Source organism: Calliphora vicina, chromosome 5 (genome assembly GCF_958450345.1).
Source record: "Calliphora vicina chromosome 5, idCalVici1.1, whole genome shotgun sequence".
In the NCBI taxonomy this organism is placed as follows: domain Eukaryota; kingdom Metazoa; phylum Arthropoda; class Insecta; order Diptera; family Calliphoridae; genus Calliphora; species Calliphora vicina.
The window spans coordinates 66,775,727-66,919,905 of record NC_088784.1 but is presented as its reverse complement, the minus strand read 5'-3'; the positions used below and the strand labels follow the sequence as shown (position 1 = coordinate 66,919,905).

Genomic DNA, 144,179 nt, shown 5'->3' with positions numbered 1-144,179 from the left:
ACAGACTTCCCTTTCCAACAAACTCTCCTGCATTTACACAAAAAAACAACTAACTTACATTTCCACTCACATAAATATTCATGTGTGTATGTTTGGGTATTTTTTTTTACTTAGTTATTCCATTATTGTCACCTTCCTCCCCATTATAATTGCTATTGCACTTGTAGTTGTTGTTGTTGCAATAGCAGTCAGTGGTAGTTGTGATCTGTCAATGACATTTTACATGAGAAAGTTAAAGACAAAGAGAACGAGAAAAACTTAATAAAGTGTAGTTTAATTCTTCTCTATTTCTGGGAATTTTCTAATATCAACCATCGAAGTTGTGGTAGGATTACTGAATTAGTTATTCCCTTTGTAACCTCGCATAAAAAATGGTTTTTCTATAAGATTTAATATCCGAGGACATGCTGAAATCATAAAAACGAGTCTCGAACTTGTACAATATATAAAGAAAACAGAAAATTAACTTTTATTTCTTTCTGTGTACAATCACTAAAATAATTCTTCAAAAATTGCCTATTAGTCTATCCTCCTTCCTCTTGAAGACCTAACCTCAGCATGCCTACAATATGCCTACTCTATGTATATTTTCTCTACACCATAGAGAAAATATACATAGAGCGGAAACTCTCCTGTCAAAGACCTAACTCAGTTGTCAAAAACCTAAGTGCTGAGAATGTATTAGTAGGTGAAAACATAAACAAGATTCGTATGTGTAACTTATTTGAGTAATTTTTTTCTTTGAGGTTTTTTTCGAGTTTCCGCTCTATGTATATTTTCTCTATGCTCTACACTCTGTCGGAAAATCACTCTATCAGAAAGAATATGCATTGGTGGCCTTCCTGGATATTGAAGAGGCCTTTAAAAATGTGACGCCATAGACGATAGGCAGACTTCTGACAAATAGCGTCATTATTTCTTCTATGGGGACTGCTACTATGTTTAGATTAGCGAACCGAGGCACTCCACATTAAGGGATTCTTTCGACACTCTTGTGGAATGAATTGCAAAACTGTCGCATATGCTGATGATGCTGCTGCAGCCTTTTCTGGGAAACATTTCGACACATTATCACAATGCCTACAAACTTCACTTAGTTCACTTAGCCAGTGGAGCACTGCTAGTAGACTTGGTGTGAATCCTGGGAAAACAGAGCTTGTGCTCTTTTCAAGAACCTATAAAATTCCTTCGTTCCCATTACCGCGCCTTAACGCAGTTGAACTCGTATAGTGCGAAGTATCTAGGAATCATTCTAGACTCTAAGCTATCCTGGAGCCCGAATATCTAAGCGAGAGCATCTAAGTCGGCTATCGCTATTTATGCCTGTAACAGGACCATTGGAAAGACCTGGGGAATTAGCCCTAGGACTGCGGAAAGGTTTTTTACATGGTGGTAAAGCCCATACTAATGTATGTAGTACTAGTATGGTGGAAGGCTCTTAGTAAATCTGACTACTGCGGGATGATTGAGAAAATCCTGCGAATTTCTGCACTAATGATTACGGGTGCTACACTAGCTACCGGCTGATCTCATATGAGTATGGAGGTCCGACTATATCGGCCATGCGTCTATTTTGGGATGTATATTTTATCTTCCTGTGAACATTGACTACTGAAGCTGAGATTTCATCCATAAAAGGGCGCTACACTGGGTGAAGTACTATAAGTTACTTGGTTTGAATATCCGAATCTGTACTGACATTAAGTCTGCTATCAAATCCCTCTCTGGTGTCTACTCAACACCCACATTGGTACATGAATGCCGGGTATATCTTTACGAGATGGCGAGACATTCTAACTTGGAGTTATTCTGGGTGCCAAGTCACTCCGGAGTACTTGGAAATACTATTTCACATGAACTGGTATCCTGCTGTAAATAACTCATACAGCGTCAATTGTTTGAGACTGTTCAGCTCCGATGGTATAGTCTGAAAAATTACTCGATATCGAGGTTCAGATAGCCCGCTTTTGACCATCATAGGTCATTGTCACTCACGAGGCTATCACGGGCTAGGCTGCGATTTTTGATATCCGTACTTACTGCTTGATTGGTACGCATGCTAGGAGACTTCACACTCCATACAACGACTTTTGTAGATGAAGACGAGTAGGAAACGGTTGAACATATCCTCTGTCTTTGCCCTGATCTATCGGTGGCTCGGACTTCCATAATAGGTGGTCCTTTTTTGCACAGCTTAGTGGATCTATCTACTGTGGATTCGTTCATTCGTGCGTCAAGTTGGTTCTGCACTGAACCCATTTCCGACATGTGAAGGACCTCTTGAGGAACTGGGCATGATCCTTAGGGATTTGCTTATATCTTACCTTTTACCTCGATGCGATTCCCGAAATCATTGTCCGATTTGGCTCTAATTGTCACCACTTAACTTTGAGACATAGTGTCACAATATTCCGGCACCCTTTAAAATTCCTACAAATATACATGCAGTTTATTCATATTCCGCATATTTAATTTAAAGATTGCAATCCTTATTAATAATACTTTTGATATCAAGGTTTGAGAACAATTTGAGAATAAACGGATTTCGCAAATTAAAAATGAACTCCCCTGGTTTAAAGTCATTATCCATTTGATAGCAAAACAGAATGTTTACTGAGTTTAAGTTCTCTTGTATATATATTTATGAGTATGAGATTAAGTACAGTTCATAAAATGTTTAATTAAAAACTGCTTGCCCAAAATGGTTATAAAAACAAAAGAAAATTATTATTATTATTATTATTAATAATAATTTCGTAAAGAAAAGTATTAAGAGATTAAAAACATTATACGTATTTTATGTACTTATGTATTTAAAATACTCATATACGCACTTACGCAGAAGCCATTTTAAGATTATAATTATTATTGATGAATATGTGAATATACTTTGAGAGGAATTTAATATGTTGATATATTTCATTGTATACATATAATTTACCTTGACAGCTATATAGTGATATACATACTTTAATTTAAATTGATTGATGCAAATAATAAGCTTGAAGGACAATGAATCAATTGAAACTTTGGTGAATTAACTACTGAAAAAGAAATATGAATGAATGTTATATTCGGCAGTGTCGAATTTTATACACCAACAACTAATACAATAAGGGATCCAATTGTTGTGGGTTTTGTATAAAAACAATTTTCTGGTACACCCGATTTGAATAGTTTTATATTTTCAGATTCATGCATTTAACTGTTATCGCGATAAAAATTTGTATGTTGGTAAGTTCAAACAAAGTTTTCATGTAATTTGAACCAATACGTTTTACCAATTCAACATAGTTTTGGATAAATAAGTTAGCTATCAGCAACAATTACACAGGGCAACAAAATCGAACAAATTTTACAAACTTTTTAAACAACTACACAATTTTGATGTATTGTCGTTCCATTAGTACAGATATGGTCCAAATTTGAAATTATATGGAGAGGTTTTTTTTTAAAAAATGTTTAAGAAAAATAAAAAATTAAAAATATAAAATTATAAATAATTAATAATAACTCAAAAAGAGTCAATCCGATGTTATGAAAATAAACTTAGAAATGTTGAGATTTAGACTTTAATCCGTTTATATATTGCGTTTCAATCGGCCCAGTAGTTTCGGAGTTAATATAACAAATTGAAGCAAAAGCAAGTAAGAGAACTACACCAAATTATAATTAAAAATAAAATTTTTTAATATTTTTAGGTAAACAATTTTTTTTTCATTTTTTGGAAAAAAAAATTTCAAATTGTTTTTTAAAATTTTTTTTTTAATTTTTTTTTTTTTTGTTTTGTAATTTCTTTTTTAATATTTAGCGAAAACAAAACTTTTGGTGAAAAAAAAATTCGGGTTAAAAAATATTTTTTCGATCAAACTTATATATGTCGTTGCAAAGGTCGTTGAAATATCTATCATTAGATGTCCATATTGTCTATAATAATGACTTAGTAATCCAGATATAGGCAAAAAAATAGGTCAAAAATCGATGTTGTCTTGTTTTTCTTTTCTTATATCTTAGTCATTTGTGGACCGATTTTCTTGATTTTAAACAGCAAACGAGTCGGAAGAATTTCGGAGATATTGATGTATGAATCGTGTATGTAAGTTATTTAGGGGCTTCGGAAATTTGATTTCAACAGACAGTCGGACATGGTTTAATCGACTCCGCTATCTATAAGGATCAAGAATACATATACTTTATAGGGTGGGAAAATTATATTGTGGAAATTACAAACGGAATGATAAACCTATATATACTAGGGTATTCAATCGATTAACCGTAAATCGGTTAACCGAATAATTGCGATCTGTTAATGTTCGAATAATTCAAAATTGACAATTTTCAAATAACAAATAAACCGATTAATTTGTGTCGATTAACCGATTAACCGAAATTTGTTTTTTTTGAACTTTATATAGAAATATAAATATATATATATTTATTTTTCAACTCGAAAACATTCCCTTCTAGCAATAGAGAGAGTTTTTTCAATTCAAGTTTTATTAAAACTAAAAAAAAACGTTTAAAAGAAATCATTTAAATTATATTCTTTTTTTAAAAAAGATTATTTCAGAAGATATCAATAAAATCCTAAAAAAAACTCACATGTTTATTTATTGTTTTGTTGAAATGTTGTGTTTTGTTTGTTTTTTGTGTTTTTATTCTTTTTATTAACAAAATGCTTATATAAGTAAACAAAATTCTTGTTTTTCTTTTCAATTTTAAATCTAAACCTCGATTAATTATTTGCTCGATTAACCGATTAAATCAGAAACCCGATTAATTGAGTACCCTAATATATACCCTTCTCACGAAGGTGAAGGGTATAAATATATAGCAAATTTTTTGGTTTTAAAAAACTCATGAAAAATCGTTTACGGCAGAATAATTTCAGGCTGATTGCTTTATTCAAAGCCACATATAATAGCAACAAAATGAGATATCGATCATAAAAATCGATTATTTCTTTTCGAATTAATTCACAATTAAGTGTATTCGCACATTTTCAACAAATATTTATCAACGCTGTTACTATAAGTAATTCTCTTAAACGTGAATTTTAACAATTAAATTCAAAATATCTTGTCTCGACATCGCGATATATACGAAATTTAGAAGAGATTCTTTTTTTGGATATCTTAAAAAAAAATTATATTTAAATAATATTTTTTAATCATTTGAAATTAATCTTATTGAGTTAAAAAAAAACTTAGTTAGTAACATGTTTCATCGTCATATATTCAATAAAAAGGGCATATTGTGTATTATTTACACAATGTTTTGCATGCAAAAGTAATGTAAACAACTATATTCTGGACAGTAAAATATGAGTAAACTAGTACTTTTTGCTCAAAATATGGTCAGAGAAAACTCGAATAACTTTGTTATTTTTTTTAAGATATCCAAAAAGTACCATTATTTACCCAACTTTCAATCGATTTTCGGCACAGGTTATATTTATCCATTTGCACTTACATTTTGCAGTCTATTTTTTAAGGGCATATCTAATGTACATACAAGTTTTACCTTAAGCCCTAAATACTCATATGTAACTATAAGTATCACATGTACTTTATACACGTACATTGTACAACAATTGGGTGTAAGCCTCAAGTACCAATTTACTTTACATATTTCCTTTTTGTTTTTTTGGCTTAAACTTTAATACATCAAAATGTCATTGCCATTTTATGTACTCTAATAAATATTGGCTATGGATATATATTCGTCCATACCACATGATAAAATTAAGAAAATATAAATTAACAAATTTTGTATAAATTTTTGTAGAGTATTTTATATAAACACCAGATTTCGTATCGCTTTACTATCTCATAGTTTCATCAACAATTTTCATTTATTTAAAATGCTTAAACTAAAATGTTTGGCATAATAAATGTTTGATTACTAAATAGTGTACACTGATAAGCTACGAATAAATATTGTACGATGTTAGATGATTATATTTTGAACCCTATAATGTACTGGAGGTAAAAAAAGTTTGATTGTACCACTATATGTTTCAATTATTGAAAGTTAATGGAAAATTTACATTTTCATGCACTTAGGATCAAGTTTGCCAAGATTACTTTTTGGGACATTTAATCACTTAGCTTGTCTAAACCCATACATAGCACCCCAATGTCGATAAAACTCTAACCGAACACAGAATCCGGATACTATTGAAGAATCACGGTCCCACAGAAGTTCCTCGAATCCTCCGTTTGTACAAACAATCGGTTGTACCCATCTAGTTCAGTAAAAGTATTACTGTCCATTACAACTCCCGACCTTGTCTCATATGATGAGGAGATGATCAAAACCTGGATATTTGTCATTACAAGAATACTTGTACCACTAAACTCTCTCCTCAATTAATATCTATCGAAACTGAAAATCACATAAATATCCGCCTGAAATATTGAAAAATTTTTCCAATGGGAGTGGCCACTTGAAAATTTAGTGCACAAATTAGTCTTCATTCCCATTATATACATGTTTTTATTCGTCTGTGAATCATACTGGCTAAGTCCAATTTGTCTTCAAAGATTATCTGTAATAATAAAACAGAGTCTTTTAATAACCCATGTATTAGTGCATGATTCCAGGATAAGACATACAACCAAAGGGCCAGTGGTGAGCTGAAAGCAAGTAATTAAGTTTACATGGAAGCACCTCCTGTGCCAATAAGTAATGTAAAGGAACTCAACTCCTTTCTTATTCCTTAAGTTGGATCCATCCTATTTTCCTCTACTATAGGTAGGCTTTTTCGTCAAAGAAGTAATCTTCTACAGGTTAAAATGTTACGTAGTGCCTGAATGTGGTATTTCCTTCCAAGTCGCATCGAGCTTGATAATCGCCTTAGACATTAAATGTTTATCATCAAGCATTGTTGGAAGTTTGATTTCCCTCTTGTCGTATGTTGTCTACCTTTGACGTACATATACGTTCGACTTTTTCTATGTGTCGTTAGTTGTCTTATATCCATAGCCTTTGTTACGACCTTTCTCTTTAAGCTTGGAGGTTGTAACGACGTGTTTTACCACTTTATGCTGGGTTAGAGCTCGCGGCTCCCAGGGTTCGTTAAAAATATTTAATTTTTAAGCCAAAGGATTAAAAGATAGTTTATTTTTCATACAACTTTATAAATCGTACTTTATTTTCATTAAGCACTAACACAACACTTTAGCACGACTGACGTAAAAAGTACCATTCGATTAAAGAAAAAGTACCAAATAGTCTACCCCTAAAAATTTCATGTTTCTAAGTCCATTGTCGTATAAAATTCAAAAAGTACCATTAGATGAATAAAAAAGTACCTATAGTTCAGTTCTCACATTTTGGTACCTAAATATTGTACCCTATGCCTAACACAAACTTCATTCAGATACAAATTGGCTAACTTTAATGTCGATAAGTGAAATAATTTAAAATATTAAAAAAGTACCATTAGGAGAATAGTACTAATTTCCCTCTTCTTCCTCGAACACCCCTCAAGTTCGAATTTTAAAAATAATCCATTTTGCCAAAATTGTTTATGCTACGGACATGTCTCAAAATATTAAAATAAAAAGACATGCTTTAAAAAAAGTACCAAACTGTTTACCCGGATTTGGCCCAATATACACTTTGGTACTCGAGTTCCAAATAACACCCTGTTAGTTAATTTTTGTATGAATCCAGGAACCAATGTTAAAAAAATTATCAAAATTGGCTTAATAATTTCAAATAAAATGTATTTTCCCGATTTTATCCCCTTTTTGGTACCTTTTTTATCCCCATTGCTTTGGTAAAACTTTATTCAAATAAATTTCTGTATCGTGGTGGGAGATCATTATAAAATATTCGTATGTCTATGTCAGATTATAAAAAAAAAACATATTTTATGAAAAAGTACCAAAAATAAACACAATTTTTATCCCTTAAGGGTTCGAATTTCCAAAAAGTACCAAACTTATAGTTTTTATTTTTTGATAATTAAAGAATACGATTTAAAATTTGTTTCTATGTTTATTGGTTTAAAAGATACATAGGGTGCAAAAAAAGTACCAAAAGTTTTTACCCGTTTTCTCCCCTAAATGTTTCGAATTTCGTACGAAACACCTGTCAGCTTATTTTTTAAATGGAGTAACATGCAATTTTAAGTTTTTTTGTATCTTTATTAGTTTTGAAGATGTAAGGTTACCGAATTTACTCGTTTTTACCCTTTTTACCCCCTAAACGTTCGAATTTCCAAAAATCCCTTCTTATCGGATCGTTTTGGGGAGGGAGGAACCCACAGTTAAAATTTCGTGATTCTAGCTTGAGCCGTTTGGGCTGTGCGATGATGAATAAGTCAGTCAGTAACGTTACTCTTTTATATATATATAGATAACAAATAAAAACTAATGTGAGGTAAAAACAACGTACCAGTTTCAGTGAGAGGTCCTGAATCTGATCCATTATCCGATTTATTGGCTTTGTAATTGACTTTATAATAGCAATTTGCAAATCTTGTCTAGAACTACTGTTTGAATGAGTGAATTTTTCTGTTTCGTTCGGGATATATAAGAAAAGCAAAGTCATTCTAACTGATAGAGAGTGATATGAGAGCTTTTCAGAAATCGAAATAAATTTTAATTGTGTGCGTATTCGTCTGGGTTTTATATTGTCAAAACTTCATATAAAAACAACTGTTTTCTTTCGTTTAAATAAATATTATTCTAATCACTATCCGATTTTGCTTAAATTTTCAGTATTTGGTTTTTAGATGACGAAGAACAATTATGAAATTTGGGATCATCGAAAATCGACAAAGTCCAAAATAAGGACCACCTTTATGTACAAATTGAAAAGGCTACAACGAAAAGGATAATTTAGATTGTGAATCACGAAGTACACTAACTTACATATACATTCTCTATATTTACCTATTAGGGCAGAACTATTGTATAGAATATTTAAAAATATTCCAATAAAAACAGAGTAAATAATTCTATTATTTCCGACCCCTAATTCTAGGAATATATTTGTTGTTATATGTTTGTTTGTATCACTATTTGTTAACATGCATTTGTATATGTTAGTATTTATCGATATTGAGTATTTTATTTTGTAATCCGATAATATTGTAGCTTATAGACTTTGTTTATTTCAATTTTAGAAAAAAACTTTTTTACACCAACTTTTCAATCGACTTATGAGAACTGCAAAATAAAAAAAAGCAATAATTGAAAAAAAAACAAACAAATTTCAACAACACATTGTTCGTTTATTTAACATAAAAATCCATCATTATAGGACAACATATTGAAAGTTTACAAAAACTTTTTTAAAAAAAAGAAAAAAAAAACAGCTACAAAAATTTTCACTTGTGGCACAATCACAAATAGATAGAAAATCCACTTAATCCCAATGAAAATAATATACTGCCACACTATAGTATATGGCATTCAATGATTTTTATCGTAAGTAGGAAAAGTTTGATTCTTTTATTTTCCATTCACTTGTTTATTTGTTATTTCAGTCAGTTCGACAAAAAAGTTAACAACAAATTAAATAAAACAGATTGAATAAACAATCCAATAAAGTTGTAGAAGCAAAACAAAAAATAACCGACAAATAAAACATTTATCTACGCCGTGGATGCTTTTACATAAAAAATCAATTATAAATTTCTATGGGTGTTTATCGATAAATTCGCTTGATTTGAGTTTGAAATTATTGGAAATGAAAATTATTAAATTCTTATGTTGGAATGTTTTAGGTTAATGTTGATGCAATAACAAATTTTTAGTCATATTTTCAATATTGATAGGTATTCTTAGAATTAATTACTGTGATTATTAAGATTTGTTTTAAATGCCAATTGTTGTTATTTTGTTAATGCTAATACTCTTTAATTAAAATATTACTATACTTTAGTTGAACTTTCAATACGCATATATGTTGCAACATATATCTTCTAATAGCTACTTAAGTGGCTAGTTCCTATATTGTAGGTAGCAGTTCTAGTTAAATTAACTGGCATCTGTCACTTTAACAGGGTTTTATCATTGATAGGAGTAAATTAAAACCATTCAAATATGAGGGCAGGTCAATAAGTCCGTGACTTTTTGAGTGAAAAACAAGTTTTTGAATAAAAAACATTTTATTTTTCAACATTGTCTCATTTGAGCTTAATACACTTCGTCCAACGTTTCTCAACGTTTGTGTATCCCTTCTAAAAAACAAGATTTGTCGAGGTCATCAAAATATGTTTTTGTTTGTACGATAATTTCATCGTTGAAGACATTTTTTTAGGTTTGTAAACAAGACATAGTCACTCGGGGATAAATAAGGAGACTTTGGCAGATGAGGGAATAATTCGTAGCGTAAGTTATTGTGCACATATGTGCACTAGAGTGACAATCAGTTGTATGGAGAAAAATTTGTGTTAAAATTTTGAAGAGTGCCGGGTGGAATATTTTGACACTAGTTCAGATATATGCACAATTTTACTATTTATATGATATAAATCGGAGAAACTCGTTAACTTTCTGCATTGTTTTCTAGAAATATGTAGATTTATTTATATTAATGAATATTACATTAAAATTTTTTTTTGGAAATTAACCCTGTATCTCCTTTGGGCCAAAATGACCCAAAAACTGTATTATCACCAAAATTCGGAAAAAACAATTAACATATTTCGAGATAAATTAAAATAAAAGCTAATTTTTATTTAAAATATATCCGTATTTACTTGTATATAAATGTTTGTCTTCGTAGGATACCGTTAACCTATTCGCGGTATAGCCAAAAAAAATATTTTTTTTAACGGCTGTTTCGAATCTCCATTTTTAAAAATTTTGTTAAACTAATTTCAGAATTTTTTGATCATCACATTGGGATTTATTGAGATCATAATAGGGAATAAAAATATGAAAACATTATATCAATACCTCTTACAGATTTCCGTATCTGCGATTTAAATTTTGCGATTTTCAAGAAAAACTAATTTTTTGTCCATATTTTGGCGAATGAGTCCAATTTACTTACTATTATTAATTTTAAGTAAAAACTGTTCAGAATATTATAGTCTGGGTAATTCTAAATAAAGTCTGAAAATTGAAGTAATATTCATTAATATAAATAAATCTACATATTTCTAGAAAACAATGCAGAAAGCTAACGAGTTTCTCCGATTTATATCATATAAATAGTAAAATTGTGCATATATCTGAACTTTTACCTCGATGCGCGTCCATAAATCGTTGTCCGATTTGGCTCAAATTTTCAGCACTTAACTTTTAGGCCTAGTGTCACAATATTCCACCCGGCACTCTTTGAAAACGGCTGTCACTCTAGTGTGCACCTTGGCATTGTCCTGGTGAAAGATAAATTTTTTCTTGGTCAAATGCGATAGTTTTTATACCCTACATCACACAGTGGGGGATCTGGAAAAAAAAGTGGAAATAAATCTGTAACTTCTAAACGAATAGCCCGATTTTAATAAAGTTTCCCATGGCTATAGAGGAAACTTTATTAAAGTTTAAGTTTTGAATTTGTTTAAGTTTTGAATTTGGGCTTAAACGATAAGTTTAAGTTTTGAATTTGGGCTTAAACAACCAAGGGGGGGCCGAGCGACAATGCCCCAAAGTGGGGCACCTCGGGTATATCAAAAATTAAAAATGATGCCAAATTTTTGTTTGCGATCCGATTTGAAAGATTTTTATATATATGGAATGTACTAGACGAGATCTACAAAAAACATTGCATATATTATCTCTTATAGTTTACGAGTTATTGGCATTTGAAAAGTAAAATTTTATTTTGTTTGCCTACCTTGGTCTGCCATTTTGCTAATAACGGATCCAATTCTTTCCCGATTTTCTTGAAGAATATTTTTTTGAATTAACAACAAATTTGTTAATAATCTTAAGAAAGAATTGTTAAAAAATATCTACTGAGTCAAAAGTTATGTGCATTCAAACTTAAAAAAAATAAAAAAGTCGTTTTTTCGCCATTTTTTTCGAAAAAAGTACCTACATTTATTTTAAATTATACAGAAAATGAGAAAAAAATAAATAATGTGTTTATATTTTTCTGAAAGATAGATTGCGTGGTCCAGAGCCTTCCGAAGTAGACCTATTTTTTATGTAAATTTCAACTTTAGACAACATATTCTAAAATCGCATAGCTGCTTTCAAAAAATTAAGACCAGTTTTGTATGTCCCAATCTGTTCTTCAATATCATGCAAAGGGATTTCATAGCCCCGAGCTTGGTACCTTCAATAGGTCCAAAAATCAAAAAAATCCCAATTTTGGGATTTTTGGAAAGTTTTTTGGGAATTGTGGGATTGTCATTAACAATTCGCAAATATCTTTTTCACTTTTGGATTTGCATCGAACGTTTCTATATAAGTGTAAAATTTCATTAAAAACGATTCATAAACAAAACTTTTATTGCATTTTAAAATTTAAAATTTTCCAAAAAAATCAGCTATAATTTTTTATTCGCATATTTTTGAAAAAAGTCTTCAATAACACAGTGCAACAGTGAAAAAAACACACGATCATGACTATATAGGTTCGACTCTACTACCAAAGGGTAGTAGAACCCTATATTCAGTTTGTCCAGTTTGGTGACCGATTTTTTTTTATGGGCCCCCAAAGTTTCTGAAAATCAGTTGGGCCTCTAAAAAAGGTGTCATTAGTTTTTGGTTAACAGCTAATTCAGACTTTGTGATACGGCTTAACTTTATATGGCAATAATATAGCTAAAATTCTGCCAAATAAATTTTGTTACAATTTTTGTTCCAAAAAATAGCTTTTTCGTGCACTTTTGTTGAAAAAATATATGAAGAAAAATTTTTTTTTTTACTTTTTTTAGAATAACTTCCAGGGTCTCCTAATTTTTCACTAACAATATTTAGCAAAGTTGTAGCTACGGTAAAGTTGAACAACAATTGAGAACATATCAATTCAATCTGAACGTATCTAGTCACTCTAAATAGCACATAAAGATCACTTTGTACCTTAACAATTTTCGTTTTTACTATTTTTTTACGCTAAAAAAAAGATTTTTTGTTAAAATAGTATGATCAAGTCCACACTTCTATGTTGTGCTGTATTATTTACTTGGCTGAGGTGTTCGGAATGGGGATCAGTGAGTGGACCCTCAATGTCACACATTTAAAAAAAAATGTTCCATTTATGATGCAAATGAGCTGAAATTTAAAATGTAGATAGTCCTTGAGAAGGTCTACAAAAATATGATTTTATATGTAGGTATCTCTTTTAGTTCAAGAGATATTTAAGTTTAATTTTTTTTTTTTAATTTTGCTCGATCTTTTTTTTGTATTTTATATATGATGGGCCTACGAAAGGTCGAAATTTGTTTTTTTATATACGACGTATATTTGCGATAAAATTCTAAAGAAAATAAAACAAACCTGATAACAATTATTTCGTCCCTATAAAAAGTTACACGCATCCAAAGTTGAAGCATCTTTTTATATATTTCAACTTTGTATGCGTGTGTTTTTTAAGTTTTTCCCAAAAAAGTCCCCATATTTTTTCTTTTATAAAAAACTAATTTTCTTCGTGGCTATATACATTTTTTTATGATCTGGAAAGAGAACTTAATGCAAAAACGTATAAAGTAAAATTTGATTAACTTAAGCGAACAGTGTACCCCCGAGCCCTATCCAAACTTGGCCAATTTTGAAACAAAATTTTAGGTTTGAGTAAAAAATTCTAAAAACGCAAAGCACCGATCCTCAAAAGCTCGTCATACTTGTATGGCCCTATATATTGTTTATATACATACAAAACTTTTTTACTATCATACTGTAAATAATGTCAAACTGGCCTATTTTCTAAAAAAAACTCAGTTTTTGGAACACATTTTCCCCGTTTTAGGAATTTCGATGTTTGAAAACAAAGAATGGCAACATTAGTGATTGCCTTAAGAACATATAGATCTATACTACTTCCAAAATTTACATTAATTCAAAGTTTTTATTTTTCTTGATGGAAAATCACCATTTTATAATATAGTTAGTTTTTAAGGTAAAATACGTCCGAAAAAACACAAAATTTATTCAGTTCACTAAAATGTCAATCTCCAAATCATAAGGTTTCCACCGATATTAAAAACTTATATAAAAAGCCTATATTTACTCTTCAGAAGCTCCACAAACCTTTCCCACTTTCAAAAATGTTGATGTTTTTTCATATCTTGCATCAAGCCGGTCTTGCGTGATCAATATTGGATAAAAAGATGCGCCCGGATCATACCATTGCCCATTCTTCGTTATTCCAGCACAATAGAGAAGTATACACGCATACATTTTTAACAAAAATGTTTGTTTTAGAGTCAAAAAATAGTAAAAAACTAAAATTTTTAAGCTACAAAGTGATTTTTGACAGCTATTTAGAATGCGTAGATATGTTCGGATTGCATTGATATGTTCACAAGAGTTATTCATATTGACCGTAGCTACAACTTTGCAAAATATTGTTATTGAAAAATTAGGAGTCCCTGGAAGTTATTCTAAAAAAAGTAAAAAAAAATTTTTTCTTCCTATATTTTTTCAACAAAAGTGCACGAAAAAGCTATTTTTTGGAAACAGATTTTAACAAAATTTATTTGGCGGACTCTTAGCTATATTATTGCCATATAAAGTTAAGCCGTATCACAAAGTCTGAATTAGCTGTTAACCAAAAACTGATGACACCTTTTTTAGAGGTCTCACTGATTTTCAGAAACTTTGGGGGCCCATAAAAAAAAATCGGTCACCAAAATGGACAAACTGAGTATAGGGTTTTACTACCCTTTGGTAGTAGAGTCGAACCTATACTGTCATGATCTTGTGTTTTTCCAAAAGTCTTCATTTGTTGCATAGTGTAATTTTTTTAATTCTTAAAAATTTTGTACATTTTTGAAAAGAGGACATACATTCTTACTTGTTGTTTTTCAAATCCTTGTTAAATCGATCCATTAAGTTGGCATAATATTCGAATCCATTGATTACACAGAGGAACAAAATTTACATTATGGTTTGGTGCTGCGAAAATTGTAATTGATAACACATATGAGGAGCCGCAGAAAAATGGTACTTTTTAGCATCTTATCAAAAACTGGTTTTTTGGTATTTTTATAATATTTGGGTTGAAATCTTCTAGAAACAGTCAGCAAAATTTTTTTTTGTGCTTAACAAAACGTAAAACACTAATATAAAACGGGGAAAAAATTACACTATAAAAGAAAATCAAATTTTTTCCAAAATTACAAGGTCAGACCATAAATTTTGATAGAGAAGACAAAAAAAAAGACACGTGTATGGCGTTTTGAAAGTTTACATCTGAATTTCATTTGAGGGGTGGGGGGGTGTTAAAATTTCCCAACTCTGGCACATTCTTATTGTTAATCAGCATGTGATCCTTACATTATAGGTATAAAATGTGTTCAGCAAATTTATGTAAAATGTTACGGAGAACATTTTTGTAGAATATGTTAACCCTCTAAATCCTTAAGAAATGGGTATTTTTTGTCCTTCTTTTAAAAAAGAGCAAAGAACACCATTAAAACAAGGATTTGGGTTCCGCAAAAATAGGGTGAATTCCAAAATGTATGTATACAATGCAGTCATAACTTTACAAAGCATGCAAGCGCGTAGTTAAAATTTAAAAAAAACTTATCATACTGCCGTTTTTACTTTTTCATTCATTTTGCGATATGAAACATTATCAATGTTTACACGGTTGCGTTAAGAATCGCTCGACTTTTTAAGGTTGCATTGCATACATACATTTTGGAATTCACCCATATTGTCCTTGAAATTTTACTATAAGTCCCTGAATATACCAAAACGGAAAATTCAACCAGAAAGTCAAAAATAAGACTTAACAAAATTCTCAAAATTTTCCCCAAAAATTTAGCATGAACAAAAAATTGTTCAAATTTAAAAAAAAAAATATCTCTTTATTTTACCTTCGATAGCAAATTTGGATAAGAAGTATCCATTAATTACATTTTTTTAGCTCTAGGCAATTCCACTTCATTATCATACAATGTCCAGCATATTTCAGCTATTAGCGTTCTTCAATGGGTGCGCAGGTCTGATGAAATTGTTCACCATGCTCATCAGATTCTGTTGACAACTGGTTCTCAAACTAATCCATATCGGAATTTAAAAAATAATTTTTTGTTGAATTTTGGTCAAAAATTTCATGAGACATGCGACCCATTGAAGAACACTTATAAATTCAATAGCATTGAAAAATTAATTGAGAATCATTAATTTCTCAAAATATTACTATTCTTCACCGCTACGTCAATAAATCGAATCTGCCAGTTATAAATGTCAGATTTATTTCCTAAATATTTTAATTCTGCTCCACCGAGCTCTGGTGGGTTGCTAGTAGGGTTTTTAATTTCCCGACCTTTTTTGATTCCCGGGAATCGGTAAAATTTTTCTCTACATTCCCGGGTACCCGGCTATTCCCGTAATATATAATACTATAAACTATGGATATTATAGCAAAATTTCATATACAAACTTAGTGTTATAATCATTACACAGTGTAACAGTGAAAAAAACACAAGATCATGACAGTATAGGTTCGACTCTACTACCAAAGGGTAGTAAAACCCTATACTCAGTTTGTCCATTTTGGTGACCGATTTTTTTTTCTGGGTCCCCAAAGTTTCTGATAATCAGTGGGGCCTCTAAAAAAGGTGTCATCAGTTTTTGGCTAACAGGTAATTCAAACTTTGTGATACGGCTTAACTTTATATGCCAATAATATAGCTAAGAGTCCGCCAAATAAATTTTGTTAAATTTTTTTTTCCAAAAAATAGCTTTTTCGTGCACTTTTGTTGAAAAAATATAGGAAGAAAAAATTTTTTTTTTTACTTTTTTTAGAATAACTTACAGGGTCTCCTAATTTTTCACTAACAATATTTAGCAAAGTTGTAGCTACGGTAAAGTTGAACAACTCTTGAGAACACATCGATGCATTCTGAACGTGTCTAGGTACTCTAAATAGCACATAAAGATCACTTTGTACCTTCACAATTTTCGTTTTTACTATTTTTTTACGCTAAAACAAAGATTTTTTGTTAAAATAGTATGACAAAGTCCACACTTCTATGTTGTGGAGTATTATTTACTCGGCTGAGGTGATCGGAATAGGGATCAGTGAGTGGACCCTCAATGTCACACATTTAAAAAAAAATCGCCAAAAAGCCATTTATTATCCGAATGAGCTGAAATTTAAAATGTAGATAGTCCTTGAGAAAGTCTACAAAAATATGCTTTTATCTGTAGGTATCTCTTTTAGTTCAAGAGATATTTAAGTTTAATTTTTTTTTAAATTTTGCTCGATTTTTTTTTTTGTATTTTATATATGATGGGCCTACGAAAGGTCGAAATTTGTTTTTTATATACGATGTATATTTGCGATAAAATTCTAAAGAAAATAAAACAAACCAGATAACAATTATTTCGTCCCTATAAAAAGTTACACGCATCCAAAGTTGAAGCATCTTTTTATATATTTCAACTTTGTATGCGTGTGTTTTTTAAGTTTTTTCCCAAAAAAGTCCCCATATTTTTTCTTTTATAAAAAACTAATTTTCTTCGTGGCTATATATTTTTCTATGATCTGGAAAGAGAACTTAATGCAAAAAGCCCTATCCAAACTTCGCCAATTTTGAAACAAAATTTTAGGTTTGAGTAAAAAATTCTAAAAACGCAAAGCACCGATCCTCAAAAGCTGATCATATTTGTATAGCCCTATATATTGTTTATATACGTATAAAACGTTTTTACTATCACACAGTAAATAACGTCAAAGTGGGCTATTTTCCAAATAAAACCCAGTTTTCGCCGTTTTAGGAATTTCGATGTTTAAAAACAAAGAATGGCAACATTGGTGATGCCATTCACTTAAGAACATTTAGATCTATATTACTTCCAAATTTTATTGTGATGTCTGTAACTGTTCAAATTTTACATTAATTCAAAGTTTTTCTTGATGGAAAATCACCATTTTATAATATAGTTAGTTTTTAAGGTAAAATACGTCCAAAAAAACACAAAATTTATTCAGTTCACTAAAATGTCAATCTCCAAGTCATAAGGTTTCCACCGATATCAAAAACTTATATAAACAGCTTATATTTACTCTTCAGAAGCTCCACAAACCTTGCCCACTTTCAAAAATTTTAATGTTTTTTCATATCTTACATCAAGCCGGTCTTGCGTGATCAAGATTTCATAAAGTGATGCACCCGGATCATACCGATAATGATTTGCCCATTCATCGCTATTCCAGCACAATAGAGAAGTATACCCTCGAACACACATTTTTAATAAACAAATTTTGTTTTACAGTCAAAAAATAGTAAAAAAACTAAAATTTTTAAGCTACAAAGTGATATTTAAAAGCTATTTAGAATGCCTAGATATGTTCGGATTGCATTAATATGTTCACAAGAGTTATTCAGATTTACCGTAGCTATAACTTTGCAAAATATTGTTATTGAAAAATTAGGAGTCCATGGAAGTTATTCTAAAAAAAGTAAAAAAAACAAATTTTCTTCCTATATTTTTTCAACAAAAGTGCATGAAAAAGCAATTTTTTGGGAAAAAATTTTAACAAGATTTATTTGGCGGACTCTTAGCTATATTATTGCCATATAAAGTTAAGCCGTATCACAAATTCTGAATTAGCTGTTAACCAAAAACTGATGACACCTTTTTTAGAGGCCCCATTGATTTTCAGAAACTTTGGGGGCCCATAAAAAAAAATCGGTCACCAAAATGGACAAACTGAGTATAGGGTTTTACTACCCTTTGGTAGTAGAGTCGAACCTATACTGTCAAGATCTTGTGTTTTTCCAAAAGTCTTCATTTGTTGCATAGTGTTATATATAGAAATTTGTAGTAATTAATTCAATTTGAGCTTAATTCACTAAAATCTTAATCCGTAATTAAAAAATGTCAGCCTTTCATTTCATAAATCCATTCCCAATATCTAATTCTTTAGCTTCCTTCAAAGGCTTTATTTAAATTGAATTAATTAAGTTAATTAATAACAGAATTTATTCAAACTTTGAATGATTAAATTTTTGTTGATTCAAATCTACTACAAATTTAGTTAAAATGTTTTTTCTTCATTCAGTTTTATTTAACTTTTAATCATTTTCAAAATGAATTAAAAAAAATTTAATCCTTTTACCCCCAGTAACACGAAGTCTGGTTATGTTTTAACTAATAGTTATACTAACAGTTTTCATACAAAAATAATTTTAACCTACAGTATAACTATTAGTTAAGGCATAACCAGACTTCGTGTTAATGGGGGTTAGTAAAAGGAATGAATTCAATACATTTAACTGAATAGTTAAGAGACAAAATTTATGTTGATATCGAAAATTTCCAAATTATTGGATTCAAAGGTGAATTTTTATAATACAACATCTGCAAAACACACTCATTATAAAGCTGACATTGTTACCAAGGACTATTGCTGTGTTTCTTTTCAAGGCCAAAATCAATTCTAATTACCAAATGGTGTGCCGCCATCAAAAGTAGGGGACTTTGTTCTACTAGAGGTTTGTGGTATAATTCACCCTCGTCCATCTTGACATTGAAGATTATTCACCTTTATTTCTAGATCGTGCAGCTTTCCATATGCTTTTTTAAATGTTCATTCGAAAAACCCCAAATAAATAATAATAATAATAATAAGTGGTCTATTGTTGCCGAGATATATACGAAAAATTGTAAAAAATAAACTTTTCACTTTTTTAAAAAACAAAAAAATAGAGTTCTAACATGTTTTCTTTCTAGTTTCGTCAGTTTTTAATACCCAGGAATCCCGACTAAAAATCCAGGGAATCGGGTAGTGAAAAATTGGCAAAATTCCCGGGAAATTTGTCCCGGGAATTCCCGAGATAAAAACCCTAGTTGCTACTCACTATTGGTTTCAAACAAAACAATGCAAACTTATTTAATAACACATATGTATTTATTTTTCCAATTAATTTTCTCTCAATTTGATTTACAAAACTTATGTTCCTACAACTAAAAAAAAAGAAACATTTCATATCAACATTTTTTCAATAATAACTTTTGCAACACTTTCAATTTAGACCATATTCCTCCCATTATTCCGATTACAAATTATGTAGAAGAAAAACAATGATTGTTTTATTTTCATTATTACAAATGTAACAAATGTATAGTAAAAGGATGCAACAAATCCGAATATATTGTAAATATGGAGTTTTTTTTTATAATTACACACAAATTCATTGTTCAATGCTCGTACAAAATTAAACAACTGATGTACAAAATTATTATGTTCCTTTTTTAGGGGAAAAAACAGGAAAATTTAAAAAAACAAACTTACAGAAACAGTGTTTTAAACATTTTTAAAAACAAAAAAATGAGCAAAAGCTACAGAAAGAGTAAAAATAAAAAAAATTTTAATTAAAACTTTAGAAATGTTTCGTGCACTAAAAGTGTTGTTGGAAAATCGCACCGATTTTCACATGAATTCATTCATGTTTCTCTGTATTTTTGTAATGTTAAAAAAAAAACTCAAACAAAACATTGGAAAACAAGTAAAAAATATTATAAAACATTGAAAACGAAGTAAATATAATATTAAAGATAGGTTGCAATCGAATATTTTATACACTATATAGATATTGTTAGGTTTCTTTAATTGGATTTTAAAATTAATCAAAAAAATCGATTGAACGAATATAATGAGCCTGTAAGCTTTAGATTGCAACTAGTTTTGTTCTATGAAAAGAAGAAAAAGGTTAAAAATTTCAGGAATAAAAATAATCTCACTCATTTACAGAACATGATACCATGGCTACTAAATTGGAATTTAAATTGATATAAAGAAATACTTTCAAACCCGAAAAGAAGTAAAAGTTTCATTAATTTCACCATATGACGGCGCACTCTTGATATAAATTTGCTAATTTCAAATATCTTAGTTTTTACGCTCCTCACCATTCGCTCAAATAATCTTGTAATGTAGGGTACTGGTTAAATATTTAAAACACAACATGTATTTTATTGGCATCAGAAAAACTTTTACGTAGATTAAAATAGAAATGAAGATTAAAAATAACAAAATTGTTACAATTTAGAAATGAAAACAAGCGGAAATGACAGAAAAGCAATACATACTAGAATAATAGTTACTATACTAAAATATAGTTACAGTAAATAAGCACTATTTTATACTCATATATGCAAAAATGTACTTGTACTTTACATTTAACAGTACCTGATAATGTATCATGATTTTTGTATGGGAAAATTGGGATGTCCCAAAAAAAAATTAATTTCTATATAAAATATTACAAAATGGCAACTAATATATTGATTAAATTTAAATACAATGTACTAAATAAAACTAAATAAAAATGTATCAATTGTGTCAACAAATTTACGATTTATCAATCAATCATCAATGATCCAATAAATCCAAATATAAACAATCTGGTTAATTTTCGTTATTATAATACTGATCACTAAATAGTATTACAATAGCAATCTGTGTCAGAAAAATGTCAATTTAGGACTGGAATTGGTCTCTACTATCCACGAACCAATAATGTCAATAGTATGATTCCTACTTTACGCTGTCCCTTATTTTAGACTTTTTCGATTTTCGATGCTACAGATGATCATAACTGTGTCTTAGATTATAGTGAGCACCTGCATCGAGGGCCTTATCTCACTTGTGGTCCAAACTCCGTATAGAGACAATGCGTCTATCACCGCCATTAAGTGACTTGCAAGGAACACTTAATTGGCAAATTCTTGTATTTTGACTGCACAGATCAATGTACAAACTCCTTTATCGAGAGCTCGGGCTATCTAACCCCTATCACCATAGCTTGCTAGCAATTTAACAAGCCCAGGACAATTACTCAAGCAACAACCGGACTGGTAATCCAGTCCGATGTATGGTTTCAGACCTGGGACACAAGTCCCAACGTCGTAACGTGTATGTTACGACTCACACATAATCGACCTCGACAGAGAACCAAACCCAATATCTAGTACATCACAGATACCACTACAATAATAAATTTCCCGAGCACACCGTCAAATTACTATCTCCTACTTCAGTGGCTTTGTTGTTTCGTCTACCACAGACATCAGTACTTTAACCAAAGATCTTCCCGCTTTGGGTTTCAAACCACAGCCACCATGTGCTCACCGGAGTGACCTCACCAATGATCCTACAGGACCGAAGTCCTGGAGCCAAAGGATCCTCATAAGACTCTAGTCGGCTGCGAATTTTAAAATATTAAATTCTTTCCAGCAATGAAGTTCGTGCACCTGGGAGCCCCGGTTTCGCCCCTTGAAGCCTTGTCAGTTAGCCACTCCAGTTGTAGTGGGGCAGAATCAAAATTTTTTGGAAATAAATCTGGCATTTCTAAACTGCTAGTCTGATCGGTATAAAATTTAACGCGTGCGTAGCAGAGCCCCCATAGCACCTACCCTGGAGCATTTGTAGGGCCCATTTTAATAACTTAAACTCAAATAAAGTTATTAAAACGAAGGTACTCAACATCTAAAATTTTGAAACAATTCGATTTTTTTTTTTGTTTCCCGTCCGATTTCAAATATTTTTATATTTTCCGAGTTAAAGGCATTTCAAAATTGAAATTTAAAAATTTTGCATTACCTCACACATTAGGTCAAATGACACCTTTTTCTGTGCGAAAATCATAAAATCAAAGTGCCTTTTTATATTTGTTTTTGTTGTTTTTTAATTGGAAACACTTCAAATAAGAGACGCCTGTTTTTTGTTTGAGTTAAATGTCAAGCACCGTTACACAGCTATGCGTTAAAGTCAATAGATGTAATTTCTTCTATAAATTTGCTTTCAATTTCAGTATTGCTTGCTCAAATTTAAGTGCGTGTTTCTCGAATTGTGTTCGTAATAATTCATTGGTATAAAATGGAAAATAAAGATACAAGTATAAATGCGTTTCATTAAAGCTGCTTTATATATATGTCGCTATACCTCTAAATAACTCATTTTCCTACATAACCTCAAAGCGGTAAAATTTATCCAAAACTTTGACTTTTCGTAAGCCATAAAAAATGTTGACCCCATTTGACCTCTTTCAAATTTTAATAATAGATTAAATAATAATTAATGAGTTATTAGCAATTTATCTCAAACTGCGATTTTTTGCGTTTTAGGAGTAATGCCTCTTTATTTCAGGTAACCTCTGTATAAAAAAACTATGTATTTGAAATATGACGAAAAGAATGCACAAAAAAAGAAAAAAATTATGCCATTTTTAATTGATGTTAACATATTTTCAGATGAAGTGGAGAAGCATATAATGCAAACAACACATTTTTTATGCCCTACACCACCATAGTGGGTAGGGTACAATGCGTTTGTGCAGATGTTTTTAACGTCCACAAATATTAGTCTAACACCTACCATAATTTGGTATATATAATTTTTTCGGTCCTAGGACGAAGCCTATTGAAACTGGATGACACCGGTCCATTATTCCACCTATCTCCCGTACAAATGTCCTCCCGAAATTGGACTTTATCTGTCATAAATGTTTAATTTATATAGGTACCAACAAAAATTTCGCTCCAAATAAGCTTTATATATACGGAATTCATGTCATCTAATTTTGTAATGATCGGTTCATAATTAATCATAGCTCCCATATAAGACCAGCTTCCGAAAATCACTTTAACGTTCATAAATCTGTTAAAAATATTGGTATACATATAGAATAGAAATTATAGAAATTAATCACTCGATTTAATTTCATGGTGATCGGTCCATAATTGGTCATAGCTCTCATATAAGGCCCACTTCCGAAAATCACTCAAGAATATAAATTATTCAAATTTTAAAAGAAAAATGATAAAGGCAAATGAGACCCTTGCCAAAGTTTCGTTGCAATCTATTGTACTGCATATTGCTGAAAGAATTGTTGAGATGCATTGGAAGCGGAGAAGACGAATTTTCCGACTTAATATAAAGCTGTTGATACTTCAGATCCATTAATTTCCATATCATTTTTAAATTTGCGCTTACAAAAGCGGAAACGTTCCACACTTCCACCTGAAGTAATTGAATTATTATGTTACAGCGAACCAATGGAAGCATTTCACCTTAGCCACCAAGACGATGAAATTAATGAAAGTGAAGAGGACCTCTTTGATTTAAATTTACAAAATGAATTAGATTAAAGCAATTACTAAATGTTTTGGTATAATTAAAATAAATGATTGAATACAATGTATTGAGTTTGCATTAATGGTTGCAAAAGGGTTAATTTTTGGTCGTTAGTGGGTTAAATTCCATTTTTTTTAATAGAATTATTCTTACTTATGAAATTCTTACAGGTTTTGGTTTGAATAACATGATTTTGTAGTCGTTATTAATTTAGCACAGAAAAAGTGGTCATTTGACCTATAGTGCATTGGTCCGCTTTTATAAAAATATAGGGCGTACTTTTGGACCGAATGGACTCAAATTTTTTTGTTAGTTAGACAACTAAATTACCTATAATATGCAACAGATTTCAGAGCAATATCCATTATGGATCAAAAACTAAAAGATTTTTAATTTAAACATTTTTTTTTGGGCGAAAAGGTGACCTAAATCTTAATAGAGGACATCCAAGGCTACTAGACATAAGGAGGGCATTGTGGACTTCCACTCTCCCCGTTTTCTAGAGCCATTTATTTCTGTATTATTATAAAGATGTGGGGCACCTCTATATATAACATCAACCAAATGAAATTTTTTGTGTATATTTAGGGGTTAAAAAAACAACTTTTAACAGGTATTCCAAAGCGATGACAAAAACAAATAAAAATCGCTCCATTAGGATAATGACAGATATTTCAAAGTCCATTGCAATGATGTATATAAGGCTATAATAGTAAGTTGGATCTACAATGGGTCAAAATCGGGAAAAATATTTTTAACCCGAATTTTTTTTTTCAAAAAATTTTTTTTATAAATTTTATATCCCAAAAAATTATTTTTAAAAATTAAAAAAAAAATTTATAAAAATTAAAAAAAAAAATTGGAAAAAACTTTTTTTAAAACAATTTGGAAATTTTTTTTTTTTAAATTTTAATTTTGTATAATTAAGTATAATTTGGTGTAGGGTATATAAGATTCGTCACAGCCGAATATATCTCTCTTACTTGTTTTGTTTAGATAAGTTAATTTTTGGACTTAAAAAAATTTCTCAATTAGATTCAAAGATATGCCACTTTAAAACTCCGTCCTTTAAAAATATTCCACTTTTTCATATTTTAGTATAAAATGTCAGAACCATTGACTTGTTGTTAAATATACAATATTAAATTTATCATTCTAAATAACAAATTGTAAAAACAAACTTGTGAAAAGGTCAAAGTGAATCCCGCAACAACCCAAAATACGCCATAAAGGCATTTTTTGCTCATTTATCACTTATTAGAACTAAACACTGTGGTTCCAAATCAAAATCTAGGTGGACAAAATTATTTGCTGCTCTTTTTATATGGAATTGGAAAAAAAAATGTTTAAAAGATCAATATAAACTCTTTTTCAAGTTACAGTAGGGTCTAGATATATAAAAATCAATAATAAATAAAGAAATATTTCTAAAAATTCAATTCCGTAAAAATTAAAAAAAAAAGTATTTCGGCGGGTTGGCTGCTACAATTTTTTTACAAAGACATTTCCCAGACGTTTCTTTAAATGATGTATATAGTCATTGGACGGGCTTCGACGGTCTTTTTTTTGGCAAGCTATAAATATTCTTAGAAAAAAAAAATATCAGTATATTTAGGACCCAAGTTTAAAGGACTATAACAGGAAAATGGAGAAGCCCATAAATAAAAGATATACACTTAATAAAAGCCTATATCAATGTTTATCTATGTTTTGAAATATGAATTTCTATATGGTAAAACAATTGAGATATGTGTAATTTAGTAAAGCAGTAAAATTTAAAAACAAAATCAACGAAAATATGATTCAAAATTTTTTGAACTTCTGGCTCTTCTGTCGAGAAAACAAAATGTCCAACTGAAAATCCCATTTGCATTGGAGGAGAGCAGATAGTCAGCTTCCGAAAAAACTTCGTTTTTCCAAATTCTGAAGATACCGATTTTTATAATTTTGTCCACCTAGATTTTGATTTGGAACCACAGTGCTAAGAAAGTATTTTATTTTTTAAATTTCATTTAGAAAAAATGTTTTATATGAGTTCTATATGAAATATTATGATGTCAGACATCTATGGGTAAATGAAAATCAAATTGGTTTAATTGAATTTTTTCGAAACTTTAAATCAAATTTTTAGAATTTAGTTTTTTAAAGACAAATGAAAATTTCGGGAGCATCATAAATCGAAAAATTCCTTTATAAGAGCCACCCTAGTGTTTATATTACCAGCACGAATCCAAAGGAGGAAGGAAGTTAACAAACAAACAAAAAATTCACTCCTTAATCGAAAAACAATATAGTTTCTTTCATAAATATGTGCGCATAGTTAGGTTTGGAGGAGAAAATTCAGTAATTTTAAGTTATACAAATTTAGGGGAGAACCCTTTTCAAGCATAGATATGTATGTTTATGAACAAGTACGAGTACACATACAATGTGAATTTTGTTGTTTGTTTTGTAGTTGCATGTTAAAGTTCAACAAGCCTTTCAACACGAAATCCATGTAACAATGAAGAATGTCTGCTCAAATGTACATGTTCTCGAGTACTCGTACATAAATAGTATAAATTGTATGTACTTTCAATGCATGCACGTATAAATCAAACATATATTCCCAGCAAACACAATGTCAAATTATTGAAAAATAATGGATTTACTATATGAAGAACAATTATAGTTTATTTTTTAATATGTTTACAATATACATTTATTCAAAGTATTGGCCATTGTCAGCTATGAGATTTTCCCATCTTTCTGGCAACATATGGATTCCGAGCCAAAAGAACTGCTCATCTTTTGAGGCCAAGATCGAATCAAGCCAATATCGGCTTGATTCGATCAAAGTGAAGCGTACCCCAGAGAGAGCGTTCTGTATCGATCGAAACAAATAGTAGTCGGACGGGACACGGTCTGAACTATAAAGCGGGTGAAGCAAAACATCCCAACCACTTCATTTTAAATACCTTTTAACTGCTATAATATGACAACTCTCGGCGGACATGATGAAATATTACAGTTTAATATTTGGGCGCATATTATGGAAGATATTCGGCCAATGATTGCTTTAGATGGGTTCCCTATGAAGGACTGATTGATTTCAGCAGCTCATATTAGATAGCATCCTTTTGCTTCTAAGCTTCAATTCGTATGGTACATACAGTGGTGGCCAGGAATTTAAGACAAAAATTGTTTGCTAAATTCCACGTGATTGTCAATTATTTTTTCAAATATTTCCACAAATATGTATGCACGAGGACTGTTTTAACACACAAGTGTGTTTTATTCGATTGTGTCAATTCATACATATTCACCACGAACACATAAACTTTTTCTACAACTTGACCAAAAAAAATTTTTTTAAATAAACATATTTTCTCACACTTATATCATTATATTTTTATTATTATAAAATATTCGAACCAAATTTCGTATTTTTAGTTCCATTAGTTTCGGTCATATCATGTTATTAACAGCGGATGTTCGCTGAGGTGGGTCAACGTATTTCCACATATCTTTGTCCATATATATGTTTTACCGATTTTTCCAAACATTTTTCAGAAACTAGAAACATTAATAATAAATTTCATATCCTTAGAGGTCCTTTTATTTTGGCTCTATCGCACTTAAAATTCAGTTGATTAAAAAAAATTCAAGTATTTGTCTTAAATTGGTGGCCACCACTGTAATTTCCCAGCTTTTGGATGCATCCTACTGTTCGAAAACGTTTTAAAATTGCTGATTGAGTAGCCCCCAATGATTGTGCAATCTCTTGTTGATTTTGACAACAATCGTCAATTCTTGGTCTTCAAATTTTTTTGGTGGGACTGGGCGATTTTTGTCTTCCGTGTCAAAATTACACAAAATCAAATCGTTGAAACCGATGAAACGTATTCGCCATAACCTTTGGTGAAAACAATCGGTGTGCCACACTTTTTTCAAATTATAGATGTAAAGCAAAACTTCCCGCATGACTCTTTATTGGAACACAATTCGACATATTTGAAGCGAAAAAAAACTGTGTTTGTAATGTTCAATAACTAACTTGCATATCTGTGTAAAATTTGGTTTGATATAGATTTTATTTAGATATTTGTGTAGGTTAGTGTGTTTTTCTTAAGTGGTCCTTATGTCTAAGAGAATTCTTATTGTCAGAGTTATATTGTGAAATCTTATGGGGATAATTTTTGTGGAATATCTTAACCCTCTGTCTTCTCTGTTTAGGTGTCAATTTGACCCTTTTTTCGAGAAAATCAAAAAAGTCCTCCATAGGCCGTCTATATAAAGAAAAAACAAAACAAGATCGAGCAGAATTAAAAAAAAATAAACCTAAATAAGGACTATTTATAATTTAAATATCAGCTCAGTCGGATCATAATTAGATTTTTTGCGATTTTTTTCAAGAAATGTGAGACCGAGTGGAGTGTAATTTTGCTATTTGAAATTTTCCGGCAAAAATTTTCGTAGAATATTTTAATCCTTTATTGTCCTTTTTGAAAGGACTTTTTTGGATTTTCTTGAAAAAAAGGGTCAAATTGACCCCTAAAGAGAGGACTAGATGGTTGAGATCTTCCACAAAAATGATCCCCATAAAATTCCACAATATAACTCTGACAATAAGACTTCTCCCAGACATTAACTTACAACCCAGACACTTTGACCCACTGTAAAAAAAATTCAGACCACCTGTACTATAAGATTATTCTACAAAAATTATCTACTCACCATGGCCTTTCAGAATTATAAGGTCGCTATTCTATTCCAAAAATGCTGTTGGACAGTGTTATTGGCAGATTTCGTAAAATTATTTACATTGATTTTTGTATTTAAAGGGATTATTTTTGTAGAATTTCATTTTGATAATGATCTTTAAGCATATTTAAGTGATTTTCGCAAGTAAACTTTATATGGGGGCTATGATCAAATATTAGTCGATCTACAAAATTTTTTTGTCTGATTTCTTTTCGGACAAAACTCATTTTTGCTGAATTTTGTATGAATACTGCTAATCTATAAGCATGGACCGATGCTTACGATTTTCAACAGAGTAGATTATTACAAGAATAACGAGCGTAAATTCTTTTTGAAATCCTGAAAAGTTCGTTTATTTGTTTTGTGGCAGAGACGGACAGACAGACGGAAATATCTCAATCGACTTAGAATACTTTGTTGGGTCTAGATACTTTATTCCGTCATAGATGGATATTTCTCTATGCTAAACACGGAACGACAAACTTATACAAATATACCCTCTTTAATTTTTTTTGGTGATGAATGGTATAAAAACACCCCTAATTATTCGGGAAGCCACTATTTTCAAATACTATCAAAATATTCTTAAATGTTAACATTTCAGAAAGCCTTCAAATATATCTTAATAAAGGATCAAACCTATATGTTTGCTGGGTTTATACATAAACATGGATGTGTTTCATAAGTGTATATTCAATTGTGCATCCATGAACATATACATGTCTATAGTTGTGTTTCCTTTTAAACAAATGATAATGATGATGTTGATGTTGATGGATTTAAATCCATTTATTGATGCAATACTTGTGAATACACATAAAAAAGTGGTTATGTATGATAAATGATCATTTGGCTTGTTGCATTTTCATGCTGTCTTTCGTTGGAAATAATGCAACCAAATAATATGCATACAAAAGTAATCGTTTTCCACAAAATTTCGTATTTCCATTGCAGATTTATAAAAATTAATAAATATTGGATGAAAATATGCAATGCAATGCAAAAACAAAATAATATTGTTTTTATTTTTCTTTTTATTATTACATTTCATATGTATATCATGACATCAAAAAAGAGCACAGAAAAATCACAAGTTTTTACGTTGGGTCTTCCGATTATCGCCATATTCGGTAAACACATACCCTTTGTACTTTTTCAAATTTAAAAAATTCGCGAATTTTTTCATGATTTAAATTTTTGTAAAAATCACGAAAAATTTACATGTGCTGTAACTTTATGTATGTGATTAAACTTTAATTAAATTTAAACTTAAATATATTTTAATAATAAACCAAAATTTTCATGCCTTCCCACTTTATTTATTACAAAGTTTTATTCATTGAAATCTCTTCATATTTGTACAAGTTACTAGCTGTACAATATTTCCCTAATCAAAGGTGGTCGACTTTGACACCCTGTATCTCACCTTGTACATGTTGGCCACAAATTTCAGTTTCTAAAAACACAACCTAATTCAACATAGATAGAGCTGATATGAAGGCATGTGTACCATAAGAAGTACACTTCACCTCGGAGACCCATAGAAGCCATTGTGATATCCTTTAGATGTGAAGAAAAGAAATGGAATTGGAACGAAAAGAAATAAGTCAGATGATATAAAGAGAAATAAAATGAAAAACAAGTAAGAGTACCATATTCTGCCGTTATATGGGGCTACGGTCAAATATGGACCGATAAGCAAAAAATTTCGTATTGTAATTTTTTTAAGAACAAAACTTATTTTTACTGAATTTTGTGTGGATACTGCAATTTTGTAGGCATTTACAGACCATAGAACCATATTTCGGGAAGAAATTTGTATGGGGGCTAGGAGAAATCATGCACCGATTCTAATAATTTTTGCCAGAGTTAGTCCTTTTAATATAAAAATAACGTCTGTAAAATTTTATGGTATTATCTGCAATGTATTTGCACAAATAACAAAAACTATGTTAAAATTATCAAGGTTTTTTTAGGTTGTCTGACATTTTGGTTTATAACTCCGGTTCCACTGAACCAATTTTGCTGATTTTCAATACCAAACTGCTTAGGAGAACAGTAAACATTTTTTTTGTAAGTCTACCAATTTTGTTTGCCTATTTTGGACGTGAGCGTGTTTTACAGAGACAGGCAGACAGACCCCTCTGTGACAAACCCCTCTGTGATGTAAGCTTTTATTAAATCCATGGCTTTCTATATCGCTAGGATCTCTGCTTGGAAGACGCAGTGCTTCAAACAGCTGTCCAGATCCAACCCGCTCGTCCCTAGTTGGAAATACAATTGCGAGTGAAATACCGAAAGCTAAAGTCGGTACACTAAGTTGCAAAATTCCAGTGGAGATATTGGACTGACCAATGAGACCTAACTCGTACAAAATTTTAGTGTGACCAACCAGCTTTGGTCTTACCAGAGAAGACTCAAAGTGTCTAAGCAAGTTGCTAGCCTCCACATTTGCCACATATTTCTGAATTGGTAGTAAGTCAAGTCCATAATTAGTCAAAATGACTAACGAAACAAAATTATTAAAATTTTAAAAGAAAAATATTTTTGCTCATATACAAAAACATGGTTGTTTTTGTTGTTCTTATAGAAAATGTTTACTGGGTAAACTTTGCTGCACTAATTAATTCTAATGAAATCTTAGACTGCGTATAAATAACCTAAATAGTCTTCATCAATTTCAATAATTTAATACTTTGCTCCAATAGTTTATCATCAATAATATTTTACATTTGTAAAATGAGAAATCTTTTCTATTCATTTAAGTAATTAATGTCGAACATTTCAAAATGTCTTCTCCAGAAAAAATATTTGTAGTCGAAGAAAGGAAACTAAATAAAAAATGTCTAACATCCTTCAGATGTCACTCAGAGTTTTAGGTTTGTTGTTCTATATTTTGAATGAAAATAAAAACAGATATGAGTAAAGTACAACAACTGAGGAAAAACTTTGCTAAATATGTAGAAAAATGCCAGTCGAAATAAGTTTCATATGAAATAATGTGAAGGGAGTTTAAAAATAAAAACTTTTAGATTTTTCTTTTTTTTAGTTTAAGAATGCGTTCAAATGAAGGAAAATATAAATCATATGAATAGATGCAATGTATATTTACTAGGGTTGCCAGTTTTTTTTTTACATAAAGCGTGAAAATTTTCGAATTTATTTATAATGAATTGAAACTACTGAAACTACAGTTCATTCCATTTATGTACAAAATTATGACTGTGATTTGATATATGTTCATATTCAAACATATTTAAATATGAAAATGTTTATATCTCAATTTTCGACCGATTTCCGAAACTAGATATCGTTGTCCGATTGGCTTCGAATTTGATACCTGTTACTTTTAGCAACTGAAAAACAAAGTTAAATATACAAAGCAGCTCAAATGTATGTCCAACGGGCAAATTTACTAGGTCTTCAATTTGTAGGCCTTCTAGCAGATGATGTTCAGAAGGGCCTTTGCTTTTCCCTGTAAAAAATTTCATACACATTCAAAATTACAAAATAAAGATCAACAAACATTTACTTCAAACATGGTTGCTTTTGCATTTATTCCTACAATCGTCCCTTTATAATAAAATGTATTTTGCTCTTTTTATTATAAACGGTTACATGAAACCAGATAAAGGTACAAAATCATCTAAAACATTTTGTCTTTTATAACATTTGATGTTGTGAAGTATTTTTTGTGGGATCTCATGTCAAGTGAACCAACTTTTGAAATCAATCTTTCGAAAAAACAAAAACTAAAAAATAAAAATATTTTAAATTTTTTTCCGAAATCATAAACTTTTTTGACCTTTTTTCAAAATGGGCCCTTTTTTTCTCAAAACAAAGCTTAGATATTTATCTTGGAAACCTATTTGGTCGCTTAGTGGGATGCGATTTGGATATCTATCAAAATAAATGTTTTGTAACTTAAAACATACAATTTTTGACTTTTTTTTTGGAAAATCAAAATTTTTTTTACATTTTTTTCAAACTGGACCCTTTTTTAACTTGTTTTGTTTGCTCAAAATAAAGCTTAGATATTTTCCTTGAAGAAATTTATGGTCGCTTAGTGGGATGCTAGTGAGATATCTATCAAAATAAACATTTTGTAACTCAAGACATACAATTTTTGACTTTTTTTTTGCAAAATCTAATTTTTTTTTCAAAATCTATTTTTTTTGCTCAAAAGAAAGGTTATTCGTTTGTTTGGGCAAAATGTCAAATTTTGTGTCTGAATTACTATCCAATAGGACTTGATGCAAATTTCATCCCAATCGGAAGACATCGATTTCAAAAGATTGACATGAAATCCCCCATATATAAAACGACACATGTAATACTTTAAAGTCCATCCTGAATTCGTTAAGAATACAACCCTCTCTAAAGGCTGTTCAGCATATCTACAATTATACTTAAATTTTCCGGCCTTCTAATTGATGTTCTCATGACCCCAACCGATTTACCTAAAATTTTTTCATTGGACATTCAGCCCAATTTCCCCGGGATTTTTTTTCCTTTTCTCATTTTTCCTATTTAAATTCTATGTTAAAAAAAAGAAAAGGGAAAAAACTCCCGGAGAATTTTTTTTTCATAATTGGGCTGATTTTGAGAGTCATTATAAGTCAGGTCTCCTTATAGGCCTTCAATTGAAGACCTTATAATATGCCTTCTTAGCGAGTATCCAAGGCCTTAGCCGCCAATGACTATAAAACAAGGCCTTTATGATGGCCTCTTTACTGCATATTTCCCCCCAGGATATGTAAGTATGAATGTGTAGGTAAAGGATGATGATGTTAGTGACATGTATCGAAGTTGCGAAAAAGCTATGTATGTAGAGGAAAGCAGTGAATTAAAATGTAATAGTTGTGGTAAAAACTTTTTCAAAAAACCATTGATAAATAGTGTATGTGTTTAAAACTTTAACAACATTTTAGCGCGGTTTCTGTAACTCGATGCACTTGTATGCATGGCAACAAAACAAATTCAAGCCAAAATGAGGTTTTACAAAGTATAGTGGTTATTTTAGGGGTTCACACTTGTATTTACAAACTACATCACATAATTTTAAAGCATATTGTTAGGAGTCAAACAAAATATTCTTATATGTATTCAAAGTATTTTGTTTACTGTGAGAAATGTTCCAGCAGTTCTAGGAGACATTCCCGAACTAGTGATTTAAATTAGGGAGACAACTAGTTACACAACTCCAAATTTGTTAGAATTGAAAAAAAAAAATTTAATTTCATTCAATCTAAACTTTGAAAAGGTAAAATTTTAGGATTTGAGTGATGCATGAAATTTTGTTTTATTTATAGATTTTTGGTAATTATTCGAACTTTTTTTTTTTTTTTTATATATATAATTTTTAATTAGGCTTAAGTTCATTTTTATTATAATTTATTTGTAATAATTCAAACAATATCACTGAATACTAAAATTTTAGACAATTGGCAAATTGGAATGCATTTTCTACCCTGCCAAGGTCGTCATCAACAATCTTCATTGTCAAGGTCTATTTGTAAATATCATCTATTTAACTTACTATTATTAGGAATTAGAATATGGGAAGCCTAAGTCATATTTATATTATTTGTAAATTAGACGAAATTTCAAATATTTTTATACCCTACACCACCATAGTGGGGAGGGTATTATGCGTTTGTTCAGATGTTTGTAACGCCCAAAAATATTAGTCTAACACCCACCTTAAAGTATACCGATCGACTTAGAATCACTTTCTGAGTCGATTAAACGATGTCCGTCCGTCCGTCCGTCCGTCTGGTTGGCTGGCTGGCTGGCTGGCTGGCTGTCCATGTAAACCTTGTGCGCAGAGTACAGGTCGGAATTTTGAAGATATTTCGATATAATTTGGTACATATTACTTTCTCTTTTTCGGCCCAAGGACCAAGCCTATTGAAACTGGCTGAAATCGGTCCATTATTTCACCTAGCCCCCATACAAATGTCCCCACGAAATTGGACTTTATCGGTCATAAATGTTTAATTTATATATGTATCTACACAAATTTCGCTCAAAATAAGTTTTATATATACAAAATTCATGTCACCAAATTTTGTTACGATCGGTCCATAATTAGTCATAGCTCCCATATAGACCCGCTTCCGAAAATCACTTTAACGTGCATAAATCGCTTAAAAATGTTGGTATACACACAAAATTCAACATAGTTAACTTTAATATAGACATAAATCACACGACCTAATTTTATGGTGATCGGTCCATAATTGGTCATAGCTCCCATATAAGGCCCACTTCCGAAAATCACTCAAAAATATAAATTATTGATATTTTAAAAGAAAAATATTTTTACTCATTTACTTGGTGTAGGGTATTATATGGTCGGGCTTGACCGACCATACTTTCTTACTTGTTATTATATATGTGTATTCTTATTATTACAAATTTATCATTTTTATTAGTGTTGCTGTAGTCAACCTTTGGTTAACAATTCAGCTATGTATGTTTTTGTGTTTTTCTTTCTTTCTCCTGGTGTTGATTCGTTGAATCAAACTGGAGATTGAAAACTGATTTTCGTCTTTTACAGTGCCATGTGTATATTTTATTTATAGATTTTTGGTAATTATTCGAACTTTTTTTTTTTTTGGTATCAAAAATGTCAGAAAATATTTATATTTTTTATTTTTAAAGATATATGGGCGAAGGAAATAAAATTCTTAAATTTTTTGGATAATGGGCAATTACCCGATTTTGCTCAAATTATCAGTATTTTATTTTTTAATGATTGAGCACAATTTTCGACCTTTTGAGTTGATTGGTATACTTCAAGATGATAGACTAATCAGACGAATATTGTGGTTGGTACTAGGGTGATCGATTCTTCGAAATTTTTTTAATAATAACCGGTTAACCGGTTTTTTGGCAAAATATTAAAACGCCTAAAAATAAGCAGAATAAAAGTTTTATTCATTAAAACAAAAACAGTTCATGAAAAAACATAACAGAACAAAAAAGAGATCATATAATAATGAATTTTGTTCGCTAAAGAGCTCTTGAATAAACCACGGGGTAGGTAATAAGCAGTTTATTGAATCCACAATGGATAAGAGAGCATACCTAGATATTTTAAAAGCAAAGCGCAGCGAAACTTGAACTTGGAAACAGTTATTTATTCGATTTGGGATTTGTTGGAACGAAAAATTCGCCAGCACTTTATTACTTCAAAAACTAAAATATCACGTGAAGAAACCATGAATCTCATTTGAATTCATTCCATGCAAAAGAGATTGGCTAAAGTCCTCAAACGAAAAGGCTATCCAATTAGCTATTAATTTAGTAAGAATATTGCTAATTATGTATATCTAAAAATAGTGGTGGATACACTTTTGTACTTACTTATTCTCAGCGAGTAAATTCTCAGCGAGTTGATAAGTTTTACCTAATTTATTTGACACGTAAAAAACATAAGGTAGACATGTTGTATATCAATGGATAGAGGATTTTGTCTAGTTTTCAAAAATGTATATAGCTTTTGACAATTAAAAAATTCATGGAATACTTTTTTGAAAAATATGACAAAAAATGCTTTTTATTGAATTTTGCATAGATAAAAATTTTTCAAATTGAAATAAAATTTTTATTTATGAATATTTTTTAATGAAATTTCACAGTTATGTAGATTTAAAATGGAAAAATAAAAACAAATTTTGAAATTTGTAATCAAATTTCCCGCAATTCCCAAAAAAATCTTGAAAAATTCCAAAAATGGTATTTTTTCGTTTTTTGGCTATAATATCACAATAGGGGCGGGGTTATCGGAACCCTTTACAAAATAATTAAAAACTTATTGGGCCATCTAAAATAGGTTACTATATTTTGATATCGAGTATGCGATTTGAGAATTTTTGCCCTAAAGTTGAATTTTACATAAAAAATAGTGATTTTTTGAATGGATCAAAAATTAAAAATGTTTTTCATTCATTCATTATACATCCTCTTAGAAAATTTTTAGATAACCTTAAAAGAATAAAAGTACTTTTTTCCCAAAAAAATTGCGAAAAATCACCTTTTTTAATTTTTTTATATTGAAATGCATGTAACTTTGGACTCAGTCATGATTTTTAAACACTTCTTTCTCTATTTGATATATAGATCTATTGTTAATCCTATAATTGGAACCGCGGTCACCAAAAAACTGGTGCAGGGTGGGTAAAAATGTTGAAAATTAAATTTTCAAATGCGAATATCTCCTAAGCTATAATATATAATTGATAGCTACGACGAGGTTTTATGTAGTGCTCGAGGAGATTCTGTATGTGTAATAGTTTTTAAATCAGAACACAAACGAAGAAATAGGATCATTTTAAAAATTGAACATACCCGATGTGTCCTACTTTGGGAACCCCTGGTCACGCTCCTGATGGGGCCATGAGGTCGAAATTCAAAACATAAACTCGACTACACTTCCTCTTTGCGTATGTGAAATTTCATTCAAATCGGCGTAAGAGTTTAGAAGTTACAGATTTATTTGCCTCTTTTTTTATTATCATACCACTGTGCGTTGTTTTTATACATTATCTTAGCTAGATTTTTTTGTACGCAGACTTTTTCTAAAACGCTTAAATATTTTTTTTAGTTCCAGTTTTGATTACTTCTTTTAACATTCACAAGTTCTTCGAGTCAAATTTGACCCATTTTGAAGTTAAAATAGAATTTTTTCTAAAAGTGAGTGGTTGATATTTTCAATATTTTATGAATTTTATTTAATTTCAAATGTCAACTACGTTAGGTTTTTTTTTTAAAAAAAATTGGCAAAAAAAAAATATTTTCTATTTGAGTTAAATTTTACCCGAAGCGTTAACATTATGAAGGTTAAAATAATCTCTTAGGAATAAAACACAGTTTAAATGCTTTGGAGTATATGGATTTTTTTCTTTTGGTTTTATAAAGCTAAGCATTGCAAATGATCTTTCACTCAGTCTACTTGCAGGACATATAGCTTGTGACATTTGTCTAAATATAAAAAGGCTTCTAAAATGAATTTTGAATATTTTTTAAAGTTTTAAATACACTAAAACTCATGAAAACATACCTTTAGAAAAACCGGCTATTCGAGGAGAAAAACCCGGTTTCTTGGATATTCGAAATGAGAGCTTTTCAAAAAAACCGAAACCGACTTAACCGGTTATTAAAAACCAGGCCGATCACCAAAGTTGGTACAAACATTAACACAAACGAATAATACCCTCGCCATTATGGTGTGCAGTATAGTTTAATAATATTTTGTTATTAAACTATACCCATATTAATTATGGGTAAAATATTTGTGTAATTAAATAGTTTTTAACATGTTTAATAAATTCCTATTTTTAACAATATACGAAAATATTTGAACAACTTTTAAAGTTCATAGAAAAAATTTAAATTTAAATTTGTTATAACAAATTGTAATCATATTAAATTTAGATTAAAATTAATGCCTGAAATATAAAATTTCAAAAACATGCATTTAATTCATTAACATTAAAGTTGTTTAATTATATGTGAATATTTGTTAAAGTGTTAAATGTTGGTGTATTACATTACACAAAAACCTATTTGAAAAAAATACTTTAATTAAGTCAAGTGCTGGTACTAACATAAAATTTAATGTTTAAATGAGTTCAGAGAACATGTCAGTTACAGGTGAATTGATTTTAAATTTATGATTAATAAATTTAAACAATATTTTTTTCTTGTTTAAAAAAGTTAAATGAATTTAATTGCTAATGCATGCTGGGGAGTTTCACATAAGAGTATTTTCACCCTGTTTTCGAGTTTCAATTTAAAAATATCAAATGAAAAACTTTAAATGACAGGGTAGGAGTTTTGCATGTAAAGCTTAATATTTAGTGTAATAGTTTTATGAACATATATGTATAAATAAATGTGTACAGAATATTATTTTGTTATAAGCATTCGGGAATAAATATTTCAATTAAACATATTGAAAATTATTCTAAAGAATATTTTATACAAACACATTTAACAATTGTATATGCTATGCAGTGTCCCATTTGCATAATAGATGACATTTAATAAATTATATGAAATATAAAGGTTTAAAAACAAATTAGAGTGTTATAATGAGCTCTACCGAATACCCTCCTCCTAAATATGATGACAATTATAGAAATTACATTACATATCGAGGACGTATATACAAAACCCTTTATCTTAAAAAACACAACTTTTACGCGTATTACTTGAGTTATTAAAATTCGGTATTCTACAACATTGTTGGAAGCAACTACTGAATCTCATATATAATTGGTTTTTAAAATTTTGCATTATTGGGGACTTTATGATATGATACACCAAGTAAATGAGCAAAAACATTTTTCTTTTAAAATATCAATAATTTATATTGGTGAGTGATTTTCAGAAGTGGGCTTTATATGGGAGCTATGACCAATTATGGACGATTCATCTTGAAATTAGATCGTGTGATTTATGTCTTAATGAAAGTTATTTATGTTGAATTTTGTGTATATACCAACATTTTTAAGCGATTTATGCACGTTAAAGTGATTTTCGGAAGCGGGTCTATATGGGAGCTATGACTAATTATGGACCGATCGTAACAAAATTTGGTGACATGAATTTTGTATATATAAAACTTATTTGAAGCGCAATTTGTGGAGATGCATTAATAAATTAAACATTTATGACCGATAAAGTCCAAGTTCGGAAGGACATTTGTATGGGGGCTAGGTGAAATAATGGACCGATTTCAGCCAGTTTCAACAGGTCAAAACTGCGACCTGTACTCTGTGCACAAGGTTTACATGGACAGCCAGCCAGCCAGACGGACGGACATTGTTTAATCGACTCAGAAAGTGATTCTAAGTCGGTATACTTTAAGGTTAGACTAATATTTTTGGGCGTTACAAACATCTGCACAAACGCATAATACCCTCTCCACTATGGTGGTGTAGGGTATAATAAAGAATTAATAAAGGAGCATGTTTTTTTACAGAGGCACAAAAAATGTACCAAAACGGGTAAATTACGCACAGTGCGGCACTTTTGGAAACGTAAAATTTTCCTTGCTAATTCGAAAATTGATAATAAGTTTAGTTTTCGGTTTGAACTCTGACAAGTATATTTCTCCTTTAGTGAAAACTGAGAGGGGTTAATAATGAAAATACGACGAAAGTGTTAAATATTTTTTTTTTATTAATAAATCATTATCAATATGCGATTTGACATGTGGGAAGGTTTTTTCTGAAGAAAACAAAATTTTCAAATTGCATGGGCATAACCATCAGTGCTTGCTGATTGGTAAAAAGCAGCTGAAGTTAAATTGTCCCAAAAAAATTCAAAAGTGATTTGCATGGAAGACGTTTTAATTTAAATTAAATTTCCTTTTTCCAAAATGTGTTTATTTATTATCATTTGAATTTAACGGTTTGAATTGGCTGTTTGCAACATTCATCAGGTTTAGCAACATTTCCATCATTGGAAGCTTCTACTTATAAACACGCTGTTATTTTTAAGAATTACAACATTGACTTTGAAGTTCTAGGTGATCATTGTGGAAATATAATATTCGAGTGTTTCTGGAAGTCACGAGAATATGGCGGTCAGTGTATTTTTATAGTGTATAAAATAAGAGTGTGTATTAAAAGAGAATGACTATTTAAATTACATAAATTTTAATAAATAGAGATATTACGACTACTTCGCGCTTTTATTTGCAATTTAAAAGAGTCCGGTTTACTTAAAGGAAATAAACCACCATTTTTTAAAGGTAAAAACGTAACCATATCTCCGTAATATTGCAATGGTTCATATTTAAGTAAAATATTAAGGAAAATGAAAGATATCCTTAGACTAAGAACGATTTTCTATACGATATGGGCATTTCCTCCGATTACTCAACCAGTATCGAAAAATAAAATGTTTATAATCATCGTGTTTTATTGAAGATATTTCGATAAAATTTGGTACATAGTATATATATATTTTTTTCCACAAGGACGAAGCCTATTGAAACTCGCTGAAATCGGACCATTATTTCACCTAGCCCCCATACAAATGTTCTCCCGAAATTGGACTGTATCATGTCACCAAATTTTATTATGATCGGTCCATAATTCGTACTAGCTCCCATAAATTTCATAAATCTCATAAATATATTGGTATACCCATAAAATTCAACATAAATAACCTAATTGCATGGTGATCGGTCAATAATTGGTCATAGCTCCCATATAAGGCCCACTTCCGAAAATCACTCACGAATATAAATTATTGAAATTTTAAAAGAAAAATGTTTTTGCTCATTTTGCACCTTACTTTTTTACTTATTTGTTTGAAGATGTTTATGGGAAAATGCATGGTAATAATAATAAAAAAACACATGGAAAAATTTACGTTCGTGACCGGTACTTAAGACAATTAAACAAAAGTCAATAGAGATATTTTATTGTGTAACTATCGGATAGACCCTACTTTAATACACTTTTAAAATAAATTAATCGCTTTTAAATATTCCGTTCCATTTCGCAGATTTTTACATTTCACTACACTAAGGGAAAAAACGTGCTAAAATCAAGATTTTAAGTCCAAAATCAAAGCATTTCAATCTTAATAGTCTGTTAAATGTGAAAATTCTTAATTCAAGAATAAAATCTTATTTTTTTACGATTGCTTATTTTAAGATCGTATTTAAGATTGTGTTCTTATTTACAATCTTAAATTAAGAATACATTTGTAAAATTTAAGAATGTAATCTTAACGAAGTTCTTGATTTGAGATGGGTTTTAAGAACATAGTCTTGTTAAAAATCTTAATTTAAGATTGTATTCTTAAATTGTTAAGAATGTAATCTTAATAATTAATATTAAACAAATTGAATTAGAATGTCGAAATAAATGTATTATATTTGTATTTATATTTAATGTATTATATTTACATATTTATGTATTTAAAAAAAAGCAATTATATTATAATACATACTTAAAATTATATCAACTTTGGTCTTACATATGTTCTTCCATTATTGATTGGATATAAATGAAAAGGAAGGCTAACAAAATCAGAAATTTTAATAATATAAATTTTACTAAGTAGAGAATCAACTTCATAGGATTGGGAGTGTTTATCGAACTCTTTTAAGGATTGCGTTGCAAATAACATAAACTTCTTCGTTTTGAATTAACAAAATTGATCTTTTCCTGGGTACATAATTTGAAAGTCAATTTGAATCTGAAATTTGTAAGGGAAAATAACTTAATCTGAAATTAGCAATCGAAAACAACTTTCTCACCAATTCCGGCACTCTTGAATGACTAATTTTTGGCCACCTTCGTAGTAACTTAAGACTTCCTATTTTTGCCAAATCTTTCTGGAGCACACTGTATGTGAGTTTCCATTTATGACAAACTTCCTCCCAATCAGCGTTATCTCTGCTCAAACATAGTTTATAAGCAGCTGCAACTGATTCATCAATTTCAGAACTTTGCATTTGATTTGTTGATCCCTTTTCAGCAATTTCTTCTTCATCCAAACGAGATGAGCTTGTATCTAGGCTATTGTTGTTGAATGATGCAGCTTTAATAATAATTTTGTAATAAAATCTATAACGAAATTACCTTAAGTTCATTCTCAATGGGAAAAACTTCGCAAATATCGGCCAAGTATGAAAGTGTATCCTTTCTTTCGGCGTTCTGCTCAGATGATATTGTCCATCAGCCAGCGTCAAGAAATCTTCACTCACAGATATACTTATAAGAACTAGTTCGTCTGAGTTCTGATTTTCTATTATTAATTAAATATTTTGTTCACTTTTTTTAAACACGTCTACTTCGATCAGCGTTTTGCAATTTATAATACAACAAGCTTTCATTATTGTCAAATTTCTAAAAAATCAAGAATTCAATCTAAACTTTGAGAATATGTTCTTAAATTCAAAAATACAATCTTAAAATCTTAAAAAAGATTATGTTCTTGATTTTTAGAATGCGTTCTGGAAATCAAGAAATTATTTTAAAATTTGAGAACGAAAATCTTACTGACCATAATTTAAGATTAAAACTTGAAAAAGTTTGCAATCTCCATTCAAGAATTTGTTTCTTAAATTTAGATCGTCATATTTCTCTTAGTGTACTGTCAGCCAAAGTTGACTTCTATTTTGCGTACGTTCGATTCGCAAAAAAATGCTTGGAAAAATTTTGTTTTTTATATTCCTTAGACATCAAAGGTATACGAACGAACGTTCGTGACCCCAGGAAATGGCCAAATGCTGTTTGGATGAGAAACAGATTTAAAAAAAAACAAGTAAGAAAGTATGGTCGGTCAAGCCCGACCATATAATACCCTACACCAAGTAAATGAGTAAAAATATTTTTCTTTTAAAATATCAATAATTTATATTTTCGAGTGATTTTCGGAAGTGGGCCTTATATGGGAGCTATGATCAATTATGGACATATCACCATAAAATTAGGTCGTGAGATTTATGTCTATATTAAAGTTAACAATATTGAATTTTGTGTGTATACCAACATTTTTAAGCGATTTATGCACGTTAAAGTGATTTTCGGAAGCGGGTCTATATGGGAGCTATGACTAATTATGGACCGATCGTAACAAAATTTGGTGACTTGAATTTTGTATATATGAGACTTATTTGGAGCAAAATTTGTGCAGATACATATATAAATTAAACATTTATGACCTATAAAGTCCAATTTCGAGAGGACATTTGTATGGGGGCTAGGTGAAATAATGTACCGATTTCATCCAGTTTCAATAGGCTACGTCCTTGAAAAAATTATATGTACCAAATTTGATCAAAATATCTTCAAAATTGCAACCTGTACTCTGCGCACAAGATTTACATGGACAGCCAGCCAGCCATCCAACCAGCCAGCCAGACGGACATCTTTTAATCGACTCAGAAAGTGATTCTAAGTCGATCGGTATACTTTAAGGTGGGTGTTAGACCAATATTTTTGGGCGTTACAAACATCTGTACAAACGCATTATACCCTCCCCACTATGGTGGTGTAGGGTATAAATAGGTTTGTTATGAACTACACACCATAGATGGGGTCCGTTTTACTGAACATTTTACCATCATAAAGTCATTTTCGTGAAAATCAATGATAGAGGGTTTTGAAAATATAGGGCAACTTAATCTGAATTTATGGAATAAATAAGAGGACAGTTGTGTGGTAGGTACTTTGTGATGGTTGTACTTTCAAGGGGATAAAACGGGTTTTGCTACTTTTTTGTATTCAATATCTCAGAAATTAAATTTAAGTGAAATTGTGGTTCTTCTAGCAAAAATGTCAAATGGATTATGACACTTTTTTGAAATTTGATTTATAAGGGGTCCAATTGATCCCTTATAAATCATCCAATTGATTGATCCAATTGATTTTTGGTACTTTTTTTTACAAGATTATTTTTTTTAAAAAAAAAGTTTATTATAAAAACAAGTAAGAAAGTATGGTCGGTCCAGGCCGACCATATAATACCCTACACTAAGTAAAAGAGAAAAAACATTTTTCAGTTAAAATTTCAATAATTTATATTTTTGACTGATTTTCGGAAGTGGGCCTTATATGACCAATTATGGACCGATCAGCATGAAATTAGGTCGTGTGATTTGTGTCTATATGAGAGTTTACTATGTTGAATTGTGTGAGAATACCAACATTTTTAAGCGATTTATGCACGTTAAAGTGATTTTCGGAAGCGGGTCTATATGGGAGCTATGACTAATTATGGACCGATCGTAACAAAATTTGGTGACATGAATTTTGTATATATAAAACTTATTTGGAGCGCAATTTGTGGAGATATATTTATAAATTAAACATTTATGACCGATAAAGTCCAATTTCGAGAGGTCATTTGTATGGGGGCTAGGTGAAATAATGGACCGATTTCAGCCAGTTTCAACAGGTCAAAACTGCGACCTGTACTCTGTGTACAAGGTTTACATGGACAGCCAGCCAGCCAGACGGACGGACATTGTTTAATCGACTCAGAAAGTGATTCTAAGTCGGTATACTTTAAGGTTAGACTAATATTTTTGGGCGTGACAAACATCTGCACAAACGCATAATACCCTCTCCACTATGGTGGTGTAGGGTATAATAAAGAATTAATAAAGGATTATGTTTTTTTACAGAGGCACAAAAAATGTACCAAAACGGGTAAATTACGCACAGTGCGGCACTTTTGGAAACGTAATGGTTCCTGGACAAATTTTCCTTGCTAATTCGAAAATTGATAATAACTTTAGTTTTCGGTTTGAACTCTGACAAGTATATTTCTTCTTTAATGAAAACTGAGAGGGGTTAATAATGAAAATACGACGAAAGTGTTAAATATTTTTTTTTTATTAAAAAATCATTATCAATATGCGATTTGACATGTGGGAAGGTATTTTCTGAAGAAAACAAAATTTTCAAATTGCATGGGCATAGCCACCAGTAATTTGCATGGAAGACGTTTTAATTAAAATTAAATTTCCTATTTCCAAAATGTGTTTATTTATTATCATTTGAATTTAACGGTTTGAATTGGCTGCTTGCAACATTCATCAGGTTTAGCAATTTCCATCATTAGAAGTTTCTACTTATAAACACGCTGTTATTTTTAAGAATTACAACATTGACTGTGAAGTTCTAGGTGATCATTGTGGAAATATAATATTCTAGTGTTTCTGGAAGTCACGAGAATATGGCGGTCAGTGTATTTTTATAGTGTATAAAATAAGAGTGTGTATTAAAAGAGAATGACTATTTAAATTTCATAAATTTTAATAAATGGATTTATTACGACTACTTGGCGCTTTTATTTGCAATTTACTTAGAGAAAATAAACCATCCTTTTTTAAAGGTAAAAACGTAACCATATCTCCGTAATGTTGCAATGACTCATATTTAAGTAAAATATTAAGGAAAATGAAAGATATCCTTTGACTAAGAACGATTTTCTATACGATATGGGCATTTCCTCCGATTACTCAACCAGTATCGAAAAAAAAAATCTTGATAATCATCGTGTTTTATTGAAGATATTTCGATAAAATTTGGTACATATAATTTTTTCGGTTCAAGGACGAAGCCTATTGAAACTCGCTGAAATCGGTCAATTATTTCAGCTAGCCCTCATACAAATGTCCTCCCGAAATTGGACTTTATAGGTCATAAATTTTTAATTTATATAGGTATCTACCCAAATTTAGCTTCAAATAAGTTTTATATATACAGAATTTATGTCACCAAATTTTATTATGATCGGTCCATAATTAGTCATAGCTCCCATATAAGACCCGCTTCCGAAAATCACTTTAACTTGCATTAATCTCCTAATAATGTCGGTATACACATAAAATTCAACATAAATAACTTTCATATAGACATAAATCACACGACCTAATTTCATGGTGAGCGGTCCATAATTGGTCATAGCACCCATATAAGGTCGACCATAGTCTCTTACTTGTTTTTAGATGAAAACGACTTTTAAATTTTGATCTGACAGAGTGATAGTAAATGAAACTCAATTTCTATTTTTGGTGTTTTCTCAAAAAGTGTATTTAACTAGTTTTCCCATACAATACGACCACAGATTTGTACTATTTTTAATTTACAAGGTAAATTTTTTCGAAAAAGTTTACTAACTTTTTCAAATATAAAAATATTTTAACAAACAATGTCTCATTTTTGTCTATATAAAATTTTCTTTAAAACATTGGTCAAAAAAGTATAGGTTTTCATAGAAAAAACTTAAAACACGAAAATTTTTTTTTGAAATTTGAATTGAATAATGATTTGCTCATACTTAGTTTAGTGTGTTATATGGTCGGGCTTGACCGGCTGGCTACACTTTCTTACTTGTTTTAAATTAATAGTAAAACTTCTTCATAAATTGCAAATTATATATTAAAACTCCTTAATTATAATGAAATTTGTATTTAATTAAAATTCTTAAAAATCAAAAACTTTATAAATTTTTTCTTATTTCCCAGAATTTAAAACAGCATTAGCAATAATACTTTTAGCTAAAAGCTAAAAATAAAATCATATCATTTTATAAAAAAAAGAATAAACATATACTACAAACAAAAAAACATAAAAGTTTTCAAAAACAGAAACAAATATCTAAAATACATCCAGACTAAAAAACAAACACAACTCTTAACTCAACAAATAAAATGTGGAATTTTCAAAGAATAATTTGTATATGGATTTGCTGTGTGTCCTGCATGTTCGGAACAACACAATTGTCATCACTGGTACAAGCAGGTGAGTGAGTAATTCACATAAAATGGAAATGTTAAACAAAAAACAGACAAAATAAAAATAATAGAAATAACCTCGAACTGGGAAAAATACTAATTTAAATTTAATGTCATTTTAAAAATATGTATAACCAACAATGTTTTGAATTTATATTTTGTATTTTCCATTCTACTCCTTCTCCAGTGCCGTATGAGTATTTTGATGATCATGAACAAAGTTTCTATGATTTGGATACAGAACAAATCCAAGCCAAATACGATACACGTTTGTTATCGCAACAGATGTTGCAAACGGAGCAGCAGCAGCAACAACATTTAGAAAATCTAAAGGGTTTTCTCAACACAGCAGAGGGTTTAAATATTGGTGGAGGTGGGAGTGGCAGTGGCACTGGTAATACAAATAAGTTAGAAACTGGAAAACAAACTGATGCTGGTCTGTCGTACCTTGCGACAACAACAACGAAATTGAAAAGTAATGATGGCCATACGTTGGTGGATGGTGACGATAATGATGATGAGGATGAACGCAATGATTGGCTAGAGGAAACGGCAACAAAAGCTGCTGCTGCATCAACATCAGCAATTACTGAAACATTAGATGAATTACATTTGCCACGTGCTGCATCATGTTTTACAAATGGCCAAAAGTATACACACGGTCAAAAGGTATATTTTATATGTATAACTTTGCAAACTACATATATATAAATTTAATTTATTTTTGTAACATTTACACATTCGCATGTACATACATTTATTAAGTAAATACAGGTTTATTTGTTTGGTTTTATCCTTTTTTATGCCATAAAACTGTTTTATTTGTGTTGAAATACAATTCTAACGCAGACATATTTTCATTTAATTATAGTGAGTGCGCAAAATATAAACTCTGCATAAAATATATACCAACCACCAAAAATATGGGAGTTATATTCATTTTTTTCACTCCGTTAGTAACATATTAGTTGGGGTCCTTATAAAATTCTAAGATGATCTAGCTATGACTGTTCAGCTATATGTCTGTAAATGGTTGTACCAAATCTTATGAAGCTCGGTCCATAATTGGTTATAGCAGTCATAGAAGAACCACTATCAAAAAACACATTAATCTTAACATAAATGAATGTTAATAAAAAAGAAACCACTTGAAATTATTATAGCTACTTACAAAAAAATATTATTTTTATAGTTCCAATCAATAGTGATGAATTTATGAACCATTTCCGGAAACCCTTCCATTAAGGTTTTTATAGTGTTTTCTGTCAATTTGTTCAAATAAAAATATAAGTTTCCTTATCCATTGACTGCAATTTCCGTGCTTTGTCTTTGGTCTCTCAATTTTTAGCAGAGTTCCTGTCATTAACTTTTTGAGCCTTGTATGTTTTCAAGCCTAAATTGGCTTTAACTTTTCGTACCAAATAGTCCGAGTACTGAGCCAACCGGACTGTTTTCCTACAGAATGTGTTGGCAGCATCTTTTGAAAAAGGACCATTCCTTCTACCTGAACCAGGCTTTATATCAACGGACAAGTTCTCCCGCTACTGTTTAATAACATTGTAATCAGTTTGGCGGCAGACCTTTGATTGTTTGGCCAACTTTTTGTTCGATCTCACTACTTAATCTTATAAATACCGATTTCGAACCAAAATTTTACACAAATATATAATATCTATGTACAGATGTGAATCTTGTAACATCTTTTATCATAGCTCCCATATTAGGTGCCCTTCTGAAAATCACTTAAATAAATCTCTTATAATTATCGTAATCAGTTTAAAATTCGATATCAATAATACATATTTATACTGAGATCATCGCACCTCATTTTATGAAGATCGGCCCATAGTTGGTCATGGCGCCCACATATGGATCACTTCCGAAAAATACATTAACGGAAGTAAATTTGCTATAAATATCGATATCGAAGCAAGGCTTTACACATATTAGTTATACCTATGCAAAAATTATAATACTGGATTTTGTGACGATCAGTCCATAATTGGTCATAGCTAGGTAGTAGAAGAAATGCTTGGTGTTGAAAATGTGTAAAGTGGGTCCAACAAAAAATGTTCAGAACAAAAAAACCTAGAAAACCAATATTTGCCACAAATAGTTATTACCAGGGCAAGGATTTCTATGCAAATGCATGTTTGTAGTCAGTAACTCAAAATAAGTTCTTACAATTTATCTTTCCGAATCGAAGAATTTGCAACAAAATGGCATATTTTTGCATATTTTGTTATAAATGCATATTTTGCATATTTTTCTTTAAAATTCATATATTTAGCATATTTTTCCATTTTATTGTATATTTAATTTTCTTTTGGATATATTTTTATATTAGTGTACACTATATATTAGACCGTACCTCAAAAAAAATTCCCCGTACACCCCCTAATATATTGTATTTCTGCAAGACAGTTACGAATAATTTATTTTTCGCCTTTTTACATTTTTCGTTATATCTTTGCCATTTGCAGTCGGATCTTAAAGTATGATCTATCAATATTTTTGTCTTGGGCCATAGACCTAAAGTATTCCGTTCTAGTATTTATCCACCAGATCTATGTTCCTACAACTCTAATGCCAGAAAAGTAATGCCTGCAAGAAATCATTAAACTTTTGCTAACGAAGTAATTCAATAATACCTGCAGAACAGTCTGCATATACCGTCGGATGTATACATATTATATAACGAAATCGTATCTTTTTGTCAAAGATAATTCGACAAAATGTGGTATAATCTTTTCTATTACTCCAAGGACGAAATCTATTGAATTTGGTTAGAATAGGTCCATTATTTCTCCTAGCCCCCATGTAATTGCCTTATCTGAAAATAGTGAAATTTATATTTTTCTTTTATTAATAAATATATTTCAAATGAATTTGTTTTTATTGCATATTTTTGTAATTTTTTAGTGCATATTTTCTCACTTTATAATGCATATTATAAGCGCATATTTTTAAATTTTTAGTGCATGAAAATCCTTGTTTTGGTTATTACTAATAGCTAAATTATGTAGTCTAAAAAAGGTTAGATCGCTAAATAGTTTTACCTGTTTTCTTCAAATTTATTAAAGGAATATTATTTCCTTAAAGAACAAAAATTCTATTTTCAAGGAATTTCTTTTAATGTTGATTGGATATCTATGAAAATATTTATTTGGATAGATATCCCACTCGCATCCCAATAAGCGACCAAAAAGCTCCTAAAGGAATAGATCTAAGCTTTCGTTTGACCAAAAATTAAAAAAGTTAGATTGTGCAAAAAAATCAAAAATTGTATGTATTGAGTTACAAAATATTTATTTTGATAGATATCCCACTAAGCCACCAAAAAGATCTTCAAGAAAAGACCTAAGCTTTCTTTTGAGCAAAAAAATAATTCAAACAAGAGGAGAGCTATATTCGGCTGTGCCGAATCTTATATACCCTTCACCAAATTATACTTTAAAATAAAGATTTTAAATATTTTTAGGTAAACAAAATTTAAATTTTTTCTTCCAGTTGTTTTTTTGAAATTTTTTATTAAAAAAAAAATTTGTTTTTAGTTTTTAAATTTTTTTTTTTAATATTTAGTGAAAAATTTTTTTTTGGTTAACTATGGTCTTACTATGGTCTTATATACGTCGATGCACAGGTGATTAGATATCCATATTGATATCCATATAGCAACAGAGCCGGAAGAATTTCGGAGATATTGATGTATGAATCGTGTATGTAAGTTATTTGGGGGCTTCGGAAAGTTTATTTCAACACACACAGACGGACATAGCTATATCGACTCCGCTATCTATAACGATCCAGAATATATATACTTTGTGGGGTCGCAAATGAAAAATGTAGAAATTACAAACGGAATGACAAACTTGCCACTCATGGGTATAAAAAGTGTACATTTCTTAACTTTTTTTTCAAAATGCACACTTCTTTTAATTTTTTTATTTTTTTTGCTCAAAAGAAAGTTTAGAACTTTTCCTTGAATAGCTTTTTGGTCTTTTTGATTTTGCAATAAAAAGACAAAAATTTTATGTTTTGAGTTACAAAACATTAATTTTGATGGATATCCAACTTGCATCCCACTAAGCGGCCAAATAGGTCTTCAAGGAATATATCTAAGCTTTCTTTTGGGAAAAAAAGTCAGAAAGGTTTTTGACATAGAGAATTATACACAGAGAAAACAGATTCGTTATCGCAACCAAATTTGTCGCCAATCGAATTTTGTCGGTTGCAGGTACTATCATACAATTCGATTGCGATTACTGAATATATTGGTACTCACAACTGTTCATAAAAAAATATTTCGGTTGGAATAGTCATTAAGTATACATGTGCTTAGGCTTTAGGCTTTCCCAATTAAAAAACATATATTATTTATATTTTTAAAATACATATTTCTTTATTATTCCTAGATTTTACCTAAAATAACTCCAAAAGAAAATACATGGAAAATAATGTACATATCGAAGGCTTAATATAAAATAGAGTTGTGTAGCTCATGAATGACCAAGTTCAATTGAGCTATTCACTCAACTGAGCGAAGTGAATCATTCATCATACTGAGCGTTTTCAGCTCAGCACTGAGCGTTTTCAACTGTGCGCTGAGCGGTTTCAGTTCAGTGCTCATGAAAGAGCTGCACAAGCACATTCATTTGTCGTCTTCAATGTTTCAGATGTTTCACATGTTTCACTTTACTCGTCAATGCTCTTACATTCTTTCGCTCACTGACATTGAAAAGTGAGTGAGTATTGTGTCCTACAAAAATAAAACGATCATTCGAATGTAGGTTTGTTATGTATGTATATGATCGAATGCTGCCGCGTATATATTTTTGTTTCAAGAATTATTAGAGTTATTCAAATTGTTTTTGTTTTCATGAAGAAATTTTTATATGTGTGCTATTAAATGAATGTGAATTTATTTATGGTATGGTGATGTAGAATGAAATAAAGAAAGAGTATTGCTACAGTTTGTAAGTAAATTTCATAAATTAATAATAATGAAAAAGGGAAATACATAATTGTTATTGTTAAAATAATAATTGTAATTGAAAATATGTAATTAGTAAAAAAATACTATTTCAAAAATACATTAGTGGGATTATATCTAACAAAACACATAATTAAAAAAATACAATGTACTGATATTCTTAATTAAATTAGCAATATTATTTCAATCACTTTTTTAGAAAACATATATCTTATGCACTTTTTTACAATACTGCTACATCAACAGAACATTTGTCAGCTGCCATGAGCACCTATCGTGGGTTTTTCGCTGTTTTTTGGAATGACAGTTTAGAATTTCTGAATTTAAGGAATAAGATTTATAAAATCTTATTCCTTAAATTCAGAAATTCTATTTATATATTGTTATATCATAAAATAATTAAGTTAATGTTGAAAATATACAAATTGTATCACAAAACTATTTTTCTTTCGTATTTTTAGTAGAAATTTTGTTGATCATATATATAAAGTTGTAAAAGTCAGGTAAAAAATATATATTTTGCCAATTGATAACTAACATTATGTAAATGGAAAAATACCCAAAAATTGCAACAATATTCATTTTGGTTTAGTTATTGTCACATTTTTATTTTGGATCACAATTATCAGATCATCAAAATATTTTTCCTTTTTCAAATTCCAGTTAATATCTTGAGTTTTTTGGTAATTTTATTATTTTGTAGTAAAAGAATACCTTATAGTTAGTGAATGTTCTGCTAAACATTTGGTTAGCATCGGAAATTAGAAATAATAAAAAATGAACTCTTTTTTCCGCAAAAATATTAGTTTAATAAAATACAATTTTATTTTTTAAAATTTTAATCAATTATTTCACGCATAAATCTCTAATTGTCAAAAGACTGTGTGTTTTTACAACTAACAACAGAAATAATTGATTTAATTCACTACAAGCAATTCTCAAAATGAAATTGTCATTATACAACATACTGAGATAATGAGCTAAAATAGCGACCTAGTTCATTTCAGTGAGCTGAGCTGAAAAGAGCGGTCACTTCACTGAGCTAATAAACCCAACTCTAATATAAAAATGCCCTAACTCGTGTTTTTTATGACTTGATTTTTTTGGCTAATTATGATATATGATCGGACCATTTATCGAATTAACTTACAAAAAAACACGAGTTAGGGCCTTTTTATATTAAGCCATCGATATGTATAATGGACTCGAAAATTCAATTCTCTTGATGGCATGAGTTGGAAAACATGATATCCTTGATAGCAAAGTTGAAAAATTATTCAGTAACTAAAAGTATTTGGTGTTCTTGAACAGTTTTGATATATGGGCAAGTACCAGAAACTGTCTACCAACAAAAAAATTTTAAATGAATCAAACTTGGAATTCTTAATTGTAATATTAGACTAGATATGTTTATTATATTTTATATATATACAAAATGTATTTCGATGGTCATTCATACAAAAATGATTACCAATTCCAACACTAGCTCAGATATCTTAATATTACACAAAATTTTTAATTTTTTAATGTGTTTTTATCATTACTTAAATGTTAACAAGATGGTTCGATTGACAGCTATATGTTTGACCATTCAATTTAAGTACAAATTAATTTTGAGTAATTTCACTTTGAATGGAATTTTTTGCAACTTCTCACGGAAAAGGAGATAATTTTCTAGCATCTGCATAATTTGTAACGAGCGTCACGTAACGTGCGTCACAAAATGTTCTCGGCTTTTTATGAAAACGGCAAATGTTTTTTCATGCAAATAAGTTATATTAGAATTCTCTTTCATTGCTCTTTCTTTTAGGAATAAGATTTTGTGTGCTCTAATTCGCTAAAAGTACGAATAAAAACATCAACTTTTAATGTTACTTCCACTTTTTGTAACGAGCGTCACAAAATTTTGCGATCAATTATTTCGCAAGAAATGGCAACTAAAAGGAAATGTCTTATGCCATTTGGAATTGCACTTAAATCTCACTATAGCGTATAGTATACGTTGGAAGTATCTTATTTGAAAAACCAAAAAATTTTCATATTTAAATCACGCAAATCCTGCGTGACGAGGATTTGCCCATATACATAAAATTTTTTTCTATTTATGTTAATGAAAATTACATAAAAATCATTTGGAGATTATGACCCAATGAGGGTGGGTAAAATTATAGGGGGTCTAGAAAATGTAAAAAGGCGCATCACGATTCTTGTTCTATGCGTCATTCCAAGAAACTATGCTGGATTTGCCGGATTTTATTTTGAAAAAGTCAAATATTCTTAAATTTTCACAATAATTTTTCTCAATAAAATACGATGAAATCCAAAAAAAGTACGACAGCGCCGTCTAGCGACTTTCAAAAATTAAACCCCCACATACACATTTAACTAGAGGAAATAACATTTTATTTTGACTCGATTCTTGAATATTTATTTTTTTTTTGCTTGGACCAGCACTTAGGGGATGACCCCTACTCATGCAATGCATTGTGTTGGAACTAGGAAAATAGGTTATCGGAAGGAGAATAGAGGGAGTAGTGTTTGTGGACATTTGATTTGAATTTTCCTACATTGAAAGGGACAGGTGCGGCTAAAAAACGACTTTTTTCTGTAGTGTGTTGTGCGATCCACTAACCAATCGACCACGAATGGATGAGCCCCCGCTGATGAACGCGTATTTCGCAAGAAACGGGTATCGGGAACAAGTTCCCTAATTTCATCAGAATACATTTCATTGTAGTATCGATAGAACAGTGAAACACAACCCACATTGCGACGATGCTCCAGAGAATCAATAGAGCTGGATACCCTACTGTCGCCGATAAGTTGAATGAATATGAATGGCAAATGTTGCTGTCATCTGCAAAAGAATAGATAGGGTTGGAAGTTTGACTTAGAAGGTCATTTAGACAAATAAGGAATAGAGTAGGAGAAAGAACGGAGCCTTGCGATACCCCTGAATTAATCTTGAACTCATTTGATGAGATCCCATCTACAACAACTCGTATAGTGCGATCTCTGAGAATGTGATTTTATTGAGGAAAATTTTCGTTGAATTTCATCTCAATAACGTTACTTACCAGAATGATTATCGGAAGTGCACATCCGATATAAGGTCCAATGTGACCAATTATGGATCGCTATTCACAAAATTCAGTAGTATGATTTTTGTATACAAATTAATCAAATAAATCAATATAGATTTGTTTATAGTTTAATGTGTTTTTCGGTGGTCCTTATAAATGGGCCGGTCTTCGTAAAATTCATTGCAGCGATTTCCTTATATATGGGGTTTATTTATGCCAAATTTTAATCTGAGAGATGAGTATTAATTAATTGTTTGTGAATAAATGCTACCGATCTTTTTAAAAAAAAATAATGTGTTTTTTGGAAGTGGTCCTTATATGGGAGCAATAAACAATTATGCCACAGCGATTTGTATGTATATGGGGATTACGCTTGTCGAATTTTAACCTGATAGCGATATTTAAAAAATACTTATTTGTATTCAAGTGATTTTCGGAAGTGAGCTTTATATGGAGGCTTTGGTCAAATAGTAAAGCATAATTTATTTAAAAATCACAATGACATTAGAACGTATTTCTAAAATATAATAACCCATTAACTTCATCTGCACCTGTAGAATAATTATCTTCATTCGATAGGATTGTGAATCATTCCAGAAGGCAAAAACTCTGCGATGTAAATTTTGAAATACTTGTATTAAGAAAATCAAATTTTATTACCAGTACATTTTTTTACTGACTGGAAAAAATTTTACCAAACCTGAAAATTCATGAGTTTGTTTCAAATATACATTTCACACCCAGTAGTGTAAAAACAGATGAATACGTGAAGATGAAATTCGAACCAGATGCTATTTCGTAATCGAAAATATAATTAACGAATACATAGTCGGTTTCACAAAAACAAAGTTGGGAAAAAACATGCATGAATATTTCTAACCTTTGCTGTTTGATGGTGGGATTGCACTTGTTCATTATATGGTTTGTGTATGAAATGGTTTTTCAGGTGAAAAAAGTAATTGAAATTCAAATAGAAAAAATCATATACACATAACATACCGTATATCCTGTGGTTTTTGGTGGAACATGTAAGCATTTTTTTTTACTTACTATGTTTCGTAGAAAATACATCAAATTACACTTTTAAATAAAAAAAAAAAATTTATTTTTTGTTCTGTTATAAATTTTCTCTATTAACCTGAGCAATGACCTTAAACAATTGCTGCATTAAATAAATTAATAAATGTTATTTTAGTAAAATTTCATTTCGATTGAAAGTGGAATTATTTATGTTGTTTATTTGGAAAAAAGTAAAACACTATTATTGTTTTTTCAAAAATTTAAATTAAATATCTTTAACAAGTATTTGATTTTATTTTTAATATACAAAACGTGTTGACAAAGCAGTGAATCGTAGGAAAAAAATAACAGTTTTTATTGTGCAATCTAGAGTTTTTTTATTCTTAAACCAAATTCTATGTTCGTATAAAAAAAGTATGAGAGCTTAAAAAGGCTTACAGTTTAGGACCTTGTTGATTTGATATGACATGATTGCACCATTATATTTATGTTTGTTTTTGGAGGCTTGAAATCATTTATTTAAAAATGTGTAAATATTTTTTTATAAATTTTTACATTTTTTAACTTTTTTTAATTATTGATTTCAGGAACTAATATTACTGTCCAACAGAATTCTTGGAACAGAATAGCGACCATATAATTCTGAAAACGCATGTTGAGTAGATAATTTTTGTAGAATAAACTTATAAACCAGCTGGTCTGAATTTTTATACCCTACAGCACCATATTGGGGAGGGTATATTGGGTTAGTGTTGATGTTTGTAACGTGCAGAAATATTGCCCCAACACCCACCTTAAAGTATACCAATCCGCTCAGGATCACTCTGAGTCAGGATTCTGAGTCGATTACCTACTGGTCGAAATTTCAAAGATAATTCGACAAAATTTGGTCTAAGCACGTCAATTGCCCCAATGAATTTGGTTAGAATCAGTCCATTATTTCTTCTAGCCCCCATACGATTGCCATATCTGAAAATAGTTAGGCTCTCATAAATATCTTGGTTATATAGATATCCAAACCAAATTCAGCAAGAATAAGTTTCATATAATCCGAACTTACCTCACCATCGGTGATCGGTCCACAATTAGTCATATCTGCCATATAGACCCACTTCCGAAAATCACTTAAACTAGCATTAATCTCTTAAAAATGTTGGTATTCCAATAAAATCAGTACAAATAATTTATATATATATAAAAGTCATGCCACCAAATTTTATAACGATCGGTCCATAATTAGTCATAGCTGCCATATAGACCCACTTCCGAAAATCACTTAAACTAGCATTTTATGGCGATTGGTCCATAATTAGATTGGTGTAGGGTATCATATGGGCTTGACCGACTATACTTTCTTACGTGTTATACCCATCACCTTCGTGAGAAGGGTATATATAAGTTTGTCATTCCGTTTGTAATTTCTACATTTTTCATTTCCGACCCTATAAAGTATATATATTGTGTATCCTTATAGATAGCGGAGTCGATTAAGCCATGTCCGTAAGTCTGTTGAAATCAATTTTCTGAAGACCCCAGATATCTTTGGGATCCAAATCTTCAATAATTCTGTCAGACATGCTTTCGAGAAGTTTGCTTTTTTAAAATCAGCAAAATCGGTCCATAAATAACGGAGATATGAGCAAAAAACCGGGACAACCTCGATTTTTGACCTATTTTTGATCTATATCTGGATTATTAAGTCATTAATATAGACAATATGGATATCTAATGATAGATATTTCAAAGTCCATTGCAACGATGTAGATAAGGCTATAGTAAGTTGGACCTACAATGGGTCAAAATCGGGAAAATATTTTTTAACTCGAATTTTTTTTCATCAAAAAATTTTTTTTGTCGTAAATTTTTTTTCCAAAAAATTAAAAACTAAAAAAATAAATTTAAAAGAATTGTTTTAAAAAATTTGGAAAAAAATTAAAAAACTATTTTTAAAAAAAATTAAATTTTGTTTACCTAAAAATATTTAAAAAAAAAATATTTTAAAGTATAATTTGGTGAAGGGTATACAAGATTCGGCACAGCCGAATATAGATTTCTTACTTGTTTTTTTTTACAGTGGGTCAAAGTTTTAATTTTTTGATCAAAGGGAGCATTATACTAAAAAGGGAGCATATTAAAAAAAGTTGTATGTTAATGTCTGGAGAATACTTATTGTCAAAGTTATATTGTGGAATTCTATTTGAATCATTTTTTGGAAGATCTTAAACCTCTATCTCCTCTCTATAGGGGTCAATTTGACCCTTTTTCGGAAAAATCTAAAAAAGTCTTTTCAAAAAGGACATTTAAGGATTTAAATATTCTACGAAAATTTTTGCCGAAAAATTTAAGATATTCCACAAAAATTATCCCAGGAAATTCAAAAATATAAATCCGACAATTAGAATTCTCTCAGACATTAACTTACATAATATTTTTCATAATACTCCCTTCGATCAAAAAATTAAAACTTTGACCCACTGTAAAAAAAACAAGTAAGAGAGCTATATTCGGCTGTGCCGAATCTTGTATACCCTTCACCAAATTATACTTTAAAATAATTTTTTTTAAATATTTTTAGGTAAACAAAATTTAATTTTTTTTAAAAATTGTTTTTTAATTTTCAGATTCGAATATGCTGAATTAAATTAATTTGTTAATGCAAAGTCGCTCGCACATTTTAATTTAGTACCAAATTTTTTAATTGAACTATGTTAATGATTGTGTAAAACATAATTTCATTAATAGTGTATTTTAATGGTTATAACTATAAAAAATCCGCTGCATTTATATATTTTCAATAATTGCAATAAACTATTAGTCAATTTTATTAAAATGTTATTATTGCAACCTTTTTCCAAACAATATTTCGTGTGTGTGTGTTGTTTTAACTATTCTATATTTTTATACCCACCATCAAAATATTTATCGCAGACCCACATATTAATATATATTCTGGGTCCTCATAAGATTTTAAGACGACCTAGCTATGTCCGTACGTTTGTCTGTTTAATACACGGTAGGACCCAAATGAAAGGAGCAACTATCTTATCACAACTACTCTCTGTTGATAAGGTTTGTTTGGTATTGAAAATGGGCAATATTGGCACATGATTTTTCCTAGCTCCCATACAAATGTTCCCCCCGGAATAATGCTTGAACTGTCATATTGTTTATGATGCAATCCTGATAAAAATTTGCAAAGTATGGCGAAAATCGAGCAAAATTTGTCCCTAGTCCCCATACAATTAATATCGGGATGAAATTGGACATAAATAAGTTTTATATGAACCTAAATCTTTCCACCAACTTTTGTGAGGATCGATCTATAATTGACCCTATAACCCCTATATTAGAAAAATATTTTATTTTCTCAAATAGATGGTTAGTATACAAGATTCAGCTCAGCCGAATGTAATACTCTTTCTTGTTATTATTATTTGATCTTTAAACTTTCTTAATAAAAAATCAGTTTCCTCTAATTATTTACTTAAATTCCCAGCCATAGTAAAATTAACATAATAATTGGATACCAAAAGCAACAAATATATAAAAGAAAACTGTTAAACAACACTTCACAATGGGGCAGAATCAAAATATGTTGTAACTAAATCCCATATTTCTAAATCTCTAAAATGATACCGTGCATATATAAACGCGAACATAACTATGATACCGTACACCTGCTCTAATAAATTAATAATTTTCTCTATACGATACTTACTAACTTCAAATCTATATATCTCGATTCCTAGACCTGACCCAGCGAAACACAGGGACTATATAACTTTTTTTCTCCTATATAACTATTCCCTGTGGGCAGAACCCCCGCTACATATAAATTTGTCATTTGATTTGAAATTTCTTTAACATTAATTTGCAAACCTAAACAGAACCAATATATAATATACTCATATGTAATGAAAATGATCTAAAGCTGTCCGTATGTTCAACTAAATATTCCGAAGGTACTTTTGAATTTACAAACATCAATATATTGACTATGGTCCTGATAATTTTCCTACGTTTTAGTATTTCTCTATCTAATTCTAGAGATAGAGACATACTCTCTAGAATGTCAAATAAATTAGTGAAATTGGTTCACATGACCGAATACATATACTATTTTCCGTACTTGTGTACTTGTGTACTCGCCCTGTCTATTAAAAAACAAATTTATCATGAATTGATCCGGTTTTGTTTGTTAGTTGAAATCATGTGTTGGTAGAGACCGACATTCCTGGCAGTGCTACTCTATCAGATTTTTATACTACGAGAATCGCCGATGATTGAAGTATAATGAGTTTTGACCCATATAAATCACCGCGTGATGATGTCATCTTTTCTAATCTAATCTTCTATGGAATCCGGATTTGTTAAGTGGGTAGATGCTTTTACATTTTCCGATTTCTATAGGTGTCTGCCGCAGGCTGCATGATTGATGCAGTGTTATGCAGGCTGAAATATCGACCATCAAGAGAGTGGTACACTGGTTGAGGTACTACAGAATATTCTGTGATCATATATGAATTTGTACCGACTGTATACCTGCTATCAAATCTCTCTTTAGTTTCTACACTCTAATAAATTTTCATGTAAATTTCCTACATTAATAGTAGGAAACTTTTCTCCTTCTATAATTAGGGTAAAAATACATGTTGTGTGTAAATTCAAATATTTTTTTTTATAATAAATGATTTTTGTTTTTTTTAGAAATAAAATTTTGACAATTTGTATATTAAACGTTCGAATTACTTTACACACTTTATGTGTAAAACTTCAATTTATGCACAATATATGTAATTTTAAATATAAAATGCTTATTATATTATAAAAATTTAAAATAAAACATTTTGTTTGTATTTTTGCTGAAAAAAGTATGTAATTGATTTTGATAAACATATTGTGCTTAAATTTACGCATATTGTGTAAGTTTACATGAAAACTTACTTACTTTATAGTAGTAGATTTACATGCATTTTTTAGAGTGTACATGACATCCAGATTGGTATATGATTTAATGAGATGTCAAGATATTATAACATGAAGCTAGGTGTCGAGTCATATTGATGTATCTGGCAACAACTTTATGTTTATGTTTTACTTTTATGTTTACTTTGACTACATCGAAGCTTACATGACCCCTGTACGAATACCAAAATCGAATTCTCAAAGGATGGGCTACGGTTTCTGATAGTCATGTTGACAGGCACATGCTTAGTAGTTGGACATGTTAGAAAATTGAATGTTGATTCCAATGACTTCTGAGTAAGTTGTCATTTCTGTATTCACCATCCTCTGATACTGCGAAAATTATTAATCCTTTTCTTCACGAGCTTACGGATCTATCGAAGATATATTAGGTGGATGGATTCGTTCATTCGTACATCAGATAAGTTCAGCACTGAATCAGACACGAATATGCAAAGACCTCATTCATCTATGGGACATGAACATGATCATCTAAGATATCACAAATAGACCAATCCATGAACCCAACTGAGCTGCTGTAACTGGATGTCTTTATAACCTATTGAAGATAAGCGATACCGGAAATCATTTGAAATGATTACATTAACAAAATACTCGAAAAATGTCCACTCAAAGTACACGCTTGCAAGCACATACAATTTTGTGAAAATGAGCGAATTTACTTAATTGTGAATAAATTCGAAAAGAATCAATCGATTTTTATCCTCGATATCTGATTTTGTTACTATTATATGCTGCTTTGCGACAAAGTAATAAAGCTGAACACGTTCTGCCGTTTTCGATATTTCATGAGTTTTTTAAAACATAAAAATTAGCTATTTCCACATAAAAAATATATTTTTTTCTTCAATTTGTTATTACAACTACGAAACTACTAAGCCGAATAAAACGCAATATATAAACGAATTAAAGGTTATGCAAATCATAATTTTTCTTAGTTTATTTTAATGAAATCGGACTAATCCTTTTTGAGTTATCATAAATTATGTATACACAGAGAAAACGGATTCGTGATAGCAACTGAATTTGTTGCCAATCGAATGATTCTATCTTTGTGACCGAATTTTACAGTTGTGACTACAATATTTTGTAAGGGGAAACTAAAGTTTGGTTGCCTCAACTGAAATTCTTCTTTATCAACTGACTTTCTGTTGTTAGAACTGAAAAATTCTATATATGCAACCGAATCATTCGATTGGCAACAAATTCGGTTGCTATCACGAATCTGTTTTCTCTATGTAGAAACATCTAAAAAATTCACAATTTTAGAAAAAAAAAATTTTTTAAAAATCTATCCATAGAATTCCAAAAATTTACCATTTTTGTAACGATGATGCATCAAATCTATATGGTGGTTACTGAAGCCGTTTTTGCTGTTGGCCTGTGTATTTGGCTTTGGTGTCGATTCATTTTTTTTTTATAGCGTTCAAACAGTGTCCAAAAAACCGGCAAATTTAAAAAAACCGGTTCAACCGAAAAAGAGTGTTTTTGAAAAAACCGATTTTGATTATTGTCTTTTAAGAAAACCAGTTTTTGTCTTCAAAAAAAACTGGATAACCGGTTAAATTTTTGAAAAAGGTATCCTTAAATTAATTTTTATTTCTGGACGCTAATAGGAAATGTGTTATGAATTGTCTACTAAATCTTATCATTTTTGAATTCTTAAGGCTCTATCTATCTGTGTGATTATTTCAAATATTTTAAGAAATATTGTAAAATGCTATAGTATTCTATATCGCACTCGTTCAACAATACTGTATTAACTCAAAATTTATAAAATTTCACATTTTGCACGAAATCAACTAACAACATCAATATCTATCTACTGTACAAATTTCAACGTATTCCGATTACTCTTTCATCTCGAAAACCACATTTGAGACCATTTTCGAGATAATTAGTGACTACCTTTGTATCAACAAAAAGGTATTATTTTGAGTTAATACAAAAAATTAAATAGAAATACATTGTAAATTTTCATAAAAAAAAATATTATTTTGATTAAGCCTTTATTCAAGTCAAAAATTGTTTAATTTAAATTTGGTTGTATTTAGAGTTAATAGTGTTTTGTTGATAAAATAATCCAAACAAAATTTCGAGAAGTATCAGAAAAATGATATTAACTCAAAAAATTTATTTATTTTGCAATAATTGCAAAAATTTTAAAGAAAAACAATGTAAATATATTTTAAAATGTAACTTGTTTACTATGATATATTCGAATTTTCAAATTCTCTCAAAATGTAACTACAAACAGTTTTGAATACTCTTCAATTCAAATACGGCTTCAATTCGTATGGTACCTAATTTCCTTGCTTTTGGGTGAATCCTGCTGAATTTGCAAGCATTGTTGAGTTTGAGAAAAATTTTCATGGAGTAATGCTTCCAATGCTTGGTCTACTTTTTTGCTTGTCCTGGCCTGGGCGTTCTTGGTCTCCGTGTCAAAATCTCGACTTCTGAACCGGATAAACCCTCTCTTGCACATTGAGACCGATGGAACACATTCACCATAAGCTTCGGTGAGCAATCGGTGTGCTTCAGCGGCGTTTTTTTTGCAAATTAAAGATCTTAGAATTGTGTCTGGTCACACTAGCTTAAATAATTCCTCAATTACGTAGTTAATTTCAGAGAGTTAAGGACGAAGGCCTCAGTAGCCAGTTCCTAATTTCTAATATTAATTTGTAAATTTAATTTGCTATTAATAAATAAAAAGTTACCCACAGTGCGTTGTAGTTTTTGTTTGTAGTAAACTTGAGTAAATAAAACTAAATGTTTTTCCACAAAAAGTAAAAAGCACCTGTGTTTATGTTCGGCTCAAATATTTGCTGAGCTTTATTACGAATATTTGTTAAGATTTTATTTCCTGCTGGATAAAAAGCAAGAGAAAACGTAAGAACAACAGAAATAAAATGAAAGTTAATAAATCTTTTTATCACAGCAGAAACACATGTCCAGCTGTGTCTGAAAAGTACATAAAAATACGCTTACAGGAAAATTAACTTTAAATAAATTTCGTCATCGTTAGAAGAGTGGTTGGGGTTATTTTGTTTGTTTGTTTTATCCGATTAGCAAATTCTAATTTATCATAATTTTTCATGAATTTTCTTATTATGAATTTGAATATAATAATGAGTGGTGGCTGGTTTTGGTGTGGGGTTTTATTTAAAGCCAAACATAAATTTGTAATTAGTTGTAGGGCTCTACATTATGTGTTCGTAGAAAAGTTAATAAAAATCTAAAGAGTGGTTAAACACAGTAGGAGATCGTCTTCTGACATTAATAAATATTTAAATCTGAATGTTGCTTAAGTTTTAAATCTGCAAAAGCATATTGGTAGTCCCTGTGTGCTTGAGCTTCAGTTTAAATTTTTTCCTGAATTTTCTGGTATATTGCAATATTATGTCAATGTAAATTCCACAAAAATTTGTCTACAACAATTATAAATTTTTTGTTTATATTGCATTCCATTTCAACTTTGATTATATTTTTTAAACACATATTTTTATTTTATTAGCAAATACATATAAAAAATTTGTTCTTTTGTTGTTATGTCTGTTGGTTTTTTTATTGTTTAAAATTTATTCTTGTAAAGAATTCATTTTATTTAGATTTCATTTAATGGCTTTTTTCTTTCTGTCTCCACAGGTACCACGTCTGGATAGCTGTGAGGTTTGTTTGTGCATGGATGGTGAAATATTTTGCTGGTGGGAAAAATGTGGTAAGTAGTCATCTTCTTGTAGATTTTATTTTATTTATTTATTTTATTTCTCCCCTTTTTGTTCATTCAATTCATTCCGTGTTTCTGGGCTTCACTCATTAAAGGCACGTTTTTCAAGGTTTTGATTTTGGTTTATGATAAAATGTTTGAAACAAAAAAACCGAATGAAAAATAATTTTCCAAATACTACAGATTTTTTTGGCACAGGTTCAGTTTTCCAGTGAAAAAAAATAAGAAATTCTAAATGGAAATAATTTTAAAAGGGTTAATTTTGTGAAAAGATAGACTGGCAAATAGTCGTACATACAAGCACATTTACAAGGTAGTTTGTTTTGGGCAATAATCATTAAAACACAAGTTCATGATGTGTTTATTAAATAGCTTACATCAAATTAAATTATATTTTCTTAATTGAATTTTTGGTGGGGGAAGCTTGTTCCTTGGTTGGATCATTAGGTTAGTTTATAAAAATTACTTAGATTCTGAATAGGACACTTATCTGTCATTTATTCTCAATTAGTTATTAAACATTATAGTATAAATAACAAAGCTTTTGTTTTTTGCTTCGAAAATTTCGAATTTTGTACCAACGAAGAAGTTTTGCTTTACTTTTTATTTGCTTAAATTTATTTGTAATTTAGTTGTCTAACTAACAAAAAAAAAATCAACTCCATTCGGTTAAAGAAGCGGACCAAGGTATGGACAAATTTTAAAATTTAAATTTTGAAATGCCTATAACTCGGAAATTATAAGAGATAAATAGCACACGCAAGCATCTTTGAAATCGGAAGGGAAACAAACAAATGGCACGTATTTAAAAATTTTACATGTCGAAGGTACCGTACTTTGAGCACCCATAGCGCCGCGCCTGGAGCATTCGTAGGATCCATTTTAATAACTTAAATTCATATTCTCCTTGTCTATGTCCAACTCAAATTTTATCCCGATAGGACCAGCCGCTTAGAAATGTTAGAGTTATTTCCAAAAAATTTTCATTCTGCCCCACTGTGCAATGGCCAATACTTTGAATAAATTTATATTGCACAAATGTTTCAAACTAAAAGCTAAAATTAAAAAAAAATCCCTAATTTTTAAGTCAAATACCCAATATAAGACAATTATGAAAGTTAAAGTTATTTTCTGAGGGGGCCCTTGTAAGTTACCAAGGCCAAATGTTGCCCGATTTTTGCTATAATTTACAGTAATTACTTAGGACAAAGTTATGCAAAATTTTATGACGATTGCTGCATAATCAACATATTTATGGCTGCTCAAACAGTATTTTTCGGGGGACACTTGTATGGGGGCTAGGTGAAATCATGAACGCTATTACCTATTTTTAATACCGAAAATTCCCTATCAAAAGCGGATATTTGTGGAAATTTTGTGCCAGCTAGCTCCTATCGTGTTTTCAACAGACACACAAACGGGCAGATGGACGGACATAGCTAGATCGTCTTAGAATTTCATAAGGACCCAGAATATATATACGTTTGTTGGTTTGTGAAGAATATTTCGATGTGTTGCAAACGGAATGACAAAATCAATATATTTTTTCGACGATGGATATAAAAATTGGAGTAGTAAGGTACGATATCTTGTAGAAAAATTTTGATTGCTCCAATATACAAATTGGCTTCGTTTAGTACGAACAAAATTCCCCTAAATTAATATTGTAAGGTAGTGCTAACATACATTTAGTTTGATTTGAGGCGATTTCAAGATCAATAATTGTTCTCTGTCAACTACTTATAAACATATGCCGAATATTTAAACAAAATTTGATAACGGTTAAAGGTCGCTCATTTAATTTTGTTATATTTTTGTCATTTTTGTGCTTTTATCCAGATTTTTGTATTTTTTTGTCTTTTCTGCTTACAATATATTATTGTTTTCCAGTTCAAGAATAATTGTTGTTCCGGTTTAGAGGCATGATAAATCGAGGTTTCTCTAATTATTAAGTTTTGGCTGGCTGGCTGTCCATGTAAACCTTGTGCGCAGAGTACAGGTCGCAATTTTGAAGATATTTCGATAAAAGTTGGTAAATATAATCTTTTCGGCCCAAGGACGAAGCCTATTGAAACTGGCTGAAATCGGTCCATTATTTCACCTAGCCCCCATACAAATGACCTCTCGAAATTGGACTTTATCGGGCATAAATGTTTAATTTATATATGTATCTATACAAATTTCCCTCCAAATAAGTTTTATATATACAAAATTCATGTCACCAAATATTGTTACGATCGGTCCATAATTAGTCATAGCTCCCATATAGACCCGCTTCCGAAAATCACTTTAACGTGCTTAAATCAAGCAGTGGCAGCTAATGAATACTTTTAAAGATGACAGCTTCAAAGTAAACAACTGATTTATAATTCAGTGGTGTCAATTTAATTTTTTACTTTAATAAAAAATAACCGTACAAAATTCCAAAGTAATTAAGATTTAAACAATTATTTTGAGTAAAAATATATATGTGCTAATAATTTATGTAACTGTTATTAATTTATTTCAATATGGTTATCAGAAACTTCTCTTAATTAAGTAAAAAAAATATAGGCCCTAATTTTGTAAACCACGTCACAAAGTGATATTTATATGGAAAGCAAAAACAAAATTTAAAAAATTTTAAAAATTTGTTTTTGTTTTATATACAAATTCTTAACAGAACAAACGCACCAAAATTCAAACGTTGATTTGCCTTTCATAATTTGAAAATTTTGTATATAAAACAAAAAAAAATTTTTATATTTTGTTTTTTCTTTCCATATAAATATCACTTTGGTGACGTGATTTACAAAATTAGGGCCATATATTTTTTAAGCACTAATTTGATTTACATTTTTTATTATATTAGCAACATTATTTCTGTTTTGTAGTTGACAAAAATATAAATTATCCTAATTGGGCAGCATTAATTTTATTTTTGACAGACTGAAGTCGGAAGCCTGCTGTCTTCAATGTGTTCAATGCATAATATACATGCTAATACTTATTAGATCATATTACTAAAATCACACAATTTTACAATATTGTGAATACGAATATATGACTACGAAATTTCTTTCGACAGTATTTGTGACTTCGGGTTAATATGGGTTAAAGATGTCCAAGTAAAAAAGTATATTAGTTTTGAAATAGACTCAGCTCAATGGAGTAGAAATATTTTTGTTAATAAATGAATTTCATTTATTTTACTTGATGAGGTTTAACATTGCTGGCACAATTTTTGACCCCATATATGTATAATAGGGATAAAGAAAGAAACAATCTTAAATGAAATATTAGAAAATAGTCCACGAAATGTTTCTTAAGGAAATAGCTAAAAATAATTGTGACTAAAAAAATGTCTTGAAATCCCACAATTTCAAATTGGTCTCCACGACAAGGGTACAACCATTAATGTGCTGTTTTTCTACAGCGAATGAGCATTTTGAGTGGACATTTTACATGTATTTTGTTTTTGTTACAATAACAAAACACATGTTAAATTTCCACTCAAAGTACTCGTTTGCTATAGAAAAACAGCACATACAATTTTAATTTTTAATCCTCTTTTATTATAATTCAAATCAATTCAATCAAAATTATTCAAACATTTTATTTTATTATTTTGCAAATAAGCAATATACAATTATTTGCACTTTCAATCGAAATGCAATTCTACGAAGTTAATATTTGTTGGTTTACTTAATGGATCAATTGTTTAAAGTATTGTATTATTATGTTTTTTCATTATCTTTAGAATTGTTATTTGAAGTATTTTCTGCGAAAGACAGTATGAAAGATAAAACTTGCATGTTTTACCAAAAACCACAGGGCGTGTGGTATGTATGTGTTTTCTATTTGAATTTCTATTACATTTTTCATCTGAAAACACATTTTCATATATGGGGCATTTCACGTCAAGTGAACCAACTTTTGAAATCGATGTCTTCCGATCGCGATGAAATTTGCACCAATGTTAGTTCTATTGGATAGTAATTCGGACACCATTTTTCAACAAGATCGGTCAAGAACTCTCTGAGTTATAGGAGGTCAAAATTTGACATTTTGGCCAAACAGGTGTTTTTTATTATCCATATAACTTATTACCTATTGTTCTTAGCAAAATGTGTCCCAAATAGTTTAGATAGATTTATGCAATCTTTCGAAAAAAAAATTAAAAAAATTTAATAAAATATTTTTGACTTTTTTTTTCAAAATGGGCCCTTTTTATTTTTTTTAAGAAAGCTTAGGTCTTTTCCTAAGCGACCTATATGGTCGCTTAGTGGGATGCGAGTGGGATATCTATCAAAAAAAATATTTTGTAACTCAAGATTTAAATTTTTTTAATTTTTTTGCAAAATCAAAAACTTTGTTGACTTTTTTTAAAAAAATGGACCCATTTTTTATTTTTTTTTTTTTGCTCAGAAGAAAGCTTATGTGTTTTCCTTTAACACCCTTTTTGTCACTTAGTGGGATGCGAGTGGGATATCTATAAAAAAAATGTTTTGTAACTCAAGACATACAATTTTTTACTTTTTTTTGAAAAATCAAAAACCTTTTTGACTTTTTTTTCCAAAATGGACTCTTTTTTATTAATTTTTTTTTCTCAAAAAAAAGCTTAGGTCTTTTCCTTTAAAACCTTTTTGGTCGCTTAGTGGGATGCGAGTGGGATATCTATCAAAATAAATGTTTTGTAACTCAAGACAAAGGTTTTTAAATTTGCGCTATTTTAATTTTTTTCATATTTGTGTGTAAACCTTAAAAATTAAACTTACTCAGAGAAACTAGACACATTAGCCTTTCCGATGGTATGTAACATACCCAACTAAAATTTCATAGCCTCGATACTGTAATACCCATAATATGTTAACCTCAGGAATAAAAATCACTTTTTTTCTATGGAAATGTTGAATAATTTAATTTTGTTATTTATTTGTAATAATAATTAATTTAATATATAAAAATAATAATAATAAAAAGATGAATAATTTAGTAAAATTTAATCTTAATCACAATAGATCAATTTATATAATAACTATTTTTACACTTAATTTATGAAGTTTTTAAATTTTCAAATATCCATACTTTTATCCTCCTTATTTGTCACCTTTATTAGCTGCTTTTTTTTTGTCAATCCTTTCTTGGCGTTATTAGATTCAGCTACTGATTTCGCTGCTGGCTTCTTTTGTGGCTTTGGAAAGAAATCGCATTGAGTAGATGCAGAAAACTTTTTTAATTTGAGTCTTCCATCGACAAGCGGTATGAAAGCATGGTATTGAGCAGTGCCATCGATTGTTACCGCAGCATCGAATCTGCTCTTTAGTGTTTTCAATGTTTCCTCATGATCCTCTTTGCTACTAAAAACTATTTTAGTTTCTTTACAATAATTCTTTGCCCAATGGAATAAAGCAGTCGCATCTAAGATGCGATCTTGATGAGAGCACTGGAGGCTGTACTTCGCTGCATTTCTTTTGAGGTTTGCTCCAATACCATCACATGCTCCTTTACCATGAGCAGTAGGATGAAAATGCCACTCAGCTGGCATTCCAAAATCTTTTTCATGAGCTGTAAGATTTGCGAAGCTACTTTTGTTTTTAAAATGTTGACGAGCTCCGTCCGAAACGTAGTATACCTTTTCTGCTGTAAATTTTGATTTTAGATAATTTAGTATTATCTTCTGGTACTCATAAACTGCAACGGTGTCATGTTTTAAATCGTCGGATATGATTGCCATACTTTTGTGTTCCAGGTTTTCTTCTTTCATGTAGTAAATAACTACTGTGAATATAGTTGCTTGGTCGTTATTGAAGTGGAATGCTTGTATGGAATCCTGAAGAACATATTTATAGTTCTCTGCGAAATCAAATGAAATAATGAATTCACCAGACTTCAAATGTGTTTTCAAGTCCTTGAAGAATGACCACTGCTCTTTTACTAAAAAGTCATGGGTTCTCAAATTTAGCAATCCTCTACACAGTTCTTCCACAAAATCATCCACATTTAAAATTATGGTTTTCAGTGTGCATCTTTCAGTCTGAAGCCAAGATTCAAATTTTAACTCCTCAATACATTCTCGATCAAAAGAGTTGATTAAATTTTCTTTGATGGATGTGGTTTCCGGGCAATTCGAACATTCACCTAAGTGGCAAGAAGTTGTAGCATTAGGGCACATAGTCAATTTAAGGCAATCGCGGTAATGGTGTAAATCTTCTGATGAATTATCTTTTAAGTAATTTAAGTTGATTTCCTTCAACATCAATTTAACATTTTCATGGTAAATACAAACACATACTGTGTGAGTTCCGCTGCTTCCTGCCAAAACGCAATGTTTTGGCCTCAGTTGTGTAAATTTTGTGAATCCAATTTTGAAATCCTCGTATTCAGATTGAAATGTTGCGAATAATTCATTCAGGTTACAGAGAACCATTCTCTTCGGCATTTGAACTTTCGTGCCATCGATTCGTACAGACATCCAGTCTTTCATCCCTGGCATCAGGCGACTCATATCATCTCGCTGATAAAACTGAGTTATTAGAGATTTAGTATCGCACTCCAAAGTTTTTCCCTTCTTTTTGTTTGGGAGTGTGAGAATCCCATGCTCAGCAACCAATTGTTTAGCAATTCTTGCTTTTCGTTGAGACGTTCCAAACTCAGTCATTGTTTTTGCAGAACTCCATGTTCTTGGAGCAAGCGTGAGAAGTTGAATTCTTTCAGCTTCACTCTGTGACGTTTTGTATTTCTCTTTTATTTGTTCAAGTTTTTTAAGATCATATAGGTAGTACGTTTTAATGAATGAATCTAAAATCTTTTATTAGGGTCAAGAAGGGCTTACATACTAAAGTACCTAGTTTAACCAAATGTTACAAATAATAATAAAAATAAACCACCATATAAATAACCTACCTGTCAACTTCTACCTCTCCCACTTCTTAAAGTCAAATGTCATAAAATAATAAATAAACTGGTACTTCGGAGAAGGGCCATAAAATATTTCCACTTGATTCCAAAAATGTGTTTCTGGGGCACCTGATATTTTAACAATGAAAATCACGTGCGCTGAAAACTACCTCTAGGATTGACTAAAAAAGCCGCAAGATACAAAACTCAGACAAATTTTTGGGGGTGGAAAATTAATAGCGGTCGGCCTCATATTGCACCCCTCCAGTGGCTATTATCGGTCAGTTGTTGTGGTTTTTATTTTTAAGGTTTTAGAAACACTTACACGCAAATATGAAAAAAATCAATTTAAAAACATTTGTCTTGAGTTACAAAACATTTATTTTGATAGATATCCCACTCGCATCCCACTAAGCGACCAAAAAGGTTTTAAAGGAAAAGACCTAAGCTTTCTTTTGAGAAAAAAAAATTAATAAAAAAAGAGTCCATTTTGGAAAAAAAAAAGTCAAAAAGGTTTTTGATTTTTCAAAAAAAAGTAAAAAAGTGTATGTCTTGAGTTACAAAACATTTTTTTTATAAAAAAAGAGTCCACTCGCATCCCACTAAGCGACAAAAAGGGTGTTAAAGGAAAACACATAAGCTTTCTTCTGAGCAAAAAAAAAAATTAAAAAATGGGTCAATTTTTTTAAAAAAAGTCAACAAAGTTTTTGATTTTGCAAAAAAATTCAAAAATTTTAAATCTTGAGTTACAAAATATTTTTTTTGATAGATATCCCACTCGCATCCCACTAAGCGACCATATAGGTCGCTTAGGAAAAGACCTAAGCTTTCTTAAAAAAAAATAAAAAAAAAAAATAAAAAGGGCCCATTTTGAAAAAAAAAGTCAAAAATATTTTTGATTTAAAAAAAAAAAATCAAAAATATTTTATTAAATTTTTTTAATTTTTTTTTTCGAAAGATTGCATAAATAGCTATCTAAACTATTTGGGACACATTTTGCTAAGAACAATAGGTAATAAGTTATATGGATAAAAAAAAACACCTGTTTGGCCAAAATGTCAAATTTTGACCTCCTATAACTCAGAGAGTTCTTGACCGATCTTGTTGAAAAATGGTGTCCGAATTACTATCCAATAGAACTAACATTGGTGCAAATTTCATCGCGATCGGAAGACATCGATTTCAAAAGTTTGTTCACTTGACGTGAAATGCCCCATATGTACATATCGTCACATGAAATGTAAAGGGGGTAACAATCAAAAAATTAAAAATTGAGTTTTTAATGGACATTGGTACAGCGCACACGTCTTAACCTTCTATTTTTAAAAATTACGACTTTAGTCGTGGCTGTCCATGAAACCTTGTGCGCAAAGTACAGATCACAATTTTGAAGATATTTCGATAAAATTTGGCACATATAATTTTTTCGGCCCAAGGGGTAAATTTAATCCCAAGGGGTAAAAAAACATTGTGTGGCTATTTAATTCTGTGGTCGTTGTACGTTTTGAATAAATAAAGAGTTGTTACAATTTTTAAACTACTAAACGGCTTTTATTTGCAATCAAAAGTATCCGGTTTATTTAAAGGAAATAAACAAACGTTTTGAAAAGGTTAAAACGTAACAATATATAAATTAAACATTTATGACCGATAAAGTCCAATATCGAGAGGACATTTGTATGGGGGATAGGTGAAATAATGGACCGATTTCAGCCAGTTTCAATAGGCTTTGTCCTTGGGCCGAAAAAGTAAAAAAGTACCAAATTTTATCAAAATATCTTCAAAATTGCGACCTGTACTCTGCGCACAAGGTTTACATGGACAGCCAGCCAACCAGCCAGACGGACGGACATCGGTTAATCGACTCAGAAAGTTCTAAGTCGATTGGTATACTTTAAGGTGGGTGTTAGACCAATATTTTTGGGCGTTACAAACATCTGCACAAACGCTATACCCTCCCCACTTGACATGCCCTTAAAAAATAGATTTGCTTTGGATGGGTCTTATTTTGTTCATTAGCAGCTAAAACTAACTACTGCAAAATTTAAGTGAAATCGGATAACTAGAACATTTGCCGGAAATCGATTGAATGTTGTAAAATTGGGTAAATAATGGTACTTTTTCCGATATCTTAAAGATACTAAAGATTTCCGAGCAATATAAATTATGGATCCAAAAATAAACGATTTTTTTTCAGAAAATAGTTGATTTTTGCTGTTTTTTGGGCGAAAAGGTGACTTAACTCTTTTTTATTTAAAAAAAACTTTCTATTTTTTTCTGAAAGATATATTTACGGAGAACATTTTGATATACATAAATAATATGTCGCCCCTACGCCCTTCGGAATTTGACCTATTTCTTATCAAAAGTTCAAATTTGAGCCACATGTTCTAAAATCTCAAAGCTGGGATCAGAAAACAAAAAACAGCTTTGGAAACCTTGATGTATTCCCTATTTATCGCCAAAGTATTTTCCCAGCCACGAGGGAAATGTGGACCCTATAGGCAAAATTGTAAAAAATACCATTTTTTCGCTCCAATTTTTAGGAATTGCGGGATTGCCTTTGATCTTTTGTCATGTTTTTTACACCTTGTTATTTAGAATAAAAAACATAAAAAACGTTAAAAATTTCATTGAGTTTCGTTAATAAATAAAGATTTTATTACATATTCATTGAAATTAAACTAAAATTTATATCAAAATTTTAACAGGAACAATTTGATTCACATTTATTCCGGGATATATTGTTTTGTTTAGATAAGTTAATTTTTGGTCTTACAAAAAAAATTTCAAGTCAATATCTCAATTAGATTATAAAATAAGCACACACAAGCATGATCTAGCCTAGAGCTTTTCAAAAATATTAAAATCTTTGCAATCGGATGGGAAACAAATTTTACATGTCGAAGGTACCCTATTTTGAGCCCCCATATCGACGACCCTGGAGCATTTGTATGGCCGATTTTGATAACTTGAACTCGAATTCTCCTTGGCTACGCCCACGTAGAATTTTATACCGATCGGACCTGCCGTTTAGAAATGCCAGATTTATTTCCAAAAAATTTCGATTCTGTGTCCGTAGCGCCCAAATAACTTAAATACATGATTCATACATCAATATATCCCCTATAGACCCAGTTCTGTTGATATTTAAAATCAATTTTTGGGCAACAAATTAGGAAAAAAAAGAGGACAACCTCGATTTTTGACCTATTTTTGATCTATATCTAGATTAGATCCATATTGTCATTAATATAGACAATATGAATATCTAATGATATATATTTCAAAGTCCTTGGCAACGACGTATATAACGTCATAATAAGTCGGACCTACAATGGGTGAAAATCAGAAAAAATATTTTTTTAACCCGATTTTTTTCCCCCCAAAAAAATTTTTTATCATGAAATCATAACTTTTTCACAAAAAATAAAAATTTAATTAAAAAAAAAAAAATTTTGCATAAAATTTTTTCACTAAAAAATTAAAAAAAAAATATTTTACGTTAAAATATTTAAAATTTTTTTTAAAATATAACTTGGGGAAGGATATAAAATATTCGGCACAGCCGAATATTGCTCTCTTCCTTGTTTTTAAATAATAAAGTTAATTTAGATATAACCAACAAAACAAATTCTTAAGAGAACAATATTTAAACAACTTAATTTAATTAACTTTTATAAATTCATATCATTTGTTTGATTTATTTTTCACTATTTCGGTAACGGCATTTTTGATGTACAACATTTGCAGTTAAATTGTTTCATTCGTTCTCTACATCCTCTCCAAATAAATACCAATTTTTGAATGTTTTTGTTTTCCTGTTTTCCTGTTTATCTTTAATTTTTATTTACTGACCGAACTGTAATTGAACTAATTTCCGTGTTAACAATTGCAGATAAAAAATCCGCAAAAGCTTCAACAACATATGATGACTATTCAACGCCCTTTGAAGAATCATCCACAACACGCATGCAATTAAATCCGAAAACCACATATAAAACGACTTTAAAGCCAATGAAAAAACCAAAAACCAATGAGGACTACAAATATGATGATGATGATTCGGCTGAAATACGAGAAATGCAACAGGAATATGAAGGCCTGAAGGAGGAACTGATGCGGAAAGAGCACGTACAGGAGCAACATAAAATACATCATAATAAACAAATGGTGAAGAAGAAAATCTATCAGCAACAAGAGGAGGAAAAACATAATAAGAAAATTAAGGAACAGAATAAACGGAAGCAGGAAGAACAACAGCAGCGGCACAAGCAACAGCAGCAACATAAAACGAACGAACATTTCGAACAACATCATCATGCACACAATCACAACAACAACATGAACAATAATCACGATTACGGCTCTAGTGGCTCCAGCAGTAAAATACTTAATTTTCCAGAAAATCTACCTTCGGTTTTATACTACGATTATAAAACGGAAGAACATCATCAACATCAGCACCAACATCATGAACAACATTTAAAACATCAAAAGCAAAAACAAGAGCAGAAACTACTTTTACAGCAACATGAAAAAGAGCTTAAGCATCGACAACAACAGCAAAAGCAACAACAGCAGCATCATGTTAATCGCCATCACGAATATGGTCAAGACTTCAACACGTACAGCAGCACAGCAGATAAAACAATAGCATCGGGAGAGGTGGAGGCAGGAAGAGGCGGCAGTAGAGCTGGAGATAAAGCAAAACTTCATCACGGCGGACCATCAACAACATTTAAGTATTTTAGCAACGGAAATGAAAACATTTACAATGGCGATTTACAAACAGACAGTGACATTTTACCAGAGCCACCAACAAAAAAGCCCAAATTTTCAACATCAATTACAGACATAACAGCAACAACAGTAAAAACAACAGGAATTCCAATATCACGACTTCAGCGTTTGTCCACTTCAATGATGCCAACAACAGTTGGAGCAATAACAAAATCAACAGCAACAACAACAAAAACACTGACAAATACATCTCCAACAGCATCAATCCCTTTAAAGGTAAATGTACCATTTTATCTTGTTTGTATTTGACACACTCACACAGCAACTCATCTACCCACCCACACGTGTACAATTTCACACATTGCCACATACAATCAGAAGGACGTAAAGCGTTCAAAATCACAGTTCAGACAATTATTAATCGGATAAAAGGAAATTTTATTTTCTTGAAACTCAACATTACACCTTTTATAATTGAAAATGAGATCAGAAAAGACCAATTGGAATTGAGATTTTTCATTTGTTATTCAGAAAACACCAATTGAAAATAAGATTTTTAATTTCAAATTCGGAAAAGAACAATTGAAATTGAGAATTTTCATTTGAAATTCCGAAAACACCAATTGAAAAAATTGATTTTTATTTTTAAATTCGGAAAAGAACAATTGATAATGAAAATTTTCATTTTAAATTGGGAAAAGAATAATTGAGAATGAGAATTTTCATTTAAAATTCCTAAAAGAACAAAAATTTAGAATTGTTACTTTAAACTCAGAGAAGCTCAATTGAAAATAAGATTTTTTGTTTGAAATTCAGAAAATTTCTGATTTTTAAATATTTTGTAATTCTTTAAAACTTTAAATTAAATATTACTCTTAAAATTCTCATTTTAATTTATGTTTTTCTCATTTTCAATTGTTCTTTTCTGAATTTCAAATGAAAATTTTTATTTTCAATTAGGAATTTCTGAATTTCAAAATGAAAAATCTCATTTTTAATTAAAATTTTCTGAATTTCAAACGAAAAATCTTATTTTCAATTGAGCTTCTCTGAATTTAAACTAAAAGTTCTAAATTTCCATTGTTATTTTCCGAATTTCAAATGAAAATTTTCATTACTAATTGATTTTTTATAAATATCAAATGAAAAATCTAATTTAAAATTGAGCTTTTCTGAATATCAAATGAAAAATCTCATTTACAATTGATTTTTTCCTAATTACTGATGAAAATGGTGTAGATAGATTTCAGAAATAATAAAATATGAGGGAGACTATAGTGAAGACAAGCCCTATCAGTAATACCATGCACGTCTCAGCAGTTTTAAAAGTAACCTTTTCTAAACTTCGTTTTAACTGGGTTGGATTAGCATGATATTTTACATTAAGCATTTGACCGACTCGCTGCTCATGTAAACAATGAAATTCATTTATAGTGGATGTAAATGGCAGTTTAAATTTCAGTTTTTTTTGTATATTTTTATGGATTCTGGACCTAGAGTAATAATAACAATTTTGAAACAGATTAATTGCACCTACATTTAAATGTTATTGGGATCAAAATATATATAGTGGTCCGAACAAAGATTTTCATATATTTTGATCCGAAATTGTTTAATAATTCAACATGTGTTTTTATACATAAGTCAACTATTAGCAATAACTGTGGAAAATATCGGTTTTCTATGTTTCCTTGTATTTGAAAAATCGGAAGGACATTTTGTTTTAAAATATTTTTTGGCCATTTTCAACACCAAACATTTTTGATCGTTCTATGCCCTATTGTTGTAAAGTTATTCTCGAAAGCGAATCTGATGTGGGAGCTATTGTAACGTGCAGTTACAAAAGTCAATATATCAACATAACATAATTAATCAGGGCATACTTAGAAAGGTGACTGCATCACTACAACAATACAAAACCAACAGGTACTTTGTTTTTGTTAAAAAGTAGGTGAACTGTCAAAGTTGCCTGTTGTTGTTTTTGCTTTTGGGTTTGTTGTATTTTTCGCCACAACAAGAACAATCAGCTGTTTCATCGCAGTCACCTTTCTAAGTTTGTCCTGATAATTAATACTAATACAATTGGGGGATTCAAACGGTCTACTATTAGGTCGTATTGTCGCAATGTCATAAAATATTTTTTTAGTTTAAACAAATTTTTGTTTGGTTTTAAACATAAAAGTTATAAACTAATAAGACTTTTTGAGCTATGTTTATTGGTTTGTGATAAAATAACACTTTTTTTTGTTTGCAGAACAACAAGAATTTGTTTGAACTAAATTTTTTTTTACGATATTCTGACAATACGACGTAATAGGAGACCGTTTGAATCCCCCAAATATATGTATATTATTATATTGTTATTAATAATTCCCAAATAGTTTATGTGAATTTTAATATAAGACATACATATATTTTTATTAATCGTTTAAATGCTTTGAATTTAATATTGTTTTTATGATTACGAAATACAAAGTGAAGAGATTATTTTCAATTTGATATATTGCGACTAGTCTCAATTGAAAATTATTGCGACTACGGAGGGTTAAAATCCGTATTTAGCCCACCGAAAGCCAAAGCATTTATCTCGTAGAATTCTACTTATTAGATAGACATAGTCAATAAGTTGTAGTTAGCCGAAGAATTTATCTCCTCGGATGGTATACATTACTATATTTACAAATAATTAGTCGTTAGCTGACCGAGAAACGAACTATTTATCTCGTCAGATCATACTCAGTAGAATATCCTTGGGTTGCATCCGTTGCATTTACTTTATAACAAGTCGTTAGCCGACCGAGAGCCGAAGCGCTTATCTCGTCGAATCCTCTATTTGAAGCTTCGCACTGTGGTTCCATATCAAAATCTAGGTGGACAAAATTATTTGGCTCTCTTTTTATTGGCAAGCTATATAATATTCTTAGAAGAAAAAAATATCAGTATATTTGAGATCCAAGTTTAAAGGACTATAACAGGAAAATTGAGAGCCCCATAAATATAAGATATACACATAATAAAAGCCAATATCAATGTTTATCTATGTTTTGAAGTATGAACTTCTATATGGTAAAACAGTTGATATATATGTAATTTAGTAAAGCAGTAAAATATTAAAAAAAATTAACAAAAATATGATTCAAATTTTTTGAACTTCTGGCGCTTCTGTCGAGAAAACGAAATGTCCAATTGAAAAATCCATTTGTATTGGAGGAGGGAGATTGTCAGCTTCCGAAAAAACTTCGTTTTTCCAAATTCTGAAGATACCGATTTTTTATAATTTTGTCTACCTAGATTTTGATTTGGAACCACAGTGCTTTGTCCATTATCAAACATATCCCATAGATACAAGACAGTTCTGTGTTAAATAAGATGTCATATGAAGCATAGAGATTAAGCATACACCGGATCGTGCAACTGATCTGTGTAACTTTTTATTTCGATATCGATTTTTTCAAGAAATTCATTTTGGTTAATGTGTTTTTAGGAAGAAGTATATACATATATGCGATCCATGGCCAATTATGCCCCTATCATCATAAAATTAGGTTCGGAGATTTTTATGTATTTGTGGATTATTGATGTGGAATTTCCAACAGATTATGAAATTTAGAAGAGATTTATGGGTATTTAAATGATTTTCGAAAAAAAACCTAATGAAATTTGGTCCGATATTCACAAAATCCATAAGATGGAATATTAAGGCCCTAATTAAATATTTGTTTTTGTTTACTCAAAGTGATGGCCATTGTTAGCTATGACCTTTTCCCATCTTCCTGGCAACATTTGGATTCCGAGACAAAAGGACTGCTCATATATTGATGCCAAGAACGAATCAAGACATTATCGAATACTCTGCTCCAAAGTGGCTTCACTCCCAGAGAGAGCGTTCTGCATCGATCGAAACAAATATTAGTCGGACGGGGCATGGTCTGGACTATAATGCGGATGATTCAAAACTTCTCAACTACTAAATTCTAAATACTTTATAACAAGTATTGGAACATGTGGCCGATCGTTGTCATGGTGGAATATTACGGTTTTCCGGCTAATGTTCGCTTCAAACCAATCAATTGTGTTCAGTCCAGGTTTCATATTATGACTTAGCGTATAGAAACTTAATATTTAATAGTTGTACATAGTTTTGATTTATCATATGATTTATCTTCCGACCATTCACCCGTAATAGTCACCTATTATGGGAAAAATATACCAAAATCTCCTGAAAATATTCCGTTTTACAAAACAAATTGGCTTAAATACAGGAAGTTCATTAGTAGCCATATCCACACAAATCCAAATATACAGTGTGAGGGAGAGATAAACGAATGCGTCAATGACATCACGTCATTAACTACTTCGGCTCTGGATCATTCAAGGATCGAGATCCCTAGAAAGCCATAAATGCATATTTCCAATTCAGATATTGAACGATTGCTTCTCGAAAAGAGAAAGCTTAGAAGAGAGTGGCAACAAAATAGATCACCTGCTGCAAAGCAGAGGCTGTCCATTGCTACTAGAAAACTGAAGAGAGCCATTTGTTTAGAAGAGGATCGCAGAAACAGAAGATACATTGAGAGTTTGACGAATACTAAACATACGAACTATTCTCTTTGGAAAGCCACACGTAACATCAAACCACCCGTAGCACACTGTGGTAAATCACAAATCTAGCTGGACAAAATTAAAAAATAAATGTCTGGCAACATTCTTTCTGATCATTTAATGAGCTTCTCATTACAATAGGGAACTGTAATTCATGTTTTGTTTTTTTGGTTTTTAGCTCCGATTAGGAAAAACTAAGCTTTAAAGTCAGTTGTTGTCAACAGGTACATTAAGATTTCAATGAGAAGTGTATTTTTTGTGTGACTTTGGTTTATGATTCAAAAGGCTACGGTGATTTTATTGTCATAATTTTTTTATATTATTATTAAGCTCTATTTCAAGGAAATATGCAACAATTTTCATTTAATTATTTCCATTGTAACTATTAAAAAAAACTATTTTTTGTAAGAAGATCAGAAATTGGAAAAAATAAAATATTTCCTTTTTTCAAGTAGAGTTATAGCTGTTTATTCCGCATAGTTCCGCTGTAAAACTATATTTGGGTTAATCTGTCAAGTGTTCACTTTAAGGTAAATCAAAAACATCTTGCGCATTTTTGCGACCGCCATACATTTTTTTTTCACTTTTCCAGTATGACCTACACAAAGAAAAAATAAAATATTTCTTTTTTTCAAGTAGAGTTAAAGCTGTTTATTCCGCATAGTTCCGATGTAAAACTATATTTGAGTTAATCTTTCAAGTGTTCACTTCAAGGTAAATCAAAAACATCTTGCGCATTCTTGCGACCGCCATACATTTTTTTCACTTTTCCAGTATGACTTCTACTTTTTCACGAAAGAAAATTTTTGAAGAATGGGTAAAAACTCCCAAAATACATTGCGAAAAAAAAGTTGGTTTTTTGTAATCGTTTATATATTTGAACTCATTTTTTATATGATTCATAAGTGAACCCAACGTGATTTATTAATTTTGTCCAGTTAGATTTGCGATCTACCACACTTTGCGTAGAGGGAAAAACTCCGTTGAGAAAAGCTGACGGTAATTGTGCAAAAAATGCTAAGGACAAAGCATTAATTTTTGCCGTGCACCTACGTAATGTATTTAATCCAAATCCACCCAACAATGATTTTGTACTGGAAAATCCTCCTGTTCATGAGACAGCGGATGATCATATCAGAGTAAGTCCCGAGGACGTTCGAAAAGTTATCACAAACAACATAAATACAAAAAAATCTCCAGGGTATGACAACATTACGCCATCCATTACTAAAAACCTACCGAATATAGCTATAATCGTGCTATCTGTATAGTTTTCTGCGATCATTAGACTAGACGTTTTCCCAACAAATTGGAAAATTACTCAGATCATAATGATACCTAAACCAGGAAAATATTTAACAATGCCGTCTTCATACAGACCTATAAGTCTACTGCCAAGCATATCAAAGTTATTTGAGAAAATATTGCAATGTAAAATTATGCCATACTTAAATAACCAATAATTGAAACACAAAAAATAACAAAAATGTGTTTTCAATTACGAAAATTATCTATTCAATTATTTTTGTATTTGAAATTCAACCAATAACGAAAATTGTATATTCAATTGTCAAAATAATCAAATTCAAAACTCAAAATTCAATAGAAAATATCAAGAAATTTTGTTTTTGAGCAAATGAATACTTGATTTAATTATGAAATAATTGAAACCAGTTCAATATGTGATAAATATTTGAATTGAAATGGTTTAAGAAATAGTTTTTTCTGTGAAATAACATAAACATTCTACAGACAGATACTGTTATATACCTTGGTATTCACTTGGATATTGGCGTCGTCATATAGAAGCAAAGAGACTTAACATGAAGTTAAGAGCCTCTAGCCTTCACTGGTTACTCAATCACCATTCTAAATTAAGCCTTGACTATAAAGTCATCCTGTATAAATGTGTTCTAAAACCAATCTGGACATATGGAATCCAATTGATGGGAACGGCCAGTAATTCCAGTATTGAACTTATACAGAGGGCCCAATCAAGAATTTTTAGGACAATGACAGGTGCACCATGGTACATAAGAAATGAGAACATCCACAGAGACCTACAAGTACCGTTAGTTAAAGATGAATTCAAGAATGTCCGTGAGAAATACATCATGAAATTACGGAACCACCCGAACACGCTTGCAAGACATCTCACACAGACCCAAACAAGATCAATGCTTCGTAGAGTCGATCTACCACCCCACTAAGATGTGGCCCATATGTACATCAAAGCTCCCGTCAGAGAGCATTTAGTTTTAATTTTATTACTTATTTTCAGGCCTAAGCAAGGCAGATTCGATAAATAAATAAACGTTAAAAAAAATATTTATAATTGCGATTAAAATATAAACGTTTGCAGTAGAAAAATTATGGTTGAAACTAAATTAAAATAAAAATTATATGTTTTTGACAACAATATGCTGTTACCAAGAAAATAGTATAGTTGTCGTAATCATGTCGAATCATGTCCATTATTAAAATGGAGCCTACAAATGATCCAGGGGCGGTGCTCAAAATAGCGTATCTTCGACATGTAAAATTTTTAAAAACGTGCCATTTTTTGTTTCTCATCCGATTTAAAAATGCCAGATTAATTTCTAAAAAATTTTTATTTTGCTCCACTATGCATCGCAAAACGATTAATATTTATAATATTCGAATGCCATGCTGCTTATAAAATGTCAAGATTTTATCTATTGGACTTTGTAAAATAAATCGTATAAAAATAATATTAAAATTTCTTTGTTTTTGTAGGGTTCTATATGCTCCATTTTTAATCGTTAACTGTTGCTATCAAATATTGCAATTGAATAAAGGTGGAACAACCAATTGATGGCATAATCATCAATGTTCAGATGTTGACACATTTCTTTTAACTACGATTTAAGTTGATTTAACTGAAATTGTATGTTGATTCTCTGCTCTCTGGCTTTTAGCCTGAATAAACTGTACTATACAGTAGTAATATTTATTATGGTTGTTTGTTTATTACTCTTTTTGGAAACATATTTCGGTTTAAGTGATGTTTTAATAAAACCCTTAAATAAATTGTCAAATTGGAAAAAAGGAAAGATTTGTGGAAAATTACGAAAAATAAAATAACAACTGTGCAGCATGAATAGTGAAAACAATAAAAGGTAGGCGGCACAAAGTAAAAAAAATCAAAGTTAATACATTCGGTTAAAAGAATGCGATTGAATAATTTGTTGTAAATTTTTTATGTACAATAGAGCGGTCCTTATATAGGATGCCTTTGATGTTCGGTGTCCTCAAGGTCATAAATAGTTTTCCCTTATCTTACCAAATACTGAAAATGTGAGCAAAATTGTATAAGGTTTCGAGATGATTATTTATAAAATAGACACATGTTTGGACATCGTTACAAATTTATAGCAAACGAAAAAAATTAAGGTCCTCTTTTTTTAACACAAATTCCATATTTCTATACTCACAAATTCCCGCACAAAAAAAGTTTAATATAAAAATAAATCACATTTAAACATTACTTGCCATAGCTCCCACATAAGGCCCACTTCTGAAAATCGCTCACGAAAAAAGATATTTAAATTCTAAAAGTAAAATGATTTGCTCATAAAGTCAGTGTAGGTTACTATATGGTCTTGCTTGACCGACTATACTTTTTTACTTATTTTATATTATGTTGGGCAGATTATAAAAAAAAAATCAAAATGATTTACATTTGTACTCTCACAACCTTGTAGATATACAAACACATACAATACAAAAATCAAAATCAATTGCTTTTTTAAAAGTCCAAAGTCAAGCTCTTAATTCCCTTTCTACGATAGTGGTTATTATAAAATGGAAAAATACAAAACTAATCCATTCATTTCAAATGTAGTTTAGTCAATATAATATTAAAACAATTTAAAAAGGAAAAAATAATCGAGGAAAATACTGAAAAGAATGATAGGGAAAAAAGGGAATAAATTCGACATTGAAAACACGTGCTGTTGTAAAATCCTTTTAACCTTTTATTGATTTTTTAGCTCTAAACGGAACAGCTGAACTTTGGGATTTTGTTTTTATTCATTTTATTTGTGTGATTTAATAACGTAGACATAATTCAAATATTATGGATACTTACAAAAAGGAATCAAAGCATATTTAAAGTAGCTCAAATATAAGTTAAAAAAATAAAAAAATAAACGAAAATAGATAATAGGCAAAGTGAAAAAAATAGGATTTACCAAGAAAACATTTAAATATTTAAGTATTTTAGAACATTTTAAAAAGTATGAACATTATTATTGACGGCTTAAAATGTACACGTGTTGCCCTATATAGCGCATACAAAATAATGGCAATAAATATGTGTCCACAAGAGCGCTGCACAGTGGTATATATTGTAAATATCCGTATCAAACATTATTTTAATTAAGAAAGAGTGTTATAGTCGGATATGACGTATCTTACCACCGAATCTTGTGTGTTTTGCACAAATTATGTTTAAAATTTTTTAACGATTTAACCATTTGTGGCAAATTTTCGTTTTCTAAGTGTCCTCGAATATTAATTGTATTTAAACTACGGAAGGACATTTTGTTCAAAAATTTGTTGGTTTGACCAATCTCTCCCATTTTTAACACCTAACATTACTGATCGTAGCTAGGTCGTCTTAGAATTTTATTAGAATCCAAAATATATATACATTAGGGTGGGTCGATTTTTTTCAAGAAAAATCGTATACAGAAACGCATTCTACGGAAAATTATAATAAATTTTCCCCAAGAAATCGTAGGTCTAAAATCAAAGCCTATCTTGCGCATTTCGTCTTTTATCCAATGATATTTCAGTATACATATATATTTTTTTAGACCTATAGTTTCTTGAGGAAACTTTCTTAGAATTTTCCGTAGATTGCGTTTCTGTTATACGATTTTTTTACTTTTTGATCGTCAATACAAATCGACACTGCCTAATATACATACACATACATATGAAATCTCCTCGTCTAGCACTACCTCAAGGTAAATTCTCTGCGACATGTTAAGTTTTCCCTAATTAATTTTCCACGTAAAAAACATAAGGTATATCAATGAATAGGTTATTTTTTTTTTCATAAATATGTATAACTTTAGACAATTTCATAAATCAAAAAGCTTTTTATTGAGTTCTTGCGAAGATAAAATTTTTTTATGAATATTTTTAATGAAATTTTGCACTTATATAGATTTTTCTATTGAAAATGGTAAGCAAAAACAAATTTTAAAATTTGTTAACATAAATCCAGAAATTCCCAAAAATGTTTTGAAAAATCCAAAAAATGGTATTTTATTTGTTTGGCTATAATATACAAACCAGGGACGCACAGTAGCCCTGGATAGTTTTTCATAGGCCAAAACTCTGTAACCTTTAAACCGATGGAGGTATTTTAGATTTTTGTTTTTATGATAGACAGATATTGTTGTTGAGAAATTTAAAGCTCTTAATTTTTGACAACATTTAGCTTATATGAAAGTTATAAGCTGATAAAAACATGTAAGAAAGTATGTTCGGTCAAGCCCGATCATATAATACCCAACACTATAATTTTTTTCGTGAATGATTTTCGGAAGAGTTCATTATATGGGAGCTATGACTTATTATGGACCGATCGCCATGAGAGTAGGTCTTGTGATTTATGTCTATATGAAAGCTATTTCTGTTGAATTCTATGTTTTTATCAACATTTTTAAGAGATATATGCTCATTAAACTGATTTTCGGAAGAGGACCTTATATGGAAGCTATGACTAATTATGTATGATCACCATGAAATTAGGTCGTCTGATTTATGTCTATATGAAAGTTATTTGTGTTGAATTTTTTGTGTATACCAACATTTTTAAGAGATTTATGCTCATTAAAGTAATTTTCGGCAGAGGGCTTTATATGGGAGCTATGACTAATTATAGACCGATGGCCATGAAATTTCATCATCTGATTTATTTCTATATTAAACTTATTTTTGTTGAATTTTGTGTAGCTACCCACATTTGTAAGAGATTTATGCTCGTTTAAGTGATTTTCGGAGAGGGCCTTATATGGAAGCTGTGACAAATTATGGACCGATCATCATAAAATTAGGTGACATGATTTCCGTATATATAAAACTTATTTGGAGCGAAATTTGTGTAGATAACTATATGAATTAAACATTTATCGCGGATAAGGTCCAATTTCGGGAAGACTTTTGTAAGGGGGCTAGGTGAAATAATACATCGATTTCAGCCAGTTTCAATACGCTTCGTCTTCGGGTCGAAACAATTTCATATACCAAATTTTATCGCAATGTCTTGAAAAGTTTACAATGAACAGGTAAAATAAAAATTTAAAAAAATTTGGGAGTAATTTCATTCAAATAAAAAAAGTGTTCAACAAACAGGTCATAACAGGTCAAAAAGTATATATGGGATTAAAGAGGACACTTTGTCCTTTCTCCTGGTAGTAAAATTTGTTTAACGCCTTTTGACCCTAAGGACTTATCTTCCACTGAATTTAAAAATTGACTAAAATATAGTACCTGAGAAAAAATTTAATAACACAGCAGATGTAAATGGTTTAGTGACACATCATACCAGTTCTTAAAGACTATTATCCTACCAATATAAAAAATCATCCAGTTATCGATAATCGTTTGCGAGTAATGACAATTACTTCTGATCAAATTTACAAAACTCTAATTTTTTATAAAATAATATAAAATATTTGACTTTTACAGCATACCACGCACACAATTGACAATATTTGTATATAATTTGTTGGCTACCTTAGTTCCAGTGTGTTTACTAATGAATGTGCATTAAAATTTTTGAAATCGGAGTTAACAAAAAGTTAGACTTTTGGGTTATCGGAAGCCTTTACAAAATAATTAAAAACATATTGGGACATCTTAGATGGGTTACTATATTTTTATATGCCATTTGAGAATTTTTGCTGTAAATTCGAATTTTATATAAAAATACACAGAAAAAACTATTTCTTAAACCGTTTCAATTCAAATATTTGTCACATATTGAACTGGTTTCAATTATTTCATAATTAAATCAAGTATTCATTTGCTCAAAAACAAAATTTCTTTATATTTTCTATTGAATTTTGAGTTTTGAATTTGATTATTTTGACAATTGAATATACAATTTTCGTTATTGATTGAATTTCAAATACAAAAATTATTGAATAGATAATTTTCGTAATTGAAAACACATTTTTTTTATTTTTTGTGTTTCAATTACGAAAATTATCTATTCAATAATTCTTGTATTTGAAATTCAACCAATAACGAAAATTGTATATTGAATTGTCAAAACAATCAAATTCAAAACACAAAATTCAATAGAAAATATAAAGAAATTTTGTTTTTGAGCAAATGAATACTTGATTTAATTATGAAATAATTGAAACCAGTTCAATATGGGATGAATGTTTGAATTGAAATATAATTTTTTCTGTGTATGCATCTTATGTACGGGCCTCTAAAATATTTGTTGTAAAGTTAGCTTATCAAAAAGTATAAATTCCTTATACATCTTTATAGAACTTTTTTAAATAACTTAAAAACAATAAAGTTACCTTTTTCCAAAAAAACTAGCGCCATTTTTTAATTTTCTAAATTCAAATATATATAATATTGGATTCAGTCATCATTTTTAAACAATTCTTTTTTTATTTGACACACACGTTTGTTGTTAGTAGACTAAAGAAAAAATTGATAAAATCGGGAAATATTTGGACCTTTTATCATAAAACTGGAGTAGGATTAGTAAAATCTTGAGAATTTAATTTTTAAATGCGAATATCTCCTAAGGTGTAAGAGATATTTGATAGCTACGACGAGATTTTACATATGTAAGTTTTTTGAAATCGGTTCACAAACTAAGAAATGTAATCGTTTTAAAAACTCAACATACCCGAGGTGTCCTACTTAAATTCTACAACACTTCCTCTTTTATCCTGTCAAATTTCATTGAAATCGAACTAACGTTTAGAAGTAACCACCATGGTGCGACGACTGTTTAAATTTATTTCAAGTTAATTTCATAACTATAATTGGTGACGTATGATAAATATTTATTTAAGTACATGTAATCAAAAATGCTCATACGCACCATATACATTTTAATACACTCCACGACCAAAAGTGTAACATTTATTTCGTATGTAATATTGAGAAATATTCATCTGATACCCAAGAAAGTCCACATATTCTTGATACTTTTGAATATCATAGTCGATTGAGCTACATATATCCCCTTGTATGTATGTCTCTTTAAAACATTCTCAAATATAAAATACACAACCAAAACCATCGAGTATGGTTGGAAATCAGTAAAATCACAGCAGTTGTACCCGAGTTATGAACCAATTTTTTTTTTTTGCCATGAAATTTTGCACATGTAGTTGAAAGGTTGGCGAAAATGGTAAGAATTGGTCCATAATTTCTACTATCCCCAGCACAAATTTCTTTTTGAAATATGGTGCTATAAAATAGCGCTATCCATACAAAATTCAGCAAAAAAATTTCGTGAAAAGAGAAATCACATGTTGTTAGCAAGTGACCGAAATGTGTTTTCTTTCATTTTTGGTGAATACATACACAGCGATAACAGATTCGTAGTAGCAACCGAATTTGTTGACAATCGAAAATTATTTTTTTTACGTGTAAATAGTGTAGTGAACTTTTAAGACAGTGTGAAGTTTGGTGTACCAATGATTTGGACAGAATAGAAAAACCACCTTGATATTGCTATTTTGGCAAATACCATATCCTGATTTACTGTCTGCTAAAAGGCCCTACTTACTCATGCGACATTAATCAATTCTATAAGATTTGTAGGACACAGAGAGGGTGTAAGTTTTTCGGATGAACATGACAGCGAATTTGAAGTGTTAATGACTCTTCACTTCACAGAAAAACTGAAAGCTGGTTCTTTTTGATGGCCCACAAATAATACTTTTAATGAAAGACAAAGTTTTCACACATTCAATGAATGATTTGGTAATCATTTGTTGCAGTTGTGAAATATTTCTTAGTAAATCAGAAGCCTGAAAATTAATAGGAATTTGCTATAGACCTTTGAATTATATTTACGAATCTTGGATGCAATATGACCATAAAAGTACACTATCTGCACAATCGTTTAGACAATTTACCTAAAAATCTAGTATCGAATGAATAAGGTAAACGTTTCCATCGAAACTTAAAAGTAATGTAAGAGAGATGCCATGTGGAATGAACATATGATGGCAGATTACTGTTGTAGTAGCATCGCTAAAAATCTAAAAAATAGGCTTTATACTTTATTTTCGTATTTTTTACACTTGCAATTTCTCGAAAACTACAGCTTTGAAAAAATTAATATATTATAATTACGGTATCGAATATACTTTATATCAGTTTTTCAGGTTTTTCACCCTCAGTTGTCTATCTAGTTGTCAGCAATGCGCAGATCGCTGATAGATTTAATGTGAAAATTTGTGACTTTCATTTAAAAATTTTGCATCAGTTGCAATTAATTAATTAAGAGTTTGAAAACGAAGAAACCACAGTCTCCCAACTATGCTTAAACTATTTATAAATGGGTTAACATAAAACGGGGTTAATGCTTTTAAATATTACTTATTTATTTCTGAACATTTACTTTATTTTTCCCCTGAAAATTTTAGTTGACGATAAGTTTATGTTTAAGAATGCGTAAATATAATAAATTTTTATATTTTCCTTCATAATGCTTTTTATTTAATGTTAATTAAGCATCTTAGTTGTAGTTGTTTTCAAACTTTTCATATTCATTTTTATTTTCCTTTCCTTCTTTTCTTGTAGTAAAATATAATATTTATATAAATTATTCCTTCTTGTCTATATACTCGGCATTTGCAACCCTTTCCACAAATTATGCTCGTAAGGAATAGAGAAACTATTCACATGGTTATAATAAAGTCTATAGCCCCAAGGAACCAATTAAGTTGCGGTTAAACTTAAACTTAAAATGTTTCCAAACAATGTAAATTTTATATGAAACAGTGTTGCACAAACTTTAATGGGAACAAACACTTAAGGATACAAATAATATAAGAAGGATATTTGACAAAAACCCAACCATACACACAAAAACACATAATTACTCATAGCACTTAAATAAACTATGTATGTATGCCATAGAAAACTTTCTCCTTAAAAAATCTTATTGCGAAAACAAAAAAATTTATTTAATAATGTCGGAGTTAGTTTAATAGTTATATTTTTGCTGGTGTAATGAAATCAAGACATTGATGCTGAATTTACTAACCTCCTTGTACTATACTTTGAGTTTTGATAATTTATTTAGGAACAACATTTTTTAAATTTAATATGAAATTTTAAGTTTAGGAAAATATATAGAATCGGGATTAGGGTGGTCCTTATATAGCACTTTTTCGATTTCACTGTCATCTAAAAACAAAGAGCAGATAATTTGAGCAAAATCAGGCAACTTGAGCAAAAGCAGGCAACGTTTAGTTACACATTTTATTTGAAGTTTCGAGTTTAATATAAAAATTTAAAAAAAAAAATTATAAAACTTTAATTAAAACAAATAAGAAAGTAATAGTCATTCAAGCCTGTCATATGATACCCTACCTCGAGTATATGATCAGAAATAGTTTTCATTTAAAATTTTATTTATTTTTGTTGATGTTGTCACGCATCTAAGAGTCACACAAGTTTTAGATGTTTTATATTGCGGTTTAAGATATTATTTAAGAAATCACACAGGGCAACAAAATCGACAAAATTTGTATAGGTTTTTAAACCACTACGAAATTTATTCAATCGAAGAAGTACACTAATTATTCAATTTTATGTAAATCTATTTGAAAAACTAAAATTTTGTGAAAATGAGCGAATTCACTTAATTGTGAATAAATTCGAAAGGAATCAATTGATTTTTTCTACCGATACCTCATTTTATTACTATTATATGTGGCTTTACTATAAAGTAATAAACCTGAACAATTTCTGCCGTCTTCTATTTTTCATGATTTGTTAAAACACAAAAATTTGCTATTTCCACGTAAAAAACATATTTTTCCTTTAATTTGTTATTATAACTCCGAAACTACTGAGCCGATTTAAACGCATATATATGTGAAAATTTGTACATAGCATGGGGAAAATGTTTTCAAAATTCAGTCAATCGAAAGAAGAACACTAACTATTCAATTTTATGTAAATCTATTTGAAAAACTAAAATTTTGTGAAAATGAGCGAATTCACTTAATTGTGAATAAATTCGAAAAGAATCCATCGATTTTAACGATCGATATCTGATTTTGTACCTATTACATGTACATGTACATTACTTTAGTATAAAGTAATAAACCTGAAAAATTTCTGCCGTTTTCGATTTTTCAAGAGTTTTTTAAAATAAAAAAAAATTTGCTATTTTCATGTAAAAAATATATTTTTCCTTCAATTTGTTGTTATAACTCCGAAACTACTGAGCCGATTTAAACGCAATATATATGTGAAAATTTGAATCTAGCTTGGGGAAAATGTTTTTAAAATTCAGTCAATCGGAGAAAGAACACTTACTACTCAATTTTATGTAAATCAAACAAAAAACTAAAATTTTGCGAAAATTAGTGAATTCACTTAATTGTGCATAAATTCGAAAATAATCTATCGATTTTTATGATGGATATGTCATTTTGTTGCCACTATATGTGGTTTTGCGATAAAACAATAAGCCTGAACAATTTCTGCCGTTTTAGATTTTTCATGATTTTTTTAAAACAAAAAAATTGCTATTCTCAAGTAAAAAATATATTTATACCCTTCACCATGAGTGGCAAGGTTATATATAAGTTTGTCATTCCGTTTGTAATTTCCACATTTTTCATTTGCGACCCCATAAAGTATATATATTCTGAATCGTTATAGATATCGGAGTCGATATAGCCATGACCGTCTGTCCGTCTGTGTGTTGAAATCAAATTTCTGAAGCCCCCAAATAACTTACATACACGATTCATACGGCTCGGTCGCTATTTAAAATCGAGAAAATCGGTCCACAAATGGCTGAGATATAAGGAAAAAACTAGGACAACCTCGATTTTTGACCTATTTTTGACCTATATCTGGATTACTAAGTCATTAATATAGACAATATGGATATCTAATGATAGATATTTCAAAGACCTTTGCAACGACGTATATAAGACCATAGTAAGTTTGACATACAATGGGTCAAAATCGGAAAAAAATATTTTTTAACCCGAATTTTTTTTTCATCAAAAAATTTTTTTTTGTCATAAATTCTTTTTCCAAAAAAAATTAATTAAAGAAATTTAAAAAAAAAATTTTAAAAAACTTTTTTAAAAAAAAAAAATTAAAAAGCAATTTAGAAAAAAAAAAAAATTTAAAAAAATTTTAAAACATTAAAAAAAAAATTTTGATTTTGTTTAAATAAAAATATTAAAAAAAAAAAATATTTTTAAGTATAATAAGATTCGGCACAGCCGAAATAGCTCTCTTACTTGTTTTTGCTTCAATTTGTTTTTAAAACTTCGAAACTACTGAGCCGATTGAAACGCAATATATAAACGGATTTAAGGCTATGTAATTTTCAAAGTTGATTTTAATAACATCGGTCTAACCCTTTTTGAGATATCATTAATTATATGGAGTAATATCTAAGAAATTACATAATTTTACTTAAAATTTATATAAAAACAAGTAAGAGTGCTATATTCGGCTATGCCGAAACTTATATACCCTTCACCTTTGTTGTGGATGCATTATTATTTTTTATAATTAGTATATAGGTATGTATGTACATTGCCCACTTTCAGCGTACAGCATCCTAAATTTATCAAGAATACAAAAAACAACAACAACGCCAAACGAAACAGAACACCAAAAGAAAAAACAAAATACGCAAAGCAATGAAACCAACACACATCCAAACATACGTTTAATTGTATAAAAAACAACAACAACGCCAAAAGAAACAAAACACAAAAAAAACAAAATACGCAAAGCTTGCACATCCAAACATACGTTTTGTTGTTTTTTTGTCAAAAAAACCAACACACAACCAAACAAACGTTTAGTTGTATAAAAACAACAACAACGCCAAAAGAAACAAAACACAAAAAAAAAACAAAATACGAAAAGCTTGCACATCCAACCATACGTTTTGTTGCTTTTTTGTCAAAGCATTCAATACATTGTGTTTTTTGATGAAATTTTCAGAGGTTGTCTCGGATTTTTGCTCATATCTCCGTTATTTATGGACGGATTTTGCTGATTTTAAATAGCAAAATTCTCGAAAGTATGTCTGACAGAATTGTTGAAGATTTGGATCCCGGAGATATCTGGTGCCTTCAGAAAATTGATTTCAACAGACAGACAGACGGACAGACAGACAGACGGACATGGCTTAATCGACTCCGCTATCTATAAGGATCCAGAATATATATACTTTATAGGGTCGGAAATGAAAAATGTAGAAATTACAAACGGAATGACAAACTTATATATACCCTTCTCACGAAGCTGAAGGGTATAAAAAATTAATCCATAGAATTTAAAAATTTGATAATTTTTGTACTTAGGCTTTGTCATATGCATCAAATCTATATAATGGTTAGTCAAGCATTTTTTGCTAAGTCTATTTCAGTGATTTGTATTTTAACCCATATATGAATATTAGAAATAACAAAAGACTACTTTAATAAAAGTCGATGTTATCGATCAATCCTAAAGGACAACTATAATATGCATAAGCTAGCTTAAGTAACGTCAAAACAAACGAAAAGTCTGTCAAATGCTTAAGAAATTCCGACGAAACGTTTAGGTGGCTATAATGTATTTAAACGCATTCAAACAAATTTAGCCCCATTTGTAGAAGAAGTATCATAATATGATTTCATTGGGTCGTAATATGATTACTTTCGAACATAATATTATCATGTATGACAATGATATAACGACTATATTTGACCATAATATGATATTTTTTGATATTAATATTGATCATAATACGTTTGGACCACAATCATAAATCTTATCATAATATGTTGCTCTTAGATTATGTTTTCAACAACCATAGGTGCCCCAATAGACTAGACGATAGTGTGCTGGACTATCAATCCCGGGGTTGCGGGTTCGATTCCTGCCAGAGACTCTGGGTGTTTCTGCAGAGAAGCAAAACGCTTCGCAGTTCGTGTTTGTTGAAAAAAATACAATGATTTCTGCCAGAGTTGTGGTATTAAAAATGTGAAGGCAAATTTTTAACATTTATTTATTTATATGCACTTTACCAGGTTTAGTAATGGTAGACATAAGTTTCAGTTTGAAATTTCCCCAATTTTCATTTAGGACCCATATAGTGTATCTGTTGATGGAGTTTTTATTTATAAAGATTCATTAGAATTTTGATATTGAAATAAATCTCCATGGCTATAATCTGATCAGAAACCAACGACCAAATACAACTGATATTCGTAAGTTTGTCATTCCGTTTGTAATTTCTACATTTTTCATTTCCTACCCTATACAGTATATATATTCTGGATCCTTATAGATAGCAGAGTCGATTAAGCCATGTCCTGTATGTCTGTTGAAATCAACTTTCCGAAGCCCCCAAATTACTTACATACACGATTCATACATCAATATCTCCGGAATTCTTCCGGCTCGGTTGCTATTTAAAATCGATAAAATCGATTCACAAATGGCTGAGATATAAGGAAAAAACTAGGACAACCTCGATTTTTGACCTATTTATGACCTATATCAGGATTACTAAGTAATTAATATAGATAATATGGATATCTAATGATAGATTTTTCAAAGACCTTTGAATATGACCATAGTAAACATTAAAAAAGAATTTAAAATTTAAAAAATTAAAAAAATTAAAAATTGCAAAAAAACAATTCGAAAAAAAAAAATTTCTAAAAAATAAAAATACCACTTTGGAAAAACAAAATAAATTTTGTTTACCTAAAAATATTTAAAATTTTTATTTTGACGTATAATTTGGTGAAGGGTATATAAAATTCAACACAGCCGAATATAGCGCTCTTATTTGTTATACCCTACACCACCATGGTGGTGTATTGAAACTGGCTGAAATCTGTCCATTATTTCACCTAGTCCCCATACAAATGTGTTCTCGAAATTGGACTTTATCGGTCATAAATGTTTAATTTATATAGGTATATCCACAAAGTTTATCCAAATAACTTTCATATATACAAAATTCATGTCACCAAAGTTTGTTACGATCGGTCCATAATTAGTCATAGCTCCCATATATACCCGCTTCCGAAAATCTCTTTAATGTGCATAAATCTCTTAAAAATTGTGGTATATCCACAAAATTCAACATAAATAACTTTCATATAGACATAAATCACACTACCAAATTTCAAGATGATCGGTCCAGAATTGGTCATAGCTCCCATATAAGGCCCATTTCCGAAAATCTCTCACGAATATAAATTATTGAAATTTTAAAAGAAAAATGTTTTTGCTCATTTACTTGGTGTAGGGTATTATCAAGCCCGACCATACTTTCTTACTTGTTTTTATTTATTTTTGACTATACCCGAGTACAAAGTTCTGTATATTGGCAATATTTAAAGGTATTTTAAAAGCCTTTTCGACGTTATATAATTTTGATCAAGACGAACTAATATTCTGAAAATTAATTTTAAACAATACCGAAAAAGATGGTTTTAGAGTAATTATCTAGATTTAGATAACTAAGATAAAAACCTTTAATTGAACTCACAGTTCTATACTGTATGTGCGTAAAATATTAGCTGAGTATTAACATAAATCACACAAAAAAACTTTTCCCCTAAAAAATATTTGTTGTACTATCAATATTTTTCTATCAAGATGAAAGGTATTAAATTTTTATCTTAGTTAAATATAACAATTTAACTTTTATTTATTAAAGTAAAATTTAAATAATCTTCTACACTGTACACTTTATTTCGGCTCTTTGATGAGTATTTTGACCAGCCTTTTATATGCATTATAAATGTTAAATAAACAGTTACAAATATAAACTCAACATTAACCCAGATTTCAAATACAAGTCGTTTATTTGTGTCATGCTGTCTCTAAATGGTAGGCGTAAAAGAATTAAAACATTTCAACATAAATAAGAGGAAAATAAAAAGTCATAAAAATATAACAATAATCAGTTGTGGCGAATCTTGTATACCCGTCATCAATATATTTTTTTGGCTTTGTTCTGAACTGTACAGAATTATTTCATGTCAAGTGAACCAACTTTTGAATTCGATGTCTTCCGATCGGGATTTTGCATCAATGTTAATCTCAGGTCATAATTTGACATTTTGGCCTAAATGGTTTTATTTTCTCCTCCATGTTTTAATGCAAAATGTGTCCCGAATAGTTTAGATAGCTATTTCTTCAATATTTGGAAAAAAAATGTTGGCCTATTTTTCCGAAATCAAAAACTATTCTGACTTTATTTTCAAAATGGGCCATTTCTTTCTCAAAATAAAACTTAGATTTTTTCCTTGAATACCTTTTTGGTCGCATAGTGGGATGCGAGTTGGATATCTATCAAAATAAATGTTTTGTAACTCAAAACGTACAATTTTCAACTTTTTTTTGCAAAATTAAAAACTTTGTTGACCTTGTTCTCTACCGATCTTGTTGAAAAATTGTGTCTGAATTACTATCCAATAGGACTAACCTTGGTGCAAATTTCATCCTGATCGATAGACATCGGTTTCAATAGTTGGTTCACTTGACATGAAATCCCCCATATACATATAAATTGTTTATTGACAATAAAATACTTTTTTGATATTGGGTGTATATGGGGGATAGGGTTAATTGTGGACCTATTATGCTCATAACAGTTGGTAGAAAGATTTACCTTGTATGGGGACTAGGGACAAATGCTGTCCGATTTTCGTCATACCTTACAGTATAATTTCAGAGTACATACTTACAACTAATTTGTGCGAAATTTTATCAGGATTTCCGCATAATCAAACCAATCCTTATCAACAGAGAGCATTTGTGAAAAATATCAGCCAACTAGATCCTTTCGTTGGGATCCTATCGTGTTTTCAACAGATAGACGGACATAGCTAGATCGTCATAGAATTTTATCAATATATAGATTCTAGGTCGTAATCTATATATTGATGTGTTACAAACGGAATAACAAAACCAATATACCAAACATCTCTTTTGATGGTGGCCATACAAATATTTATTCTTTATAGCCTTAAGCTTAAGGGGTTTAATCTACGAAAAATATTATATATTAATGATAATTAAGAATATAAATAAACCATAAACTAAGGATAAATATTTCAATTTAATTTACTATTGAAGTTTATTTTGTATTGACAAACCATACTTATACAAACTATACTTAATGATATCTGTTTGTCTTTAATATTAGAAATGTTTCTAGTTATCTTAAGATGGTAATGTGTTTAAAAATATATTTAATATTTTTGCCAACGGCTTTCTAAACATTATTAATATACAACATAATTTGATTAAAAGAAAATCAGAAATATATGTAGATAGATGGATAAATAAATAGAAAAAAAATAATTAAACATCACTCTCAAATATTTATTGTCATTTAAGGCCTAAGGTCTTAAATTGCTATGAATCTTAAAAGCTAAAATAATATATCTTACAGTTTAATCCTCATAGAAATATAAACATATGTACATATGTTCTACATAAACAAACACTAGGGTTGTCCTTATATTGGAATTTTTAGAAATGCAGACTGTTTTAGCAAAATTAAAAAAGAAATCCAATAAATAGTTTATGTTGTTTATTATATTTACCCATAGATGTTGAAAAAATGCGAAGTTTTTTAAAAGTTTTAGCTTTAATTTGAAAAATTATATTGTATCAATGCATTGGTACAATATAAATTTATTCAAGGTGATGGTTATGGTTAGTTATGACATTTTCCTATCAAACGAATCAGTTGCATTTGGTAAGAGTTCCCTCTGATGCACAGAGGGATGGCTTCATACATTTTTTGGCAAGAATTATATGGAGTAGTCGTAGAGCGCTGAAATTTGGCACAGAGAATTATATGGACCAAACTAAGAAAAAAATAAAATTTTATCAAAATCGACCACGCCCAACGCCCACTGCCCATACAATCCAATTAGATTTTTTCGCATACAATTTTTTCTATCCAAGTCAAAGTCTAGAAATTTGGTACATATATTTTCTGAAACAAAAGTAAAACGTATGCCGAGTTTCAATAAAATCGGCCATGCCCACCGTATACCGCCCATGCAATCCAAGTGCAATACATTTTTGTATAACAATTATAAGGAATGGTCGTAGAGCATTGAAATTTGGTACCGAGAATTATATGGACTAAATTAAGAAAATAATAAAATTTCCAAATAAATTTTTTTGCATAAAATTTTTTCTATCCAAGTAAAAGTCTAGAAATTTGGTACATCGGCCATGCCCACCGCCAACGAAACCCATACGTAGATAAGAATATTTTTGATATTTCGTTTATTAGTCGACAAAAAATTTTAAGTTTTCATCCTGTTCCGAAAACGATTTTCTCTTTTAATCGAAACAAGGCACTCCCAAATTTCATTTTATTGAAGAAACAGCTTGGGGGAAAGTGGGCCTACATTTTTTTTCTCCATGGAAAATCAAAAATAAAATAATTTTTAGAGACTTATAGATTTGGGCATATCTTCATAACGGTTTATGATATCCCCATAATTTTTTTTTTATTTTTGGAGAAATGTTATATTTTTCAAATATGTTAAAGGTAAATGGTATTATTAGGAAAATTATACATAAATAAACCACTGAATTGCGTGAAAGTATAGGTAAATTTTGGCTAACACCCTTGCATGGAATTTACTTAAATTTTTTAAAAATAAAATAAAATTTTTCTTAAAACTATAAGTGTACATTTCATCTTTAAACATTTCTCTACAAAACTGCAGCATTTGATTTTTAAAATTGAGTGTTTGAAAAATTGATTTTTTGACACCAAAATCCCTATGTGTGATGGTCTGGTCAGATTTTGCTCATCAAATTCAGAGAATTACCTTCGCGCCATAGATATTTTGCTTTAGTGTCGATTCGGCTTGTTGGTCGGGCTACACATACGATCACTTACGCTTCGGGTTATCGTAATGGATCCATTTTGCATCTCAAGTAATAATTCGGTGCAAAATCTTCTTTTTATGGTGTTCAAGCATCATTTTGGACAAACGAGTCTCGGCTTCAATTCGGTGGCATGTCACAGTGTCCATTGACATAATGTCCATGGACATTATGACACCCCATAAAGTGACATTATGTCCATGGACATTATGTCATTTCGGTAGTGTCATAATGTCCATGGACACTATGTCACTTTGCTTATGGATATTATGACACTTTTGAAAGTGTCATAATGTCCAAATTTTGTTTAGAAAAACAAATTTTTATAAAAATTTTTATCCTAGTAACAGTTTATATTTTCATATATTAGAAAACTTCATGTAGCGAAGCCACCTGCCGCGTTCCATGGAGGAGAAAGCCTCCAAAAGCGGTCGCAGGCCGCGAATAAGAAATACCTTTTTCTGCGATACCGAATAGTTGCTCGCCATGCTACTGAGTGCATAAAACTTGTCTTTGTAAATAAAGTTTTTCTGCGTGGCTCTTAGGGACGTTCTCCTCCATAGAACGCGGCAGGCGGCTTCGCTAAATAAAGCCTTTCTTGTAAATAAATTATTAAAAATTATTTTTTTGAAGTGAAAGTTTTTAAATTTTTCTTTTTTTTTGTCAAATTTATTCCTAAATTCATATTTATATTTTACATTACCCATTTTAATACTTTTACTTTTTTAAACTTTAAATTTATGACGTCTGAACTCCACAAAATTCAGATAACAGATAACTAAAAATCGCAGCTATCGTCTTATTACTACTTTAAATTTACAACGGTAAATTCGATAGAAGTTAAATTAAAACATAAATACTTAAATTATTTTTTAAATATCATGGACATTATGTCACTCCAAAAGTGTCATTATGTCCATGGACTTTACGACACTTTACACATGGACATTATGACACTACCAAAATGACATAATGTCCATGGACATAATGTCATCTTTTGGAGTGACATAATGTCCATGGACATTATGTCAATGGACACTGTAACATGCCACCCTTCAATTCGTATCGTACTTAATTTCCTTGCTGCTCGCAAACATTTTGAAATTGCTGCTTGGGTAGCTGCCAATAATATTACAAGCTCTTGTTGAGTTTTACTACAAACTTCATGGAGTAATATCTACAAACATTTTTGGCTGGCCTGTGCTATTTTCTCTATTCCGTGTCAAAATCACCACTTTAGAAGAGCACTAATCATCTCTCGCACGTTGAAACCGATGAAACACATTCACCATAAGCTTTGGTTAGCAATCGGTGTGCTTAATCTGCGTTGTTTTTTAATTAAAGGAGTAAAGCAAATCTTCCCGCATATGACGATTTGAAAATTCTCTGCGAGATGTTAATTTTTTCCTAGATAATTTGCCACGTGAAAAACATAAGGTAAACATGTAATATATCAATGTATAGGGGATTTTTACTGTTTTTCAAATATGTACATAACTTTTGACGATAAAAAAATGCATGGAATAGTATTTTGAAAAATATGACAAAAAGGTTTTTTTTTAGTTTTTGCGAAGATTCAAATTTTCCAAATTGAAAATAAATTTTAATTTATAAATATTTTTTAATGAATTTTTAAATTTATATATGTAGATATTTCTATGGAAAATGCAAAAATTTAAATAATTTTTGAAATTTATTATTTGGAATCCCGCAATTCTCCAAAATTTTTTGAAAAATTCGGCTACAATATCCATACCAGGAGCAGGGTTATCGTAACCCTTCATTAAATATTTAGGAACATATTGTGCTATCTAAAATGTGTTAATGTATTTTGATATCGACTACGTGATTTGAGAATTGTTGACCTAAAATTGAATTTTGCATAAAAAATACGTACTTTTTGGATGGACTTGGTGCCCTCGATATTAAATCTTTTTAATTTTCTTTTTATTTAAAATATTAAAACTCAATTATTTCGAAATGGCATATGGACGATATATAAAGATACAGATTCATGTTAGATGTTAATTAGAAACAGTCCAATATAGAGGCCACCCTAATACACACATACTTTTACTTATATAAATGTGTATTAGTTTTTGATTATATATGTGTTAGTTTTTGTTTATATGTATGTGTTTATCTTTGTGGTCTTCAATAACCTTAAAGTTTAATTCTGGGGCTTTTCTATGGTTATAAAAATTATGATGGCTTTTTGTTTTTTGCTATTGCCTTCTTTTTATTTTGGGGTTAAAACGTACATAATTTAAGAATATCATAAGGACATAATCATAGCAAAGGATTAATACTACGGTCTCGTATAAAAGATGAATAATAAGAAAACAAAAATATCTAGCATTAAAATAGCTTTGGCAAAAAATTAAGCAAAAGTATGTAAGAAGTAAGAAAACATAGCAGGAACTGCTTTTACATCAGCTGGGACTGGTTATAAGCTATTTAGTGAAAGATTTAAATAACTTTATGAGGGACCAACTGAGATTAATTACGAATCGATATTTAAACATTTTCAAGTATACCGATCAAGTCAGAATCGCTTTCTGAGTTGATTAAACATTGTCTGTCCGTCCGTCAGGCTTGCTGTCCATTGCTGGCAATTTTAAAGATATCTCACAAAAGTTAAAAGACAATATATTTTTATACCCTCCACCACCATAAGTGGTGAATGAGGGTATATATAAGTTTGTCATTCCGTGTGTAACATTTAGAAATAATCATGTGAGACCCAACAAAGTATATATATTATTGATCCTTATGAATTTCTAAGTCGATTGAGCTATGTCCGTCTGTCTGTCTGTATGTATAAAACACCCTCACGTCCAAAATAGACAAACAAAATTGGTAAACTTGCAATGTTTATTGTGCTCCTAAGCAGTTTGGTATTGAAAATCAGCAAAATCGGTTCAGTGGAACCAGCGTTATGAACCAAAATGTGAGACAACCTAAAAAAAATTATAATTTTAAAATTGTTTTTGTTATTTGTGCAAATATATTGCAGATAATACCATCAAATTTTACACACGTTATTTCTATGTCAAAGGGACTAACTCTGGCAAAAATTGTAGGAATCGGTCCATGATTTCTCCTAGCCCCCATACAAATTTCTTCCCGAAATATGGTTCTATGATCTGTAAATGCCTACAAAATTGCAGTATCCACACAAAATTCAGGAAAAATAAATTTCGTGCTTAAAAAAAATCACAACACCAATTTTTTTTGTGGATCGACCCCTATTTAAGCATAGCCCCCATATAAAGTTCATTTCCGAAAAATGTCTTATAAATATAGCTATTAAGTAAAAATTCGTCACATATAGTCCCCATATATACCCTATACCTAATTCTATGAAGATCGGCCAATAAATGGTTATAGCTCCCATATAAGGACCACATCCGAAAAACACATTAACCTACATAAATATCTAAAAAATATCAAAACCAAAACAAAATTTTACACAAATCTCTAATTTATATTTAGAAATCATACTACAGGATTTTGTGAATATCGGTCCATATTTGACCATAGCTCCCATATAAGGTCCACTTCTGAAAATCAGTTAAGTACTCATAAATCTCTTATAAATACTTTTATTCGAAAGAAATAATAAGCATATACATAGAAATCAATGTACCAAATTTTACACAGATTGGCCGATAATTGGTCATAGCTCCCCTATAAGGCCCATTTCCGAAAAAGATATTAACCTTAATAAATATTTAAAACAAATCGATATCAAAATGAAATTACGCACAGATCATTAATTTTTATCCAGTTATCCTACTACTGTGAATATCGGTCCATATTTAACCATAGCTCCCATATAAGCTCCACTCCCGAAAATCACTAAACTCCTCTTAAATTTCTTACAAATATAGTTATCAGGTTTAAATTCGAAACAAATTTGTTCAACATATGTATACAAAAATCGAAATACCAAATGTTACGATGATAGGCTCATAATTGGTAATAGCCTCCATATAAGAACCACTTCCGGAAAAGATATTAACCTGCACAAATATCCAAAATATTCTACAAAATTTTACACCGATCAGTAATTTGTATCCAAGAATCGTACTACAAGATTTTTTAAATATTGGTCCATAATTCGGCATAGCTCCCATATAAGGTCCGCTCTTGTTAATGGCGTTGTTTATATGAAATTCGACAAAAATAGCACTCAAATACTTAGGCCCATAATAGGACATAGCTTCCATATATTGAACCAAAATTGTACACAGATCAGTAATTTCTAAAATCATACTACTGAATTTTGTGAATATCGGTCCATATTTGGCAACAGCTCCCATATAAATACATAAAAATCATGTTAAAATATTTTATGACAATCGGCTCATAATAGCACCCATATAAGTCCCACATCCCAATATCTTGAAATTTTTCTAAATATATTTGCATACCATTCACCTTCGTGAGAAGGGTATATATAAGTTTGTCATTCCGTTTGTAATTTCTACATTATTCATTTCCGACCCTATAAAGTATTTATATTCTGGATCCTTATAGATAGCGGAGTCGATTAAGCTATGCCCGTCTGTCTGTCTGTCTGTTGAAATCAATTTTCTGAAGACCCCAGATATCTTCGGGATCCAAATCTTCAATAATTCTGTCAGACATGCTTTCGAGAAGTTTGCTATTTAAAATCAGCAAAATCGGTCCATAAATAACGGAGATATGAGCAAAAAACCGGGACAACCTCGATTTTTGACCTATTTCTGATCTATATCTGGATTACTAAGTCATTAATATAGACAATATGGATATCTAATGATAGATATTTCAAAGTCAATTGCAACGATGTAGATAAGGCTATAGTAAGTTGGACCTACAATGGGTCAAAATCGGGAAAAATATTTTTTAACCCGAATTTTTTTTTCATCAAAAAATTTTTTTGTCACACTTTTTTTCAAAAAAAAAAATAAATTTAAAAAAAAAATTTTAAAAAAATTTGGGGAACAAATCAAGATCCGCGTAACAGTTTATATTTTCATTAATTTTTTTTCTGTTAATATTCACATTTTCTGTGTTGCCGGCCTTCGGCCGGGTGAAGGGACTTTTAACTCTGAGGTGTATCGAACACCGGCTTCGCTAAAGTCACTTTTTCTGTATATCAAAATTTTCTGAAGTACTATCATATAAAATCAAAAAGGAATTTTTGGTCCACAATATTAATAAACTGTACCATATTATATATCATATTAAAGGTATTGTGAAGCACTATTCAATGATACCCATGACGATCAGTTTCTTTTCCAAATATATGAGAAATGTACTATTATATGTATTGACTTTAAATTCATATAACTCTTAAACTAAGAGAGAGCAGGGAAAAATATTAACGTTTTTGTGCTTCTAATTATGAGAGCTATCAACACCAAAGAAATTATAAAAATGCAAGCTGTTTCGCTGATCTTGATTTATACCAAATTTGGAAAAAACTTTTTTTAAAAAAAATTAAAAAACTATTTCAAAAAAAAAATGTTGAAAAACAATTAAAATAAAAAATTTAAAAAAAATATAATTTGGTGAAGGGTATAAAAGATTCGGCACTGCCTAATATAGCTCTCTTACTTGTTTATACTCTTTTTATTCACTTGAGGTTAAAAAGGAAAAATTAGTCTTACTAACAATTGTTATATTATTTCAGTTGTTATACCATCATATTTAGGTGGAGGGTATATAAGATTTGGCACTGCCGAATATAGTACTCGTACTTGTTTAATGTATAATTAGTATCTATAATTGTAAATATAAATGCAAAAGGTCATAACTAATATATCATTAATTTTATAGAGGAAGTTATTTGGTTATTGTTAACGAATTTGTAGCACATATGTATACAAATCGGTTAAGTTAACAAATTTTACAATTTTAATAACTTTGATTCGGTTGAAATTATGCTTTTACAATATTAAACATAGCTAATCTCTTGAAAACATAATTGATCAATAATAGCAAACAATATTGATTCATTTCCTTAATTATTTATAATTGGAACTGATTTCCAATCGATCTTTTTCTGTGTGTAGCAAATGCAGTTCTTCAGATGTTCTATTAATCTGTTCCCACCGACTTTTATTTCATCTATATATGTATAATGGTAACAAAATAACTCATTCCAGGTTTATAGGCTTTATCTGTTATAGTAATCCAGATATACAATAATAACTATTTACGGTATATGGGAGACTACATACCCACTAATCTAATCAGGCCCACCAAACTACGCACAGTGGTTTTCCCCATATGCCAAAAATCAAAAACAATAATGTTTTTTCTCTAAGCTTTATTGCATTAAATTTATTGACAACACTGTAAATTTTATGAACCTAACAAATTTTGTTGTTTTTTTCTGCGAGATTTAATTTTTGTGTCCGTTGAAAGTGGAGTTATGTTTATATTTTATATATTGTGCTTACATAGTTAGAAAAGAAAACTTAAATTTATCTAAAAATTTATTCGCGATATTGGGGCAGAAGTATCCAAAAACCTTACAAACATTAAATTTTAAGTTATTTTCTACCAAATTAAATAATAAAAGCTGAGAAAATATAAGCCAATTAAAAAATCCCTGAAGAATACTTTTTGACCTTTTCAAAACACACATTTTTTAAAAACTACTTTTTCACATAGACTTTTAGTTGTTTGGCCCTCATCTGCGCACAACATCATATACATAAAATTGTAGGTTTTTTACCCCTCCATAATTAAAAAAAATATTGTGGCCGCTGGTTTTTGCATATTTTCGCATATGGATGTGATTTACATAGACATCCGACGAAAAATAATGAAAAATCGCATTTTGCCAATATACCATTTTTTGAGTACTTTATTCACTTATCGTACAAATTAGAGCTAAACAAATGGAACAACAGTAAGAACGAAAAGTCAAGTGTTTTGAAGAGAAAACATATTCAACAACGATTTCGGGTCTAAATGGTACTTTTGGTAGATAGGCCAAAAGCTGGTGGTTGCGAAAATTCGAACTTTGGCAACATAGCGAAGAGATTTTTCCAAAATGTTGATCTTTCATAAAAAATAACAGGAATCGATAAGGACATTTTGCAAATATGTGCCACCATTCTCCAAGCTATAAATTCTATATTTGAAACTGATGCTGTAAAGTTTGAGATATATGCTGTATAGACAGTCAAGAAACTGGTTGAGTAGTATCCCTCCGTATCCCTCCCTCTGTCGGTACACAAAATTCAGATCCACGGAGCTGAGGTGAACAAGCATGCATTAGTGTCAATAGGTGAATTATTAGATAGAATACAGTTTAGATTGCAACATACACGAAAAATATCGTGCCTTGCTACAAATATAGATCTTTTAAATAGGATATTTTTAACTTCAGATCCATTTATTTCTGAAGCTCGAAACTTACCAACACAGAAAACAAGTACAAGGCTACTGTGGCTACAGTTGTTTATATTTTTTTCTAAAAATTTGCAGACTTTAAATTCCACGGGCATGCTATGAGCTGGCAAATTTTGAATGCCATAGCTTTTTTAGTTTTGGAAATATTGATTTTTGACCGCTGCTCCATATAAGGGAAACCACTGTGCAGTGTCATGAAAAAAAAGAGGGAAAATAAATCTTTAACTTCTAAACCCTTAGTCCGATTTAAATGAAGTCAAGCGCAAAGATAAAGTTCTGTCAAGATTAAGTTTTGAACATAAACCGCATGGGCCAGTGGTACGGCTAGGGGTCCCTAAATTAGGACACCTCGGGTATGTTCTATTTTTAAAACGATTTCTTCGTTTGTGTTCCGTTTTCAAAAAAAAATCATATATCGAATCTCCTCGTTGTAGCTATCAATTTTCTCTTATAAATTAGGAGATATTCGCATTTTAAAATCAAATTTTCAAAATTTTTACCCACCCTATTCTAGTTTTTTGATAACAGTGTGTGTATTTTATTGGACTAACGACTAATGATTTTGTCATCCAAAAAAACGCCTATTTTTATGTAAAATTCCCATTTAGAGCAAAAATTATCGAATGACATAGTCGATATCAAAATATAGTAGCCTATTTTAGATGGCCAAATATGTTCTTAGTTAATTTGTAAAAGGTTTTGATAACCCCGCTCCTGGCATAAATATTATAGCCAAAAAACAAAATAATACCATTTTTGGGATTTTTCAAAACTTTTTTGGGAATTGCGGAATTCCTGATAATAAATTTAAAATATTATTTTCTATTTTTCCATTTTAAATAGAAAAGTCTACATAACTGTGAAATTTCATTAAATTTCACATATAAAAATTTATATCTTTGCAAAAACTCAACAAAAATCATATTTTGTCATATTTTTCAAAAAAGTATTCCATGAATTTTTTAATTTTCAAAAGCTATATATATTTGAAAAATATACAAAATCCCCTATCCACTGATGTCTACTTTGTGTTTTTTACGTGGCAAATTAATCAGGGAAAACTTAATAACTTGCAGAGAATTTACCTATCACTGTTATTTAAATTCATAGAAATGTTGTTAGGTAGGAAACAGGCAAAATCCTACCGTGTGTGTCGGACTTAGGGGGATATAATTTCCCGGAAAATGTTATTTGATGATCAGAAATGTTTGGTGTTAGAAACAGGCAAGACCTACCGTGACATTAAGAAACAATTAAAATAGGAGTAGACCTGGAAACCGAAATTTGTCATAAAAATAGCTTAAATCGTTAAAAAAAATTGGATAAAAATATATGTAAAACTTTATTCGGATTACTATATATATCTTGTTCCCAGTGTTACTAAAATAGATGAATCTAGCAAGGTGAATGTCTATATCGGCCTATAGTATCTCGCTTAGCAGATAACGTTGTTACCATTTTCAGCTTTATAAGAATAAAATGTTTTCAAAACAAAAATAAATGTAATTTTAATAGAAAATAAATGACGTGACCATTTCTCTATATATAGTAGATTTAACTATTTACTAAATATTTAATATTTTTTGAGAATATTTATAACCATAAAATATGCATAAAAATTCTAATTAAATACTTTTGTGTTCTAATCTCCTTTTTATTTCAATTTCATATTTCACACGTTTTTGCGTCACGTCATAAACAACAAATCGTTCCCCAAAACAACAACGACAAAAAAATCATTAAAATCAACAAACAGAAACAAATTTTTTCACCTTGGGACTATAATAAACCAAGTAGAGATAAAGTAAACAACAATGGCAGCGGCAACATAAATAACAACAACAACAGCAACAAAAACAATAATAATAATGAAAGTACTGAAGACATAATAGATACAGATGATCAAGATGATGCCTTCCATCGTTGGCTGACATCCACAGAGACAAATAATAAAAATAATTTCACTCTAAATGATGCAATCAGCGGAAGAGATGATGATGATGGTGCTGCTGCTGCTGGTGGTGGTGGAGGAAGCAATGGTTTAGACGCCAGCAATAGTGATTACAATGTGGAAGATAGAAATTATGAAAATATTGAGTTGGAAACAGAAACAGGACATTCAACGGCAATAGCTAAAACAAAGGCAACAACAAGACCCTTAACAACAATGGGAACGGCGTCAACGGGAATAAATGCATTTGACATGGCCGGAGGAGGAGTAGCAATTTATGATGATAATGGCTATATATTCGAAAATAGTCGAAAACCAAAATATGAACAAAATTTTAGTGATAATAATAGCTACAACGATAACAACAACCTCAATATAGGCAACAGTAATGGAATTATTAATAGCAATGGCAACAACAATAATAATTCACCATTCAACGCTAATCCTTATCAAAACTATAATAGAAATAATAATGAGGATAACAACATGGACAGGCCAACCAGCAGCAGCAGCAGCAGCAATGGCCTCAGTTCGACTACTAGCAATGAGGATAATGGTGTTGCTAATGTTGTAAATATTGATATAATGTTAACAGCATCATCTGCTGAGTCGCTACAGCAGCAACAGCAACAACCACAGCAAACGAATATTGAAACCACCAACCAACATCGGCAGCTGCCGGATTTTGAACACGATAAACAAATTGCTAAAACACAACAAAAATTCATACAACCACCAGTTTTAATTTCTACAAATGATGCTGATAATAACAATCCTTTGTACTCAATAATAAATGACAATACCAACAACAGCAGCAATAGCAACAGCAACAACAACAATAAAACTATAATAACCAACAACTTTGTTGATGGTCTCAATACAGAAGAGCGAAAACAACAGAAAAATATGGGTGTCAACTTGTCAAGTAGCAGCAACAACAACAGCGATAGTGCCACCACCCATAGTTTGTCAAGTAGTAGCGATAGTTTTAGTTTTAGCCATATATCGGCGGTGGTGTCACAAACAAATGCAACATCAGCAGGAGCAGGAGCAGCACCACCAACAACACTACCAGCTATAACACCGCCCTCACTCAGCACAACATTGAGTCCGGAACGACAGTGCAATGTAATGGGTAAGCAAAAAGTTCAAGTATTTAAAAAAACAACAAATAAATTTAATTTGGTTTCGTAGTAAATAATATAAACTAGAGATTAAATTAAAGTCACAGTTTAAAAAAATTTTAAATTTTTAGAACATTAATATTAATATTTTTAACGCAATGTGAGTAATGCCTGGAAATAATAGCAATTTTCCTACTTTTTAATAAATCAACTGATTCCGAGTCTAATTCGCAATAAACTAGTAAAATTGTAATATTTTGTACACCTGCCATCACACAAATTCCATAAAATAAAAATAGAAGATTTCTTTCTATCTTAAATTTAATTTTTTTTATTGAATATCTATTTTTATTGCCGCTGCAATATCGAGCATAAGTGATCCATAAAATGTCTATCTAGACAGTTTCAATTTTTACATTCGTCTTAGTCGTCTATGACCCTCAAATAACAGCAGCTCCCTTGCAAGGGGATTTGGGTGATCCATTGACAAGTAGGTTATACTGGAGAGTTTAATCTCCTTTCGTATTATGGGGACATTGAGATTCCTGTTGTTGTACTTAACAGTACTGACTGCTTTCTGTCCAATTTGTCAACGTGGACAATGGGGAGGCTTTTCCCCATAGCACAGTTGGGAAGAATTAAAATTTTCGACTCGAATTTGTTAGTTAGACAACAAAATTACCAATAATATATTTCAGATTTCAGAGCAATATCAATTGTGGATCCAAAAATAAACGATTTTTAATTTAAAAATTCAAAAAATAGTAGATTTTTGCTGTTTTTTTGGCGAAAAGGTGACTGAACTCTTTTTTTATTAAAAAACTTTCTTCAAGATAATATAACAATTTTATGTTTTTCTGTAGGTATCTTTTCGAAAATCATTTTGGTTTAAAAAAACATTTCCTATTTTCCGGAATTTAACCATTTTTTTTATCAATATTTCAACTTTGGGCCAGATGTTCTAAAATCCCAAAGCTGGGATCAGAAAACAGAAAACAGTCTTGGGAACCTTGATGTGTTAGCTATTTTTCCCCAAAGTATTTTCCCAGCCGCAATGGAAAGGTGGACCCTATGTGCAAAATTGTAAAAATACCATTTTTGAGTTTTCGCTACAACTTTTAGGAATTTTTTTTACACTTTGTGATTTAGAATGATAAATTTAAAAAACGTTGATTTGATTACACCGTACGACACTCAATATTAGACACGAACCGGATGATTTACGTCTGAAACAATAAATTGAATGAAGAAAAACTGCGTTTTCATTTCGTGATCCTGTTTCCTTTTAAAAGGACTTCAAATTTTCAGAGGAGTACAATTTAAAAAAAAATGTTTTAAAATACTTCTGATAATCCTACTATGTCAAATTTGGTGTCAAATGATCAAGAAGAGTTGTGAAGTATTTCGTATTAATTTTATTTTATCCTGTAAGGATCAAAAAATATCAAAAATGCCCTTTCAAATGTTTATCCTTGAATATCCTTTTAGATTTCCAATAATTTTTTTTTTTTAAAAATAGTGAGTTTGAGATCCAAATATTGAATACTACATGCCAAAATTTCGTCCTTCTATCTTTACTACTTAAGTGTTAAAAAATATTTTAAATTTGAATTATTTGATTTTTTATATTTTATTTTAATATTTCATTCGAAAAAAATATAAGAAAATCCGTTGTAAAAAGCAACGAAGAAGACTTTTTAATAGTCGGGCAAGATCGACCTTATGATACCCTACACCGGGTATATGATTATAAAGAGTTTTCTTTTGATATGAAACTTATTTGTGTTGAATCTTATTTGAATACACACATTTTCGGTAGTGGGCCTTATATGGGACTAATTATGGACCAATCCTCACAAAATTTGGTGGGATGAATTACGAAAATAAGAAACGTATTTGTGTTGAATTTTGTTTGGATACTGAAATATTTCAGAGATTTATGTATATTAATGACATTTTCGAGAACGTTGCTTATATGGGAGCTATGGAATGGGATCTATTTATAACACTGCCATCTGCACTCTAGATTGCTCTTTAACTGTCAAAGTTCGAATATTCTAGATCATACGCCATCTGTGGTGTACTTTCTACAATGTTCTTTAACTGAATATTCGAATTCAAACAGCGTTGCCAACTTACTATCAATAGTCAACTGAAAGCTTTTATTTAATAATGCCCACAGATATGTTACAGTTTGCTATTACAGCACTGTTATTTGAAAGCATCAGCCCTTAAAATCGTTATATTTGAATTCAAGTACAATTTCGTAACAATATGTATATAAAGGATCAAATTTTGACATTTAGTAAAAGGAATTTATGCAATCTTAAAGGATATTAAAGGATAAACATTTTAAATGACATTTTTGACATCTTTTGATCCTTACAGGAGAAAATTAAGATAATACAAAATATTTTTCAACTCTTGTTGTTCTTTTGACATACAATTTGTCATTGTTGGACTAAAAGGAGTATTTTTAAATATTTTTTTGAAAAATTTACTTCTTCGAAACTTTGAAGTCATTAAGAAAGGACACAGGATCACGAAATGAAAAACTGAAAACACAGTTTTTCTCTCCATTAAATTTATAGTTTCAGACGTATATCATCCGGTTCGTGTCTAACGAATTTTTTCTCTATTTGTGGGACGGTGTTTTCCTTCACTTGTGGTAATTGAGGAAAAATGTTAAGCTAATACGGCAATGTAAACTAATTATTACTTAAACCTCTTAACCGCAAGAGTGCCTCAATTATTCGTCAAAATTTTTTTAGCTTTTTAAAGTTTGCGGGTTAGAGGGTTAAATAAGAACAACAAACTCTGTTTAAAATGGTAAGAAACTATAATTATTTCAATTATAAACAAAATATCTACATATATTTGTTAAAAAAATTAAAAAAAATATAAAAAACAACTTAAAAAACACGTTATCATAATAACGCCCACATAACCCGCACATAAAATCACTGTATACATATGAATATTTTAGTGTTCATACAAATGTAGTTTGTATAATTCTCATTATATTTAGGTGGAGAGTATTTAAGATTCAGCACAGCTGAATATAGTAAGTACTTTAACTTGTTTTTAAGTTAAATTGAGCGATCTGTCACTTAAACTTAATATTTTTGAAGTTTTACCACTTCAACAAATTTCTCACAAATATTTTCAAAAAATATAAGCATAAAGTAATATTTACTAAATGTGTGCTGTTTGAATAGAAAAATCCGATAAAATAAAACCTGATTATAGCCTAAAAGCATACAAAATTATACATAAGTCTTAAATATAAGTAAAACCCATAAAAGTAAACGATGCCTTTAAGGTTTAAGGAGCTCTTTGCACCCTCGCACGATAAACACAAATTGTTTTTATTTTTTATTTTTCAAACCAACAATTAAGTCAACAGCATTCACACAGCAGCAGGCAGTGAGTGAGTGAGTCAGTCAGTCAAACCGAGAGCAGTCATCAGCCAACCAAGAGCAAGAGTTGTTTATTGTTTTCAACCTTTTCAAATGACGAAAAAGCGTAACAAAAAAAAAAGGAGAAAAGTGACTGATTCGATGAAACAATGTATGCTAATTTTGTAACGTGTTTGAAATGTTAAATAATTTTTAAAAATGTGAAAAAAGAAAAATAAAAATGTGAAAAATTAAAAATGAAAAAAAACAACTCTACCGTATGCAAGCAAAGTTTGGTGAAGAGGCTGGCGTTAGCAGAAGGCAGAACTGACGTCGAACTGAATTTATTTACATTTTGTTGTGTTTTTACTGTGTAGTGTTTTATTTGTTCTATTAACCCAAAAAACAACGGCGACAGCAGCAACAAAAACAAACAAAAAGAGTTGAATTTTACGCCAAAAGTTTTTCCTTGATTGTCGAGTGTGTTGACGTTTGTGAATGTGTAAGTAAATGCGCTCTCATTTAAACCAAGCACAAATACCAACACATCTTCACACAAACACACACATAGTCACTAAAATAAATATGCTGATGCTTAAAGTCAACATGAAAGTTTTAAAATGGAAACCAAACTGAACATTGGAAACCCTATTTAATGTTCCTGCATTGGATGAATTTTGCTCCGTATTGAAGAATTCATTAGTCGCTAAATAATATCAACAAATTAAATCAAACAAATAAGAGTGTTATATTCGAATGTGCCGAATCTTGTATATCCACCATTAATATGAGGGTAGACATACATATTTTTCTGATATAGGGATTGTATGGGGGTAGAGTCAATTATGGATCGATATTCACAAAAGTTTACATCATTATGATATTAATTACACTGTCCAACAATGTTTATGGAACAGAATAGCCACCCTATAATTCTAAAAGTGCATGTTGTGTAAATAATTTTTGTAGAATAAACTTATAGTTCAGCTGGTCTGAGTTTTTTTACAGTGGGCCAAAGTTTTAATTTTTTGATCGAAGGGAGCATTATACTAAATAAAAAAGAAATGTTGTAAGTTAATATCTGAGAGAATTCTTATTGTCAGAGTTATATTGTGGAGTTATATGGGTATAATTTTTGTGGAAGATCTTAACCCTCTAGCTCTTCTCTTTAGGGCTAAATTTTACCCTTTTTTTGAGAAAATCCAAAAAAGTCCTTTCAAAAATGACACTTAAGGATACAAATATTCCACGAAAATTTTTGACGAAAAATATCATTGGGGGTCACCAAAGATACCAAAGTTGTAAATAAAGCTCTTTACGCTTAATTAGCAAAATTACACGCCACCTATGGTTTCACATTTTTTTTTTAAAAATCGCCAAAAATCCATTTATGATCCGAATGAGCTGCAATTTAAAATACAAATATTCCTTGAGAAGCTCTACAGAAAAAATATGCATATATAATATCTCTTTTAGTTCAAGATATATTTCGGTTTATTTACCATTTTTTAACTAAAATTTTGTTTATTTAACATAATAAGAAAATTGGTTTAGTTTAATGAATTTTCTGTAGATTTTAATAAAAACTCAGTTGATTTACCGAATTATTTTATACCCTACACCATCATAGTGCCGCCTGTGTTAATGTTTCTAACGCCCAAAGATATTAGTCTAACACCCACCCAAAGTGATCAACTCAGAATCACTTTCTAAGTCGATTAAACGATGCCCGCTAACGAAGTAATTCAATAACTCCTTCAGAAATACTTTAAAATTTAATTATACCAAAAGAATAAAAACAAGTAAGAAAGTATAGTCGGTCAAGCCCGACCGTATGATACCCCACACCTGGAATATGATTATAAACAGTTCTCTTTTAAAATGTATATGGAAGCTGGATTTGAATACCAATTTTTTAAGAAATCTCGTTAAAATGATTTTCAGAAGTGGGCCTCATATGGGAGCTATGACTAATAATACTTATAAAATTTGAGGAAATGACTTCTGTATATATATAACTTATTTTTATTAAATTTAATTGGAATTCCAAGATTTTTAAGAAATTTATGATAGTTAAAGAGATTTTCGGAAGTGGCCTTATATGGGAGCTATGAATAATTATGGACCGATCGTTACAAAAATTGGAGGTGCGAGTTCCACTTACATAAAACTTATTTGTGCTGAATTTCGTTTGGATATCTATATAACTAAGATATTTATGAGAGCTTAACTATTTTCAGATAGGGCACTTATATGGGGGCTAGGATAAATTATGGTCCGATTCTAACATAATTCAATAGACTTCGTCATTGGAGCAATAGAAAAGATTGTATCAAATTCTGTTGAATTACCTTTGACAAAAAGGCACGATTTCGTTACATCATACTAATACATCCGACGGTAAATGCGGACTTTTCTGTGGATGTAATATTGAATTACTTCGGTAGCAAAATTTTCTGAGCTTAAATTTTCTGACATTAGGGGGTACATTAGGGTGTTAGGAACAAAGATCTGGTGGATAAATATTAAAACGGGATACTTGAGGTCAATGGCCATTAGAGCAAAACATTGGTCATCCCGAGACAAAAGCATTGATTTATCATACTTTCAGATCCGACTGTATATGCCAAAAATATAACGAAAAATGTAAAAAAGGCGACCCTACGTTGCACATTGGTATGAGAAAAAAAAGAGGGAAATAAATCTGTAACTTCTAAAAATGCGCAAAGAGGAAGTGTTGTCGAGTTTAAGTTTTGAATTTGGACCTCATGGGCCCACCAGGAGCGGGGCCACTGGTCGCCAAAGTAGGACACCTCGGGTATGTTAAATTTTAAAAATGATCCTATTTCTTCGTTTGTGTTCCGATTTCAAAAAAATTACGGAGGATTTTATCTACTTTTCAAAAACGTATAAAACTTTTTTCAATTAAAAATTCATGGAATAGCTTTTTTGAAAAATATGACAAAAAATGCTATTTATTGAGTTTTTGCTAGATACAATTTTTTAAAATTGAAATTAAATTTTTATTTACGAATATTTTTCAATGAAATTTTAATTTTATATAGATTTTTTTATTCAAAATGGAAAAATAAAAAAAAAACTTGAAATTTATAATCAGGAATCCGGCAATTCCCAAGAAAGTATTGAAAAATCCCAAAAATGGGATTTTTTCGTTTTTTGGCTATAATATTCATACCAGGGGAGGAGTTATCGGAACCCTTTACAAAATAATTAAGAACATATTGGGCCATCTAAAACAGGTTTCTATATTTTGTTATCGAGTATGCGATTTGAGAATTTTAGCCCTAAAGTTGAATTTTACATAAAAAAATAGGCGTTTTTTGAATGGACGTAATCCCCTCGTTGTCAAAAATTATCAATTTTTTTTTCATTTGAAATATTTGATGTAAAGTTAGTTTTTCAAAAAGTATAAATTAATTATATATCCTCTTACCCCCATTAACACGATGTCTGGTTAGGCCTTAACTAATAGTTATACAGTCGGTTAAAATTATTTTTGTATGAAAACTGTCAGTATAACTATTAGTTAAAACATAACCAGACTTCGTGTTACTGGGGGTTAGAAATTTTTTAGACACCTTAAAAAGAATAAAAGTACTTTTTTCCCAAAAAAATAGCAAAAAATCGCCTTTTTTTAATTTTTTAAATTCAAATGCATGTAACTTTGGACCCAGTCATGATTTTTAAACAATTCTTTCTTTATTTTATATATACATTTGTTGTTGAACCTATAAAAGAAGAGAAAATTGGGAAATCGTGTAATCGTGGTCATCAAAAAACTGGAGTAGGGTGGGTAAAAATGTTGAAAATTTAATTTTCAAATGCGAATATCTCCTAAGCTATAATAGATAATTTATATCTACGACTTTATGTAGAGCTCGACGAGAAGATTCCATATACGTAATTTTTTTGAAATCGGAAAACAAACGAAGAAATAGGATAATTTTCAAAATTGAATATACCCGAGGTGTCCTACTTTGGGGACCAGTGGCGCCGCTCCTGGTGAGTCCATGAGGTCCGAATTCAAAACTTAAACTCGACAATACTTCCTCTTTGCGCATGTGAAATTTCATTTAAATCGGACTAAGCGTTTAGAAGTTACAGATTTATTTCCCTCTTTTTTTCTCATACCACTGTGCGTTGGGCAAAAAAAATTATTTTTTTTTTCGAACAGCATTTTATTACTTTTTTGAGGTACGGTCTACTGTCCATGTAAACCTTGTGCGTAAAGTACAGGTTGCAATTCTGAAGATATTTCTATCATATTTGGCACGTAAATACGTTTCATCTCTACCAGCCCCATACAAATTTCCTCCCGAAATTGGACTTAATCAGTCATAATTGTTAAATTTATATTGGTATATACATACATTTCGCTCCAAATAAGTAATTTGATGATGATCGCTACCTAATTAGTCATAGCTCGCATATAAGGATCGCTTCCGAAAATCACTTTAACGAGCATAAATCACTTAATAATATTGGTATCCACATAAAATCCAAGTGAAATAAGTTTAATCTTAAATACAAAAAATTTTTCTACCTACCGTTATAGACTCTGAAACCATCCAACCGATTAGCTCCAAACCGGTTTCATTAGAAACCAAATTTGGTGGAAATTTGGATGGTTTTAGACTCCTAAGCCAAAACATTAGGTCCGTTCGGTAAATTTATGTAATTTCCCATATAAAAATAATTATCAATTTTGGAATTATGAATGTTTGTATGTCTTGAAATTTTGCATATCTCCCGATATGTAGATCCACTTAGAAGGAATTTTTGGAAATTCTAATTGTAAGAAATCGGTAAAAACGGGTAAAATCGGTATCTCTACGTCTGCGGAACTAATAAAGCTAGCACCAAAAATACAACTTAATCTGAATTTATGTAAAATATAATTGGACAGGTGTATGGTACTTTCTGATAATTTTAATTTTAACCCTTTAATGCATATTGTTGCCAATTGTCTACATTTCAGTTCCACATAATTTTAGACTAATATATATATATATTTATTCCTATGGTTCCAAGGTGGAACAAAGGGTCACAACAAAGTTTTTCCATTGTGATCTATCCCGTGCTATCAGCTTCACTTCGGCCCAAGACTTTCCATTTAAGTTTGCTTCAGTCTCTATTTGTCTCCTCCAGGTGTTAGCGGGTCTGCCTCTTCTTCTACTGCTTGGGGGTTCAATCAATTGCCATCTTAGCTACCTTGTCGTTGGTGCGTCTGAGAACATGGCCAATCCAACTCCATTTACGAATGATTATCTGGTTACGTAGTGGTGTTTCACCTGCTCTTTCCCACAGGTCTCTGTTTGAGATAACATTCGGCCAGAATATCTGGAGCAGTTTTCGTAACGAGCGATTAATGAATACCTGCAAGGATTGCAAGTCGCTAGCTGTGGTGTTCCAGGATTCACAGCCATACAACAGGACGGAACGCACGTTAGATGAGAAGAGGTTTAGCTTGGTCTTCAGATGAATTTGGGGTGATTTCCATACTTTTTGCAGTGTCCCAAATGCTTGATTTGCTTTTTTGATGCGATTTGTAATATCCTCTCGCGAGCCGCCTGTTGCCGATATGACACTACCCAGATATATAAACGATAGGACATCTTCAAGATTTGCGTTGTCTATTTGAAACTTTTGGTAGTTGGTGGTATTTAAACGCATTACCTTGGTCTTTCCAATGTTAATATGCAAGTCTGCATCACTTGCCGTGGTCTGTATTTCTCCTAGTTTGGCTGCCATATCGTTGAATGTGTGGGCTAGGAGACATATGTCATCGGCATAATCTAGATCCTCGAGTCGTCCAGTTAGGCCCCAAGTGATGCCTCTTCTATTAGTCGTTGCCTTAAGCATTATAACGTCAAGCACTATATTGAACAGCAATGGCGATAAAACACAGCCTTATCGTACACCTGCGTTAACCTTAAAGGGTCTTCCCAGATTGCGTTCATGTATCACCATACATGTTGAATCCCGGTATAAGGCACGGATTAAATCAATCAATTCATGTGGAACTTTGCATTGTAGCGCTTGCCAAATAACCTGCTGATGAAGGGTATCAAAGGCTTTAGCAAAGTCTATAAATATGCAATACAGAGGGAATTGCCATTCCACCGATTGTTCGACAATAATACGGAGGCTGTTCACGTGATCCGTGCATGAGTGATGTGCCCTAAAACCAGCCTGCTTAGGTCGAAGTTGAGAAGACAGTGATGAGGATAATCTGTCATGAAGGATATGCGCTATTACCTTGTTAATCATTGGCAATAAGGTTATGCCCCTCCAGTTTCGACATTCCGTCAGGTCACCCTTTTTTGGTACCTTTATTATTACCCCAATATTGAGCTCAGGGGGAAGTGCATGTGATGTCCAGAAGTTTTCGATAATGGGCCCTATCATCCTAGCACCAAAATAGGGATCGGCCTTAAGCAGTTCTGGGTTGATGTTATCTACGCCTGGGGCTTTACCATTCTTGAGTGCCTTTATAGCATTAACTATTTCCCCCTCTTCTGGGCAGGCCGTATTTATATCAACTGCAGCATGTGGAGTTACGCATTGACATTGCAGCGTTGTGGTGGGTTCCGGTATTGACAATATTTCGGCGAAGTAGTCGGACCATATTCCCAATTGCCGGTCCACAGATGAAGTGTTAACACCCATCGAGTCCTTCAGGGGATAAGCAGTGGATCGGTTGTTACCAGAGATCTCCTTTGCCAATCTATATAGATCCCTAGTTCTGTGCGTATTTGCCGCAGCTTGAGCGTCTGATGCTATGTTTTCTGCCTAAGAACGCTTATCCCGTCGAGCACTGCGTTTTACCATGCGGTCCATAGACGAATATAGGATCTGCAAGCGTGTTCTCGATGCTCTTGTTTTTGCCGCATTTATTTCATTCTTAATTCGTCCTCTCTCATCAATGAGTCGCCAGGTCTCATCCGTAATCCATATTTTGCGCTTATGTTGTCTGTATCCGATTTGCTGTCTAGCTCTTTCCGTGAGTATACTCCTTATCACACTCCACTGCGCACGTTCACGTTCCGATACCTCTTCATATCGTCTCCTCATAGTTCCCATGAGCCTTTCCCGTACACTAGCTTGCTGAAGTTTGCCCACATCGTACTGCCTAGGCGAAGGTGTCATATTCTGTCGCCGAATTGCCGATATTTTCAGTCTAATAACTCCAACAAGTAGGTGATGGTCAGAGGATCCGTCAGCACCTCGTCTGTTGCGAACATCCAGTAAGGAGCCTCTCCATTTCCTGCTTATGGCAATGTGGTCAATTTGGGTCTCCGTTCTGTGATCAGGGGAAACCCAGGTTACCTTATGTATCCTATTATGCGGAAATATCGTTCCACCGATGGTGCGGTTGTGTTTCGCGCACAATTCAGCAAAAAGTTCACCATTCACATTCATTCGCCCCATTCCTTGGGAACCCATTACCCGTTCCAAGTTTATGTTACAGGGGCCCAATTGTGCATTAAAGACGCCCATTAGCACTAGAATGTCGCCACTAGGGACATCTCTTATAATCTTCTCCAATTGACTATAAAACTCCTCTTTTTCCCTGAGGTCAGCCAATTCCGTGGGTGCGTAGCACTGTATACAATATATATTGCGTGCTCGGGTGCGAAGACGAATAGAGATGATTCTGTCGGAATGGGGTTTCCACATTATCAAGGCCCGTTTCGCATCTTTAGACAGTAAAAAACCAACGCCGCTAGATCTGGGAACTCCGTTGGGTTTGCCAGAATAGATGAACGTGGTACCATCGGTGTTCGAAATCATCCCGTTGTCAGGCCACCTTGTCTCGCATAGGCCCAGAAAAAGAAGTTCGTAATTTCCAAACTCCCGACATATTTGAGCCAATCTTGTTGGTTCCAGAAGCCATCTTATGTTCCATGTTCCAAATCGTGTCCGTGTTTTATAGCTAAAAGTCGTCATCAGTTGGGCATCATTTTGATTTTCATTTGTTGTGGTTTCTGTAATCAGTTAAATTTAAGATGAATTGGTGATTAGCCAATCTGCGAAAACGGGTCGACCGATTTCAACCAAAATTTCAGGGTACGTTTGGGATGGTCTGAAGATGGTTTATGTGAAGTTTGCACGAAATCGGCATAGTAGTTCCAGAGATATGGCTGGACCGATTTTTATCAAATTTTCAGTGAATCTTCAGTTTTTTAATTTTCGGTCTGTGGGCGGAGGATCGTGGTAAAATCAAATTTTTACACTATACCGCTAATGACACAGTAACGAACGAAGAACAAGCCTCAATTATGCTACTGAAACATTGAAGGTTGGATCACAGATAATGTTTCTCCGCAACATAAACGCGGCAAAATTATGCAACAGAACACGATTGACCATCAAACAACGTTCATCAAATTTAATTGAGGCAAGAATCGTCGGTGGCAGATTAAAATGCGAAGACGTAATGATTTCACGCATACCAAAGATTTCCAATGACAAAGCATAAGGCCAATCGTTGACTATTGCTGGCTTACATTTGGAAAATTCATGTTTTGTATGTGGTTTGCTCCCGAGTAAATAAAAAAAAAGAAACTTATATCCCCTGTCCTTAAGATGAATTTATAAATATAATATCCCATTTGCCATAAATACATCCGTTTCATTTTTTTAAGGGCATATCATGCACTGTATATTCAAATCGAGGTGCAATATAAAACAGAATTATTGTAAGGGCCAGCAACGCGGTCTGGGTTGAGCTAGTATAATAAATAAAAATCAACTAAATATTTGATACTTTATAGCAAAATAAAAGTAAAATTCATGCATTTAAGGGTTAAAACTTAGTACTCTGTTCTATATCTCGTGCGAATTGCTGTCAAACTACATATGAAATATTTGGAATGGAATATTTGCGAAATAATTTCGCAAAAGTAGTACTCTTTTCTTGTTGTGAAAAACATGTGAAATATGAAATAATCTGGCAAACCAAATTTTTTAACTACGAAATAACATAAGCAGCACTCGAACATGAAAAAAACCGATTTTTGGTGATTTTTTAAACAAATTTAGACCCAAGGCGGCGTGTAATTTTGCTAATTAAGCGAAAAGAGGTTTATTTACAATGGTATCATTGGTGACCCCCACTAAAATTTTGCGGCAAAAATTTTCGTAGAATTTTTTAATCCTTAAATGTCCTTTTTGAAAGGACTTTTTTTGATTATCTCGAAAAAAGGGTCAAATTGACCCCTAAAGAGAGGACCAAGAGGGTTAAGAACTTCCGCGAAAATTACCTCCATAAAATTCCACAATATAACTCTAACAATAAGAATTCTCTTAGACATTAACTTACAACATTTTTTTCAGTTAGTATAATGCTCCCTTCGATCAAAAAATGAAAACTTCGACCCACTGTAAAAAAAAAATTCAGACCAGCTGGAGTAGAAGTTTATTCTACATAAATGATCTACTGTCCTTTAAAAATTACAGGGTCCCTATTCTGTTCCAAAAATGCTGTTGGACAGTGTAAATCAAATAAAAAATAACAAAACTGTAAGTTTAGTGGTTTCTTTTTTATTAAAATTTATATATGTTAAATTTTTTTCGATCTTACTCCTTAGAATGATTCGGTTTCACACATAGAAATTTTCGGTTCTATCAACAGAAAGTCAGTTGACAAAGAAGAATTCGGTTAAAGCAACGAAACTTTTGTTACTCCTGGCATCAAATTCGGTTGCAAATCTGTCTTCTTTGTATATCTTAATTTTAAAATGTTTTTATTTTAAAATTAAAACGTGCATTTTTACTGAGATATCGCTTCTTTTAGTATATTTGTATGGTGGCTAGTACAAATTATAGACCGATGACTACTTATTTCAATAAGATAACATAATTGTATTAAATTATTCTTCAAATTGAGACCAGTATTTTGATCACAGGATTTACTTGGAAAGGTAATTCTGAGTCGACCTACATTTTAAATACATATCAGTATTATCTAAAGTCCTAAATGGTATTACTTTGTTTAAAAATCTCATATATATTTATTTAGTTTCAAAGGAAGTAAATAGCTGCTTTATTGAGGAAATTAAAAAAGAAACATAACTAAGCTATTTTCTCACACATCTCTTACCAGTAATGGCTTTACTGTGTTCTCAAAACTATATCCCTAAATCCTTTTGTCAATAACATAATACCTCGTCTTATTCCACACCTTTAAAGTGTAGGGTATTAAGGAAAAGTGTGAGAAAAAAAAGCTAAGAAAATGTACAAATTATGTAGGTCTATTGTCAAGTATGACGTAAATGTTTGCACTCGTACTAGTGAGTGAGTGCGTGATGATGTATCACCTAGATTTTCTAGTATTTTAGTTTGCCTGGAGCTTTCCGTTCGCCAGCAATGCTGAAGAGCAAGGAAATGGAAATGTCATGTAATTGTGATGATGGAACAGGAGAAGGAGTGTAGGAATTTATTCCTTATGCATACATTATACAATACTTTCTTCTTTTTTTTTGTTGCCTTAGTTATTTTGTATATGAGACAAGAGAAAATTCATGCTTTGAATAAAGGGTTCAATGATTGTATTTGTTTATTTTTCCTTTTCGTTCGTTTTTTTTTTTCATCGCAATGAATTGATGTGGAAAGAGATATAAGTAACAGTGGGATAAAATAGGTTGGATTACCTTTTTGTGTGACTTTAATTTACATATTTTCCATTAGTAAAGGAGACAAATCAATAATCTTAAGTTTTTATATTTACTTTTGCAGAATTTGTATAATTTTTATATTTGTTTTACTTTTAATCCCTGACATTGTTTTCAATCAATTTAACTTTAAAAATTAGCTTTACTTGACCACTGTAGCTTACAAAATCCAAAAAAAAAACAAGAAAATTCTTTTGATCAAACGTTTAAGCACAAATGCTTCTGAATACTTTAGGCCTTTTTATTGATTACAATAATTTTTAGAATAATTCTTTTTTATTTTCTCTTTTGTTTAAATTTAAATTTGCACATATTTTTCCATTTAATAAAATGTCTAAATATGCATTTTGTAATGTTTATTATTTTCAGGTACGCTTTACAAAATAGGCGACGTTTTACCACAGGATACTGGCAATTGTTTGCAATGTATTTGCATTGATGGCTCAACATCGGATGACACACCGCGCGTAACCTGTAGTCCTCATAATTGTCCGCCATTGGTGTTGCCAGATTTGTTTGATGCTACGGGTTACTAAACCGCAAGTAGAGAAGAAAAAACACAAAAAATTCAATAAACAAAACTCATGCATATGCATGTCTACAAAACAAAAACCACAACAAAATTTCATTCACATTTTCGTGACTTTAGTTTAGGATGCCGTTCCAATAAACACACCAACAACAACAACAACATCAGCAGCTTTTCGTTTTGTACAGTTTCAAAACATTGTCCCTGGCAATAACCGTTAACAAACTCCATTTGCAATACACAACAGCATCAACTGTAAACCAACAACAACAGCAACACATTCATATCCTCAACAATAGAAACGAATTGTACAGGACCTACCACTACTACTACATACTGCATCCATACAGCAATCACATTCAAAGGTAGAGTAAAATATTTCCAATATTAAATTTAAATGTCCATGAATGCATTTTATTGCTTCTAAAGATCGTACAAACACACATAAATAGTTTACAATTGCAAAATAATGTTGAATTTATGATTTATTGAATATTTTCTTGTTTTGAATTTGTTGTGCTTTCAATTCACTTTAGGCTACAATTTTGGCACACCCCACAACTGTTTAAGGAGGCATGGAAATATTTCAATAATTTTGTTTATTTTACTTTTGTTTTTGAAATTCAAACTGTTTTGTAGATTTTGTAATAAGTACACGCAGAGATAAAATATAGTTGTATATGTTTACTATAATCATATCAATATTTTTAACAATATCATGGACACTGCAATTATTTATATTATTATGGTAACCATAATCGGTTAAAGCTACAATTAAAATGCAATATCTTTGAAGGAGGGAGTTTTAAAGTGGCATATTTTTGAATCTAATTGAGACATTGACTTGAAGTTTTTTTATGAAAAATTAACTTATCTAAACAAAAACAAGTAAGGAAGTATGGTCGGTCAAGCCCGACCATATAATACCCTACACTAAGTAAAAGAGCAAAAACATTTTTCTTTTAAAATTTCAATAAATTATATTTTTGAGTTATTTTCGGAAGTGGGCCTTATATGGGACCAATTATGGACCGATCACCATGAAATTAGGTAGTGTGATTTATGTCTATATTAAAGTTAACTATGTTGAATTTTGTGTGTATACCAACATTTTTAAGCGAATTATGTACGTTAAAGTGATTTTCGGAAGCGGGTCTATATGGGAGCTATGACTAATTATGGACCGATCGTAACAAAATTTGGTGACATGAATTTTGTGTATATAAAACTTATTTGGAGCGGAATTTGTGGAGATACATATATAAATTAAACATTTATGACCGATAAAGTATAATTTCGGAGGGACATTTGTATGGGGGCTAGGTGAAATAATGGACCGATTTCAGCCAGTTTCAATAGGCTTGGTCCTTGAGCCGAAAAAATAATATGTACCAAATTTCATCGAAATATCTTCAAAATTGCGACCTGTACTCTGCGAACAAGGTTTACATGGACAGCCAGCCAGCCATCCGACCAGACGGACGGACGGACGGACATCGTTTAATCGACTCAGAAAGTGATTCTAAGTCGATCGGTATACTTTAAGGTGGGTGTTAGACTAATATTTTTGGGCGTTACAAACATCTGCACAAACGCATTATACCCTCCCCATTATGGTGGTGTAGGGTATAAAAAAATATAGTAAGAATTGTGCCAAATTTCCCAATTATTGATAAATTCACTGAGTTTATCTTTTATTACATTCCCTCTACAATTGGTTGGTATAAGAAAAGAGAAACTCACTGTTTATTGTTGGAGTTTTGTTTAAGCTTTGATAATTTTACAAATAAAGCTTGAGTGTCTGTAATTCTCCTTCACTCTATAGCTTGATTTGTATAATATCTTTAGTTTTTCTAAAGGGAAAAGGTTTCCTGATGATCTGGCCTAAGCAACCAGTGAAATGCGCATAGGAACTAGCTTATCCCCCAACAATAAATATCAATGAATTTATCAATAATTGGGAAATTTAGCACAATTCTTGCTATAATATTAATTTTGTATTCCCGTATAACTCTTAAAAAAAATAGTTCGTAATAAATGTGAACCAAATGTTTCCTAATATTTGCGATCCTATTAAAATAAAATCTAAACAAATTTGTCAAAAGGTATCCTGCAATTACTAAAAATTGGAGCGAAAATATCAAAAAATAGTGTTTTTACAATTCTGCCCATATGGTCTACATTTCTTTCGGGGCTGGAAAAATACTTTGGAGGTAAATAGGGAACACATCAAGGATTCGAAGGCCGCTTTTCATTTTCTTATCTCAGCTTTGGAATTTTAGAACATGTGTGCAACATATTCGAAAAATACGACATGTTTTCGATAACAAAAAAACATGAAATTGTTATCTAAAATAAAAAAAATTTTATTTTTAGATCCATAATTGATATTGCTTTAAAATCGCTTGTATAATTTTGGTAAATTAGTTGTCTAACTAACAAAAAAAAAAATTAAATACATTTGTTCAAAAAATACTCCCAATATTTTTAAAAAAGCGGACCAAGGTATGGAAAACTGTTTAAATATTAAAATGAAATATTTATAAGTTATAAAGAACTTTAATTTTAGCCGTTTGCAAATACCAGACAAATTTCCAACAAATTTTGATTCTGCCCCACTGTGCATCGTGCAAATGTCTGCCGTAGGTTCTCTGGGTGGGGCGATGCAGAAATGTGCAACTTTTCATGTCCTTGGCGCCTTAATTATTCTGAATTTTATCAATGTCCAACGGGGTCACATCACAGAATTTTGGCGGCCACATGAGATGACCATGCCCTCAAACCACAGAATGTATAATGTGACATAAGCTGTGAGACTCGTAGCTTCGTTTTGTTGAAACCAAATGTCGTTGGTGTTCATATTAACCATAACAGGCCAAAACAAATTGGTAATTAGCGGCCTATAGCACTTGCCGTTGAGTCGTTCTCAATTAAATAAGGACCGATGACGCAGACAGCATAAAATCCATATGATACAGTGTCTTTTTCGGGATGCACTGGACCCTCTTGGATCGACAATTTTGTTCGTTGACGTACCTATTCATCAAGAAATGGGTCTCATAGCTGAAGATGATTTTTTTTATGAAAACTAATGTCAGTTTCCAACTACTCCAGGGCCCATTCAGCTAACACACGTCATTGTCTATGATGGTTAACCTTAATCTCCTGAGTCAATTGAATTTTGTAGGTTGCCTAAGATACGTTTGAAAACTCGCTGGTCTGCGAAAGTCTGAGTTCTTGTGAGAGATGTGAAATCGACTGCCTCGGATTCTTCTGCACACTCTCACGGACAGCGGCGATGTTTTCGATAGAACTTACATTTCGTCGTCGTTCGGATGTTGGTTCATTGTTCACTGAACCAGTGGACTCACAACAATATTAATAGTCCTCTTATAGCGACCATAAAATGTTCGAAGCGGGAGTTTGCGTTTGGTCTTTACACTGATCTTTCTTAATGTCAAAATTATTTTATTATCCCTTTGACGACGAAGAATTTTCTGCTGCAAATTTTTAAAATTTTATTGTGGATTCTTACTCGAAAGGCGACATTACGCGACTAAAGTGTTGTCAGTTTAATAATTATTACTGCTTCTACGAGAAAAATCATGGGACATATGTGTCCCATTCGTCGTCAAAGATTAAAATTTGGGAACAAATGCATTGAACAGTTTTGAAAATATTCTTTCAATCTTACGTTTTGCTAATAATGCGACACAGCTAAGCCGTCGCGTATTATACTACTGAGCCTTCAATATACGACCAGTAATATGTAAATAATTTCAACTCAGGATTTAGCGTTCTTCAATGCGCACCCATCGAAGAACGCTATAAATTCAAAAGCATTCATTCGCTTATAGCTGAAACATGCTGGACATTGTATGCTAATGGAATTGCCTAGAGCTAAAAAAATGTAATTAATGAATACTTCCTATCCAAAATTTCTATCGAAGGTAAAATAATAGAGATATTAGTGATTCTTAGTTAAATTTGAACTACTTTTTTTCATGCTAAATTTTTGGTGTACTTTAAAATAAAATTCTTAATAAATGCGAAATTAACCCTAGGCTCTCTTTGTAGTGTCTTATTTCTGACATTCTGGTTGAATTTTCCGTTTTGGTGTATTCATGGACTTATAGTAAAATTCCACGAGTAATATTTTTACGGAACATTTTAAATCCCTGCTTTAATTTTGTTTTTTGCTCTTTTTTAAAAGAAGGACAAAAAAACCCATGCCTTGAGGATTTAGAGGGTCAGCATATTCTATAGAAATGTTCTCTGTAACATTTTACATAAATTTGCTGCATACATTTTATACCTAAAATGTAAGTATCACATGGTTTCTTATGCCGATTAACAATAGGAAAGTGCCAGAGTTGAGAAACCTAAACCCCCCCTCAAATCAAATTCAGATGTAAACTTTCAAAACGCCCATACACGTGTCTTTTTTTTTGTTTCCTCTATAAAAATTTATTTGTCCGACCTTGTAATTTTGGAAAAAAATTGATTTTGTTATATAGAGTTATCAATCTATAAACGAGCATATGGTAAAATTAAAGGATCGTAGTTTATGAAAGGCAAACTCATAAGCTGGGGAGTCGTTACGAGTTTAAATTGGCTATTTATATAAAACTGATATATACACAGGCAGAAAGCTACAGAGACAGGTTGACATTGGCGAATCCGTGGTCCAAGATATGACAGCAGACCTAGAAAATTCTATATTTCGATAGCATTTCCAATAATATTGGATTATTGTTATATAAACTTATGATCAATCGAAGATCAGGTTTTATATTCGTATGTTTTTTTATGTATGTAGCTGGACATTATCAAACAATATAGAATGCAGGAGTCGGGACAAAGAACTGAATTAATAGCCCAACAAACACAGTTTGTTTCGCATGGAAAAACCAATGTGCTTTAGTGAAACAGAAATTGTTTTGAACCATTTACAGGATCTCATCATTTTAAATTAATATTTTATGTTTTTTACTGAATTGTTTGTGTTTTCAGTGTTATTCAATTATAAATTATTAAATAAAATACAAAAATTTAAAAGAAAAATCTCCTTTATTTTTACTTTTGACGACGAATGGGACATATACAGTGTAAGACAAAAATGTGTAAATGATGGTCATATATTTACACTTTGTGACACCATTTTTAAAGTGCAATGTTTATAAAGAAACGTTTTGTGTTTTTTTAAACAATATTTATTAAGGATATTTTAGGACTAAATAAATAAAAAATTTCCTTAATTATACTCCAGTAATCTAAAAAAAATAACTGCAACCCATTTACACACTTTTGGCACAGATTACTAAAGTAACTTTTTTAGTACTTCGAATAACCTGCTTTCGCGTCAATGGCAGCCTGAATTCTGGAGGACATACTCTCCACCAGTTTGCGACACTCTTCTTGCATTATAGATCCCTAGATATCATGGGAGCGCTCCTAGAGCTGAGTTGTGTTTCTAAATGCATTTTGATAATTATAAACGCGACGTTTTAGAATTCGCACCAAATTCTCAATCGGATTTAAATTCTGAGATTGTGGGAATCAATCTAGCAATGTAATTTTGGCGGTTTTTAAAAAATTAAGCGTCTTTTTAGACTTATGTTTGTTGTCGTTATCTTGTAGTATCACAGTGTTTTCAATTTGTCCACGCCAATCATTCAGACTATCCACATCTGTTGTCTTGATAATGTCTATATACATTTCTGCATTCATATTACTACCAATTTTATGGAGTTTTCCTACACCTTTCGCAGAAAAACAACCACAAAATGGCAATATTCCACCACCATATTTCATAGTCGTCATAAAATCACGGTCTTTTAATGGCGCATTTCGTTTTTGGTAGTCATATTTTGGTCCATCAGTTCTAAAATGGTTAATTTTCGATTCATCTGTACAGATAACTTTTTCCCAATCATCAAAGGTCCATTTCTTAAAAAAATTTACAAATGTTAGTCGAAGAGACTTGTGTCTTTCAGTTAAACGAGATTTTTTAACAATCTTTATTGCATAAAAACCACATCTTTTGATTTCTCTAAGAGATGCACGTTTTGAAATCTTAATTTGGTAGCATGAAGATAGTTTTGGTTGTACCTCACGGGGACTATTTTCTTCTCCTGATGCAACTAGACGTTATACAGTGAGACCATCTTTTAACAATAGAATTGAATTCCGTCCACAAATTGGTGCTGGAAAAGCCAAACCACTATATTCGCTATGTTCTCAACAGATTAAAAGAAATATTGAATTTGGTGGATATTTTTCGATGGGAGATACCATTTTTCAGCTGCTCGGTAACAGAATTTGCAACTTCGGTGATAATCTTCTTCATATTCAATATTCCTTAAAGAATTGTAAATTGTTAACTAGTAACATGTTTTAACTAACTGTCATTAATGAAATTGATTAAAATTGTTCTTTTTCTAAATAATAATAACAAGTTTATTTAACTTTAAAGAAAATGCGACAAAATTGTGTAATTCAGTTTTTAACTTTTTGATATCCTGGTATTTAAATGCCATTACTTGAAATTAATTTTTTTGTATTGCTATACTTCACTAATCATGATCTTCATATTGTGTAAAAAATATTGTCAGATTGGTAAATGTTGAGCATAAAAATTCAAATTATAGATATTTCCAAATTTATTTACACATTTGTGTCTCGTACTGTATGTCCCATCATATTTTCAATCCCCCCTTGAAAAGTATAGAACCGATTCAAAAGCGTTGATCAATAAATTTACATAATCATCTAATACTAAAAGTTTATCCAACAGTATCAATTAAAACACGAGATATAAGAAAACTAAAATTTCCAAAAAAAAATACAATTTTTTGACTTTGAAAAGCCCAACTGAAACAACATAACCTTAGAGATAACACGAATACCAAAGAATACATTAGCTTTTTATCGAACAAAACCTCTTAGATCAAAATCCAATGGAAATTGTGGCTGTAATGACGAAAAAAGCAAATGGGAAATATGTATTCCATTCGTCGTCAAAGGGTTATATTAAAAATGCTACATAAATCAATGATCAGGTATTATAATTTTATATGAAACTTATAGGCGTTGAATTTTATCTCGATAATTATTTCGGGTATATTTATTTATGGAACAAGTTTAAATCTGTTTACCAATATAAACATGAGATACAGGCAACAAATATATGCCTTTATTCTGATTCAATAATACTTAAAGTTTTCATTAGCTTTCAAACGCAGTTGTGTTAGGACATTAAATCATGAACAGATTTCGATATGCTGCGTCCTTGGCCAAAATGGAAATTTGAAAGTTTTCATGTTTTAGTTCAGTTTAATAATGTTGTGATCTTGAGATCTTAATAAATGTAGAAACTAGTTTCTAATAAAATGTCGCATAATGAATATCTCTGTATAACCGACTATACTTTCTTACTTGGGTTATTTTAAATTTTCAAGAAGAAACTTTTTTGGTCCGGAAGTTTTGGAGGTTATAATGTTTTTGGTTTGATTTATACATGCAATATGTGGTAGACACTCGTATTACTGAAATATGATATGCTAAATTTAACTGCTATCTAACATTCTTTCAGATACACCATCGCCTCTTTAAACAATCTTATTTAACAATACCCATTTTTACGTAATAACAATGACTATATTGATTTAAAAAAAATGTATGCAGATATAAAACATCAATATAATTTATGTATTTTCTTCCTTTCTTTTAGCATTATCCCTGTCAAACTTTTATTGGAGTATATTGCTTTAATAAAAAAATATTATAAATGATTATAATTAATAATGGATGTCAAACTTGTCAACTTGAGAGTTTCTTGAACAAAAAAAAATAAAAATATAATAAAATTATTATCGAATTACAGCTGAAGTATAAGAGAAAAATGAAAATCCACACTAAACATGTATTTACAGACACAAAACAACCTCCTACTATTCCTCGTCCATATTTACAACAAAACAAAATTAAAAAAAAAAACATAAAAATAAAAATAAGAAATAAAAAAAATTTAATTAAGTAACGTGGCTGTTAATGAAACTAAATCTGTTTAATAAAACAATAAAATTTCATAATAATTTAAAGAATTTTTCGTTAAATACTAAAATAAAATGAGATTAAAAGAAATATATAGAGAAAAAACATTTAAATGGTTATGTTAGCTTCCATTCAAAACTGATGCCAATGTGATACCCAAGATGTAAACAGCAGGGAACTTATCCGATATCCGTTGTATCCAAGTTGAACCGTATACGGGCCAGATTAACCTCGCGAAAGATAAACGGAAAAAACTGACTTATTATTTTTCCTCAGAGGGCAAAGGTTATTTTTTAAACCCCAATATTAATTGAGTATTAGATTTTAGTTGAGTATACTTGCTGCAATTGATACCATTACTCATACGCCCATGGTTACATTGAATCTCCAAAAAGTTCATACCAACATTTCCAAAAATTTCCCTGAAAAAATAAAAGTTTTACAAACTAAAATAAAGTTCATAAAATAGTTACAATTTTCTTGGCTACGTTACTTAATTTTGAAATACATACAATAAGAAAACTACTTACAACAAATTAAATGAAAAATTATATACTTCAAAAATTTATATCAGTGTGTTTAGTATTTAATATGTATAAATCAAAGAACAAAATCAAGTATTTAAAAAAACATAAAATAAAGAAAAAAACAAAACAAATAAGTGAAATCAAATTATTAATAAATGACATTTTTACAATTTTACAAAATTATAGTAAAAATAAAAGAATTAAAGTTCTTAATAAGGACAAATAATAATTTAAATAGGTTTTTAGTTTTACGAAATTATTATAGAGGACTATTAAGTTAATATTTAATGATTAAAAGAGATACATTTATCATATTTATTAAGCAGAAGTTTATTTTAGGTATTAATGTTTTTAGTCCAGAAAAATTAATAAAAAAAAGCAGACAGTCACAAAATTGTACGTCATATGCATGTAATGGCAATGACATGTCCCTTATTTAATAGGACTCTGGATTTTCATTTCAAATATTTTAAAAAATTTAAATCGTTTCAAAATTTATTAACTGCGTATGCTCACATACTTAACTTTTTCATAGCTCCAGAGGTCGATAGTGGTTCTCCGTCATCTAATACTGAGAATTTAAGCAGAATCGGTAAACTTTAATAGGTTGCACATTCTATTTCAATATTTATGTTTTGAATCATATAACAATATTATATACCCTTCACCAAATTATACTTGAAAATAAATTTTTTTAAATATTTTTAGGTAAACAAAATTAATTTTTTTTTAATTGTTTTTCAAAATAAATTTTTTTCGAAATTGTTTTTTAATTTTTTTTAAATAAAGTTTTTTTCAAATTTTTTTTTTTTGGAAAATTTATTTATGACAAAAAAATTTTTTGGAAAAAAATTCGGGTCAAAAATTTTTTTTCCCAATTTTGACCCGATCTATATCGTTGCAATGGACTTTGAAATATCTATCATTAGATATCCATATTGTCTATATTAATGACTTAGTAATCCATATATAGATCAAAAATAGGTCAAAAATCAAGGTTGTCCCGGTTTTTTGCTCATATCTCCGTTATGTATGGACGGATTTTGCTGATTTTAAATAGCAAACTTCTCGAAAGCATGTCTGACAGAATTATTGAAGATCTGGATCCCTAAGATATCTGGGTTCTTCAGAAAATTGATTTCAACTAACAGACGGACAGACAGACGGACATGGCTTAATCGACTCCGCTATCTATAAGGATCCAAAATATATATACTTTATAGGGACGGAAAAGAAAAATGTAGAAATTACAAACGGAATGACCCTTCTCACGAAGGTGAAGGGTATAAAAATACAAATAAACAGCCTAACAACAAAATACTTGAAGTCGATTTTAAGTCTATAAAGTTGAATATTATTTTTAATTCTGTACCATAAAACAAATTCCAACTATCATTTAAAATGTTGTTTATTATTTTAAAATAAGCTTTTTGTTTTGAACTTTCATGTACAACTCGTTTTTTTTATGAGTTGGAAAAAAACAAATGTTCGACTTTAACAAAAATTAACTTTAAAATGTCCTGTAGAGTTAGGCTGAAAATGTTTAAAAAAAATTCCAATTATAATAGTTTTGGTATTTTATTTATCCATTCATGTTTAAACATAAAATGTAACAAATTTCTTACATTCTTAATTCATTAAAGGTTGATTATATATTTCGGTAATTTTTCAAAGAAGTTTGACTAAAATGGATTTTGCGGAAATTCTAAACTATGTTATAAGTAGTTCTAGTGTTGAAACAGTAAATAAAATACCAAAAATAAAAGTTTTTCTTCTGTCGTGGTAATAAAATTAATATAAATTTATAAATGATAGAAAAAAGTAAAGAATTATTAATCTGGTTCTCAATATTTCAAGCAAATTGTTCACAAACTTTGGTGAGATGCACTTTTTACAACATACATATAATTTTCATGAATTTCAGTAAAGGACAAATTTGCTTAGAATTCTTCGTAAAATCATTTTGCTTCCCCTACGATTTTTTAGGTGGAAGGATATACAAAGCCACCCAGCCTGTTACATATACGCATAGAAATAACACGATTGTGGTAAACATATTTTAAGAGCAATATATCGAGCCCTTAGCGCCAAATTATCGTAAGCGACAAAACACAAATTTTACAGGAGAAGGTTTTTTTGATTATTTTGAAATTTATACATAAAATTAAAAATGGTATGATGCGTTATATTATAATTTCGTTGAAGCTATTTGTCTATTTTTCAAAAATATTTATAACTTTTGACAATTAAAAATTCATGGAATACTTTATTGAAAAATATGACAAAAAAATGTTTTTTATTGAATTTTTGCATAGATACAAATTTTTCGAATTGAAATAAGATTGTTATTTATGAATAGTTTTTAATGAAATTTCACAGTTATGTAAAATTTTCTATTTAAAATGGAAAAATAAAAACGAATTTTGAAATTTATTATCAGCAATCCCGCAATTTCCAAAAAAGTGTTGAAAAATCCCAAAAATAGAAATTTTTAATTGTTGGGCTATAATATCCATACCAGGGTCGGAGTTATCGGAACCCTTTACAAAATAATTAAAAGCATATTGGGACATCTAAAATCGGTTACTATATTTTGATATCGAATATGCGATTTGAGAATTTTTGCCCTAAAGTTTAATTTTACATAAAAAATAAGTGTTTTATGAATGGACCAGGTCCCCTCGCTAAGTAAAATTTTTAATTTTTTTTCATTTCAAGTATTTTATGAAAGTATAAATTCCTTATACATCCTCTTAGAAATTTTTTGCGATAACTTAAAAAAAAATAGTTTTTTTTCCCAAAAAATTTGCGAAAAATCAGCTTTTTAAATTTTTTAAATTCAAATGCATATAACTTTGGTTTTAGTCATTATTTTTAAAGACTATTTGACATATACATATATTGTTAGTCCAATGAAGGAAACTGGAGAAAATCGGAAAATATTTGGATACGCTGTTATCAAAAAACTGGAGTCGGTTGGGTAAAAATGTTATTTTAGAAAATGTCGCTTACGATAATTTGGCGCTAAGGGCTCGATATTATGATTAGATTTTTGATTGCAGTCCAAACATATTATGATTATTATTAGTACCACAAAATATTATATGATTAAATATATTCGTAATATTACATCATACTATTTTCCTATTAATCATAATATGATAGGATGTTAATATGATAATAACATTATCATACATGATCATCATTTGTTCTGAAGTAATCATGTTATGATCCAAATCAATCAAAATATTACCAAAGTCAATCAGATTATAAAAATAAAACTATAGAGTGAATGAGAATTACAGACACACAACCCATACCTGTAACAATATTGTTACGAAATTGTACTTGAATTCAAATATAACGATTTTAAGGGCTGATTTAAAAGTAGCATAATGCTTTCAAATAACAGTGCTGTAATGGCAGACTGTAACATATCTGTGGGCATTATTAAATAAAAGCTTTCAGTTGATTTGATCGTTAGTTTGGCAACGCTGTATTCGAATATTCAGTTAAAGAACATTGTAGAAAGTACACCACAGATGGCGTATGATCTAGAATATTCGAACTTTAACAGTTAAAGAGCAATCTAGAGTGCAGATGGCAGTGTTATAAATAGTGGCAGAGGTTGCAGTCGTGAGTGAGTTTATCAGAGATGCTTTTCGAATAAACATCAACTTAGTGCCTTAAAGTGTGTTGTGTTTTTCAAGTAAATTCGTGTACATTATAAATTGTGTCTGTATTTCTGAGAATTTATAAACGTGTATAAAAAACATTGAGTGGCTATTTAATGCTGTGGTTGTTGTACATTTTGAATAAATAAAGAGTTGTTACAATTTTTAAACTACTAAACGGCTTTTATTTGCAATCAAAAGTATCCGGTTTATTTAAAGGAAATTAACCAAACGTTTTGAAAAGGTTAAAACGTAACAATATTATAGATTAGAAAAATACGAACAATAGATACTAAAGTAATATAACACAGTGCAACACGAAAAAAATAACCATATACGGACACCACTATGTGATAAAAGACCAAAAAAAAACACGTGTCTCCCAGTTTTGCCCAAAGTCATGCACTTTTTTATGGGTCCCATAGATTTGGGACCTCGGTGTAATTTTTGCAAAAAAGTGATAATATTCCGAAAAAAACGTTAAAAAATTCGATGTTTTTAATTTTTTCCCCTGTTCAGGTCCATAGATAGCAAACCGTTCAAAATTCCAGGAAACAATCAACCACAAAAATGTACCTAAGATCTCAATAAACAACTTTCTAGAAAATATGAACTTCCAAGGAATGATTCTTAACACCGTTTAGGTAGGTCAATATAAGTTAGTAAGAAAAAACTGAAGGAATTAAGTGTTTTGGGCCATAAACTATTAAATTATCATAAACTAAAGCATACTTTTAGGCAGCTTTAAAAAAATTATTTCGAATTTTTTTCCATTTTGATATTGAAGATGAATTTTTTTAAGTTCAAAATTTTTGTTCTTTATGACAAGGGCTACAACTTTGCCTCAGGGAGTAAATCAAAATTCCTGATTGCAAGATATGAGCCTGAGAAAATTATCACTTTTTTTGACACCGAGTCCCTAAATCTTTGGGGGCCTATAAAAAAATGTGTATTACTTTGGCCAAAACTAGGAAACACGGGTCTTTTTTATCTTCTTTTATAAAAAACAAAAACACACAATGAATTATATGAATGGTGAGAACAAAATGTTATTAAAAGTAAACATATTTTAAATTTGTACATAAAATGTTACATTTACGAATTCATCTTTAAAAAATACTATAATGTAGTTTTATAAAAACTGATATAAATATTTTCTAGACAATATTCTTTGGATTAAATCAGAACCTAAGAGACTCATGGTCAAGAAGTTAGTGCTCGCGCAATTTTTGCACTTTAATAAGAATATTTCAATTAAAAAATTGATTTAATAAATCACAAAAATTTTTCTGATTGTGCTTTTTCATTTGAAATTTAATTAAAATAGTTCAAAAGTTTTACACTGTATGAAAGAAATTCCAAATATACATTTTTATCGATGTTTCAGACAAGCTATGTAAAATTATAAGAGTGATATTCGCACAAAGTTAGAATAATCTCGCAATTATAGTTCTCATTAAATTTAGTAATAAATTTCTCATCCTTCGCATTTTTGGTTAAACTTCATGTCGTAATATGAAATTAATTCATCTAAAACTTGGAGACATTCACAATTATAGTACTTCAGATATTCGAAAATAACTATTTACTTTGTATGATAGGTAACACGCCCACTAATCCAATCGCGCCCATTTTCAGCCAATCTCCGTACCGAGTTATGAAGTTGATTCATACAAATTTTAGATATTTTTACGATTATTATTCTCCAGATATTCGAAAATAACTATATACTTTGTATGTGTGGTGCCACACCCCCTTTTCCAATCCATCCCATTTTTGGTTAGAAATCATGCACTTATAAAAAATTTGTTCGTATAAAGTTTAAAGACTGTCACAATTATTGGTCTGCAGATATTCGAAAATAATTATTTACTTTGTATTGGTGGTGCCACGCCCATTTATCCAATTCCTCCCATTTTCAGCTGAGATACGCACAATGGTACCGAAGTACCACACCATGCTTTCACAGTTACTGTTCACCAGATATTCTACGCCCACTTGAAATTTCAAAATAAAAAGTATTTTGTTCCTTCCAGATCTAGAGAAAATACAATAAAAATTTGAAGAGGATCAGTCCAGTGTTTTAGGCTCCTATAAGTCACAGACAAACAAATTCATTTTTATATACATACATACTACACCATTTTTCATTGAAATTGAGAACATTATACATGATATTGAGAAAATTCCATATGAAATTGAGAATTTCCATTTTAAATTGAGAAAATTCCAAATGAAATTGAGAATTTCCATTTTAAATTGAGAAAATTCCAATTGAGAATTTCCATTTTAAATTGAGAAAATTCCAATTGAGAATTTCCATTTTAAATTGAGAAAATTCCAAATGAAATTGAGAAATTCCATTTCAAATTGAGAAAATTGCAAATGAATTTCAATATGAAATTGAGAAAATTCCAAACGAAATTGAGAAATTCCATTTCAAATAGAAAAAATTCTAATTGAAATTGAGAATTTCCATTTGAAATTGAGAAAATTCAAAATGAAATTGGGAAAATTCTAATTGAAATTAAGAAAATTCCAAATGAAATAGAGAAAATTTTACTTTACTCTACATAAATAATATACAAAATTTCACGTAAACGACTGTGGCAAGGGGCATTGTCACATACCAGAACGAGTTCAGATAACTGATTATCCAACTCTTGCAATCAACACTTTTGACCCATTTGTTTGCGCTTTCGGCAGTGAACGATCCTCGGCGACTATCTATTTGAATAATGCCTGCGGTACCAATTGCACCTATCAGGTGGATGTCGGGCCACGGGAAGTAGGTATCGAAAGAACTGTTCGGGATCCAACACGAGACCAACCATGTTTTCTACGACAACAAAAATTTAAAATTGTTCTCTCTATCCAGACCATCACATTTTTCCACATCTGATATCGTTAATTTTGTTTTTTTTTAGTTTAAAATATTTTATATAATGTTTCTCAATTTTATTTAGAATTTTCCCAATTTCATTTGGAATTTTCTCAATTTCAATTTGAATTTTCCCAATTTCATTTCTAACTTTCTAAATTTCATTTTGAATTTCTCAATCTCATTTGGAATTTTTTCAATTTAAAATTGAATTTCTCAATTTCATTTGGAATTTTCTCAATTTCAAATGGAAATTCTCAATATCAATTGGAATTTTCTCAATTTGAAATGGAATTTCTCAATTTCATTTGGAATTTTCTCAATTTAAAATGGAAATTCTCAATTTCAATTGGAATTTTCTCAAATTAAAATGGAAATTCTCAATTTCAATGAAAAATGGTGTAGCTGTATTATATATTTAAAGATCCATGGGTATATAAAATACAAAAACAATTTTTAGTTGGATTTTCTTCAATTCTATTAAATATTTTTGAAAATATTGCTACTTTAAATAAAATGGTTGCGCATTTTAAAGTAATTAGATTTTGCTAAAATTTTCAGCATTTGGGTTTTAAAATGACAGAGACCAATATTGAACCTTGGAAGCACCGAAATTTAAAATAGTCCAATATAAGGACAACGCAATAAACATATGTGCAATTCACAATCGGTGTCGTAGCATTGTATGGTTGTATGTCGTAATTTTTAATAAATGTTTTGTTTCGGAAAATTAGTTTGAAAAATATTTATGACATATAACGCTTTGACACCGATCATATATACATATTTGCCGTATATATTATTTTTTAGGCAAAATGCAATGACTGAAATAAGTTTCTGCTTAATGGTTTACAAAAAAAATTATTTCAAGCTTAAGTTTACATTTCAAATTTAAAAAAAAAGTAAAAATCTTTAACTTCCTACGAATTAAAAAGAAAACAAACGACCATTCTTTGAGACACATCTAAATTAAGAGCAAAACAAAATAAAACAAGAAAAAACTAAAAACAAATCGTATCGTATCTAATATAACTGGTAGTTAAACTTAGTTTAGTTTTATTAGGTAATAAGACTGTATAAACAATAAAAAATAATATTTAAAATTAAAATAAAACGTATATTAAATATTATGCCTCATTTTTAGTTTAAGAAATAGTAAACATAAACCTGGCTAAATTATAATTAAATATGTATTAAAATCAAATGATTCAGCTGCATATATATTTAGCAGCCTTAAATAATTAAGAAAACCAAAGTTTATATCTGCTAAATATCATTAAATAGCAGTTAGCTCAACATCATTTCTTTTTAACATTTAATTTTATTAATCAGTAAATAGTTAAACCATCTTTAAACTTATATTTTTTGTTTTGTGTTTTTAAGTTTGCTCTAATCTCATTCTATTCATTTAGTTTTTGGAGAATTCTAAAGTTTAACTATGAACTGCTTAATGCTTCATTGATCTACTGATTTATAAAACCAAAGTTTATTACTGAACTGATTTAATTATGCTCAAAAAGATTTTATTTATCAATTTTAAACATCACAACATATTTTCTCATCAAATCATATTTATGTTTGCTGGGTATTTCCAATATTTAATTATTTTATCCCTTGGTGTTATTATAAAAACATTAATTGGTTTTTAATTTTAACAATTATAATGAAAAACACAATATAAATTACTATAAACACTATGATAATATTTAAATAAATATTATTTTAACAGAAAAAAAATTTATATTAAATCATTTACTAACAAAATGTGTATTTAATTAAATAAAAAAACAACAAATAATAATGAAAAGCAAATTGAGAAAAAGGTGAACTTTAAAATAAACATTATGAAAATGAATATTTATATATATTTGAAATAAAAGTAAAAAAGAACAGCAACAAATTAAACAAAGAATCTTTAAACTATAACCAACCTCTGTATACTGTAATTTATTTATTTATTTAATTGCGTTTTAATCTCAATTAATTTCAAGTTTTTGAAAGTTGATACAAAAAAAAAACAAAAAGAATCAAAACGGAAAAAGAAATTAATAAATGTATATGAAATATATAAACATTCAAGGTTATAAATGCATTTTTTTAATTGGTTTTCGGAAATATTAAGGGTAAGTTTTGTTTGTTTAGAATAAAATCAATCAGTGTTTAAGAAAATAGTTAAAAAAAACCAAGTATTCGGATGTGCGGTATCTTATACACCCACCAATATATCCATCGATTTATTCGGCAGATTTGGTTAATATTATTTTATAAGGACCCAGAATATAAAGAGATTTAAGCTTATTGAAGTGATTTTAGGAAGTGGACTTTATATGGGGGATATGGACAAATATGAACCGATCCAAATAAAATATCGTTTTGTCCTTTCTTTTTACATGGAACTTATTTTTTCTGAACTTATTTTTTCTGCAATTACTGATTAGCTTACTTCTCAGAGACTACTACATACCATCTTCATTACTTAGAATTAATGTAGTAATGGCTGACTTACAATCTTGTATAAAAGTACTTTTTTTATTAGCTGATTTAAGAAATTCTAAATTAATTCATAATAAAGTTCATTCAATCATTCCATCCAACCACAGCATTCTTGTTTCGCCAACATTTCATTTAGCAAGGATGGGTTTTATGGAAAATTTTACATACATGCAAAATAAAGTACTTTTTCCAATCTTGGAAATGTAATACATTCTTTTCCAATATAAAGTGCCGTTATTTTTCAGTTGTTATGCCAAAATTTTGCAGAAACTCATTTAAACGTGAGTGAAGTGTTCAAGCATGCAGAGTGTTCTTAGTGATTTTTAGTACAACAAAAGAAGCTATTTAAGACCCCTTTCACACTAGGGAATTTAGTTGCGCAAGTCTCTTGCCCAACAACAAAATAGCATGTAAAATTTTCTTCTCCTTAACCCGACATTACCTCTGGCATCTACAAACACGAGAGACTTGCGCAACTAAATTGCCAATTATATTTCTAGAAAATTCTGAAATATAATTGGAAATTTCTGAAATATAATAAAAATCTCTGAAATACAATTAGAAATGGTGTAGTTTCAATTACACTATGCAACAAATGAAGACTTTTGGAAAAACACACGATCATGACAGTATAGGTTTGATTCTACTACTAAATGGTAGTGAAATCCAATACTCGTATATCCATTTTGGTGACCAATTTTTTTTTATGGGCCCTCAAAAAGTGGTGTCATCAGTTTTTGCCCAACAGCTAATTCAGAGTTGGTCATACCGCTTAACTTTATATTGCAATAATATAGCTAAGAGTCCGCCAAACAAATTTTGTTTGCAATTTTTTCTCAAAAAATAGCTTTTTCGTGAAATTTTGTTGAAAAAATATAGGAAGAGAAATTGTTTTCACTTTGTTTAGAATAACTTCCAGGGACTCCCAATTTTTCACTAATAATAGGGTGAATTCCAAAATGTATGTATGCAATGCAACCTTAAAA

At 30.3% G+C, this 144,179-nt stretch overlaps 2 protein-coding genes across 2 annotated transcripts; one reads left to right on the top strand and one right to left on the bottom strand.

Moving 5' to 3' along the window:
• The first annotated feature begins 47,086 nt into the window (after nt 1-47,086).
• LOC135961339 (probable WRKY transcription factor protein 1) lies at nt 47,087-111,009 on the top strand. The gene is made up of 5 exons (XM_065512835.1): nt 47,087-47,258; nt 47,439-47,920; nt 64,979-65,051; nt 75,838-76,958; nt 109,621-111,009. Exons 1-5 carry the CDS (start codon nt 47,168-47,170, stop codon nt 111,007-111,009), a joined length of 3,156 nt encoding a protein of 1,051 aa, XP_065368907.1. The 5' UTR covers nt 47,087-47,167.
• Nucleotides 111,010-121,150: 10,141 nt separating this feature from the next.
• On the bottom strand, nt 121,151-122,152 carry LOC135961338 (craniofacial development protein 2-like). The gene has a single exon (XM_065512833.1). It carries the CDS (start codon nt 122,150-122,152, stop codon nt 121,151-121,153), a length of 1,002 nt encoding a protein of 333 aa, XP_065368905.1.
• Nucleotides 122,153-144,179: the final 22,027 nt, after the last annotated feature.

What these genes read in the sequence shown, in the direction of transcription:
- LOC135961339 (XM_065512835.1), top strand. Translation starts at nt 47,168, where the DNA reads ATGTGGAATTTTCAAAGAATAATTTGTATATGGATTTGCTGTGTGTCC. An exon ending in GTCATCACTGGTACAAGCAG is followed by an intron (nt 47,259 to 47,438) that starts GTGAGTGAGTAA and finishes CTCCTTCTCCAG; the next exon opens with TGCCGTATGAGTATTTTGAT. An exon ending in AGTATACACACGGTCAAAAG is followed by an intron (nt 47,921 to 64,978) that starts GTATATTTTATA and finishes CTGTCTCCACAG; the next exon opens with GTACCACGTCTGGATAGCTG.
- LOC135961338 (XM_065512833.1), bottom strand. Translation starts at nt 122,152, where the DNA reads ATGATTTCGAACACCGATGGTACCACGTTCATCTATTCTGGCAAACCC.